This window comes from Carassius auratus, chromosome 36 (genome assembly GCF_003368295.1).
Source record: "Carassius auratus strain Wakin chromosome 36, ASM336829v1, whole genome shotgun sequence".
Classification (NCBI taxonomy): Eukaryota; Metazoa; Chordata; class Actinopteri; order Cypriniformes; family Cyprinidae; genus Carassius; species Carassius auratus.
In genome coordinates, this window is record NC_039278.1 from 16,759,456 (window position 1) to 16,903,634 (window position 144,179).

A 144,179-nucleotide genomic window follows, 5' to 3' on the forward strand; every position below is an offset into this window, starting at 1 on the left:
TCTTTAGAAATCAGAATAATATGATTTGTGCTGCTGAAACTATGATAGCCTACTTCTTTCAGAATTCTTTGATGAATGAAAAGTTAAAAAGAAGATCATTTATTTAAAATAGAAGACTTTTCTAACAATAAACACTAGAGTTCAAAAGTTTGTGGTCAGTAAAATGTATTATTTTTATCTGAAAAAATAGGATGTATTGTTGATTGTTTTGATTCAGATCGGGAATTCGGAGCATGTTCGCGACTCTGTTGATTCAGATTTATCAACTGAGAAATAAGTTGAACAGAAATGATCATGAACTCTTAAAGATGATGATAAAAAGAAAAGGTAATATTGCATATAAAATTACATCCTCCTATATAAATTATATTCTTCCTCAGATGAGTATTTAACATGTTTATTATTGTGGGGCATTAGTGTGTAAGTGCTACACACACACACACCCAGAGTTTGTGATCAGAATGATTTATTTATTCACAGAATTAAATTATATTTAAAGGATATTAAAATAGAAACCATTATTTTATATATTTTATTTTAAAAGGTTTGAATTATTACTGATTTTTGACTGTAGCATCACTACCAATAGCCGCGGGTCGACAGCAGGTGGCGCTGTTGATCTATAATCCCCTGCAGAGACACTGAAATACAACCTTTTCTGTTTCAAACAGTTCATTGAACAATAATAAATGAAGTACCCGAAGCTGACAATGAAGTAAATGTATAATAATTAGCACAGATGATTGATTTAGCGCTGTAAACGCGCGTGTGAGGGGCGGAGACGCGCCGCGGAGCGTCAGACGCACGTGAGGACCAAACACAGCAGAACGGTAGGAAGCTTCAATCCTCTTATTATTTATTTTTTACTATAGCGATTTATTTTTAGATACGTGATCTGACTCTTTCATAGAGTTGTTTTATAAACGCAGTAACTTTGAAAGCTCTGAAAGGTCCTGTCAGTGTTTGAAAACTAATTATGATTTAATAACGAGTTGAATGAATTTGGTAAGAACGGTATTCTGTTTTTTTACATAGAGGTTATTAATATAGGCTGAAATATATTATTTTTTATAGTGTAAAGGTAATCTTATGGTGCATTGCTCGTTAAAAGTTAGGCTGTTGATATAATATAGAGGAAGATAATTCTAAATTATTTTTACTATGTAAAAATGCATTTATTTTTTACATTCGTTGGTCAAAGTTTTCAGATCGGCACTTCGGAGTCTGTTCGCGACTCGGTTGATTCAGATCGGCACTTCGGAGCCTGTTCGCGACTCGGTTGATTCAGATCGGCACTTCGGAGCATGTTCGCGACTCCGTTGAGTCAGATCGGCACTTCGGAGCATGTTCGCGACTCGGTTGATTCAGATCGGCACTTCGGAGCCTGTTCGCGACTCGGTTGATTCAGATCGGCACTTCGGAGCATGTTCGCGACTCGGTTGATTCAGATCGGCACTTCGGAGCCTGTTCGCGACTCGGTTGATTCAGATCGGCACTTCGGAGCCTGTTCGCGACTCGGTTGATTCAGATCGGCACTTCGGAGCTTGTTCGCGACTCGGTTGATTCAGATCGGCACTTCGGAGCCTGTTCGCGACTCGGTTGATTCAGATCGGCACTTCGGAGCCTGTTCGCGACTCGGTTGATTCAGATCGGGACTTCGGAGTCTGTTTTTGTCAAACAGTTAACTGGTGATAAATTAATATTTGGACCTGAGTCTTTTTTTTAACCTGTCGATTTGATTTTTAAATGATTTCAATGACTTTTGGAAGTAAAGCCTTCTTGTACCTCATGCTTGTGTTTTATGAATTGTTAATGGAATTATCAACTGAGAAATAAAGTTGAACAGAAATGATCATGAACTCTTAAAGATGATGATGAAAAGAAAAGGTAATATTGCATATAAAATTATATCTAAGTATGAACTAACTTGCGCAATACAGTAAATATTCTTACTCTACCCTAAATCAGTGAAAAAATGTTTGGCTCAGTTTACAGAAAAGTGTATGTCAAACATCCTTTCATTATGATGCAACATAGTTTCCTCCTCAGATGAGTATTTAACATCTTTATTATTGTGGGGATTAGTGTGTAAGTGCTTCATACACAAACAAAAACACACACACAACGGTCAGAGTTTGGGATCAGAATGTTTTTTTTTTCTTCTTACATGAGTTTACTCATCAAAACTGCATTTATTTGATCAAAAATACAGGAAAAATTGAACTATTATTATGAAGTAAAACAACATTATTTTTATTTTAATATACATTAAAATCTATTTTATTTCTGTGATTTTCAGGAGCATTAGTCCAGTCTTCAGTGTCACATGATCTTTAGAAATCAGAATAATATGATGATTTATTATCAGAGTTGTGCTGCTGAAACTATGATACTTCTTTCAGAATTCTTTGATGAATGAAAAGTTAAAAAGAAGATCATTTATTTAAAATAGAAGACTTTTCTAACAATAAACACTAGAGTTCAAAAGTTTGTGGTCAGTAAAATTTATTATTTTTATCTGAAAAAATAGGATGTATTGTTGATTGTTTTGATTCAGATCGGGAATTCGGAGCATGTTCGCGACTCTGTTGATTCAGATTTATCAACTGAGAAATAAAGTTGAACAGAAATGATCATGAACTCTTAAAGATGATGATAAAAAGAAAAGGTAATATTGCATATAAAATTACATCCTCCTATATAAATTATATTCTTCCTCAGATGAGTATTTAACAAGTTTATTATTGTGGGGTAGTGTGTAAGTGCTACACACACACACACCCAGAGTTTGTGATCAGAATGATTTATTTATTCACAGAATGAAATGATATTTTAAAGAATATTAAAATAGAAACCATTATTTTATATATTTTATTTTAAAAGGTTTGAATTATTACTGATTTTTGACTGTAGCATCACTACCAATAGCCGCGGGTCGACAGCAGGTGGCGCTGTTGATCTATAATCCCCTGCAGAGACACTGAAATACAACCTTTTCTGTTTCAAACAGTTCATTGAACAATAATAAATGAAGTACCCGAAGCTGACAATGAAGTAAATGTATAATAATTAGCACAGATGATTGATTTAGCGCTGTAAACGCGCGTGTGAGGGGCGGAGACGCGCCGCGGAGCGTCAGACGCACGTGAGGACCAAACACAGCAGAACGGTAGGAAGCTTCAATCCTCTTATTATTTATTTTTTACTATAGCGATTTATTTTTAGATACGTGATCTGACTCTTTCATAGAGTTGTTTTATAAACGCAGTAACTTTGAAAGCTCTGAAAGCTCCTGTCAGTGTTTGAAAACTAATTATGATTTAATAACGAGTTGAATGAATTTGGTAAGAACGGTATTCTGTTTTTTTACATAGAGGTTATTAATATAGGCTGAAATATATTATTTTTTATAGTTTAAAGGTAATCTTATGGTGCATTGCTCGTTAAAAGTTAGGCTGTTGATATAATATAGAGGAAGATAATTCTAAATTATTTTTACTATGTAAAAATGCATTTATTTTTTACATTCGTTGGTCAAAGTTTTCAGATCGGCACTTCGGAGCCTGTTCGCGACTCGGTTGATTCAGATCGGCACTTCGGAGCATGTTCGCGACTCCGTTGAGTCAGATCGGCACTTCGGAGCATGTTCGCGACTCGGTTGATTCAGATCGGCACTTCGGAGCCTGTTCGCGACTCGGTTGATTCAGATCGGCACTTCGGAGCATGTTCGCGACTCGGTTGATTCAGATCGGCACTTCGGAGCCTGTTCGCGACTCGGTTGATTCAGATCGGCACTTCGGAGCTTGTTCGCGACTCGGTTGATTCAGATCGGCACTTCAGAGCCTGTTCGCGACTCGGTTGATTCAGATCGGCACTTCGGAGCATGTTCGCGACTCGGTTGATTCAGATCGGCACTTCGGAGCCTGTTCGCGACTCGGTTGATTCAGATCGGCACTTCGGAGCATGTTCGCGACTCGGTTGATTCAGATCGGCACTTCGGAGCCTGTTCGCGACTCGGTTGATTCAGATCGGCACTTCGGAGCTTGTTCGCGACTCGGTTGATTCAGATCGGCACTTCGGAGCCTGTTCGCGACTCGGTTGATTCAGATCGGCACTTCGGAGCCTGTTCGCGACTCGGTTGATTCAGATCGGCACTTCGGAGTCTGTTTTTGTCAAACAGTTAACTGGTGATAAATTAATATTTGGACCTGAGTCTTTTTTTTAACCTGTCGATTTGATTTTTAAATGATTTCAATGACTTTTGGAAGTAAAGCCTTCTTGTACCTCATGCTTGTGTTTTATGAATTGTGAATGGAATTATCAACTGAGAAATAAAGTTGAACAGAAATGATCATGAACTCTTAAAGATGATGATGAAAAGAAAAGGTAATATTGCATATAAAATTATATCTAAGTATGAACTAACTTGCGCAATACAGTAAATATTCTTACTCTACCCTAAATCAGTGAAAAAATGTTTGGCTCAGTTTACAGAAAAGTGTATGTCAAACATCCTTTCATTATGATGCAACATAGTTTCCTCCTCAGATGAGTATTTAACATCTTTATTATTGTGGGGATTAGAGTGTAAGTGCTTCACACACACACAAACACACACACACAACGGTCAGAGTTTGGGATCAGAATGTTTTTTTTTTCTTCTTACAGGAGTTTACTCATCAAAACTGCATTTAATTGATCAAAAATACAGGAAAAATTTAACTATTATTATGAAGTAAAACAACATTATTTTTATTTTAATATACATTAAAATCTATTTTATTTCTGTGATTTTCAGGAGCATTAGTCCAGTCTTCAGTGTCACATGATCTTTAGAAATCAGAATAATATGATGATTTATTATCAGAGTTGTGCTGCTGAAACTATGATAGCCTACTTCTTTCAGAATTCTTTGATGAATGAAAAGTTAAAAAGAAGATCATTTATTTAAAATAGAAGACTTTTCTAACAATAAACACTAGAGTTCAAAAGTTTGTGGTCAGTAAAATTTATTATTTTTATCTGAAAAAATAGGATGTATTGTTGATTGTTTTGATTCAGATCGGGAATTCGGAGCATGTTCGCGACTCTGTTGATTCAGATTTATCAACTGAGAAATAAAGTTGAACAGAAATGATCATGAACTCTTAAAGATGATGATAAAAAGAAAAGGTAATATTGCATATAAAATTACATCCTCCTATATAAATTATATTCTTCCTCAGATGAGTATTTAACAAGTTTATTATTGTGGGGTAGTGTGTAAGTGCTACACACACACACACCCAGAGTTTGTGATCAGAATGATTTATTTATTCACAGAATGAAATGATATTTTAAAGAATATTAAAATAGAAACCATTATTTTATATATTTTATTTTAAAAGGTTTGAATTATTACTGATTTTTGACTGTAGCATCACTACCAATAGCCGCGGGTCGACAGCAGGTGGCGCTGTTGATCTATAATCCCCTGCAGAGACACTGAAATACAACCTTTTCTGTTTCAAACAGTTCATTGAACAATAATAAATGAAGTACCCGAAGCTGACAATGAAGTAAATGTATAATAATTAGCACAGATGATTGATTTAGCGCTGTAAACGCGCGTGTGAGGGGCGGAGACGCGCCGCGGAGCGTCAGACGCACGTGAGGACCAAACACAGCAGAACGGTAGGAAGCTTCAATCCTCTTATTATTTATTTTTTACTATAGCGATTTATTTTTAGATACGTGATCTGACTCTTTCATAGAGTTGTTTTATAAACGCAGTAACTTTGAAAGCTCTGAAAGCTCCTGTCAGTGTTTGAAAACTAATTATGATTTAATAACGAGTTGAATGAATTTGGTAAGAACGGTATTCTGTTTTTTTACATAGAGGTTATTAATATAGGCTGAAATATATTATTTTTTATAGTGTAAAGGTAATCTTATGGTGCATTGCTCGTTAAAAGTTAGGCTGTTAATATAATATAGAGGAAGATAATTCTAAATTATTTTTACTATGTAAAAATGCATTTATTTTTTACATTCGTTGGTCAAAGTTTTCAGATCGGCACTTCGGAGTCTGTTCGCGACTCGGTTGATTCAGATCGGCACTTCGGAGCCTGTTCTCGACTCGGTTGATTCAGATCGGCACTTCGGAGCCTGTTCGCGACTCCGTTGAGTCAGATTGGCACTTCGGAGCATGTTCGCGACTCGGTTGATTCAGATCGGCACTTCGGAGCCTGTTCGCGACTCCGTTGATTCAGATCGGCACTTCGGAGCATGTTCGCGACTCGGTTGATTCAGATCGGCACTTCGGAGCCTGTTCGCGACTCCGTTGATTCAGATCGGCACTTCGGAGCATGTTCGCGACTCCGTTGATTCAGATCGGTTCTTCGGAGCCTGTTCGCGACTCGGTTGATTCAGATCGGCCCTTCGGAGCCTGTTCGCGACTCGGTTGATTCAGATCGGCACTTCGGAGCATGAAGTGTTTGTGAAACAGTTAATTTGTGATAAATGAATATTTGACCTGAGGCTTTTTTTTTAACCTGTCGATGTGATTTTTAAATGATTTCAATGACTTTTAGATGTCAATACTTCTTGTACCTCAGTTGCATGTGTTGTGTTTTATGAATTGTGGATGGATTCATCAAATGAGAAATAAAGTTGAACATAAATTATCATGAACTCTGTTGATGATGAAAAGAAAAGGTAATATTGCATATAAAATTATATCTAAGTATGAACTAACTTGCGCAATAAATTTAATATTCTTACTCTACCCTAAATCAGTTAAAAAATGTTTGGCTCAGTTTACAGAAAAGTGTACGTCACACATCCTTTCATTATGATGCAACATTGTTTCCTCCTCAGATGAGTATTTAACATCTTTATTATTGTGGGGATTAGTGTGTAAGTGCTTAACACACACACACACACACACACACACACACACACACACACACACCGGTCAGAGTTTGGGATCAGAATGTTTTTTTTTTCTTCTTACAGGAGTTTCCTCATCAAAACTGCATTTATTTGATCAAAAATACAGAAAAAATTTGAAATATTATTATGAAGTAAAACAACATTATTTTTATTTTAATATACATTAAAATCTATTTTATTTCTGTGATTTTCAGCAGCATTACTTCAGTCTTCAGTGTCACATGTTCTTTAGAAATCAGAATAATATGATGATTTATTATCAGAGATGTGCTGCTGAAACTGTAATACTTCTTTCAGGATTCTTTGATGAATGAAAAGTTAAAAAGAAGATCATTTATTTAAAATAGAAGACTTTTCTAACAATAAACACTAGAGTTCAAAAGTTTGTGGTCAGTAAAATTTATTATTTTTATCTGAAAAAATAGGATGTATTGTTGATTGTTTTGATTCAGATCGGGAATTCGGAGCATGTTCGCGACTCTGTTGATTCAGATTTATCAACTGAGAAATAAAGTTGAACAGAAATGATCATGAACTCTTAAAGATGATGATGAAAAGAAAAGGTAATATTGCATATAAAATTACATCCTCCTATATAAATTATATTCTTCCTCAGATGAGTATTTAACATGTTTATTATTGTGGGGCGTTAGTGTGTAAGTGTTACACACACACAAACACACACACACACACACACACAGAGTTTGTGATCAGAATGATTTATTTATTCACAGAATGAAATGATATTTTAAAGAATATTAAAATAGAAACCATTATTTTATATATTTTATTTTAAAAGGTTTGAATTATTACTGATTTTTGACTGTAGCATCACTACCAATAGCCGCGGGTCGACAGCAGGTGGCGCTGTTGATCTATAATCCCCTGCAGAGACACTGAAATACAACCTTTTCTGTTTCAAGCCGTTAATTGAACAATAATAAATGAAGTACCCGAAGCTGACAATGAAGTAAATGTATAATAATTAGCACAGATGATTGATTTAGCGCTGTAAACGCGCGTGTGAGGGGCGGAGACGCGCCGCGGAGCGTCAGACCCACGTGAGGACCAAACACAGCAGAACGGTAGGAAGCTTCAATCCTCTTATTATTTATTTTTTACTATAGCGATTTATTTTTAGATACGTGATCTGACTCTTTCATAGAGTTGTTTTATAAACGCAGTAACTTTGAAAGCTCTGAAAGTTCCTGTCAGTGTTTGAAAACTAATTATGATTTAATAACGAGTTGAATGAATTTGGTAAGAACGGTATTCTGTTTTTTTACATAGAGGTTATTAATATAGGCTGAAATATATTATTTTTTATAGTGTAAAGGTAATCTTATGGTGCATTTCTCGTTCAAAGTTAGGCTGTTGATATAATATAGAGGAAGATAATTCTAAATTATTTTTACTATGTTAAAATGCATTTATTTTTTACATTCGTTGGTCAAAGTTTTCAGATCGGCACTTCGGAGTCTGTTCGCGACTCGGTTGATTCAGATCGGCACTTCGGAGAATGTTCGCGACTCCATTGATTCAGATCGGTACTTCGGAGCCTTTTCGCGACTCGGTTGATTCAGATCGGCACTTCGGAGCCTGTTCGCGACTCGGTTGATTCAGATCACCACTTCGGAGAATGTTCGCGACTCCATTGATTCAGATCGGTACTTCGGAGCCTTTTCGCGACTCGGTTGATTCAGATCGGCACTTCGGAGCCTGTTCGCGACTCCGTTGATTCAGATCGGCACTTCAGAGCCTGTTCGCGACTCGGTTGATTCAGATCGGCACTTCGGAGCATGTTCGCGACTCGGTTGATTCAGATCAGGACGTCGGAGTCTGTTTTTGTCAAACAGTTAATTGGTGATAAATGAATATTTGGACCTGAGTCTTTTTTTTTAACCTGTCGATTTGATTTTAAATTATTTCAATGACTTTTGGACGTAAAGCCTTCTTGTACCTCATGCTTGTGTTGTGTTTTATGAATTGTGAATGGAATTATCAACTGAGAAATAAAGTTGAACAGAAATGATCATGAACTCTTAAAGATGATGATGAAAAGAAAAGGTAATATTGCATATAAAATTATATCTAAGTATGAACTAACTTGCGCAATACAGTAAATATTCTTACTCTACCCTAAATCAGTGAAAAAATGTTATCATAAAGTAAAACAACATTTTTCTGTTTTAATATACATTAAAATCTATTTTATTTCTTTGATTTTCAGCATCATTCCTCCAGTCTTCAGTGTCACATGATTTTCAGAAATCATTCTAATATGATGATATATTATCAGAGTTGTGCTCAGTAGTGTAGCCAGAAAAGAGACTGGGTGTGCATATGAAAATCTGGGTGTGCCCCATTTATTGTCAGATTATTGTGCAGACTTGACCGGCTGTCCATCAAGCAGAGGTTTTTTGCTAAAAAATATTTTTTATTTTCATTCAGTTAATGCTTAATTTGTTTGTGTTATTTTGTTTATGTAGCTTTTATTTAATTTATTTTTACAGTTTAGCTAATATAATAACCCGGTTACAGAGGCCAAAAAAAAGAAGTATTTTATAATTTATATAATTTCTTTTATTTTTTTTATATGCCTTTTTTTCTCATTTTATCAGCTGTATCACACACATTGCATGGCTCTTAAGGATTTATTCGGATCATTAACCTACAGTATATTTAGTGAATATAGTGATGCTTATAGTGATGCCTTGTCTTGTGTGTTTTTGCTGATGTTCACTAACACTCGTCTTCTGTTTGCTCAATTTCACTCTCTGCAGGTGCTGGAGATGCTGGATAATATAACAGAAGGGTTTGGCAGAGCAGACGTCCCACTACACCTGCTGATGCTTTCACAGCCCTTCTCCAACATCTACTGTTATAAGACACATAGAGAAATCTGATATTATTACTCTGTTTTCATCTTTCCTGTAGTGTTCAGTTTGGCTAAGAGACAGTTAGCAAGCTGCCTAGAAATCATTCAGTTAAGTTTATTTTATTTTGTTTATTTGTCTATTTTTCCTACATAAAAAGTTGTAAATTATATTTTGTTCTAAATTTAATTTTTTTAGTTGTTTACATCTGCTATAATTTGACAAATTTAACATTTAGATTTTTTAATATTATTTGATGTAAAATTGGATTAAGAATGCAAAATAATAAAATTTATGTCTGAGAACTCGCTAAATTAATATTCAATTTAATTAAATTTTTTATTTAAACCAAGCATTAATTCAAACCAAGCATTAAATACATTTCTTTTACTATTGTTTAGCCTGTCTGTCATGCCTGTCTGTAGCTTTTTTTTCAATGCATATTTTAATATAATTTGATGCAAAATTAGAAAATTATTTTTGTCTGAGATGAAAACTCACTCCAAATAACTGCAATATTTAAATGAATGTAATTTAGCATATAAATAAGTGATCAAACCAAGCACACTTTATTTTATTTTGTTATTTTTTTCAGTCTCTAATATTCTGTTTACATTTAGTTTAATTTAAGCAATTTAACATTTAATTTGGTATGAAAAGAAGTGACAAAGCTTTGCTTACTTATGAATATTTGCACCATAGTTGCTCTAGTTGTCATTGATTAACTGAGTAAGCTCAGGTTTATTGATCTCTGAGTGGCTGCTTTTATCCTGGATGCAAATGCCTCTGTATTTCTTCCATTCCAGCCTTCCCACAACGAACAATGAATGTTTCATTAATACAATTAATATAATTTAAAGACAAACCTTGAGATGCACTAATGCAAGTGATTTCAAGATCAATGTTATATATTTAAATATATTATAATTGACATTTATGTTATTAGCAGATGCAGATTTGTTCTGCCAAATCTAATGCTATATCTGTTTGAAACAAGATCCAGCCTAGACACTTCTAAAGGAGATTAAAGACTGAGACGAAGAAAGCACCTTCCAAAAAGACAAATGAAATATCTCAATGTAAGAGGATTCTGGGCAGATTAGGACAGGAACACATAAGGTGAGATATGAAGTGATGAAATATGTTTTGGTGTCAAGCCCATCCTGACCTAGAATCACCTCTCAGCAGCCAGACGCTGGATTTCATTCTTCTTAACCCAAAACCTGAAGTACTATGTGTGTTAAGGCCGTTTTCTCTTATGCAATAGTGTGCTATCACATGTCTGACTCTCGTATGCAATCATCTGTGTGTTTCTGTTCTCAAATTGAATGACCTCATAACCCTGTGAGAGATTTTTATATAAGTCTTTTTTTTTTCTGGCAGAACAGCAAACGTCTTAAACTTACTGATGCAGCTTTTCTCAAAAAAATCTGTTTTTCCTTTAAAGTTCACAGCAGCTTTATTTTTAGGCCTACTTTTATTTTATTTATATGTTTATGTATACGTAACTGCGACAATATGCACAATTACTGCATGCATAGAACGTTTAACACTGCAACGATCCCAGAAACAATATGATTTTAATGCATATCATTGCCCTTTAGTTGGTTTTGATTGCTTCTGTTGACCTCATTTGCTAGTCGCTTTGGATAAAAGCATCTGCTAAACGACTAAATGTAATGCAACAATGATGTCTTGTTGATGTCAAAAGTGACTTTTTTTATTGCATATTGACAGTGTGTAAGTGTGTAAGGGTCATATCAGAGGTTCTCTGAAGTGTCTTTCTGTGTCGCATGATACCTCAGGTATTTATAGAAGACCTGGGACAGAAATAGCCGTGTATAGTCAATGCGATGCCCCAGAAACCCACTGAGAACACAACAACAGCACTTGCCGTCAGAAAAAGGTAACGTGGAAATAAAATGCCTTGTATTTTGCATAAAATGACACTTTAGGTTTTCGTAATTCTGAATGCACAGCTGAAGAGAGTTGATGTAGATCTGAAAGCGGGTTTGGTTACTTTCCATGTTTATTCAGACATGCAAAATGAATGAATATTGACCAACTTTTATACACATTATCTTAGATTAAAGGATTTAAACAACATGTTTATTTTCTGGCGTTCGCTTTTAGAACTGCACGTGGTGTTATTTACAGTTTGCCGTCACGTGACAGTCAGATAGTTGGCATGCACCCTGTTTATAAAAGATTTGTTAGTGATCAGTATCCACTAGGACAGTGTGATGGATCTGGAGTCATCTGGAGGGGGTTTGGACGAGGATGTGGACACTCAACTCATGATCGAGCAGAGTCTCAAGCAGCGTCACAAACAAGCGGAGATCACGAGCTCTTCCTCCGGTGAATCCTGCAGGTCAGACACGCTTCACACTTTCAATAAGTTCAGATTCAGTTCTGCTGCTGCTACCTGAATGAAATATTCTGTATCTTTGTCTGTAGGATCATTCAGATCACTCCTGAGAGAGAGAAGATATTCAATGCAATAAAGCATGGTATGAATGTGTCCATCACACAATGACAGAAACAGAGGCAAAAATATGCTTTTATGTTGTTCTCTTAACTTTTTAAAATTGTATATTTTATTGATATGAGGATTTTTAATCAATATTTTCATTACATATATAAACATTTTCATCCATTTTCTCCATGCAATGGATTTAGATTTCTTATTATTATTAGTAGTATATTAATGTTTAAAATTTTTCTTATGTTCCTAATGAAGATTATTACAGTTACTTTTTTCTTAATTATGTACAAGAAAATTATGTTTTTAATTATTTCTTTTATCAAAATCAGATAAAATCAAAGCAGTACAACAAATACTTCCATAATTGTTTTTTATTAAATTGATGCAATTTTTAGTATGTTAACAATATTTTTTTTTTAATTTGAAAATGACAATTAATGAAGTCTAATTCCCCAAATTCTATTTGTAATTCATTCAGACTTACTTATTTTATTTAATATGTATATTTAAATTTTCTTAATAGTGATTAAATGGTGATTAAAAATACTTTTTTTTTGTACGTTTACATTTGAATTTAAATTAGATGAAATTAAAGTAGAACAACAAATTCTACAATGTGTACTTAAAAAAAAAAACGTTAAAATAATAATTAAAAAATCTAAATTTTTCCAAAATTAAAATATATTTTTTATTTTATTTATATGAGTAAAATATGACCTAAATATATTTAATGAGATTCACATGAATATATTATTAATTGCAATGATTGTCATTATCATTTTTAGCAGTCCCTTCTAAAAACACTTCATTCATTTCATGTTGTTCAAGGTTTCTGGTTTATTTTAGTTTGGTGCTGGTCTCACTATAAGCTCAGCATATGAAGTTCAGCAGTATAACTCATAGTTAAGTAGCATCTGTTTGCTCATGTCATCTCTGGATGTGTTATCAGGTGATGAAAAGTCCCTCCGTAAGCTGACTGTCCATCAGCAAGCGTTCTCTGAAGAGGACGACACAGGCTTCATCCCCTTACACGAGGCAGCCATACAAAACAACCAGAACATCCTTGAGATCACATTTACAGGTCTGTCGTGAGGATCCACATTGTTTCTCCTCATCATTGTTGATCTCATGTGTCAAGACTGCAGTGACTGTGATTTCATCTGTTCATCAGCCTCTCCTGAGGATGCCAAACACAGAAAGACTCATCGGGGTAAGACGTGTCTCTTCTTAGCGGTGGAGAAAGGGCTTTTGGACAACGCCTGTTTCCTGCTGGAGCACGGCAGCAGTCCGGATGCCTTGGATAAGGAGGAAGACTCGCCTCTCGTTGTAGGTCAGAAAAGACCATGGGTTATTCTTCCACTAGAGTGACCAAAAAAAAAAAATACATATATATATATATATATATATATATATATATATATATAATTTTTAAATAACAAAATATATTGCTTTGTATTTTTTTGTATTTAATTTAAATCAAACCCTAATGCTTATGTCTAGCCATTAAGATTTTAAAAAACAAAAACTTTTTTTGAATAATGATACTATTATTGTTTTATTGATAATTGACTTTTTATTTTTTTCTATTCTATTTTCATAATTGTTTTTAAAACTTTGCATTTTAAGATTTCAAAAAAATACATTTAATGTTTTTTATTTATATAGTTTATATTTATATATATTTATATTTATAAAAAAAATTCAGTTTTATTTTAAGCACATAAAGTTAATCTAAATACAAATGTAAAATGGAGATTAGTTGAAATAAAATAAACCAATTTTTTTATGTTTATTACATTTCAAGTAACAAAAATATTTATGGATGTATGTATGTTTTAGTTTTTATTTTAATCTCAGTGGACCATAATAACCCTGGAAATAGTAACCAGCTTATATTTATTACATTTAAGATTAAAATATGTAAAATCTGCAGGTTAATAACATAACATCGCAGACTAATAAAGTGGGACACATGAAATTGTCAGCAAAAAATCACATTATGTCCTAAAAACTTGGCCACATATAATTTTCTTAAAACAGAATAAAATGTGTATTTTTTTGAACAAACTAAACTGTTCATGTTAAATAAAATCTGTATTCAGAATAAACCTACTTTATTCGTATTAAAAATGTAAACATTGTTGCAATTATATAGAAGGATACTCAATAAAAAGTTCATTCTAAAACAAAAAAATTCAACTCTCACCCAACAGAATATAAACATTTCATGATTTATTGATATTTCAGCAGTTGTAATGTACATGGACATCACTAGCAACCAAAAAATGAAGAAAGACCTTTCTGTTAAAAAGGAGATATTTCAGTGTAGTTGGATTCTGTCTTTGTTCTTTCTGACCAAATGGTTTTATTCACTCAGCCATAAGAAATAACCATTACGACATGACGAAGCTCCTGCTAAACCTCAGTGCCAGAGTTAACCAGGAGGGAGCGAACCGCAGGACAGCCCTGCATGAAGCCGCTCGGCTCGGCCTGACGGATTTCGTGGATCTGCTGCTGAAGTACGGAGCTCATCCCGACCCCAGAAGCTCCTACGGATTGACGCCGTTAGCTTTAGCTGCACAGGCCGGAAACCTGGAGATCATCCGAACGCTTCTCCGGAGAGGTCAGGAGAAATCCAGACGCAGACCAGGGTTATTACAGTAACAATTAAAACCAAAGAAACATATATAGAAAACATATAGAAAAACAAAAGTTAATAGCAGTAGCCAAAGTTAAAATCATTATAATACTCACAGATTAATAATGATTAAAAATTATTATGGTTAAAAATAATAATGATTCTGATTTAAATTCCTTGGTTGTTTGTCATGTGTTTTAATGCATTATTTTATTTATAATATATAAACAAGAATTTGATTGAACTTTGTGTATACTAAAATAACTAAAACCTAAAATTACACTTAATAAAATGTATATATGCGTATTTTATAAACAAAAACTAATAAAAATGGCAAAAACGCAAGTCTTCCGTGTCATAGGAATGAATAGACAGTTTAACAGCATTTATAAAAAAAAAAAATAAATAAAAAACTTTTTACATTATAAATGCATTATCACCAAGTCATTCATAGGTGTGTTGGATAAAACTTGCATCATTACAGAAGTTAAATAATTGTAACCAAACTTAAAATGCATTATAAAAATTATGATTCTGTGTTACATCTAAAATTGTTTTTTTGTCATGCATTTTAATGCATTATTTTATTTATAATATATAAACAAGAATTTAATACCTAAAACCTAAAATTACACTAAATAAAGTTTATATATGCATATTTTAAAAACAAACTAATAAACTAATAAAAATGGCAAAATGCAAGAAGAGTTTTTCAATTTAATCAATTTATTTAATTAATAAAAATGATATGCATTATGTAATACTTCATATAGTACTATTATTATATATTTTTTGATAATTATTAAGAATAGTTAAAACACAGAAAGGAAGAAAAAAAAAAGTAATAAAGCTCGGACTAAAATTAAAATGGAGAAATATAAAAATGAACTAATTTAATATATTCATAACAACTATAAGATCATTTGTTGTCAAATAAGAGTAATGTGTTTGACCTGTGGTCTGGGCTCTGGATCGGTGGTTTCTGTGGTGTTCAGGTGCTGATGTGGAGTCTCAGGCTCAGGATTGTGCATCAATATTATTTGAGGCGTCTGCTTCAGGAAACCCTGACGTCATCTCATTCCTGCTGGAGTACGGCGCTGATGCTAACATCCCCAAACACACGGGACACCTGCCCATCCACAGAGTGGCCCACCGCGGACACGTCAAGTTAGTACGACATACTGGATGACTGTTCATGCTATTCATTTCCTTCGATTTACTCCAGGCTTAAACTTAGGGTTTAAGGCTTTAAATTAATGTTTATTGCATTATTTCAGTATGTGTTTAGTTTTTGTGTGAATGACACTGTGCACCCTCTCTCTCTCTCTCTCTCTCTGTCTGTCTCTCTCTGTCTGTGTGTGTGTGTCTCTCTCTCTGTCTGTGTGTGTGTCTCTCTCTCTCTGTCTCTTTCTCTCTCTCTCTCTCTCTCTCTCTGTGTGTGTCTGTCTCTCTCTCTATAGATTTCCCTTCTCAGTTTGTGGAAGAGCTGTTAGTGATGAGCTTATGTTAGTTTCAGTTTTTGGTGGTTATCAGTGCATTACAATGGTTCAAAACAGATATTAGTACTTCAATATGTTGGTTTATAAACAATAGAACATTAGATCCGTTAATGAAATATGGTATTTTATTATGAATTTAAGTTAAATCTCTAAAACCTAAAATGTTGCTATCATATTTTTAACGGTGAACCTCTGGCAACCACAGCTGCCAGTATTTTATCATAAATGTCACAGATTTTCTTCTTTTTTTGCAGTGAAGGACCGGAACTATGCGTTTTATAAATGTGATTTAATCTAATGTTTGTTATTTAAAGGAACGGAATGTTTTATGGTTCTCTTCCCGTGCTGTCCGCAGGGCCCTGGCTCTGCTGATCCCGGTGACGTCGTTGGAAGCGGTGGATGACAGTGGGATCAGTCCTCTTCACTCGGCGGCGGCCGGTGGACACACACAGTGTCTGGAGATGCTGCTGAAGGCCGGTTACGACCCTAACTTCATGCTGCACCCATGGGTGCGCCGCAGCTATGATGACAAGCGCCAGTCTGCGCTCTACTTCGCCGTCTCAAACGAAGACATCGCCTCCACCCGAGTCCTGCTGGAGGCCGGAGCCATGCCAAACCAGGATCCCGTCAAGTGCCTGCAGGTGGCGCTGCGGATGGGGAACTACGAGCTGATCAACCTGCTGCTTCGCTACGGAGCCAACGTCAATTACTACTGCAGAGTGAACACCACGCACTTCCCTTCGGCCTTACAGTACGCGCTGAAGGACGAGGTGGTGCTGCGGATGCTGTGTAACTACGGTTATGACGTGGAGCGATGCTTTGACTGTCCGTACGGAGAGGGATCGCACGTCCCGCACGGATACGAGGGCTGGAGTGACACGGTCATCAAAGACACACTGGTGAGTTCACGTCTGACGTCAGGCGTCCGATGTTTCTGAGTCTTGATCTCTCTTTTCCTCTCGCTCTAGTTCTGCGAGGTCATCTCTGTCTCGTGGCTCAAGCATCTCTCGGGAAACATGGTTCGCATCATGCTGGATTACGTCGATCATGTGACCTTTTGCTCCAAACTGAAGGCTGCGCTTATGGAGCAGAAACAGTGGCCTGAAATCTGCCAAATTCAAGGTTTGGGATTCGTTATAGTTTATATAATGTTATTAATCTATTATTGATATTAATAAGTAAATTGTTGACACTTTCATAAAATTTGTATATATGAAAAAATACTTTAAAATGAAATTACTACAAAAGTAGGTTTGTACATTAACAGTTATACAGTAATAATAATAATAATAAATATAAATTTTATGCTTCATGTAATATTATAATATTGATATTTTTATTAATAATAATAGTAATTGCTTTGAATTGTTTACATGTTATTGTATTTGTTTACATTGTATATATCTCGTTTTTTTTACTGCTGATTTCAATAAATATAAAATGTTGCGCAGTGAAAATTACATTAAAATATAAAAAATAATGCAAATTTTAAGGTTTGTACATTGTTTAAATAATTTTTATAATTGTATAAGTGTTTATATTATCATTTATACTATTTATAAACTTTTTATATCATAATATTAATTAACGAAATATTCATTACATTATGCTTTACTTATTATTATAAATTTTTGATATCACTATTAATAATAGTAATCACGGTAAACATGATTGTATTTGTATAAATGTGTATATTTCTGTTTTATTTGTCTTTTAGCTGTTGATTTAAATAATTGTAAGGCATTGAAAAATTACTTTCAAATAAAAAAATCAATAAATGACAATAGATATTAAATTATTATACTTTATTACATTTTTTTAAATATATTATGGTTATTCTTAATAATTGCAATTACTGTTAATTATTTATATATTATTGTATTGGTATACAATACAATAATTTATATTAGTATTGTATGTTTTTTTTTACTGGTGATTGAAATAAAAAATATTGTAATGCAGTGAAAAATATAAACAATTATATATGTGTACAATAACAATTTATATAATAATAATAATAATAATAATAATAATAATAATAATTATTATTATTATTATTATTATTATACTATACTGTGTGTGTGTGTGTGTGTGTATATATATATATATATATATATATATATATATATATATATATATATATATATATTTATTTATATTTATTTATTATTTTTTCTGATACATTTTTATTTAAATGTTGATTTAAACGTGTGGATTTTAAATGTTGATTATTATTATTTTTTTTTTATCTTGTGTGTGAAATATAGCTAGCAGGAAACAGAAATTAAGTTATATTTTCCCATATTCTCTTATTAGTCTAACAGTCCAAAGAAAACATTTTTAAAACAGAAAGAAAAGTCTGATCAAAGTTTCTCATTGATAAACAAGTGAACGAATCTCCCTCAAAGTAACTCTGTCTGACTTCTATTATAATTACATCCAGAAGCTTTTGGTGAAATTTGAATGACCTCAATAGTCTCTTGTTTGACCTCTTCATATTAAAAATTAACTTTTAAGGAGAGAAATATAGTTTCCAAAGTCAGACATCACTTGTTATGAAGTGTGTGGAGTTTAGAGACTAAGAGAGACTTTTTTAGTAGAGAATAATTTAGACCAAACAATTAAATCTCTGTTGTCTGCTATTATGTTCCCACCAATGCCAAAATCAAACCTACACCCCTGTGCAAAATATTAACTTTGCTGTGAAACTGCTTTTTCTCTGCTCATGTCATGCTTTCATATTTGACGTTTTGTTTCTTTGCAGAGAACGCCCGCTGTCTGCAGCATCTCTGTCGGCTGAAGATCAGGGCTTGTTTGGGTCGGTTGCGTTTGAGAGCTCCGATCTTCATGAGCTTCCTTCCATTACCAGACCGACTGAAGCAATACATCCTTTACAGAGAATATGATCTCTACGCTCAGAAGCAATGAAGCAGAGCATGCACCTGGAGAAACACAGTGTTCAGTCTTACAGTGTTCCTGTAGCTCAAATGGTAACGCATAGCAAGTGCAAGGTTGTGGGTTCGATTCCCAGGGAACACATGTTAGGTAAATTGTTAGCCTTAATGCACTGTGAGTCGTTTTGGACAAAAGTGTCTACTAAATGCATAAAAATAAAAAAAACTGTTAGAGCTAATGGACACTCCATAATAGACTTATTGTCCAGAATTATGTGCATATTATTTAAATACCATTAATATGAAATATGAGCAAAGTCTTAATGTTAACAAATGTTAGCAAATATATATAGAACCAGAGGTATAGAACGCAATAATTTTTTCAAATAAATAAATAAATATTTGTTTCAAGAAAATATAACCATTAATGCATTTATTCATGAAGAAAAGTGTTTTTTTTTTTTTTTTTGGAAAGTACATCTGTGTAAAAAGTTTTTTATCTATATAGAGATAACTTTTAGGAGGCTTTTAGGAAGTTTTTATGCATGTAGTTTCTTAAGATTAAATTATAATAAATAAGAAATTATTTAACCGATTGTCTCATGAAATTGTTATTTTGATAATATTTAGCCCATATTAAAACTCATAATCAACACTATTTTTTTTTCCATGTTGCCACACTAACATTTCATTTACATTTTATAAGAGCCACACTTTCACAGTTTTTAAATGTTTATTGTTAAATGTTAATATTTTATTTTATTAAATTAATTTGAAATGCAACATTTGACAATCAACCGCTATCACCAACCTGCCATACTTCTGAAAGTTTTTTTAAATAAATGTTATAAATAGTAAGTGATTCTAAAAAAATACATCCATGAATTAAATATTTTGCTAATATAATAATATTTATATAAATTTTATTTTAATAATATTTATCCCCTATTAACATCAGATAATGAACATTATTTAATATAATTTTTATAAGAGCCACAGCTTTTGATTACATTTTATTTTATTTTATTTGACAAACAACTAACAGCTATCAGCCTGCCATACTTCTGAAAGGTTTCAACCCATATTGACTTCAGATAATCAACATTATTTAATTTTCCCCACACATTTGCAAACTAAAATTTCATGTATTTTTATAAGAGCCACAGTTTTTAATTTAATTTTATTTTATTTTATGTTTATTTTATTTTATTTTAATACAACATTTGAAAAAACAACTAACAGACATTATTCTGGCATACTTCTGAAAGGTTTATAAATTAATGTATAAATATTATAAAAAGTTTGAGTGGATTAGGAAAAAAAACATACATGAAAAACTTCTCTAAAAAAAAATAATATTATAAACCATCAGAGAGCCACGAATGGCTTTTATTTCTTATAAACAAGCGCGGACATCATCATAGTAGCCACAGCGCCTCCGCCAATCAGCGGGGAGAGGAGGCGGGACTTCCGCATTTGTGGGCGGATCCGGTTGGGTGTTGATTTGTCAGTAAAAAAGCGGAGATCAATATTACAACATTGTGACTTTTGTTTCTGAATAATAAAGTAAATAGTTCGTTGCGCTCGCGGTACATCTGCAATCATGCCAGGAATCGATAAATTACCAATAGAGGAAACTCTGGAGGACAGTCCGCAGGTAACTTTAACGTTAAACCAGCAGCGTTTAGCCAGCATGCTAACAGAAATTAATAAACAAACATTGATCATAATAAACATCTGCTGCTCTCGCTGTGTGTCTGTTCATCCTGATGCTTTGATCAGACTCGTTTCGATCAGTTTTGACAATTATCAGTTATTTGATCATGAAATCATGTCACAAATATATCATAAAACTACAGCGAGACTTTTTAAATGATTAAATCTGTAATTCAGAAAAAAACAGTCTTCACCAATCAGAGTGAATGTTCGTGTTCACAACTCGTTTCTGTATCACTCTGCTTTAAAGTCACACTTGAGTCTGAAATGTCTCAACAGAGCTTCAGAAATTAAGTCTGGGGTCCTGTTTGACATGCATCCAATTTTTAATAATGAACAACACATTTCATGATAGTAATAACATATTGAAGGCGTGTCTAAACATCTAGTCCTATTTTATACATCTTATTATAGGAAATGCATCATATAGACGTATTGCTAATAGCACTTTTATATCTCAGAGACTCTGCTTGATGTCTGCATTTACATCTGCAAAACAATACAGGATTTTTGTTTACCTGTCAGATGTCAAATAGACCTTTAGAAGATGTCTTTAAGATGTTTATGTATGTAAAAAGTCTTCTATCAGATGTTTGTACACAGCAGATGCTTTCCAGATGCCCAACAGACATCTTGCAGATGTATATTGCTGGTGTTTTTCAGACTCGCTCTCTGCTCGGTGTGTTTGAGGAAGATACAGCAGCTACATCCAGTTATTTCAGTCAGCTCTTCAAAGCCATGCAGAGAATCTACGACGCTCAGGTGAGAACATAGACGATCAGCTGTCACATTATAATAGAGATCGCAGATTTAGTCTAAATGGATGAATCAGACACAACCTCAAGATCTTGCCATGATCATAATGCACACCAAAAACGAAAGATAGACAGTAGAAATCATATTTTGGATAGGGAAAATTAAACCCACGTTTTTATTTCTCCATGCAATATATATTAATAATTTTTCTAATATATATTTATTATTAACAGTAATATATTATTGTTGTTGTTGTTTTAAATAATAATTAAAATATTTATAATAATAAATATCCATTATATTACAAGATATGAAAATAGTTGTATATATTTTTATTAATATAGTAATAATTATTATTAAAACATTAATAATAATAAATATGAATTATATTACAATATATGACAATAGTTTTATATATTATTATTAATATAGTTATAATAGTCATTATTAAAATAATAATAATAATAAATAATAATTATATTACAAGATATGACAATAGTTTTATATATTATTATTAATATAGTAATAATAATCATTATTAAAATATTAATAATAATAAATATCCATTATATTACAAGATATGAAAATAGTTGTATATATTATTATTAAAATTGTAATAATTATTATAAAAATATTAAAAATAATAAATATGAATTATATTACAAGATATGATAATAGTTATATATATTATTATTAATATAGTAAAAATAATCATTATTGAAATATGAATAATACATATTCATTATATTACAAGATATGACAATAGTTTTATATATTATTAGTAATATAGTATTAATAATCATTGTTAAAATATTAATAATAATGTCCATGAGATTTAATAATTCTATTGTATATTATTAATATCATTCAATTATTATTATTTTTATTATTGTTAATAATCATATCAGTCTTAATAATGACAGTAATTAAATGTAATAGTAATTATTAATTGTATTATTAAATATAAAATAAAACTATTGTATATTATTGATATTATTACAAAATTACTATGAGTGATACTATCTGTATATCAATATTAAGAAGATAAAATGAGATAAAATAATAATATAAATTATTGATATTTAAAAAAAATGTACTGTCAGCAACAACAATATTAAATAATATAAATTATAAATAAATAAAAATAAGCATTCATAATATTACAAATAATATTCACAATAATAAAAAAGCTTAATTTTTGTCATACCTAATGTTATTTTCTCTTATGACTTTATTTTTGATGAGACTTGTGTGCTTCTGCTTTCAGAATGAACTGAGTGCTGCCACACATCTGACGTCTAGATTACTGAAGGACTACGAGAAGCAGGTGATTCTGCCTTTCGATGCTTTAACACATAATATCTCATCTCTCTGGAGTTCTCTGTTATAGTTCAGTATCTCTCTCTGCTGTGCAGCGTTTTCCTCTGGGAGGTGATGATGAGGTCATGAGCTCCACTTTGCAGCAGTTTGCCAAAGTCATTGACGAGGTCAGAACTCGTGATGTAGCGAAGGTGCTGTGGATCTGTGTGTGTGTGTGTGTGTGTGTGTGTGTGAGTGACTCTGTGTGTTTTCTTTCAGCTCAGCTCGTGTCACGCCGTTCTCTCCACTCAGCTCGCAGACGCCATGATGTTCCCCATCACACAGTTTCAGGAGAGAGACCTGAGAGGTAGGACACAGCAGTGCATTATGGGGTAGAGCGTTCTGATTGGTCTACTATTTTGTTGTCAAGTGTTTGTTTTATAATGATTCTTAAACAAAGGCAACCGTTCATAGATGTGTAATCTGTGCTATTTCATGTCTCTCTTTCTTTTCATATATTTCATATTTTATATTTATGTATACATTTTATATATTTTCCTGACCTTAGTCATTTTGTTAAGTAGCTTTGTAATATTATTCACTGAGATATCATTATAGTTTTTATTAATTTTATAGTTTTATTTTAATTTCAGTTAGTTTTAGTAATCTTTTGGGCTTTTTGTAATATTTTGTAATATTTTTTTATTACAGTAAAAAATAAGTTTTATTTTTTATAACATATAAAGTAATTTGCCTATATATTAATGTTTCATGCTCAATTAGTAATGTATTTGTTAAGCAGCTGTGTAAATCAATGTAATTATGGAATAACTGAGACACTATTATAGTTTTTATTAGTATTTTGAATCTTCCACTTAAATTTTATTACAATTTTATAGTTTTTGTAGGACTTTATTTTTTTGTATTTTTTTTATATGTCTATAAAGTGTATATATATATATATATATATATATTTTATTCAGTAAATGTATCTTTTTCCTTTCATATAATAATGTATTTAACTATATATTAATGTTCCCTGCCCATTTACGGTAATCATTTATTTGTTAAGCACCTGTATAAAACTTTAGTATCATCAAGATACTGAATTTAAATAATAATTTTTGTTAATATTTTGAAACACATTTTGCATTTTTTAATTTTGAATTTTTCATTCTAATTTAAGTTAAAGATTTATTTTTATTTTTATTTTTGGTCTTTTTTTCTAGTAGTTTTTTTATATGTCAACAGTTTTAATTTTAAATTTAGTTTTCGTTTAGTTATTTTATAACATCAAGTTAAACTAAATAAAATAAGTAGTGTTGCAGAATTTTCTTTATAATATTTATTAATATTTAAATACTCTGAAACTTTATATTTTTATATTTTATTTCATTTAATGCCTAATTTAAAGTAATGAATTTTTTTTGTTGTTGTCGCAATTTTAGATGTATTTCAGTTAACTCTAGTGTAATGCGCTGACTGACTGACTTCCTCTTATTGTCTCCAGAGATTGTCATCCTGAAGGAAGTGTTTCAGATTGCAAGTGATGGTAAGCATTTTTTTTCCACATAGTTTCTGCATCATTTGATAAGGTAACCATTGTTTTTTTGCTTCATTATATTCAACATATTTGATTTCAGAACACGACGCAGCTGTAAACAGATACAGTCGACTGTCTAAACGACGGGAGAATGAGAAGGTGTGGCATTGGTTGAATTCACACTGTTTTATGATTGACAGCTGGTTGGTTTGCATTCCGCTCCGCCTGTCCTCATACTGACACGTACAGAGTGTAACGTGTATGTGTGTGTGTTTTAATGTGCTCATTTACTCAGACACACACACTGAGAGTTAATCAGATTCTGAGACGTGTCCTTGTCTAGGATAAGAAAAGAAGAAAATATCGAACAGATATTTCACTATTCAGTTTAATCCAGTTAAGATGAAGTCAAAATGTACTTTATATTTAGCTTCTTATTGCACTTTTTTTCATCGTTGCAGGTGATTTTAAATTCTAATCTAAAATCACATTTGCTTCAGTGTTATTTTAGTATCATTGAGCACAGATAGTTTAATTTAATTTGTATATTTTTGCTTCTTTGATTAAAGTTTTAGTAATTTTGTTGTACTTTTTATATATTTATTCAGGTCCTTCATTAGCATTTGTAATTTATAAATGTATTCATATAGTTTTTTATTATTTATTATTTATTTCAGTTTTAGTTATTTTAGTACATCAGGTTATCAAGCTAAATGGGAAAAAAGAGAAATGTTGCCTGGGAAACTAGCTGAAATAAAATAAGTTATTTTTATATTTTATTTTAGATAAATTATATTTTATTTCATGCAACAAATTGTTTTATAGTTTTAGTTTTGGTAAACTATAATAATACATAATAATACATTTAAATATATAATAATAATAAAAAAAATTGTATAAGTGTCATTTTTCACTGATGTCAACAAGGCATCTTATTTTTTAACTGCATGTCTTATACCGAAGAAAAAAATATAAATATAAAAAATACACTCAGAAATCAAGTCAAAATGTACTTTATATTTAGCTTCTTATTGCACTTTTTTCATCAGTGCAGGTGATTTTAAATTCTAATCTAAAATCACATTTGCTTCAGAGTTATTTTAGTATCATTGAGACTGCACAGATAGTTTCAGATATTTTCATTTCATTTATATATTTTTGCTTCTTTGATTAACGTTTTAGTAATTTTGTTGTACTTTTTATGTATTTCAGTTCCTTCATTAGCGTTTGTAATTTATAAATGTATTCATATAGTTTTTTATTATTTATTATTTATTTCAGTTTTAGTTATTATAGTACATCAGGTTATCAAGCTAAATGGGAAAAAAGAGAAATGTTGCCTGGGAAAGCTTTTTTATATTTTATTTTAGATCAATTTTATTTTATTTCATGCAACATTTTTTTTTATATAGTTTTAGTTTTGCTAAACTAAAATAAGAAATAATAAGACATTTAAATATATAATAAATGTAAAATAATTTTTAGGATAATTAAAATTTTTCACTAATGACATTTTTTAACTGCATGTCTTATACCACTGAAACAAAATATACAAACAAAAAAAACTCAGAAATCGCTAGTAAACAACAGAGAAACCGCAAGGAACCTTGAATTAAGCATGACATTTTTAAGTAGAAAAGCTGAATAGTATTTCCTCGTAAACCGTATTCCAGTAATCTTTGCTCAGCTTATAGAGGCACTTTTCACCATCCAGTCAATTCCCAATCTTTAAAATCACGTCCCGCCCCGCATTAAGTGATGTCATGCATGTGTTCACTGCAGGTGAAGAATGAAGTGATGGAGGACGTCTACACGTCCAGGAAAAAACAGCACGAGACCATAATGCAGTACTTCGCATCGCTCAACATGCTGCAGTACAAGAAGAAGATGGCTCTGCTGGAGCCGCTGCTGGGATACATGCAGGCGCAGGTGTTGATACCGCTGTCAAACATCAGCTACAGCCCTCATCCTCCATTCACAACACCATCTGATAACAGAGGAGCTTTATAACTCACTGTTGTTTGCTTCTCTTCAGATCAGTTTCTTCAAACTGGGCTCAGAGAATCTGACGCAGCAGTGGGAGGAGTTTCTCACCAACATTGGAACCAGTGTCCAGAAGTGAGTTTCAGTCTGTGTTCTTATTGTTAAAATAAAATTAAAAAAATAGATTTTGTTAACTGAAATAAAGATTAGTATGAGACATATGTTACCCTGGACCACAAAACCAGTCATAAGGGTCCGTTTTTCTAAATTAAGGTTTATGCATCATGTGAAAGCTGAATAAATCATCTTTTTTTTTATTGATGTGTGGTTTGTTAGGATCGGACAATATTTAGCCGAGATACAACTATTTGTAAATCTAATCTGAGGGTGCAAAAAAAATCAAAATACTGCAAAAATCTGCTTTAAAGTTGTCCAGGTTAATTCTTAGCAATGCATTTTACTAATTAAAAATCAGGTTTTTATATATCAACGATTGGAAATTTACTAAAGATCTTCACGGAACATGATCTTTACTTAATATCCTATTGATTTTTGGCATAAAATAAAAATCAATAATTTTGACCCATACAATGTTTTTTTTTTTGGCTATTGCTACAAATACACCTCAGAGACTCAAGACTGATTTTGTGCTCCAGGGTCACATGTACATTTTAAATGTTTCTTGAGCAGCAAAGAATGATTTCTGAAGATCATGTGAAACTGAAGACTGAAGTAATGATGCTGAAAATACAACTTTGATCACAGGAATAAATTGCATTTTACTATATATTCAAATATTTTAAATTGTAATAATTTTTCATAATATTACTGTTTTTAATCAAATAAATGCAGCCTTGGTGAGTTGAAGAGACTTCTTTCAAAAACATTATAAACCAAAACGTTTGTTATTGTATTTTATATTTCTTAAGTATTGCACACTACTGATTCTGTTTAAGTAATGTTTAACTTATTCTAAATTATTCTTTGCATGCAAGCACATTATTTCAGTCATTACTTTAACAAGACAGTGTAATAAATAAATGTGGTGTGTTTGTTTGCATGTGTTTTAATTCAGATGAGAGAACAATAGTTAATGGGTTATTCCAAAATGTCATGTCTTTGTTCTCTTTGTGCTTGTAGTGTTCGCAGGGAAATGGACAGCGATGCTGAAGCGACCGAGCAGACGATTCAGGACCTGAAAGCGGCCAGTGACCCGCTCTACATGCCCGACCCGGATCCCAACAAGATCCCTGTGAACCGCAATCTGACCCGCAAGGCCGGCTACCTCAACACTCGCTAGTACGACCGCGTCAGCCACGAGTCCACATGTCTGTGCTTCAGTCGAGTCGTCTGCATTTCTAACGATCTCACGCTTCTCCCCGCCAGTAAGACGAGTCTGGTGTCGTCTGCTTGGGATCGTCAGTATTTCTTCACGCAGGGAGGAAACCTCATGAGCCAGTCGCGTGGAGACGTCGCCGGAGGTCTCGTTATGGACATCGACAACTGCTCCGTCATGGCTGTGGACTGTGATGACCGACGCTTCTGCTTTCAGATCACATCATTTAATGGCAAGAAGTACGATTTTCAGTGCACAAATCTGTCTTGTACAGTTCTGACCATTGCATGTTCTTGTACTAGTAGTTATTACGGTATTACTGCAGTCATTTCACCTCTGTGGTGACTGAGATGCTGAAACGGCTTGTTATAAAATAATGCTGGTAATGTCCTCATCCTCAGGCCATCTGAGATGTTGATGAGTTTGTTTCTTCGTCAGATTTGGAGAAATGTAGCATTAAGAAATTTAGGATGCTCTGCAGTGAATGGGTGCCGTCAGAATGAGAGTCCTGATAAAAACATCACAGTAATCCACAAGTAATCCACAGCACTCCAGTGCACCAGTTAATGTCTTGAGAAGAGAAAAGCTGTGTTTGTAAGAAACAAATCCATCATTAAGATGATTTAACTTTTAACTGTCTATAATCCATAATAATGGTCCGGTGTCTTGTCTGAACCAGGAGAGAAATCTGCACAGTTCAAGTGATGTTTACAAGCCAAAACAGTCTCCAAAACAGCTCTTAATACATATTTTGATGGATTTTTATGGATTATTGTGGTTTTCATCAGCTGTTTGGACTCTCATTCTGACGGCACCCATTCACTGCAGAGCATCCATTTCTGAGCAAGTGATGCAATGCTGCATTTCTCCAAATCTGATGAAGAAACAAACTCATCTGCATGTTGGATGATCTGGGGATAAGGGTGGGAAAATCTAAAATCCTCCAAAATGGTTTGGTTACTTCCCATGTTCTTCTGGTATCAGTGTAGTAAAAGGAATGTAAACACTGTACAGCTGCCAATGAAATTCCCAAATGCTGATCCAGTTTAAACTCAACTGTCTGATCCTTTCTCAGTACATCTGTCAGATATTGTTTCTGTTTGTACCGCAGGGCCGTCATATTACAGGCGGAGAGCAGGAAAGACTGTGAGGAGGTGAGGAGCTTCTCTTGATTTCACCACAAAATCAATTATGATTAGAATTAAATTCCTACTGTTAAAAAATGTAGTCAGCAAGAAATTCATACTTTTATTCAGCAAGGATGCATTAACTTGATCAAAAGAGACAGTGAATACATTTATGTTGTTATAACATTCCTATTTCAAATAAACGCTGTTCTTCTGAACTTTGTGTTTCTTTAAAGAATCCAGAAAAATAAAATGCATCATTTTCCACAAAAATAAAAAGCAGCAAAAATCGTTTTCAACATTGATGATAATCAAAAATGTTTCTTGAGCATTACAAAAACTAAATAAAACCTTTACCAACCCTAAACTTTTTGAATATATATATTAAATAATATTTTAATATATATATTTACTAATATTTTCTCTCAATTCTCATAGTTGTAATTTTCATTATATTCTCATTACTGTAATTGTTACCTGTTTCTTTAAAATTACAATCAGCATTACAAAATGCAGTAGATGGACAAATAAAATGTATTTATTTATTTATTCAGTCATTCATTGAAGTATGACTCTAAACATGCTGTTGATGGGCAGCTCATCAGACTCACCAATCGGAAATATTGTACACGTTTTTATTTTTATTTTAGTGGATTGCGACCATAAACAACATCTCTAAGAGGATATACCTCAGTGAGAACCCAGAGGTGAGTGTGGAGTACAGATGCATGAAACCCTAAACCTCTGCAAACATGATCAAATACCTTAAATGTGTTTTCAAGTCAGTTATTGCTAATGTTTCTCGTTTCGGCAGGAAATCGCAGCGAGAGTGAATCAATCGGCTCTGGAGGCTGTAACTCCTTCACCTTCCTTCCAGCAGCGGCACGACAGTTTCAGACCGAGCACGTGAGATTTTAAAGATTAGTTCACCCAATAATGAATATCAGCTGAAAATATATTCACTACCAGACTATACAACATGCAGATGGGTTTGTTTCTTCATCAGATTTGGAGAAATGTAGCATTGCATCACTTGCTCATCAATGGATGCTCTGCAGTGAATGGGTGCCGTCAGAATGAGAGCTGATAAAAACATCACAATAATCCACAGCACTCCAGTCCATCAGTTAATGTCCCAAAAAGAGAAAAGCTGCATGTTTGTAAAAAAATAAATCCATCATGAAGAGGTTTTTCACTTCTGGTTAAAATAAGAATCCATAATCCATAATAACGCTTCCTCCGGTGAAAAAGTAATCTCGTCTGAATCAGAAAAGAAATCTAGCACCGTTTACAAGCCAAAACAGCTCTAAACATTTAAACAAATATGTGTCTTGATTTGATGTGAGAGAAAACTGGAGGAAGCGTTATTATGATTTTAACCAGAAGTTAAAAGCGATGGATTTATTTCTTACAAACATGCAGCTTTTGTCTTCACAAGATGTTAACTGATGGACTGTGGATTATCAGCTCATTCTGACGGCACCCATTCACTGCAAAGGATACATTCCCTCATCAAAGAGATCTGATTTTAAATGATTCCATGTTGTGTTTATAAATGCGTCTGAAGGCAAGGTCGACTCAAAACGGATCGTTCGGGCAGTCAGTGCTCCGCGGGCTCCGAGTCTCCGGCGCTGTCGTCTCTGTCTCTGGATTCGCTGGTGGCTCCGGACACGCCCATTCAGTTTGACATCATCTCACCGGTCAGCGAGGAGCACACGAGTCAGGCCAAGAGCGGCGCTCAGGGAAGGTGTGTGCTCGAATCTCTGCAGGACAGTTTACTGTTGATTGTTATTAGCTGGATTACTCAGCTCTGGTTTGTGTTTTTCCCTTTGCTGAAAGAAGGACCAACCCGTTTGGTGAATCTGGAGGGTCAAAGTCTGAAGAAAGTGAAGGTATATTTATGAAGATATGTTTAGACTACTGCTCAAAAAGTCTGGGGGCAGTTTTGTTTTGAAAGAAATGAATACTCTTAGTCAGCAAATACACATTAAATGAATCAGAAGTGACAGTAAAGTCATGTAACTAAAGATTTCTATTTCAAAGAATTCTCTGTTCATCAAAGAATCCCGAAAAATAACATTCATCAGGGTTTCCTAAAAAATATGAAGCAACAAAACTGCCTTTAACATTAACTTTGTGTTGATCATCATATCAGAATTATTTCTGAAGATCATGTGACACGTAAGACTGGAGTAATGATGCTGAAAATACAGCTTTGGTCACAGGAATAAATTACATTTTAATATATATTCAAATATCCGTCTGCTATTTAAAAAAATAAAAATTACATTTTAAAATATATTCATATAGAAAATTTGAATTGTAATAATATTTCACAATTTTTGCTGTTTTCGCTATATTTTTAATCAAATAAATGCAGCCTTGGTGAGCAGAAGAGACTACTTTCAAAAAGATTTTAAAAAGCCAAAATTTGAAATGTGTATAAATAATTAGAACATGAGTTCAAAATAAAAAAATAAAACTGTTAATGTTTAATTGTCTTTTAATGACTTATTTAAAATTGATGTGTGTGCTGTTTCTTTAATAGTAAACTGAAGGTTGGTCTCTTGACAGATTATTTTATAAGATTGTATAACAAAAAGTTACGGAAGTTTAGGTTTATGAAAATATGAAATATAATAAATATTTATTTTGTATATAAAATATATATTTTACAAAACATGTTTAACTTTAAAACTGCTAGAAAATCAAAACCAAAATTCTGCACAAGTTATGTTCCAAATTTGAAGTTGATATCTCAAAAAAACGTGCTTTCAGTGAGATTTTGTTCGGGCGTAGTACCAAACTTTTCCACTAGATGACCATCAAACCCCATTAGTGACCATTTAAGGACGCCTTCATTTCCATAAATGAAACATGTTTTTCCATACATTTCTCAATATTTATGAATTAGACATCACCATCAGAAGTATTAAGGGTCAGTCTGGCAGTATTTGATTATATTCAACCTCAAAAAACATATAAGACATGCTATGAGAACCCTGGACTATAGTTCACAATGCATCAAAAAAAGGATAATCTGTTGTTTTTTCTATAGATTCAAAACACTTTAAGATCTTTTTTTCTCAAAAAATAAAATGGATGTTATCTTTTGAACACTCTCCATGAAAATAAATAAAGATTTATACTGATTTTTCATGACTGCATCCCCATTTTAAAATAAAAGTCAGAACGCACTCTCTGACTCTTATAAATTTTGCATTTTAATAAATTAATGAAGACTGTTGCTCTGTAAAATATCTAAAAAATAACTCACCAAATATCAAAACTAAGCTTTCCAATGAAAATAGTTTGTCAAGATTACTTTAGGTTCAGACTAAGATATTCCTGTTTAAAACATGTAATAGCAAGTGGGCCCACCGGTGGGCCAGTGACATTTAACAGGTTAATTTACACAATGCAATGTATTTTCTGATAAAAAATAGAATATCCTGGGACATACTGAGGCTGGCACTTGATTTATATTCATCTGATTTTATTGAACTATCCAAAGCAGACTATCATATGATTAATTAATAATATTTTTTCCTTTTTTTGTACATGAGGAGAAAAGCAGAGCAAGTTATTGCATTCTGGTGTGTTTTTGATGCATGCACAATATGACTTTTATTAAGAAAATGCATTGATTTCATGTTGGTCTCTCGTGTGGTTTCAGACTCGATTCTGCACCAGCTTTACATCGTCCGGTTCCTGGGCTGCATGGAGGTGAAGGCCACAGAGAGCGCAGACGTCATCTATGAGACCATGAGACAGATCCTGGCCGCCCGAGCCATTCACAACATCTTCAGGATGACCGAGTCTCATCTGCTCGTCACCTGTGAATGCCTCAAGTCAGTTACTGAGTTCGCTGGTCTCACAGCTGTTCTGTACTGTTCCTGTCTTTATACAAGTCATAAAATGTCAAGCAGCACTTCAGTGGCATGATTTGAACAGAGTTTTGCATGGACAAACGTTACGCAAAATGTGAAAAAAATATATTTTTTAAGATTTTGGTCTAGGGTTACATTACAACATAGTTTAACGTCTCTTAAAATCTTCTGTTTGGTTATTTCTAGGCTTATTGACCCACAGACACAAGTCACAAGACTATGGGTAAGTCCTTAGTTTTGTAATTTATGTTACTTTTTTGTTCACAGAATGTAAGGTTCATGTATTATTTAGCTTGTACTGCTCACACTGAGTGTTCAGACCCAATCCAGCGCTGTATTAAAGTCAGTGTTTGTTATCGTCCCTCAGTTTCCTCTCTCCAGCGTTGTGCTGTGTGCGTCACATCAGGAGAACAAGCGCCTTCTTGGTTTTGTGCTGAAGACGGCAGGAGGACGAATGGACGGACGACCCGTCACAGTCTGCTACGTCTTTGAGTCAAACAATGATGGAGAGAAGGTACAAATACCCTGATCTCGGCTTAATAATAATAATTTAAAAAAAAAAATTTAATTTTTTTTTATATATATATATATATATATATATATAAAATTATAATATATTAAATTATATTAAAATATATTTTAATATTTGTATTATTATTTTTATATTATTATATTACATTTTCAAAATAAAATATAATATCAAATAAAATATCTAAAAATAATATGAATATATTAAGCTAAATATATGTATGTTATATTATAATTTATTTACATTACACACACACACACACATATATATAATTATAAATTATTGTATTAATAATTTAATATGATATGAATATAAAAATATGAATATAATAATGCATATTTCAATATTATATTTATATATTACATTATACTATAATTTTAGTATACATAAAAGTATAATATATTATTTTATATAATTTTAAATTATAAATTATTATATCAATAATTTAATATTATATATTATATTTTATAATATTACTATAAAATATATGTATTATATTAGTCTATAATATATAACTTATATTAAATTATTATTTACACAAACACAGACATAGTAGTTATTATATTAATATTAGGAAATATATTGTTATATTAAGTTTAGATATAATTTATTTGGTATTTATGTATATAATATATATGTATATAATTTAATTATAGACTTTTATTTAAACATATTTTTTTACTTATGTTTTATACTTCTATAAACTTATACAGTAATAAGGACATCTGATTTTGAAGAATATGGATGTTTTTGAGGTCTTTTGAAGCTCATCTGGGTGATGTTGATGCTCTTGATTGTTAGATCTGTGACAGTGTAGGACTGGCGAAGCAGATCGCCCTCCACTCTGAGATGGTGAGAAAATCCTTCATTTATTTGATTTCAAATTACTCTCTCTGTGCAGAAATTCACGTTAGGTCAAATAAAATTGATAATGCGGATGATATGCATCAATATGCACACATTTTTTCCTGTTAGGACCGCAAAGCCACACAGAAACAGAGAGATTTGGACAAAGCCAAGGAGAAACAACAAGAAGAACTTCATAAACAAAAACAGATCGAGAAGGTAAAGGTTTTGGATTGGTACGATTTTTAAATGTTTCTTAAAGAGGTCTCTCAAGGCTGCATTGATGTGATTAAAAATACAGTAAAATTGTGAAAAATTATTATAATGAAAAATAATTGTTCTCTATTTGAATATAATATAAAATGTAATTTATTGCTCTGATGCAAAGTTACATTTTCAGCATCATGTCTCCAGTCTTCAGTGTCACGTTCCATCAATAATCATTCTAATATACTAAAACATTTCTGATTATTATCAATGTAATTTTTTTCTACAAACTGAATTTCTTTTTTTGGGCAATAGAAAGAAGAACAGCATTTATGTGAAATAGAATTTTTTTATAAATGTCTTTACCGTCACTTTTGATTAACTGAATGCATCCTTACTGAATAAAATAATAAATTTAAAAATAAATAAATACAAAGCTGTGGTTTCTAAACCTACAGGATCTCGAGGAACAAAGCCGTTTGATAGCCACCTCTAGTCGACCCAGCCAATCAGCTGCTGATGGACAGTTCTTGGTCCTAAGCAACAGCCAATCAGAGGACAGCGAGGCAGGAGAGGAGGGGCAGAAAAAGGGCGAATCAAATGCCTGATGAAAACCGTTCAGTGCTTGGATTCAACAAATATATCACTTCCTGTTCTTCAAGGGTTCTCCAGAGTGGCCTGCAGAAGCAATGATTTAAATATGGAAAAAAAAAAGTGAATTCTTTTTAATTGTCGAAGTTGTTATTTGTAGGAATCCTGTATTTTTACCATATCCGTTATTGAACTGCATTTGCTTTTAGAGGGTTTTATATATGTATGTGTAAAAATGAATCCACTACCATGATGAAGACGTAAGGAATTTATTGCTATATTTCGATCAAGTTGCACGTGTGAATAATATCTGATTTAATACTAAATATGTTAAGGGTTTGGTTTTCTGTTCTCACTGATAATGTTTTAAGGCTGCATGTTTTTTCGTTCGTATCATGTCAACGGTGGAAGAATTGAGAGTGAATTTCACAAAACAGGTCAAGAATGTGATGCATTATGGTAAATCGAAATAATACTAAATATCTTAACCGGGGGAAATCAATTGTTTCTGAAATATGAGCCATTCTTGAGAGATTCTGTGAGGTTCATCCTACTGCATTTCAAAACGATTTATAATATGTCTTTGTTATTAATACAGTTCTGTTTTTTGTCCTTGAGCTATTGCAACAATGTTTCATAATATTTTTCATCTACACACTCATATGTGATTCATTTTATAGACCGTTATGTAATCACTCACTGTGATCACTAAGGAATAATTTTTTTTTAATCATCTGATCAAATGTCTTTAAAATTGGGATGACGTCGTTTTTTTTTTGTTCTGTTTTGTATACGATATTTTGAAGTCTGCATTGCACATAATGGCCAAATATACTGAAATGGTTCAGCTTGTGGATAAAAGTAACAGGTGATGGAATTGCAAACTGAAATATTCAAGTTTTTTGTTTAATTAAATACTGTATCTCATTCATTTATTTGGTTTATTGAGTGAAGTAATTAACACTGTCTTTATGGTTTATATACTGAGACACTTTCTGTTACATGACAGTCTGTTATTAAGTTTGAAGCATGTGCAGCATTCATTTGCACATGATTATGTCTATCCTTTAAGAAACTGTTTGTGTCTAAATGTCTTTCTACAAAATCAGTTGATGGATTTATGAGGTACAGTGAAGATTGGTATTTAACATCTGTTTTAAAACAGCTCACTTGCCTTACAGAAATAATATATGTCCTTGTTTTTTTTTTTTGTTTTTTTTTATTACTCTGGTATATAATTTAAAGGCATGTGTTCTTTTTTTCTTATTTTTTAAAAACTTTATTATACTTCTTCAGATCACAAATATTATTTTACAGCTACTTCCAACATTGAAAATAATACAATGAGAAATAAATAATAAATAAAAATCAGTAAATAAAAATATCATAAATGCAAGTTAAATAAAAGTTACATTTATAGGGGTTAATCTATATATCTTATTACAGGTGCATCTCAAAAAATGTGAATATCATGGAAAAGGTCTTTATTTTTTATAATTCAAAAAAGCAAACTTTCTTAAATTCTAGATTCATTGCACACAAACTGAAATATTTCAAGAGTTTTTTTTTATTCTGATGGTTACGACTTAAAGCTTAGGAAAATAAAAAATTCAGTATCTCAAAAAAATTGAATATTCCATTTTAAGCTTGATTAGTTTGATTAATTCTGAGTATAAATACTGTCAATCATCGACACACTCCAAAAAGAGGGAAAGCCACAGAAGGTCATTGCTGAAAGGGCTGGCTGTTCACAGAGTGCTGTATCAAAATATATTCATAGAAAGTTGACTGGAAGGAAGAAGTGTGCACAAGCAAAAGGGATGACCACAGCCTTGGGAAGATTGTCAGGAAAAGCCAGTTCAAGAACTTGTGAGAACTTCACAAGGAGTGGACTGAAGCTGGAGTCAGTGCATCAAGAGTCACTACACTCAGACATCTTCAGGAAAAGAGCTACAGCTGTCACATTCCTAGAACCAAACCACTTCTGAGCCAGAAAAAAAAAACGTTGGAAACATTTCACCTGAGGTAAGGAGGAAAAAGAACTGGACTGTAACTCTGTTACTTTTCAGATAAAAGTAAATTTAGCATTTCATTTGGAAATCAAGGTCTGGAGTCTGGAGGAAGACATGTGTGAAGTTTCTGAAGTCAATGATGATTTGGGTGCCGTGATGTCTGCTGGTGTTGGTCCATTGTGTTTTATCAAGTCCGTTTAGTGTTAAGTTTTTTTTTTTCAAAAAAATAAAAGAAAAAACTTTTCCTTAATATTTTTTAGATGCACTTGTGTACATATATATATATATATATATATATATATGCAAAATCTAAAAATTAAACTTAATTCTATTAGCTTCATACAATTTTTAGTATATATTTTTAATAATATCTTCAAGTTAAGATGTCAAGACGTCACATATTTCTGAAGTGTCTAAGAATAAATATTATCCAATAAACAATTTGCTTTTAATTTCAAGTATTTTAAAAACAACCTCGGTATGAGCTCCATCAAACTCTCCAAACTTGTGCAACTGGATTATCTCTGTAAAATAAAGCATACATTGCTTGTATTGTGTGTGGAGTGATTTTATATGCATTTCTAATTGGTCTTCATTTGGTTTGCATTTAAATAAGCCTAATTGGTAATTCTTTGCAAAACAATGGAGCCGCAGGGGCCAGGCTTGTGTCCTCGGTGCTCTCCAAGAGCCTAAGACAAATAAACAAGCAAGTAGTTTATTAAAAGCAGCCAAGCAACCAAAAGAGATCAGTTCGGCATTGAATGAGACAATTATTACATGCTGCTTCCAGCAAATTGCCAGGCAGCTATTGTGCTTTTGTGATCCGGAGCATCTTTCTCCATGCATGTCAAAAGAGAATGGAAATATTCAACAGGATTAGTTTAAACAGCATTAGGCTTTTTTATTATTTTAAACTTGTGTGGTAGAAAATAAGGTAAATAAGATTAGGCACTAGTTGACTGCTTTCTCATAATACTGAGATGTGGCACAAGGAAATGGGGAGGAGATAAATCCCGGGAACGGAGTCTAATTTTCTACCTGGTGAGTAAAAAGAATGGCACATCAGGCGTGTTTTGTCCCTTTCAATAGCAGCTTTAAGGGATTCAGTGTCTCCAGAAGATAACAGGTTGCTGCTTCAGGTTGGAACGCCTCATTCTGGACCCTGAAATACCTGCAGTCCAGGGGCCCCATGCGGAGGGCCAACGATTCACATGGAAAATGTACGGTCTCAGGCTTTAATTAGTGATGTTGGGGGAGTGTGGAGCTATAAAGACGAACCTCCAGCTTTCAGATCACACCAGAAGAAGAGGACTGTATCTCCAGATGGCTTCTCTCACAGTGAGCGGGCATCAGAACCACTCGGTGCCCAGACGGTCTGCCTTCACCATCGACAGCATCCTGGGACTCGACAGACCGGATCAGAGAACCATCCTGTCAGCACCTTACCGACCCTGGACAGGTAAAATAACACGCCCTATATGCACAATTTAAGATGTGTGTTTTCATAAAGAACTATTTTAAACGCAAAATAAATAAAATAACTGATGATTGATGAGTGATTAATTATCACAAACACGCTGGTTTGTAGCACAAATCAATTGGTGTAGGCTACCTTTAGGCTATTTCTGTATATTTTAAAATAAAACAATATTGTAAAAATATTTGGAAATTAAAAGTAACAGTTTTATAAACAAATGTTGGGGATTATCATAGCGTAAATAGCGTATTATTTCAAAATGAAATAAAATAATAAAATTGGTTGTTAATATTAGGACCAACAAAAAATGTAAATTATTTAGGCTAAACAAACTGAAAACGCAGAGAGCAGTTTGCTTAAGAATAATTTAAGCGATGACTCGGTTTACTGAATCAGCGTCGAACCGTTCGAACAATCTGATTCACTTAAATGAATCGCTATATCCCAGCGAACCGTTTAAAACAAAGATTATTAGTATGTTTTACATAAAAAAAAAAAAAATCAGTTTTTTTCTTTCCACTTCAAAATTGACATTTTATTCAGTGCATTACTTTTTTTCTGGTAATTATTAAATAAATTGGCTTCTGGGAATAATTTCATATGAATGAACCGATAACGTAATCTATTTAGGCTGAACAAATTGAAAACACATAGGACAGTTTGGTTTCTGAGAATAAATTTAAGCGATGACTCTATTTACTGAACCGATTCTCTTGAGCGACCAGTTCGAACAATCCGATTCTCTCAAACGAAGTCTGCGCACGATCCGATGTTTTACAGAACCGGTTTTCTTGATAAAAACAAAGATTATTAGAGTGTTTTAATAAAAAACATTACTACAGTCTTTCTTTTTCACTTCAAAATTAAACGTTTTATTCCGTTTATTTATTTATTATTATTATTAATGAAATTTGCTTTGGGGAATAATTTCGAGATATGAATGAACCAAACCGATGCTGTATACTTTACCTAGGCTAAACAATGAACAGATAATGTAACCTATTTAGGCTGAGCAAATTGAAAAACACATAGAGCAGTTTGGTTTCTGAGAACAGTTTTAAGCAATGACTCTATTTACTGAACCGATTCTATTGAGCGACCCGTTCGAACAAACCGATCAATTCTATCTCACGTTCCAGCGATGATGCGCACAAACCGATGGAGTTTATTTCCTAACATATTGTCTTTTATCTATTCCAGACGTGAAACCAGCATGCCAGAACCGTGGCGTGGTCGCAGACAGTGATGCTTCAGTGGATGTTAGGGTGAATGAAGACAGTAAATCTTACAGTAAATCCCCAGCAGACTCGTACAGGAGAACACTGAACTGGTACATCGGGCGCCGGCCGCGAACGGCCTTCTCTAGTGTCCAGGTAAACGTCGACATATACAGTGTTTGTCAAACGTTCCTTTTATGTTAGGAAACCGTTATTTCTGAACGTTCTGTGAAGCTGCAACATTCCATTTCATCATGTTACAAATAATATGGAAACGTTACATTTGAATTTTATCTGAACGTTCTAAAACAAGAAGGTTACATTTAAAAATTGTAAAAAAAAACATCCAACTAAAACGTCCAAATTGAAATGCACAAAATTATTATTCTGAAATCACAAAATACCTTGAAAGCTACCATGAACTATTTATGAATTTCTGTATAATTACTAAAAAGTAACTTGTGTCATTTTGTCATTAACTATACAGTTTTTTTTGTTTTTGTTTTCAATGTCCAGATCAAGATATTGGAAAGTGTGTTTCAAGTGAACTCCTACCCGGGCATTGATATACGTGAAGAACTTGCTAAGAAACTGCATCTAGATGAGGACAGAATCCAGGTGAAGTCTGATCTGAATCTATATATTGGACCAATAATATGTATTTAGTATAATATTGTTTGTTTTGGGCTGTTTGAATAAGCACACCTGTGATGGAGGACTTTATAGGACACATAATACTAAACTGGAAGATGTTCGAACTGTAGATGATGAAATGTGTCAGAGAGTTTTAATTTTCTTTTAAGTTTATTGCAGCAGTTTGATTAATATTTTTATGTTTGTCTCCTAGATTTGGTTTCAGAACAGAAGAGCGAAGCTGAAGCGTTCATACAGAGAATCTCAGTTTCTCATGGTGAAAAACGTCCTCAGTGATTTACAAACCAGCAGAGAAGAACACTGATAGCTGCAGATCCACATTTGTTCTTCTTCTTCTTATTCCTGTTGCTCTGTCTCGCTCTGTAATGTTGTTGTAATTTATATATATCTTTACCTGTTTTGTAATTAATACCTCTGATTTAAAATAACATTTATTGTTATTTCTTTATTGTGTGTTTGCTAAAAATAAATAATAATACAGTCAATATAAACACTGTTTTAATCCAGCTTTTTAATTCAACCTTAAATTTAAATGTCTCTTGTTCCAAGTGGAGTTAAGTTAACATTATCTTCTGCCAACTGTTAAACAAACCCCCCACCTCCAAACTAATTAGTGCTTTGTAATGAGAATTTAGTAAACCTATTAAGTACCGATTGGGTCACATGGGGGTTAATTTTGGCATTTCAAAAGAATTACATTTGCATTTGAAAGTCACTGGATTTCCAGCACTTTCACAGTTATTATATTATATTATTATATTATATTATATTATATTATATTATATTATATTATATTATATTATATTATATTATATTATATTATATTATATTATATTATATTATATTATATAAATAGGTTGTGATATATGGAAACACTGGGTGGCGCTATTGTATGGAATTATCTTTTTATACATTTTGTTGCAGATGCACTGAAAAATGTAAATTTTTAGTAAATACTACAGCATACTTAAACCATAATCACTGTTTCATTAACTTAATGAAATATATTTTTACAGTGCAAACTACAAAAAAAAACTTTCTTTAAGTAAACAAATGCATTATTTCAATCCTTGCAATAATATGATGTATTGTAATATTATATAATATAATGAATATATTCATTATATTATATATGTTATGTTAATATTATAAAATATATATTAATAAATATTAGGAAAACTATATTCAAAACACTGGATAATAATAAAAACATTTCAAACATCAAAGCCATGCATTTATTTCAGGAAGAGGGTCAAATATTTATATTTGTCTAGAATATCAAAGCACATTTTCACAAGGCAATGCCACACATTTACAGCTATATGGTACAGATTTTAATGCAGGCACTGCATTATGAATGCATCATAAAGCTGTTGGGGCATTGCAGGTGTGGTCATCTTTAACAAAAGCAGCTTGTTTTGATGTGAGTGTCAAGAACAGAAGTGGCGCTGAAAGAGGATCTGGGTGTATTTGTGCACCCGACTCCTCTTGCCTCCAGTGCTCTGTGTTTGATCTGAAACAGGATCGTTGGGTGCACATCATCAAAGAGCAGATGAGCCGAACTTTCAGTGTGTCTTTCTTTCTCCCAGCATTTGAGACATGGCCAGAAATATAATTACAGAAAGCAATAGTTTGCAGGTGATGTACATTTGGAAAGAATATCAACTTACACTCGAAACAAAATCCAGTGCTCCAAAATCCAAAACCATTTCTTCAACTCTAACAATACAATTTACCTGTTTTTTAATTAGTACTACTGTTTTTCTGAAAATGCTGTCTTGTACCTGCACATGTCCACACGTCATAACTTGTATATTAGCTTGATTTTGTTAATCATCTGAAGGTAAAGTTTGATTTGAGGGTTGTGAATATGCTTTTTTGTGTCTGATTTTACTACAAATGTATGTCATCTTAATATTATAGATAGTTTTAAGAATATGTGTTCATCTTAGCAATTAAAAGATTGTGAATAACACATACAACATACACCTGATGCAGTAACCAGTGACCTCATATCGTCTACAGATCATTCGAAATTCACTAATCATTAATAATCCACTATTGCATGTATTAACACACTCATCTATTATACTTCAGATGTGTATGTGTCAAGCGTGTCATAACAGGGTGTGAATGTCTCATATATGAGGTCTGTCAGGTTTTGAAACCTGAAATTAAATTACACTGGAATGTGGAAGTGTGTTTACCTCTGTACAAATGAACACGGTTTAATAATGCACTGTGAAATAATCCTGTACATGTTCCGAATAGTATCCATTATACTCCATAAAGATATACATGATAGTATCCATACATACTGTTGTTCACGGTTGTGTAAATTTAAATAGAAATCTCTTTGGATTATGAAGCACAGCATAGGAATCTGCACTGAAAAACATTTGTTGAGGCAACTTAAAAAACTTAATCTTTGTGTGATTCAGTTGTTTCAACATGTTTTTTTTTAGTTCATTTAAGACAAAAATTAAGCAATTCTTGTTGTCTGTACAATTTATAAATTAATAGTTATGTCTACAAAGAAAGTTTAAATGGAAAAGTCTCAAAATTATTTTCATAGTGTGGTAATCAGGTTATTTCATTAATACATAAAATGTGTTAACATACAGTATACTGCAGAAAGATGATGTTAGTATGTGATCAGAAAACAAAGCATACAACATATTATTTATTGTAAATGTGCTCGGTTTCGCATATAATTTTCAAATGGAAAACATCATCTTAAACTTAATTTTCCACCCGGAATGTCTTTTATTTCTCTAGTTCTGTACACAAAAAATGTGCTTTATTTGTTTATATGCTTTATTAAAAAATATTTCTTAATTAAACAGGTGATTGAATGTGATGTGTAGCATAAACAAACACAATAATTCATATAAATATAATAAAAATATATTTTAGTGCCCTAATATATATATATATATATATATATATATATATATATATATATATATATATATATAAAATATGAAATAAACGTTTATTGCTGGATTTCTGAGATGTTATTATTAATATACATGTTAAGTGTTTATTGTTATATGTAATTAGTTTGCCAGTATTTGCACTGTATTTGCATAGTACAGAAACACACACACACACACACACACAGAGAGAGAGAGAGAGAGAGAGAGAGAGAGAGAGAGAGAGAGAGAGAGAGAGAGAGAGAGCTCCACCTTGTGAGGCTCGTGCACCTCCCTCGCAATCTTCGCGGAGACGCGCTCGCTCGCTCGCTCGCGCTCATTCCAATCAGCGGAGCTTCATGGACGGACAGGAATGGCTGGATCACGGAGACGCGTTCACTTTTTCACGGTTTTGTGCGTGTTTGTGTGCTACAGCAGCGCTTCGGTGAACGGAGCAAAGAGAGGAGCTTCGGATAAATGCAGCTACAAGGTAAAAACACACTCGAGCTTTAGCGTGCGACGATGATGTTTCTGTCAGTGCCACGAGCTGAAAACTTCACCAACAAGTTTAGTCACGTCACATTACCTCCTCAGAGGAACATTTACAGCTCTTTTCCTGCTTACAACGAGAGTTTGGAGTCTAAATGACAGGATTCAACAACTAGGGAGAAATAGTGATCACAAAACAGTGTTATTGTATACAAGTATCTTACATATTATGTGTGTTTATTTGGATGTAGAGTCTTAAAAGTTAAGGTATGATACCATAAAAGAACATTTGTAACTTTGTATATCTTTTATAACATGGTAGCAGGTTTTAGACAAACTTATTTTTTTTCTAAAAAACCAGTATTGTGTAAAAAGCCTACATGCATAGTTTTATTTATACAGCGCATTATTATTTTGTGTTCCCTTAGTCTTAATTTTTTGAATGCTCTTTCTGTTTGTATATGAATGTGTTTGTACCAAGAGCATCTAAAAAACCCCACAGCGAATTCCTTGTGTGTTTGCACACACTTGGCAGTAAAGCTGATTCGGATTCTGTTCCAAAAACCTTACAATAGATATATCTGGTTTGTTCCTGGTCTGAGATGGTCTATAACTAAAAACAAAAATACCTGCTAAAACTTAATTACCCCCTAAGAATTTTTTTTTTTTTTCTAATTCTCCCAAAAAAACATTGAATCCAAACCACTGATCTGAAGACACGTTTTAATCTCTAAAGAACCGTGTGCAAGCACAAAAGTGTATTTTTGAGAGTGCACCTGTATGATTTATGCTGTGCTTTTGAAGTTGAAGTCCTGTGCAAACAGTGTTCTTCCGGTCAGGAGCATTGAGATTTGGGAAATGGCTTTTTAAGTCGGTCAGATGTGTGAAAGAGTCTCACAGTTGGGTCTTTTGTGGATCTCTTGTTCCTGGTGTTGACCCCTTGATGCTTTTATGAATGGAGTTGAATGGTGATTGACTAAAGACCACTGGGAAGATGGAAATGAAAAAGCATTGCAGGTTTTCATTTAAACGTTCGGTTGAATTTGAATTAGCGTAGTCCAAAGTATAGCGAAACATGTTCAGAACAAAAATAAAATGTAGATATTTAATTCTTAATATTTTTTTTTTCTTTTTAAAAAATGGGACAGTCAGCTAAAAATGAAGTATGTTCCATACTTGTATGAGTTTCTTTAAACTGTTGAACACAACAGAAGATATTTTGAAGAATTTTGGTAACCTAAAAGTTAACGGTAGCCATTGACTTCAATAGAACAGGTAAAAACTCAAAACAGCGCTTTCTTGCGTTTGGATAATCTCAATTCTTTGTTAACACAGAGCACATTATCTGTACTTTACTGGCAATGTTACAACTTCTCAAAACGGTAAATTGCAAGAACAGATTTGCCAGTATTTTTGAAAAGCTACAGTAAAGACTGTATGTGTGAAAGGGACACTAATGGCTACCTTCAACTGTTTGGTGGATGTTTAATACATGGTTTAACCTTTTAGATGGTACAGACCACCGTGTGACTTCTTTATTAATGAATACAGTAATGCTTAACTGTTTTGCATGATCAGTTGTGTACTTATTCGCCTATAGATGACTTCCATGAGTTCCCCATTGCGTGTTTTATAGCTGAATTGGACTTTAAAGCATTATTTTGAGATTTTGAAATGTACTCTTGCTTATGTTTTATGTTTTGTTTTCAGACCAGCTAGAGATATGTTGCAAATACTACCAACCTTTTCCTGTTTATATAAGGTATCAAAAGATGATTTATAAAAGTCCATGTTGCGCTGGTAGTGTTTGTCCGTGGCTTTATTCTTGTTGACCTGTGTCTGGGTCATTTGCTGATGACAGGCTATTGACGGACAGATTGCCCCACGATCTCATTGTCTTGAAGGGACAGGACTGCTTTGAAGTCATTTCCCAAAGGAAGTCAGTGAACTGTTTGCTCTATTAAAATTCTTTGGCATTTCCTTTTAGGAAGCACAGTTCACTTCCCTTCACTGCTACATCAAAGCTGTCCTGTTGAGAGAAACACTTCAGGTGTGAATGAATTGTGTGTTCTTGTGTGCCGTTAAAACTTACTTTTTCTGCTGTGCTGACAACTGGGCTGAGACATAGTTGAACTACTTACTTCATTAATGAAGGCTAGCAATTGTGAAATTGTCTTTTTTATATGCATTTTTATGTTTTGCATGCTCTCATAGACTCTTTAACGCTGTTCTGAGATTGTTAAATTACTGAGGCATCATTATTATGCTTTTAACCATTGCTTAGACTTTGGTTAAGTAGCTTCTGTCACTAAGTATAACTTTAATGCAGAAATTAAGGATGCTTATGTTGATGCATTTATAGTCACATTTATCAGATTAGAGTTGGGCAATAATGTACTTTAAATTTTTACTACAAAACAAGCAATCAGACATATCCTATATACTAAATATGGCTCTATGCAAGCTCACTGTATGTATTTAGATGATGTTGGACATATATATCCAATTCATTAATATAAAGTGCTGGTTGATAATATAGTTACATTTTGTGTTGAAAAAATCAGGCAGTTGAAATTTGCTATATAGGCCTATTATATAGCAAATAATCTAGTCTATAATCACTTTACATGAGTGTATTGTATGTGTTATATAATATATTGCACTGTGTGATAATATAATGTTTATTTTGGAATAATATGAACAATCTAACTGTTGAGATGTGGTATTATTACATATACACTGAAGGTAAAGTAAGATTTACTTATGCAATTTCTAATATGTGTTGTAGAGGAGAGGTGAGCTGTTATCTTTCAATGCAAACTTAGAAAAAATTGGCAAAAAATAAGCAGTCCCCTAGAAATGTCTTACATTTTCCAAAAAATTATATATCGATGCATTTTTTTTAAGTGCAATTTTTTTCATTTATGTACAAGTATTTATTATAATAATTTTGTTTTGTCAAATTACATATGCAAAGCCATTTTTGAACATATGATTTTATAATGAAGTTGTGCCTTTGCTTTCTGTGCTTTAAAGTACCTTTTGGCTCTTTAACACTATTTGTGTATTGTAAAATTACTGAGGTATCACTTTTATGTGGAATATCATTGCTTATACTTTTCGTGGTTTCGTTTCAAAATATGATGCATAACCTATCCTGCTGTGTTTGTGCTATGGATATGAGGTGAGCTATTATTTTTCAGTGCAATCAGACATAAAATTGACGTGGATTAGTATGCAGTCACCTTGGGTGGGCAAACACAGCTCACTTTTTCAGAAAACATAAAAATGGATTATTTTTAAGATGTAAAATTTGAATTTTTAAAGGAAATGTAATGGTTTATGTTGCATGTTGTCTCTGTAGAGGGTTAATACTGTTTGCATCATTGCGTTTTTGTCAATTTTCATATGCAACAACATAAAAATAGTGTTTTTTAAGATGCAAAAAAAAGTGCTCGTTTTTGTTGCATGTAGTTTCATGCTTCTGGTCTTTGCGTTGCTTTCTGTTTTTGACTGCACAGTTCAGGTTGAGTCTCAGGAAAAACAAAGGTAGATATTTAAATTGGCTTCTGTCTTTGTTGGGCTCCAGCCGAGACTCAATTGGTTCTCCGATGGGGACCTTTTGGATTCGGATTAAAGTGGTTGTTCTCTCCGGAAGTCCCAGGCCTCTCGGCTCAATAGCATCTTGCCTTCAAGCCCTGTGAGATTTTCCAACTGCCAGGGCATCACAGGGAGTCGTAGAAATGATCCTAACTTTCCTTTCCGTCTCAGAGGTTGACCTCAAGTGCTGTATCTCTGTTTAAGAAATAAAGGAATTCATTACGGAGCGGATGTTACCGGCTGTGTAATCGGTTTAACAATAGTCTCGTCCGCGTCCATCTGGTTAAGTTATGCTCTCTGAGAATGATGTCAGCCAAACCTCACAAACATTAGCTAGCATCTCGAAATTGTTTCCAGCGAGAGCGATGGTTTCTGGGGCATCGAGGGAGGCAGTGTTTTTCATGTGTAAACCTCTGTTGTGTTTTGAAGGGAATCAAATACATGGATCTCACTTTTTCTTCGGCGCTCAAGTAAATGTATTGCAGAAAGTGTATTTATTTGTTGCTCCAAGAACTTTAAAGCAGTAGTTGGCCAAAAACATTCATCTTTATTTACTCACCATCATGTGGTTCCAAACTAGTTTGATTATGATTATGAATGTCGTTGGCTTTTTGATTAATGGCTTTTGTTCCTCATTTATAAGTCTTTTTTTAGGTAATTGTTGCACAATGCATACATTGTAAAGACTCAATTTTTTCCAGTGATAAAACAAAAAATGAAATTAGGCAAAATGTCCAAGCTTCTCTTTGCCATATGCTGTAAAAAAAGTTGTAAATAAAACCAATAAAAAAGTTTGGAGTATGTAAAATAGTATACTGTAGTATAAGAAAATCCCGCACTGTAAAAAAAAAAAAAAATCAAAGTTGTAAATAAAAGCAAAGTATGTTGTAAAAAAGATTACAAGAAAATATATTTTTGTACTTCAGAAATGTATGTTTAATTATTCACTGTTACTTGCCTTTCCTTGCAATTGAGCTTATTTTAAAATGTACTCTGTTTTTAAATGAAAATCTTTTTTTTTTTCAGTGTATTTAGTTTCTTCTACAAATTCGACATTTAATTCACTGTGTTGCTTGCAATTTCAGTGTGATTATTTCCTTCAGCATTTAAAGTAAGTGCATGTTTATATACAGTACCAGTCTATGACTTGCGTATTATATTCAAGGACTTCTGATGTCAATTTAAGTTGATAATATTTTTCACCACCATAGCTCTAAAGACTAATGGGACTTTGCATCAAAAAGCAACATTTTATCACAACCTTGAATGATATTTGAGAGCTCTGGCAGATGAACATGAAACATTTTGATTTGTCCCTCGAACAAAGCTATTAAGTAACTTCAGGAAACGTGGAATGCACTTTCATGTAACTTATTTTGGAACTAATAATAATCTTTGGTGTAGAAACTATTTTCACTCTACAAATTGCAAGGAAAATTCATAAACATTTTCAAAGTAATGGCATGTGGCACATGCAATGTGTGCAAACCCATGCCAGCTGCAAGAAATAGTTTTTAACAGTGCACTTAGATTGTGTGGAAATGAACATTCTTCCAAACATCTTAATAATAATAATACTGCGTAGGAGCGACATCAGAGTAATTATGGAATTGCTTTTTAATCGCTTGACCATGGAAAGTCTATCTTGACCTTTAACAAAGCAATTTTTGATATTTCTCTGTTTATCTTCTTAAAGGGATAGTTCACATAAACATGAAAATCCTGTCATCATTTATTCACCCTCATGTTGTTCCAAGCCTGTATGAGTTTCTTTCCTCCGGTGAATACAAATGAAGATATTTTGAAGAATGTTGGTAACTAATCTGTTGCCGGTACCCATTGACTTCCAATAACAAAAAAATGCTTTGGAAGTCAATGGCTACCAGCAACTGTTTGGTTGCCAGTGTTCTTCAAAATATCTTCTTTTGTGTTTAACACAGGAAAGAAACTCAAACTTGCATACATTTTTGGGCTAACTATTGCAAGTGCTTAATGTATTTGTTGTTTTTAATGAGAAACATTTATAAACCAGCATGAATCTTGACACTGACACTTGACACAAATGGACTCAGAAACATGAATTTCATTGGTGAAATCTCCCAGTTTCAGTCTATTATACTAGGTCAGATAAAACAGTAGCGTAACAGGCTTTTTTACTTTAACCCCAGATGAGCACAAGCAGAATTCCCAGCCAAAACCGTCCTTTATTAACGTGGTTCAGGGATCTAATGCAAAACCTTGAGTGCATATATGGGCTTTTTTCCATTTCTGTGTGTGTTTCTCAAAAGAGCCCTCACACTTTGGTTCCTTGTTCTCGTAACATCTGGTTGAGGATGAATGATGGGGAAGGGGGTGTGTTTCATGCGCTCACGGTGCGGAGAGAGAATTAAAGGGGGGTTCGCTCTGAGTTATTTCTGTGCCATCTTAAGGGTGCATTGAAAACCATCCAAGCAGCTCGTCACCTTGGAGGCTGTGTCTTGTAGTGCGGTGGGAAAATCCCTGGTTGGCTAGCTCTGAATCGGCCCGGTTCGCTGAACCGCTTTGAATTCTGGGATGGGGGTCTTTCAGCAGCATCACTTCTTTTGACCGGACGAGTGCTCCTGCCGCTCACTCTGAATGGCAGGATGTCGCTGGTAAACTTCGGTATGTTAAAAGTGAATTAAGAGTTGGGACACTCTGTTCACCTCAGCTGGGGGCCTCTGATTGGTCACTGATTTTTCTGTGATCCTGGTAAATTCTTGGTCAAAAGTTAGTCTGGTCTGCTTTTGTTTTGGACAGTATGACATCTTACATAACTTACATCACACTATGAATGATTTTACTACTATTTATATTATCAATACATGTAATTATTTAATCAGTTATATATAACTATTTGTTAATTTATATACAAAATAGTTTTTTTTATAATGAACTTAAATACTTTAGAAATAATATATTTTTTAATATTTTATATAATATGAATTAATGAGATATTTATTATATACATTTACTATAAAATTTATATAATATTATTTAAATGTATTATATATTTATTGTACATAATTATTGTACAGAATATATAATAAAATATATAAAAATAATTATAAAATTGTTTGTAATATACTCAGGTGAATATACTGTACGTATATACTGTATCTTTTATGCTCTCATACCACCCACTTCTATTCAGAATCAACCATGAAACGAATAAAATGTTGAAAGTTAACCATGCAAAACATAATTATTTATAATTTGTCTATAAAAATTTATCCTAAACCTAATGCAGAACAAATCTGAAAATGTATATATGCTATTTGAGCTCGCACTTTAACCTCATACAGCTGGCGATGCTCTGGCGACCTTCAGGGCTATATCTTGAGTCCGTTTGCATTGTGGAGATACCCGATCTGTGATCATACCAGTCCTTCCTCTTTCACCCTGCTGCTCCACAGACTGAAACCATTAAAATCAATTAGTTGCTCTTTGCTCCGCTCTAATCAGAGATCTGGTACAGAGCAACTTCCTGGCTGTAGGATTCAGGCAATGATTTGAGATTATACAGTGTTTGTCGTCTGCAGGCTGAAGCATGTGGTCGCCTCTGAGCTCTGGGGGTGGAGGAATCTTTTATGTCGCCAGTTTGTGGCTGTTCAGATGAAAAGCACAGCTTTATATGTGTTGTCACTGATCTGATGAAGTCCATAGTGTCCTGAAGTCGTCAAGCTGAAGTAAATCAGATTGACATAACTATTAAATTCCAAATAAGAAATGACCCTAATGTACTTTAATTTACTTTTATAATATACTTTTGAAAATAAAGGTTCCAAAAAGGCCATTATGTGTGTGTATGTGTATATATTTATATAAGGTTCCAATATTGATAGCTAGATAGACAGATAGATAACTTAGATAAATTTAATAAAGTATGCTTTGTACTTTATATATTTTATTTACTGTATAAATTGCTAATTAATATTGAATAAAATAAATTATTTACATTAAATACATTCTTATATATATAATTGTACAATTATTTTAGATATAAATAATTAATAATTATTTGATAAATGTTTAAATTATTTATTATATAAGTATGATTAGAATTCATGCATAAATGTTGTCGAAAAAAGCTAAAGAAATAAACTGAGGCACAATATTTTACTTTGTAATTTGTTATCAAAATGTAAAAATTCTCAGGAAAATGTAATTGTTTCTTTTTATTTTTATTTAATATTAAATGTTTTATAATAATGAATAAATAAACCATATTGTGTGTGTATATATATATATATATATATATATATATCACACACACACACACACACACACACACACACACACACATATGTATATGTGTATATGTGTTTGTGTGTGTAAAATTGTTTATATTTATTCAAGAATTATCCTACTACCGATACGTTCATGAAGTAAGATTTCCTGCAGAAATGTTTCTTCAGAAAAGTGAAGGACACTTTCAGTGTAATCGAGCTAGAAGCTCCTGTGTTCACTATATTTGGGCTCTCAGACATTAGCTCTGCCCTCGAGCTGAAGGGTTAGTCAGCATGTGTTCTGCTCTCTTGTGTCTCATCCGCACTTGGCTCTGCCTCTGTGTTTTCCATTAGAGCCGCGAGATGATCTTCTCGTTTCCTCTTCTTCATGGTCGTGTGGTTCTGGACGGCCGTGGGCAGCGGCGCATTCTTAACACATGTAACCCAAAACTTTCAATCCCACAAGCCCTCTGTCCTGTCAAGACATTCATTGTTTGTTAATGTCATCCGGGGGGTAGTTCTTGGCTATATCTTCTCATATCTCATATATGTGTTTCAGGGCGGACACACAGTGACTGTGTTATCAGCACTAACTCTTAATCCAGGCCATAGAAGTGTGAATGAAAGGGCTTTCTTGAGGATCAGTTTCTCTTCTGAAAGCGTGTCTGGACTCGTTTCAGGGAGTTTCTGCCTGCTGTGTTTACATCCTTTTACAAGTAATGTGAATTTCAAACAATTATAAAAACAAGATGTGATGATAAAGGAGAAAGAATCCAAACAACAAAGATCCCTTACAAGTTAAGGTTAAAAACACATTCACTTGTTCACAGTTCTCGGATGTTGGTTAATGGTCACATGACATGCAGGTAAACAAATATAACATTTAATATTTTTAGTTTGCGTTTAATTTGGAATATTCATGATTATCTTATATATTTATTATTTTATTCATTTGCATTTTTAAATTGGATTTTAATTTAATATATTGATTTTATGAATATATATTTATTTGTGTATTTAATTATTTTGTCTTTTTTTTGAGTGTTTAGTTTTGTTGTACATTTAATCTAATATTTAATTAAATTGTATGTATTTTTAATGATTTTATGCAGTTTTAGCAATTGTTGTATTTTCCTTATTTAATCTAAAAACAAATAATTATGATTTTATAAATATTTATTTATGAGGTATTTTATTTAAATTATTTGAACTTTTACAATTATTTAAATGCAACATTATTATGATTTAATTACGTTAATTTATATACATATTTAATTTATGATTTTATTTGGATTATTTTAATTTAAAAATATTTTAATTTTACATTGTTTTATACATGTTTAGTAAGTGTTTCATCTTATTTATTTTATATTATATATTATTTTTTTTATTTTTAGCTTTACATTCTATTCATAATTATTAAGTATATTATCTGAATTATTTTAATTTTTTTTTTTTTTTACACTCATGAACCCAATTTGGGAAACCCTGATTTATACAGCAAATATATAGGTGTGACTTTTACTTTATTTGGATCCTAAAACTGACTTAAGAATATGACCCTAGTGCTATAAAACTTAGTTCATTCATAAATTAATATTTCTTAATTTACTCAGAAGATGTTTACCATAACGTTCACGTTGCACTTTTAACATGATGAGCTCCAGAAAAGCAAAATAAAAGTTCTCTGACTTTTTCAATCTATTCCAAGTATAATCCAAGACATACAATATTTCTTTGCAACAAACAAATGATCATTGAAGGCTTATAATAAACTTGGGATTCTCAGAAACATAATCACAGCAGGTTGTTTCTCATTAACAAGTTTTAGTCGTCATGGTTGTGAAATCATTCATATTTAGTTTTGCTGTAGATATGAATCTAGCAGATGTTGGTGAAGCTCCTGGACCTTTGCACTAAAGGTCAACCGTGCACAAGTTCAGAAATCAGTTTATGAAGGGTCACAGAGTTCAGAGGCCAGCTCTTCCAGGTTCCTGGTGTTATAGTGCACGTGCTGACCACTTTTCATGACTTCTCTCCTCAAGCATTGAGTGTCTTTTGATAGAAAAGGCTGGTGGTGGATCAGTGGGTTGAGTTAAACTCTACCTAGATGTCTTAGGACTGGAAAACCCATCACTAGAGAGGAAGTCTGAGCCTGATCTACATGTGCTTAGAGACGATAAATTCCCTTCTGAAAGCAGTGATGTACGTTCAGATGAGATCAAGAGAGCTCCTCGACTGTGCTGTGTTTATGTTAATGAGCTGCTGGGAATGTAATGGCATATGGGAGCGTTTTCCTGACAGAGAGGGCTGGGAAGACAGGAAACACATTAAGGAGAGCAGACTGAAGCCCTCCAGCGTTTGACCCTTCATCAGACGTTCCCTCGCTGACCTGCTCATCCGGTTCCTCTTTGGACTCAGAGACGGATGTTTTAGGTGCTCGATGGGTACTAATTCAGTGTTTTATGTAGTTGTGTTTCTGTCTTTTGTTTTGACAGCAGCGCTGGGGTTGAGATGGACACAACTACATGATCAAAATCACTCGTTTAGAAGAAGTGCCATTTAAATCATTCTTATAGACACATGCTATAACATATAGTTATAACATAAATGATACTGGTCAAAATGTAAAATTGTATGCATTTATGATTTTTTTTTTATACATGTTTTCATATTTATTATACATATATTTTTAGGTTTTATTATATATTTATATATATATATATGTATGTGTATACATTTGTTTTTTAAATATAACATATTTCTTTTTACTATATATATATATATATATATATATATATATACTATATATATTTTTTTTTATTTTTTAAATACATTTTATATTTCTTATATATATTTATACATTTTATTTATTTATTTAATTATTTATTTAATATAAAAATGTAGAGAAATGTGAATTAAACAAAACATTATTTGTATAATAATTATATATAATTATTAAAAAGTATTATCAAAAATAAAGAAAAAAAATATACAAGTTTGTAACATATAGAACAACATATATATAAATATATATAAAACAACAACTAAAAATTATAAAGATTCAGGTCAAAATATTTGAATAATTCTGATATTTTAATGTTTTTAAAAGTAGTCTCTTGTGCTAACCATGGCATAACATACTGTAAAAACAGTACTATTTTGAAATGAGACAATTTAAAGTAACTATTTTCAATTTGAATGTTAAATTGTAATTTATTTCTGTGATTTAAAGCTATATTTTCGGTGTCACATGATCTTCAGAAATCATTTAAATCTTATATGTTTAAGGTGAATGTATTTTTTTGTTCTCAGTATCCAACAACCCGTTGAATTAGATTTTAAAAGGATATGGACGTAGCATTAAAATAGTTAATTTCATTCCATCTTTTGAGATCTCCTTCAGGTGCTCTGAAGCGTCAGGATGTTTGTAGCTGCGTTGTAGACTAATTGTAATTACACAGATGAGGGATCTGATACCTGCTCATTAATGCCTCATGATCACCTGCAGCCGGAAGAAAACTCAATCGCTTTGTTTTTAATGTCAAAACTTATAGTTTGAATGCAAGTTAGTGTGACTCATGACTAATTTGTATTATGTTTCATACTGTAAATATGTCGACTCAATCAGCCTCCTCTGGTAAACAGAGTTTCCTCAAGACAAACAAAGGCCTTTGTGAAGTCAAGCGTCCCATTAGAGATTTGTTTTGTGTTATTGGTGAGACATGAAAGTTGCATATAAAAGAGATTAGTAACAACAAGGCCCGATTGCATACACAAAGTTGATTGTCCTAGAAAATAAATCTTTTTGGAATATGAAATTGGAGACACACGTTGAGGAAATGAGCCGCCTTTTTGTTAACGTAAGTTTTACATGCCATATATATAAAAAAAGTAAAAAAAAAGTAAAAAAATAAAACAGTTTGTTAGAGCTTTATATAATAATATAATTATATAATAATGGACAATAACCGATAATAAATTTTAACAAATAATTCAACAATTTGTTTATATAAGACATATATATATTCATTTAAAATCGTAATTCATTGTAATTTAAATTATTTATTTTATTGTAATTAATAAATATATATATATATATATATATATATATATATATATATATTTTTTTTTTTTTTTTATTAGATTTTATGTGATATTTAAATTAAGTCTTAAAAATTTATAAAAGCTATGATTTTTTTTATTTGTTTGAAATTGTACATAATATAAACACACACACACACACACACACACACACATATATATATATATGATTATAGTTTTATATAGTTTTTTTTAACTTTATGTAATAATACAGATGTACAACTTGATTGTAAACATGTTAACCAATAAACAAATTAAATTTACATTTTTCAAGAAAGGACTTTGTCATCCATTAGAAATGTGTTGGATTGTTCTGTATGCAGCGAAACCTCAACGTTGAGTTTGCTAAAGCAGTGACTAAATCAGTTTTTTCTCTTTTGGTTATTTAAGTTTCAAGAACACGTGTTAAAGTTAATAGAGTGAATTTACAGATTTCCCCATCACAAAAGATCAAATCTAGCCCGTGCCAATCTTGCTTTGTTTCTTTTATTCTCCAAGCAGTTCATTGGTCAAACAGTGAGAAGTTGTGTTTGTTTTCACAGCGCTGAGCCACAAGCCCCTCGAGAGCAGATCAGCTAGATCTGAAGCTCAATATCATAAGTGTACGTGAGACAAACACAGTGATGGAGAGTCCTTTTAACATCTGGATTTATCACATGACTTCCTTTAGTCCACGAGCTCTGGAGCGTGCTTTATCGCTTGTGTGGCGGCTCGTGTAGGTCTGACTGCTTGTTTAGATTATTTCAGGTTTATGCATGCAAATTTATTAGACAAAAAAATGTGCAAAATCTAAGTTGTGATTATGGCTTAGTGTGATTATCAAATCAGAAAGGCTGCAAATATATGTGCATTTCAGAGCGAAGTGTGGCATTGTGTTGATTTATACGTGAGCAGCTCATGATCTGGTGTTTTCTGTGTCTCCGTGTGACTCGGCTCACAGTAAACGTTGCTTTACATGATCATATATACAGTATATTTGTATTGCAATTTAGAAATAGTCTTTTAGGTATATTTCTTGCTTTGTTTAATTTTTATATTAGTCATTAGTATATTTTTATATACATATATATAATTTAATATTTTATATATTAGTTGATATCTGCGAATTAAACCAAATTTTCAATTTGTTAGAACTAAGTTTGTTTTATAATCATTGAGAGACTGTCATAGTTTTTTTTAATTAGTTTTTATATATTTTTATAAATATTCTCATCTTAATTTTAGTCAAGGTTTAAGGAAGGTTAAAGTCATGTTTTTATTTATTTCTTGGGTTTATTTACTTATTTATTTATGTATTTATTTATTTTTCATTATGTCTATGTAGATTTTTATTTTATTTTTGGGTTTTACTTATTTTAGTACATTAAGTTAAACTAAATGAAAATGAGAAATGTTGTTTTGGTGACTGGCTGAAATAAAATAAGTTAAGTAAAAACAAGAAGTTGAATAAAAAAAATTTGTGTGTATATATATATATATATATATATATATATATATATATATATATATATATATATATTATACACATACATATTCACACACACACACACACACACACACACCCACACACACATATATATATTATTTCAAGTAATGAACATGTTTTTGTATGGTTGTAGTTTTAGTTACTTTAATAATCCATTTTGTAAAAATACGAAATGTAAAACTTTATTGCAAAAAATTTACGGAATTTAATTTTTTTTAAACACATTAAATCAAATACTTACAAATGTAAATATTGTTTAAGAGTTAAAAACAAACCGAAAACGCTAAAAAAAATTGCATTTTAAAAAATTCTCCTCTCCAAATCATACAGCAAGTTTTAGTATCTGGTTTAACTGAAGTGCTGTTTTCTGCCATTCCCTTGTGATATGTATTCATGCTGTTTATTTGCATCATCTGGGATGCATATGAGGCAGTTTGTTTCTTGTAAAAGACTCCAGTCCGTTCTGAGAAACAGAAAGCAGCGAGATGCAGGTCGTGTCAGATTCATGTGTAATCCTGACAAACGCCGCTGGGAAATTCAGTAAGTTCTCAGGCTAGAGAGATCATCCGTCCTCTTCCTGATCCCTGTCTGAAGAATAGCAGCAGTGTCCCTCTGATTGATGGTCACTGGTCAGATTTCCCATCATGCTCTCTCTCCCCCGCAGCATGCACGCTCCTGTCCAGAGTCGGATGGGAGAAGATTGATGGAGCAGTGAAGGATCAAACAAATAGCTCCCCCTTTAAAAAAAGTGTGGTCTGCTGGCCTGTTTGCTGTTGTCTCCGTATGGGCTACAGCTAATTGGGTTCCTAAGAAAAACCATCTACACGTGTAACGTAGCTAGCAGCGTTCTCATTAAATTAGCTTCATGTGTGAGCTTAGATGCCAAAACACAAGTCAGACCAGGTACTTCACACTGCTTGCTTTGTGTAAAATGTGATTATGTCTGGATTGGATTGTGAGAAGTTAACATTTCAGAATGAGTCAGTTTACCAGATTAACCCTGCAAAGCCTGACACATGAAATAATGGTCAGAATAATCTATTTTTGAAACTGTTATTAGACCTTTAGACAAAAAAAAAAATTATATATATATATATATATATATATATATATATATATATATATATATATATATATATATATATATATATATATATAAAATCAGATATGCTTTGAAATTTTGCAAAAGAAAATGCATTATGCAGAATAATGACATTTTTCAAATAAATGATGAATAAATAAAAAGTAAATAAAAACAAATAAACTAATAATAAAGTGTACAATTTTGAAAAAATAAACATAAAAAGTAAATAAAACTAAAAGTGAATGAATACAATAAAATATAAAATTAAACAAGTTAAAATAATACACAAATTAAATGTAAAATAAAATTGACTTGAATCTGAAATGATGAAGAGACAGCTTGAAGAGATTGATGACTACTTACATAAAATGCTTAAATGGCAGTCGTCACACATCTCCAATAATATGTTTAAAGATGAGATTGAAATAATGCAAAGCAATCCACCGCTGACTGAGAGCTGAAGAAATCAAGGCTCCTCAGAAGATGTGAGATGTTCTGGAGGCTTGTGAAGATCATTCCTCCGCTGCTACTGACATTATTCCGACCTTTACTTGATCAAAATCACTCAAGATTTAACACGAGAAGCTGAAGCTGAAGGAGGACGTTTGTAGAATTCGACTAAAAGCCTTTTACTTGATGATAAAGTCAGTCAGAAGGCGTGGAGTGGATTGTCTGACAGTTTTCAAATTTGCATTTTAAGTCTAATACAGCAGGCTTTATAGGGTTAATGCAGTTGCTCTGTGGTCGCCGTGAGAAGTCAGTCTTTTGTGAAAACATAAAAGGAAATAAATGCATAAAAGCCTGAGCCCAGCTCCCATGCTGTGAAGTTTTTCCTCGTTTGGGATGATTTAATTACTGTTATTATTCTTGTGGAAGGAGGAACACCTGGTTGGGTTCGACAGGATGCTTCAGCTCTGTTCAGACATGCTCACATCCCTCATCCACACAATACTGAGCTAAATCTCATTCATATAATCTATTGCACGTGCCAGGTGTGTGTGTGTGTGTGTGTGTGTGTGAGACCCTTACTAGTAGCATGGCACACTTAATGTAATAATACAGTGCTGTTCAAATGTTTGAAGTCTTAAAGAAATTGTTACTTTTATTTGCAAAGGATGCATTCAATTGATCAGACGTGACAGCAAAAACATTTATAATGTTAAAATAGATCTCGATTTCAAATAAATGCTGTTCTTTTGAACTTTTTATTCTTAAAATAATCCTGAAAAACAAAATTGATCACATTTTTAACAAAGATATGAAGCAGCACAACGGTTTTCAACATTGATAATACTCAGAAATGTTTCTTGAGCAGAAAATCAGCAGATCAGTTCATGTGACACTGAAGACTGGAGTAATGAAGATGAAAATTCAGCTTTGATCACAGGAATTTTTATTTTATTTTAACATATATTCACATGGAAAACAGTTATTTAGAATTGTAATAATATTTCACAATATTGCTTTTTTTCTTGTATTTTTCATCAAATAAATACTGCTTTGGTGAACAGAAGAGACTACTTTCAAAAACGTTTAAACATCGTGCCATCCCCAAACCAGTGTTATTATGGTTAACCAAAACTAAAACCATAAAAATTGTTACTTGAAATAGAATAAAAAAAATATATAAAAACTTGTATTTAAGCTGTATTTCGTTTCCTTTTTTTAATGTATGTAAACTTGATATACTAAAATAACAAAAATTTGTACTGAAATAAAAATAAATAAAAACTAGACATATCTAAAATAATAAAATAACTTTTAAAAATGACAAAAAACATGGTACTTTCATTTAAAGGTTGTAACTTTATGCTTTTTGGTATATTTTAGTTAGTGCTGGGCTGCAAAATCATCTTTCAGATTACATTATTACATTCTTATCATAATATATGCTTAGAAAAACGTAGTATTATGTAGTAATATGTCCATAAAAGCATAGTTTTCCCCTATTGCATTGGTCTGCAGACGTGCATGGTATGCTTTAGCGGTGCATAGGTTTGACCATGCTATGTTTTGTAATTGTAGATTGGTCTTGACTGGACATTGTGTGTTCTGTTCATTTCCACAGTGCATTTAATGACCCCAGTCATTAAACAAAAGGCACATATTCTTCCCTCTTTTACAATCACTTAACAAGGCCTAATAAAGCGTGGGGACCCTTGTTTGACCGCCGTCTGACCTGCTTGTTTTACCTCACGGGCAACTGTTCTGCTCATTTGCCTCCTGGGATGCAGCAAGTTTACGGTCCCAGTCGCAGCAAACTGTCCATTTGAAGTTTTAGGATGCCAAATGACTGCTGGGGCTTTTAGCACAAGGAGGGCGAGACGTCTTCAGCTCCTGCTCCTCTCAGCGGGACAAACGGCCCTCAGGGACGAAGGGAAGGAGAGGGTCATAAAAGGGTGTCGGGGAGAGGGTGACGGGCTCGTTAGGAGGCATTGTGACACATCCTGGACCCCTTCCTTCCTCACACACACACACACACACACACACACACACACACACATATATATATATATATATATATATATATATGTCTCAAAAAGTGTACTATTGATGATTTTAGCTATTGATAAAATGAATGACATATATATTAATAAAAATAATTCTAACACATGTAAACATATGCATTATAAATATTATATATAATCAAATATAAAATATAATTTTAATAGTTATTTTATCTGTTTTTGCAGACACAAATATATATTTTGCATGACAATAAATACGTAGATTTAATACATTAAATACAATAATAAATATATGTAATATTATTAATGCAGTTATTAAAGCAAAATGTTTCCGAAACTTAATGTCATGCAGAAAAAAAAAAACAAAAAAAACATATATATATATATATATATATATATATATATATATATATATATATATATATATATATATATATATATATATATATATATATATATATATATACACGGATCATGAATAAAAGATCTTAACATTTAAAAAGTAAGAATTAAATTAAATTAAAATTAATTACATAAAATATGTTATCATTTTAATATCTAGAAATTTATAGATAATGGATTCATTTTGTAAATAAAATAATATATATACATATAAGTCTTTGGGATTTTTTCCACTCATCTCAGGTAATAATCTGGCCACATTCCTGTAGCTCAAATAGTACCGCATGCCATTAGCAGCACCAGAATCATGGGTTTAATTCCCAGGGAAAGCGTGAACTGATAAAACACAAACCTTGAATGCAGTGTAAGTCATTATAAAAGCATCTGCGAAATGCATACAAGTTAAAAGCAATAAAACACCTCTTGTGTGATTTCATGCATGTCCATGGTTCATGCATACATTAAATGACTAACCCTAACTATGAGCATTAGTGATAGCGATGCATGTCTTGTTTTGGTGGAGATGATAGTTGCAATGGTATATTTTGTGAGCAATGCTTAAACACACTTTTTAAGAGAGCTGCAGTGTCTCTGATTAGCTGCAGCTGTCTGTGTGTCCGCTGTGACCCTCAGGACCCCGCTGGGCCCCAGGACAGCAGGCCAGGAGCCATTAGTGCTGCTCTGGAGCTCAGACCTTCTCACTTTATTCTGCTGCTAAATGAGGAGTTAACTTGACCCCTCCTCCTGCTGGCAGTAAAAGGGTTTTGCTTCCTAAAATCTCTCGTTTTAATAGAGAGGACAAGGGCTGTGAGCCAAATTAGTTTGTGCTTTCATTCCCCTCAGTTCATTAACTTCCAGAAGAGTTTTCCCAGTAAAAGCAGGAACTGCAGGTTTTAAAGAGGAAAAGAGAAAAGTGAAGGAAAATGTTTTTGAAACACAAAACTGAAGTTTAATACTTTAATACGGTTTGTTGAAAACTAGAAAACAAAGCCTTTTTAATTTTTTTAAATGCTATTTATTTGTTATAACATCCATGTCTGTTTCAGTGTTATTTTATTATTAGTAGTTTTTATCAATATTTGAATTAGTTAAAATTTTTGTATTTTTAGTTTTTTAGATATTTTTAGTTTTGTTTACATTTTAGTAAGTTAAATTATTTGCTTTTGACATTTTTATTATATTTTGTAATATTACAATATTACAAATTTAAGTAAACATTTTTTATTTCGGTCTTATTTTTTATTTCCATTTAGTAATTTTAGGACTTAAAATAATTTTTTAGATAATTGCCAAGGACACATTTCAGTTTATTAAAAATATAAATATACATAATAGTTATTTTAAAAAATCCATTTTTTTTTAGCAAGATTTGTTTTATTAATTTGTTTTAATTACTTTATTTTCATTTTATTTTTAGTTCTGTTTTAATTTTTTTTCAGCTAGTAACTTTTGTACTTTAAACATATTTCAACACGGTTTAAATTTGTCAAAGTATTTGTGCTTTTGTCATTTTTTTAAATATTACTATTTAGAATTCATTTTTTTTTACTTTTAATTTATGTCCAGTTTCTAATTTAATTTTAAAATTGTATATATATATATATATATATATATATATATATATATATATATATATATATATATATATATATATATATATATATATATATATATATATATTATTTACCCTGTTCTATTTGTCTGTAGATGTTTATATTTCTTTGGTCTTTTTTTTTTTTCATTTATATATTATATGTTTTATTATTAGCATTTAACATACAAATTTGAATTAGGTAAATTTATGCTCTTTTGTCATTTTTATTATCTAAAATAATGTATATTTCTATCTAATTTTCTCAGCTTTATTTCAAGTAACACAAACATTTGTAATAGTCCAGAATAACCCTGGTCTGTTTGTCTGTAGCTGTACATCGAGTCCAGGTACAGGGTCAGCGAGACACAGGTCAAGAGGTCACGCCCTCATCAGTGCACATCCTGTGGAAATGGGGCAGAGGATGTCATTAAGTCTGATTACTCTTGTGCATGTGTTTAGTAGCAGCTCACTGATCGGTTTGCATTAATTATAAGTGCTTTTGCTAAATTAGGTTGTTTGCTGGATTATTTTAGTTCAGGAAGTCCACAGATCTGTTCACTTACCATTGCAGACCTCATTTAACCAGCAGTTTCCCGCAAGCAATTTATGCCAAGCAACGGGTCTACAGTTTCCCCTGATGCATAGCTGCATAGTTTATTCTAATGTAAGACAAATATCCTTAACGTTTACTGGACTGGCAGCAGAAAAGTCTGTCTGTTTTGTGGTTGTTGAGGTTTCCAGTGGGGCGTTTTGCAGGAAAGCTCCCAATGATTTATGTGTTTGGAGAAAAAATGGATTATACGGGGAGTAGAGATGCTCCAAACCTGGATAAAAACAGATCAGCATTGAACATTGCTTTCTCAGAGTGACACAGACAGGTGCATTATGTGTTGATACAGACGCTGATGCAATTCATGAGGTGTGTTCGTATTGTTTTGACGGTTTTCATTTTACAGGGCAATAATAACTAAGAAATCAGTGGCTGCCATTGTTATATTTTCAATAAGATACTGTATTTAGGTATTAACATGGTTATTGATTAAAAATACAGTTTTACCATGGTAAAATGTCTGAAAATAAAGTAATTTTCTGTATTTTGTCCTAATTTAATCCATTTCTAATATGCATTTTGTCCCTCATATACATTGTAAAAATAATTTTTTGAAGTGGCAGCTGAAGTTGGAAGCTGAAAATAAATAAAAACTCAAATAAAAATAAATAAAACCTAAATGGTATTAATAAAAAGTTTTTTTTTAAAATCAACATTATTACTGAAGAAATTACAAAAAAAACCTGAAAAAGAAAATATAAAAATAAAAACTAATTCAAAATATTACCCAAAACTGTAATATTAAATTATACTGTGATTAATAAACCCTGAAACAGACAAATCACATTAAGGGCAACTCAAATAAACAGCGTATATTCAAAAATATTACTAACAAAATTATATAACAAATACAATATTTTATTAATATTATTTTTAGAAATGCATATTGCATAATTAAAAAAAATATATATATAAAGCATTTAACTTTTTTTTCAAACTTTCTAAGATTTAAATATTAGTTTTAGTGACTTTAACAAAGCCTCATCTAATTATAACACAAAAACACAAATATACCCCGATTCAAGGATATGCAAATATTTTCACTCAAGCATGGGAGGTCCTTGTTGAACATCTTAATTTCAAAATAAATATTTAGCGATAACTATCCTGCACAAGTATCCTGCGATCACTGATATTCTTTGTTTTGCATGCTTTTGTATCTTATTGTTGAGGTTGTGTTAGTTCTCGTCTGCTGGTTCGGAGTGAATCGTGTGTCGTCCAACAATGTCAGATGACTTCCTTTATCCCAGATAAGACGAGGAAGACGATAAGATCACTTTAGTGATTTACAAGGTCTCTTTAGTGTCACTCAACGTCTGCAAGGATCCTTCACCCCTGACTTTATTTGATAATCCCTGTTTTATGTATCTTTCTTTTTGTTTTAGACATCCGGCCTGATCTTGCACACTGATAACAGAGCTGGAGTCTCACGCAGCGTCTGTCACGCAAGCGTTTTGTTTTGACTTCTTTGCTCTGGAGTCCCTTCGTTATCTCACGTGAGAATCACACGGCTGATTCTGGGTCAGCCGGTGCTGTATTGTGCGTTACGACAGGGTTATATTAGTCTTTTGGCACCGAGCGCTGTGTTGTTGAGTGCCAGGAGTCTCATAATTGTGGGATTGTGTGCTTCGGCTGTCACCACATGAAGTGCTGCTGCTTTTCAAGGCTTGAACTCTCTTTTTTGTTACACAAGTCGCTGTTTTTTCTCTTGCACGGCCTCAACGCTGCCTTTACAGTCAACTTCAGATGTTGCATTCATGTCTCATTCATTTTCTAAACCGTGTCCCGTTCTCTTTCTCTGCAGGGAACGCAGTTTTCCAGCGCAGACGACAGCGGACGCAAACTCGGAGTCACGTTTCGATACGACAGTAAGATGCTTTATTATCAGACCGTGTCTAACTGTACAGTTAATAATCTTATTTTGCACAAACAAAATAACTTTATTTTGACTCCTATCAGTTCTTTTAAGATTTTGATGTTTATTTAAAAGTCTCATAAACTGCATCTGGATGCTTTCCTTCTCAAATCACAAAACAAACTCTTATAATACAAACTCAAAAAATATTATTTTATTCTTTAATTTGATTGATAATTCTTTATATTATTCAAGCATTATTGATACATTTTGATAAATTATATATATATTTATATATAAAGGTGTGTGATTGATTTAATATTTTTTTTTGATCAGCGAGAAATTAAAAATAAAAGCATAATAAACTAAATTTGGTGTGAATTAAAATTGCATTATGATAACGAAAATTGTTTGGGAAAATTATTATTTTTTAAACTTATTAATTAAATCATTAAGTAAAACGAACCAAAACATAAAATAAAAAGACAGTACAATATTACACTGATGCATCAATACTTTACAACTTATTATTTATTTTGCATTATGGTAATAAGAATTGTTTAGGAAAATACTTTTTTTAATATTTTTTTTAAATCTGCATATATTAAAATAAAATAGTAAATTAAAAAGAGGCAGTACACATACTACATTAATGCATCAACACTTTGCACTTGAAATACATTTTTATTTAATTTTGCATTATGATAATTGTTTGTGAAAAATTTATTTATTTATTTATTAATTATTTAAATCAGCTAAAGAAAGGCAGTACACATGATATTGATTGATCTTTAAAATTTAAATAATATATAATTATTTATTTTGCATTATGGTAATGACATTTTTTTTAATTATTGTAATTTTCCATAAAAATATTTTTTATTTTAATAAGAAAACAATTGGTGCTTAATTTTCACTAAAACAATGTCAAAAGTAATAACAATAAAAAAAGTTCTTAATTTTCTTTAAATTTAGTGTTTGTCATATTTTTGGACGTTGCAGTATTCATTCTCAAAAAGTCACAACATTGCTAAATTTATTTGAGAAACATTGGTTCAACCAATGGCATGAATTTGGGGCGGGACTATCGGTTTGCCAGCCAATAGAAAGCAGGGAAGGGTATTTAGGCAAAACCTGTTTAAAAACAGTCATTAATGTTCCATTCGGTGACGCTAGAGACAAAGAAATGACGTTCTCTGCATTTAAAACAATGTATTCTTTTATCTAAATGTTATATAAAGTGATTTTCGGTGTGGAATATGACCCGGGAATGTTCTTTGTATGATTCGCCCTAATTGATTCTCTCTGCTTGGATTAATATAGCATTTATTCTCTTGTAAATGCCAAAAGTTGTCTCAGTCAAGCTTGGTGAGCTCTTGTCCGTGAGAAGTCAAGTTTCTCATCCTGTAGCTAATCCCCGTTTCTCCTCGGCATTCAGTCTCCATTGTGTGTGATTGAACGGGAACACTGATTCTGGTTAGCATCACAATAGGGATTGGGTAAAATAATAAAGCGATGGGGTTTGGGGGACACAAAGGGCTGCTCCTCTTCCTATACCTGCTTATATCTGCAGCCGGCGAGGAGAAAGAGACGAGTCAAAGAAAGAAGCAAGGAAGGAAGGGGGAGGGAAAGAGCGTCTCCTCACATAAATATTGCTGCATATTTTCTCTCGGCGCTTGCCAAAGAATCTCTCCGATGTTCTCACTGAGAAACACTGCCTGACTCTCTCTCTCTCTCTCTCTCTTTGTGTTCCTGCTCTTTCTGTCCCAATTAGACTGCTCTCTGAACTGGAATCTGCTGGGGAAACACGCCATCCACGAAGTGAACAACATCAGCTTCACTCATTTGTCTTGTGACAGTCAGGCGGCTGTGGTGGTCCACTGGATGGCCAGCCCGCTCGGTAGGTTTCTTCTCAGCTGTGTTGGAGAAACTGCTTTGAAACACCCGACATTTGCAAAAGCAGTTAACAACAGTCGTAAAGAGACATGACGTAATCACAAAGAGGTTCAGATTTAGGGTGACATCAGACTGTATTATCTAGCAGATTCACTTAAAATGCAACCAAGAATTGTTGCATTTAGTCAGATATTAAAGAAGGGTGAGCATATGCGTGTGTGTGTGTATGAATAATTACACTAAATGCAAATAATATATGCAAAACAAAGTGTGTGTGTGTGTATATATATATGCATGTTTATGTTTGTGTATTTCTTAATACATATTACATTTTTGCACTTAGTTGCATTAAGTATAATTTGTTCTATTATATATTTATATATTAATAAATATTTGTTTTTTTGCACTTTAATTTTTTTACTTTTTTGCCTAATTTAGTAGTTGCATTTAGTGTGAATTTGTCTTAAATAATAATGACTGATAGTTTATGCAATGTTTCTTTGCATTTTTTTATTTTTTATTTTTGTACTTTAGTTTGCACTGTCATTTGTTAGATTTTATGTATGTTAATATATATTTCTTGTATTTTTATACTTTATTTACCATTTTTTACTTTTTTCTTATTTGCTTTTAGGTTAATTTCTTAGATTTTTATATATTTATATCTATATATTTATATATTTTTTGCTTATTTAGTAGTTGCACTTAGTATATATATATATATAACTACTATATATATATATATATATATTAGTGTTATATATACAGTACAGACCAAAAGTTAAAAAAAAAAACATTACTATTTTTAATGTTTTTGAAAGAAGTTTCTTCTGCTCATCAAGCCTGCATTTATTTGATCAAAAATAGAGAAAAAACAGTAATATTGTGAAATATTATTACAACTTAAAATAATAGTTTTCTATTTGAATATACTTTAAAAAAATAATTTATTCCTGTGATGCAAAGCTAAATTTTCAGCATCATGCCTCCAGCTTCAGTGTCACATGTAACATCAGTCGATCACATGATCATTTAGAAATCATTCTAATATTCTGATTTATTATGATATGTCTGATATATTTGATCAATAAAAGGTTAAAAAACTGCATTTATTAATATATATATATATATATATAATAATATATTTTCTTTACTATCACTTTTTATCAATTTAACATTTAACTGTTTAACTCTTTCCAACTTTGATAATGAATCATCACATTAGAATGATTTCTAAAGGATCATGTGATAATGATCCTAAAAATTCAGCTTTGCATCACAGAAATAAATGATAATTTAAAGTATAATTCATTTAAAAACAATTATTTTAAATTGTAATAATATTTCACAATATTACATTCTTTTTCTGTATTTTTGATCAAATAAATGCAGGCTTGATGAGCAGAAGAAACTTCTTTCAAAAACATAAACACAAAAAATACAAAATAGATTCTTAATGGCGAAGTTGACCTGCTGTGAAAATAATATTCTGGTCACTGTTTGTGATTCAGTTTGGAGAAGTTTGTGTCTCCACACAGTCCTGAAACAGAGTTCTGCGCGCCTGCTCTCTCCATTAGCGTGCACAAACCCAGAACAAAGCGCATTGTAAAGTGCATGTGTGTTGCACAGGTGGTTGCACATGAGGGTGATTTATCTCAGTCCATCTCCTGTCTGGAGAGAATGGAACAGGAGCTCAAAGAAAGGCTGCTCTTCCTGATCAAAGCTGCAGGTTCCCTCCTCCCGGGACGCATTATTCTTCAGCCCTGACAGTCTCACGGATCCGTGCACTGGACGGGAAGAGATCGGCACACAGCAGTGCTGTGATTTCTGTCCTGGGAGGAATGTGTGCGTGTGTGGCTGAGAGAAAGACGGGGATGTCCCTCGCTTCCGTCTGCCAGGGCGCTATTGAACTTGGTAATGCGAGCTTTCGGATGACGAGTGGGACAATGTGGCCTGTTGTTCGCTGGAGGTTAATCCTTTTGACTGGGGCAGGACTTGACACAGCTCAGGTGTATATTAAAGAAACTCAAAGAAGAAAGCCTTGGGTGCGGGCCCTGTCCTCATGCACTGAGCTTAAAGGGACAGTCCACCTAAAAAATGAAAATGCATCATTTATTCATCCTCAGAGATATTTTAGAAAGGTCTTGAAGATGCTCGTTTGCATGCAATGAAAGCTTATTGTGACCAGCAATGTGTTTTAACCTCCAAAAAGGACAAAAAATATCTCAAAAGGCCAAAATTTTAGTAATTTTTCACTTAGTCCTTCACAAATCTAATTTGCACTGCCACATATTCAGTTATCGTATGCCATTTTTCTTCACAAAATACATCCTCTTCATCTGTTCTCTCTTTTCGTTTCGTTCTGTGACAAACCAAAAGCAATAGCATTTGGTTTCAAATGTAGTCACATTTGTGTCTTTTTAATTAAATCAATTGTACTGTCTTTGAGAGCAAAATTATTTTTATATATATATATATAAATATGCATAAAAAAGCTCTTGTTTATTCATTTAATGTGACCATTAACCATTGTTAGAGAACCATTAACATGCAAAATCTGTTTTTAATTACTGAAATATTAACTTTGCAGAAGATGCTTCACTTGCAGATTTTAGGGTAAAAAACAAAGTTTGAAAATCCCTGATCTAGATTAATATTATTTAGAAATATCTTTTTTTTTGTTATTATATGTTTGTACATAAAATGAAAATTTATATTTTAATAGTGATGAACCAAAATGCATTTTTGTAGAGAGATTTAATTTAGCCAAAAATACACATAAAAAAAGTCTAAAATAATGTTTCAATTAATTAATCAAATTTAATAATAATCAATTTAATTTATGCATTTTAATCTTTAATAATAAAACTTTTACAATCATTTAAAAGATTATTATTATTATTTTTTTATAATTATGTTGAGAAATTTTATTTTTACTTCGAATATAATAAAAACTTGTTTCATTGCATACATTTATTCAAACATGCTTGAATGTTTAGTGAAGTTTTGTTCACACACCAACTGAAAACATAATAGTGCATTACTAGAAATTACATTAACCTTGATTAATAAATGCTAAAAATTATTAGTTCATAATACTTATTATTTTTGATTACTTAAACAGCCCTCGAGAAAACGAGACACACAACCGGTTCCACAGCTTTTTCTCCTCCTTCACTGGTGTTTTTGAAGGTTGTGTGTGACGGGGCGGCTCTCTCTTGATGATATCTGTGAGCTGGTGGAGGTGTGGAGTTACACCCGTCCCATCAGGCCGCTCCCCGCAGCGGTAATCAGAACCACACGGAATGTGTGCGGGAGCCTTTTCTTCTCCCCTCTTCCCTCTGCAACTGATAAGACCCAAATCTAATTAAAGGGAGGCATGCTGGCACACTTTAAAGGGCACGGGAACACTCGGCTGGCACGCACGCTCCCGTCCGCTCTGTCTTCTGAGGTGCTAATAAAATAAAGAAACCGAGGGAAAGAAAGGATGGTTAAAAAAGGAGAAAAAGTTTCATGCAGTTCCCAGTCCTGAAAGTTAATGGCGGGACTCAAGCAGGTTTACAGCTGTCTTTGGTGTTTCACAATCTTATAAACTTATTATAAAATGTAAAAATCTACATTTCAATTATATATGCATCTTCAGTGTTTTGTCCAAGAACTGCACCAGTTAACTGAGAATCTTAAAGGTACAGAAGCAAAAACAGCTTGTTTATTTAGATCAGAAAGGGTGGGAAATGGTAGTAAAAAGCTACATTTCCAACATTGAGTCATTAAACATTATCTAAAAAAAATAAAAATAAAATAAAATAAATAAAAAATTAATTAATTAATAATAATAATAAAAAATAAAAATAAATATTATATATAATTTTTTTTTTTTTTTAATTAAATGAGAGACACTGCACACACATATAAACATATGTCAGATTTAGCCAAATTGGCTTCTTTTCATCCATAGTCCCTAAATAAATCAGTTAATTAAGAAACTGCAAAGATGTGTCCTCTAATACTTTTTGGTATGTTATTGATTCTATAATATAAAATATTAAAGGTACAGTAGCAAAAACATCCTTTTTATACATGTCAGAAAGGGTGGAAATGGCCATAAAATACTATATTTATATTTTGAGACGATAAACCTTGACTAACATTTAAAACCAGGTCCAAAAAAATACAAATAAAATGCAAACGTGTTCCTTTTAATGCTTTTTAAGGATGTGATTTGATCTAAAAATGCTTCTGTGAACAAAATCTTAAAGGCACAGTTGCAAATCAACCGGTTTTATTCAGATCTGAAAGAGTGAAAGTGGTCATTAAAAGTCTTTTAATGCTTTTAGGTTGTGATCTATTCAATAAGTATGAATTTCACCGGCTATCTGAGTATCTTAAAGGTACAGCAGCAAAAACAGCATGTTTATTCAGATCAGAAAGAGTGAAAAATGGCCATGAAAAGCTACATTTAAATTTTTGAGCCAATAAACTTTGACTGACATAAGTCCAAAAAAAGGCAATTTTAATGCTTTTTAGGATGTGGTTTACTCAAAAAATGTGAACTGCATCAGTTAACACAATCTTATCTGAAATTATCTGAAAACTACACTTACATTTTTGGGGCAAAAATCATTGATTTATATTAAAAAGTGTCTCCAGGAAAAAATAAAATGCAAAAATATATCCTTTTTTATGCTTTTTAGTATGTTTTTTTTGGTACAATGCAAACATGAATTGGTTGATAATTGATGCATTTTCAAAGCCATCGGTTGCACAGGTGTCCTGCAATCATCTGGATTGATATCAGTGCTTTCATATGATCTAATCCCCTTTAATCGATGCTAGGTATTGAGCATGTGAAGGGATTCAGAGTGTATCTGGAGGACAAGAATCCCGAGGGAAAGCAGTGCCAGCACATGATCCTGAAGGATCCACGACAGCTCAACTTCTCTTACAAAACCATCGTAAGTATGACATGCTTTAGATTCGACACGCAGTTCAGTGGGAATTCATTTGTATGTTCATATTCATCTGTTTGGCACCGTTTCGTATTTTTCCACCAGAGGATGAGCTCACAGCCCTTCACCGGTCTCACCTTTGAGACGGACTTCATGGTCCGGATCGTACCGTTTCCCACCTTCTTGAACGACAGCTTCTTTCCGCCGTCTTTTCTGCGCACTAACAGTGAGTGTTAAGCCTGAAGCGATACTGTACAAAACATGTTCATGGTTTTATTTTGTCCTACTTTTAGAAAAAAAAATACATGATAAAATATTTATTATTATTATTCAATATTTATAAATATTAATGCTACTAAAAAACTATTTATTAAAAATATTATGGTACACAAAATGAGAAATTACTTATTATTTACTATTAGTTATTGTCTTATATTTCTAGCTTAATGGATAAATAAATGATGGATCTTTTTTTTTTTTTTTTTTTTTTTTACACAGAAGTAAACATACTCTAAAAAAATATCTTGCCATATCTTTTTAGGCTTTTGGAAAATAAATATTTTTATTTATTTAAAATTAATGTAGTTTTAAAAATAATTAAAACACATCCTGTTATACAAAATTACAAATTTATAATTAAATGTGATTTATAAATATAATTTATTTTTCATATGTATCTTTTATTTTTATTACTATGTTATATATATAAATATTAATTTGAGGTTTTTATATATATTTTCATTATGTAATAATATGGTACACAAAATGACAAATGTATATTTGAGTGTTTATAATATAATCATCAATTTAATAAAATAATTGTATAATTTATTTTAAAATATATAATTTGTTGCTGTTGTTATTATTATTAGACATTTTATATTTTTCACAAAATATTTTATAAGTATTTATAATTAAAATAATTTATAAAATATAATTATTATTATTTTTCCAATCATATTCTTACTTAATGCATTTTTAAACTGACTTGACTGCTATGGAAAAAATTGTGCAAGAAGTAATTTCTCTGCGTTATTCCTTGTGTATTTCACAGGTTGTGAAGTGCTTCTTGGGCCAGATAACCTCGTCTGCAAACCATGTGAGTTCTTTAGAGAGAGAACGATATCAAATCCAATCCATCTGTGAAACAGTGTCCTCTAACGAAGCCGAAACCAACCGTGCTCTTCTTTCTCTCTCTTCCCTGACAGTCTGGAAGCCCAAGATGCTGAATGTTTCTCAGCTCGGATCTAATTTGCATGTTGTGTTTGACCACGCCCCCTCCACGTTCGGCTTCACCATCTACTACCTGTACTACAAGCTCCGACAGGAGGGACCCTTCAGACTCAAGCGCTGCAAACCTGTGAGCAGTTTACAGTAATTGCATTGGAAAATCCAGGATTGCATTCGTAATTCACCCCGAATGCTCACTCTTATGTCATTCCGAGGAGTGTTTCCTAATCATTTGCACGTTTGCATCACAATTGCACTGTAATTGTTTGCATACTGTTAGCTTTGCACACACGGTTTTTCTAGCTGGAAGTGAGATGTTCGGGGTTAATGCTCTTCCCAGACAGCTGGAATCATACATAGTCTTCTCCGGTGAGTTGCAGCTCTGGGAAATGGACGTGTTCTGCTGCTTTCCACGTTTTGGTCGTGTTAGAGACGGAGATGTAAAGAGCAGAGAGCTTTTACAGCGGCGCTCTGTCACTTAGAAAGTGTGCTGGGAAATAGAAGACGGCTATCTGTCTTTCTTTTTTTTTTGCAAAGGGCATGTATTTTGGGTTCTTCAGGGGATAGTTTAGCTGAAAACAGATCAAGATTTACCTACCCTTGTGTCATTTAAATGCATTTGACATTCTTTCTTCTGTGAGAAGGACTGTATGCTCATGCTGCTCTTCTCCATACTGAGAAACGGCGTTCAATTGAGAGTTTAGCCAAAAAAAAAAAAAAAAAAGTTAAGAAATGGAAGCCCAAGACATATTTTGAAGACATGTGACAAGAATATAAATGAGTTATTATATCATCATTATTAATAAATGTATTTAATAATATACTTATTTATCTAATAAATAATAATAATAATAATAATATTAGTAAATTTAATAAATAATACTAGTAATAGAAATCCAAAAATGGACATTACAAATAAAATCTAATAATAATAATAATAATAACTAATATTATATACTATTAATTTTTCTTTTAATTATTATTAGTAGTAGTATTAGTACTTAATTATTTTTATTAATAATAATGTAAATACTTATTATCAATGCAATAATTTTTAATGTGTATTCATTATATATTTTTAGATTTGTTCTGATGATTATTATTATTACAATTAATAATAATAAATATTATAATAATGATAATATTATAATTAATAATAAATACATTAAATAATAAATACTACTGGTAATAGTAACTGAGAAGATCAAATTACAAATAAATTGTATAATAATTATAAAAATGAATATTCTAATAATAATAATAATAATAATATTTTATGTAATCATTTTCAATAATTATTGATATTTTGCAAAATTTCAAAAAATTTATTTTGATTTATAAAATTTTGCTTAAATTGTTATTACTGTTATTATAATAAATAGTAGTTATTAATTCATATTTATTAATAATAATGTCAATAATTATTATTGATGCAGTGAATTAAATATGTATTAATAATGTATTAGTTTCATAATAGTTGTTATAATTAGCATAGCTATTATATTATATATAATAATAAATACTACTTATAATAGTATTTGAGAAAATAAGTATTGAAAGTTCATCATTAATTTTATTTAAAAATAAATAAATAACTGACACACTAAATTGCTAATTAACAACGGAAAGATACATTTCCCTCCATGATTAAATGTGCACTTTTATGGTGTTTCGTGAGTTATCTCTGAAAGGCTTTGGCTGAAGCAAAGTCTTTATTCTCTTGGAATCACGATGTGGGGATTGATTTCACTTAGAGGTTTTATTATTTCAACACCAGCATGAGGTGTTTCATATTTGTGTCATTTTGGAACACGACCTGGTTCTTTTGAAGCGTGTTATTCACATCTTCTTCCTATCAGAGGGTGTAAAGCATTGTCCTGGCTTTTTGAGAAGAGCACAGTGGTCATATCTGTGGCCGGGCCGGGTGCCATTGTTTGTAGCAGTAATAGAAAGAGGTGAAATTTGAGGTGAGCGACGCCACCAACGGGGGATTCCAGAGTTCAGACGCTCTATGGATCTCTGTGAGATCATTGATATCGTTTCACTTTCCCACCACAGGCTTCGAACTGAGTGCAATAGGAACCTTATTATAAAACTGATAGTTCCGCTCCTTGATTCTGATTGGCTGAGCCAAGTCTGAAGCTGTTGTAAAATATGCTACAAAGTAACATACACCTTTGTTTACGTTTGTGTGTTGCTCGGCAACCACTTTTTTTGGAACCACAACTGTTTCTGAGGAGCTACATTGTTTGGTGGAGGAATATTGTTTGAATTAATATCATTACACTTTATTTGCTCCGTTTTATTCTGTGAAACCTTACTAATAATAACCGTGGAATAACCGTTTTATAAAAACTCATCCTAATCTCGTATAGACTGAAGCAATAAGCTCTGTGAAGCCGTGGTTTACAGTGAATTTATAACAACAAAGCGGCATTGTTAGTTGTTCTAAATTTACTGGAAACCACAGCTTCACAGAGCTTATTGCTTCAGTCTATACGAGATTAGGATGAGTTTGTTTCTTCATCAGATTTGGAGAAATGTAGCATTGCATCACTTGTTCTGCAGTGAATGGGTGCCGTCAGAATGGGAGTCCAAACAGCTGATAAATACATCACAATAATCCACAACACTCCAGTCCATCAGTTAATGTCTTGAGAAGACAAAAGCTGCATGATTGTAAGAAAAAAATCCATCATTAAGGTTGCTTCAAGCTAAAATGTAAGTTCATAATCCATAATAATGTGCTCTGGTCTGAATCAGGAGAGAAATCTGCATGGATCACAAGCACAGTTTACAAGCCTAAACAAATATGTGGCTTGGTTTTGATGTGAGAGACAACAGAAGATGCACTTTTTCACTGGAGGAACTGTTTTATTTTAGCTGAAAGTAACAGTATGATGTTAAAAATGCCTTCTCAAGACATTAACTGATGGACTGGAGTGCTGTGAATTACTGTGATGTTTTATCAGCTGTTCAGACTCTCGTTATGACGGCACCCATTCACTGCAGAGCATGTGATGCAATGCTACAAATCTCCAAATGTGATGAAGAAACAAATTCGTCTTCATCTCGGATGATCTGGTGAGGAAGTGTTCATAATTTTGGATGAACTATTCCTTTAAAGTTGTTTCAAGATTTGTTAATGAAAGCCCCAAGAAGCTCTTGGTTTATTGAATGACCCAGATCTTATTTTATCATTGCATGTCATTTTAAAAAATAAAATGCATTGCACATTTGTAACAATGTCTCGGTTTTTCTTGCAGGAGCAAAATTGTCCCAAAACTACATGTGTTTTAAAAGACGTCACTCCAGGAACTTACGCAATTGAGGTTTGAGCGTAATTCATTTCACGCGCAGTTAATTGAGTTTCATGGAACAATTTAACAGCTAATCTGCTTTGTGATTCCTGCAGCTTCGCGATGACAACAACATGACCAGGAGACAGACGCAGTACCACGTGAGCCAAGGTAAGAGACTCGCTCGTAGTATATCTTTCGAATGTTTAGCGTCTGTTTTGGCACTGATCAGATGTCGTTTGTGTTTGTTTCAGTGCATTCTCCGTGGGCCGGACCGATCCGTGCCATGGCCATCACCGTCCCGCTGGTCATCATGTCAGCCTTCGCCACTCTCTTCACCGTCATGTGTCGCAAGAAACAGCAAGGTGTGTGTCCGGCATTAGTGAGGCTCGGGTTTCTGTAAGACGATCTCTGTAATCTGACGGCATTTATGAGGATTAATGCGCGATGGAGTCTCAGCGTTTGCGCTCACGCCATTCTGCTGCAGCTCTGCTCGTTTTAACTTAGTGTTCATGTGTAAGGCATCCTACAGAAGCAAATGATGCTCAGTTTCCAATGTTTTGTGAAGATTTTCCTCTTAAAACCTCATAGAACACCTTGGTTTCCAAAATATAATTTAAAATCTAAAATGTATATTCTAATAATAATAACTAATATAATCATTCTAATATTTATATTTAAATTTTTATTATTACTATTATTATTAGTAGTAGTACTTATTAATTATTATTTACTAATAATAATGTAAATAATTATTACCAATGCAATTTTTTAAATATGTATTTATATCATTTTTTGGAATTATTCTGATGATGATTCTTATTATAATTAATAATAATAATAATTTATATTATAATAATGATAATATTATAATAATAAATATATTAAATAATAAAAACTACTGGTAATAGTAATTGAGAAGATGAAATAAATAAATTGTATTGTAATTATAGTTTTAGTTTTCATTTATATTTTGAAATTATTTTTATTTTTGTTTACGTCGTTTTTATTAATTTTATATTTCAGTTTTTATTAAGTTATTTAAGTAAAGTAAATGAAGATGAGAAATGTTGCTTTGGCAAATAGCTGAAATAAAATGTTTACGTTTTTTAAAGTTTGTTAACTTTAATATATCAGTTAACATTTATTTTATTTCAAGTTGCACATTTTAAAAGGTATTCATTTTATTCAACTAGCTGAAATAAAAAAGGGTAAAAATTTTAAATACATCTTACAATTTTATTTCAGGTATTGTTTATTTTATTTAAATTAATGAAAATGTTTTTGTGGTTTTACATTTAGTCAGCTAGCTGAAATATAATAAGTTTAAGATATAATAATAATAATAATAATAATAAGAAATAATATAATAAGTTTTGTATTTTATTTTATTTCAGTAAATTATTTTTTTTTACGGATTTAGCATTAGTCAACTAGCTGAAATAAAAATTTATTTATTTTTTTGTAGTTTAGTTTTAGTTTACTTTTTTACTTTATTTCAAGGTACACAATAAATTAAAATAAAAAACTTGTTTTATTTCAGTTAACTTTTATTTAAATGAATGAAAAACTAGCTGAAACACATTTTCATTTTATTTGAAGTAACAAAAATAATTTTTTATGGTTTTAGTGACCTGCTGAAATAAAAAATGAATGTTATTTTCAGTGGTTTATTTTATGTAAAATAATGACTAGTATTTTTTAATGGTTTGAACCTTACCGTTACATTTCAAGAAATGGAAATATTTTACAATACAATATAATGTTAAAATAATCCTGCTCTAGATGCGTTAAGCCTCCAAGTTTATGGGATTTTTTTCAATAACTGGTATTCTATGCTAAAATATGGTTATCATGGTATATTTTTGAGAAGGTGGATTTGGGGGGTGATGTAAGACAAAAACATCTGTTGCTCTAACATGGACAAATTAGGCTTTACTTTCAGTTCTTCCAATGCTCTAAAAGGAGCTCTCATCATATGGAAACAATAAATGTGCTTTTTTTCAACTCGCTACAAATCTGATTTGATCCTGGTTGGATTCCCGTCTCTGATCTGAATTCTTCTGCAGAGAACATCTACTCCCACCTGGACGAGGAGAGCTCCGAGTCTTCATCTCAGACCACAGCGCTGAGCTCAGACAGACCCTGGCCCAGACCCAAGATCTTCCTCTGTTACTCCAGCAGAGACTGTCCCAAACACCTGGCCGTCATCCAGAGCTTCGCCTTCTTCCTGCAGGACTTCTGCGGCTGTGAGGTCAGGCTCGGTTCAGAACTTTCAGCAAGGATGCATTCAGTTGATCAGAAGTGACCGTGAAGACATTTAGAATGTTACAAAACAAATAAAAGCTGTTCCCCTGAACATTCCGTTCATCAAAGAATCCTGAAACATAAAATGTATCAGTTTCCATCAGCAAATCAGAATGATTTCTGAAGATCATGTGACACTGACGACTGGAGTAATGATGCTTAAATATATATTAAAATAGAAAACAGTTATTTTCAATTGTAATAATAGTTCAACATTTTACTGTATTTTTGATCATACAAATGCAACTTTGGTGAGCAGAAGAGACTTGTATTTCAGTTTGACCGGTTTGAAATGTTTGCCGTTGACGACCTCTAGTGGCAGAAGACTGTTTGATCACCCAAATTATTCCAAGTTATAGCTAACAATAACAACAATAATGAATACTTCTACAATCTTCAGTAATATTAGTTGTAAATTTCAACATTTACTATTGCATAAAAAAAGAAATATATATTTATTATTTAACATTAGTTTAATGCACAGTGAATTAGCTTATTCAATTAACAAATTCAATTACCAAAAATTCAATGAACTATTGTTTATTTATTAACTCACAAGCTTTAAAGTCTCTCAGAGATTTTCCACCAAAATAAAAGAAAAATGTTTTAAAAGCTAAGAAATCAAGACATTCATAAATAGTATTATCGTAATTTTACTGTTGTTTTGTCAAATTAAAATTATGATATCAATGTTACTAAATATTTGTTTTCTGTTGGACAGTGTTGTATTATTATCACAGTATTATTGCAGTTGTATGTTTCTTGATTTATTTTTGTTTAAATAATGAACAAAATAAAATATTTTGAGTAATAATAATAATAATTTGTATTATCTATATAAAGTAATATAATTTAATTAAATATGTTATTATTATTAGTAAATACAGTACAATAGTATTATTAAAGTAACATTTATTTATTGAATCGTTTATTTATTTATTTTAAATAACAGTACAATTAAATATTTGTATTTATTATTATTAAATACTCTTTTTTTTACACTACTATATATATATATATATATATATATATATATATATATATGTATATATATATATATATATATATATATATATATATTATTGATTAGTTTTTAAATATTTTTATAAAATATTTAGAATGCTAATAATATCATAATTTTTTTATACAGTAAAATAGTTTCAAATGTGCCTAATGTGTGTCTCTGTGTGTGTGTGTCTCTGTGTGTGTGTGTGTGTGTGTGCGTGCGTGTGTGTGTGCGTGCGTGTGTGTGTCTCTGTGTGTGTGTGTGTGTGTGTGTGTGTGAACGCTCAGGTGGCGCTGGATCTCTGGGAGCACCTGGAGATCTGTAAGGAGGGTCAGATGTCGTGGCTGAGCCGGCGTATCGACGAGGCTCACTTCATCATCACCGTCTGCTCCAAAGGCCTGAAGTATTTCGTGGAGAAACGCCACCGTAAAGGCAAAGCCACGTCGAAGGAGAACAACCGAGAACCGACCGCATCCGACTCCTCCGCCGGAAACAGAGACCTGTTCATCGTGGCCACAGCGATGATCTCAGAAAAACTCAGAGAGGAGCATCAGAAGTCCTCGGACCTCTCACGCTTCATGTCGGTGTACTTCGATTACTCTCACGAGAGCGACATACCGACTTGTCTCAGCCTGGCGCCTAAATACAAACTGATGGACCAGCTTCCTCTTCTGTTCGCCCGGCTCCACTCTCGCCAGCTCAGTCTGACCGACCGCGAGCCACAGCCGCCCAACGTCAGCAAACGCAACTACTTCCGCAGTAAATCGGGCCGCTCGCTGTACGTGGCCATCTGTAACATGCACCAGCTCGCGGAGCAGGAGCCCGACTGGTTCCAGAAGCAGCTCATGCCGCCTCCGCTCCCGAATAAACGCCTCCCTCCTCCAGAGAAGCTGGACTCGGGGCTCGTCCTGAACGAGGTGAAGCTCAAACACCCGTCGGAGAGCGAGTGTCCCGTGAGGAGCAACGTCCTGACGCTGTCTCTGAGTCTGTCTCAGGAGGATCTCGGGGAGGGTTCGTCTCATCAGGACGCGGGCTCGTCTCGTCCCGACGGATCGGTCAGTCCGGTGGAGATGCCCAGAGACTCGGGGATCTACGACTCGTCCGTCCCGTCCTCCGAGCTCTCCATCCCACTGATGGACGGACTCTCGCCGGACCCCGACAACTCGTCTCTGGCCGACAGCGTGTCCTCCTCCTCAGGACTTGGTAGGAATATAACACATTTAGCAGATATAAATATGTTATTTAGTTGTATATATGTATATGTGACCATGGAAAAAAAATCCAAATATTGAGAAAATCATCTTTAAAGTTGTCCAGATGAATTCTAAGCAATGCATATTACTTAAATACTAAGTTTGGATATATTTATGGTAGGAAATTTACTAAATCTCTTCATGGAACATGATCGTTACTTAATATCCTAATGATTTTTTGCATAAAATTTTAATCAATAATTTTGACCCATACAATATATTTTTGGCTACTGCTACAAAAATACCCCAGAGACTGCTTCTGTGCTCCAGGGTCACACACACACACACATATATATATATATATATATATATATATATATATATATATATATATATGCACATTTTTTAATATATGCAATTTAAATATATTCTGACATCTAAGTAGTTCATTGAGCTTCACATAGGGTTGTGTTTTTTTTTTTTTTAATTTATATGGCCTTTTTATTTGCAATATTTTGCATTTGAAAGTGCAATGTCAACCATCTTTCCAATGAAGACATCCATATTTAGTAGTGTATATTAGTATTGTAATTTTACTGTTAATCTGTGAAATAATGTTTTATCTTATTTTGCAGTTCAGTAGTACTATTGCATTCTAAATTTAGATTAATTTAAATAACTATAAAATAAACATATTTTGAATATAATAATGATTATAATATAATTTTATTGAACAGTACAGCAGTAATATTGTATATTTTTATTACATATATCACATATATATTTATATTCATAATTTTTATTATAAATTAAATGACTATGTAAAATTGAAAAAAAAATATATATATATATATAATTATAATAATATATATTTTTTATTTATTTGACAATACAGTAGTATGATTGCAATAGTAAATATTTTTTTAATTAATTGGTTACATTTTATAATTTAAATAATACAATTTAAATATGATTTTGAAATAGATAATAAATACCTTTTTTACAGTATGTTCTTACGATTGCTATTGTAGTATTTTTAATAGTTACATCAACTTACTGTAAAGTTTAACTGACTGTTAACTATTATCAATATTATTTAACATTCATTTTTTATTTTAAAGTACTGTACTATTATTTCAATAGTAATTTATTTCTTTATTGATTAATTAATTTTAGTTATTTTTATTTATTTATTGACAGTAACAATAACAGTGGTAAAAAATAATAATTATTATTAAATCATATTTATGAATGCAATAGTAATATATTTCTTTATTGATACATTTGATTACATTTAAACTGTATCACTTAAATGATAACTAATTACTTTTATTAGATTATACTTTGCGAATAGTTTTTTTTTGACCGTGTGTTTTTTAGGTGATGAGGAGCCCCCTGCTGTCAGCTCTCTGCACTGCGCAGCTTCCACAATATGCAAAGCAGAGCTCCATCACATCATCCATCAGAGCGAAGGACTCAGAGCCGCTGCCTCCACCTAGTGGCCTTCAGCTGTAACTGCATCGCCACTTTAATTCCTGTACTCACCACTGACTTAGACAAGTCTTCAAAATCCCTCATCAGGGAAAACCTTTCACAGATTGGAAGGGATTGAACACTGAGGTGTCTGAAAACTGCAGGCACGTGTTTCGTCAAGGCGCTTTTTAACCAAAGTGGTTGTGTATTTAGCATGCATCCGTGTCTGTGGTGTTACAGCTGTGTGTTACTACAAAATCCAGACCTTCTTGCCTTAAAAGTGCCATGAAGCTGTAGACATGAGTGGGTTGTGCTGAATGTGAGTCATTTTAACATTTTAATTTCACTTTTATTTATTGCATTAGCGTGCTTGGGGTTGTTCAGAGTTTACGTTCGATTTTAAAAGCATATCGACAGCTTTTTAATGATTTTAGGGCTTAATAAGTTTTAAAAGGACCGCATCATAAAGAGATTAGAGTAGGGGTAATGTTTTTTATGACAAAGGGAAGCACAAACTAAAAAAATGAGATGTGTCATGTTGTTAACTTCATGAGTTTTATTTGTGTACTTTGTTTATCCAGGTTTTGTACAGTTTTTTTAATTGTTGTTTTAGAATATTAGATGTGATTTCTACATTATATAAACTTTGTACTGTTTTATAGTACTCTAATGTAGGAGATATGACTTAATAAAACTAAGATTTATATGCATTGATTGTGAGTTATCCGTGAAGTTTCCTGTATTTGAAATGTGTAAGATTTCTTACGGTTTACACTGTAAATATATACTAACAGTGCAGGGTTTTGTGCACTAAAATATGCATATAGAAAGAAATAACAGAGAAGGGACTAAAATCTTTAGATGTGACATTTTTAAAGGGGGGGTGTAATACTTGTTTTCACTCAATATCCTGTTAATCTTGAGTACCTATAGAGTAGTACTGCATCCTTCATAACTCCAAAAAGTCTTTAGTTTTATTATATTCATAAGAGAAAGATAGTCTGTACCGATTTTTCCCGGAAAAACACGACCGGCTGGAGGCGTGACGTGTGGGCGGAGCTAAAGAATCACGAGCCCCAGTAGGCTTTTGCGTTGAGAGCATGTGGAGCTGTGACATTACCGTGAGACAAAAACCATCATCCAAAACAAACCATGGCTAACAGTCAGATTCAGCCGTTTATTTATGATCCAGAATCAGATCCAGAGGCTGAAAATGAACAAGAGCAGCATCAGCAATCAGTCTCTGTGGTATGTACTGGAACTGTATATATTTGCTTAGTGGTTTTGGAAAATGACTAAGTTCCACTTTGTCGTCTTTTTTTTTTTTTTTAAGCTGTACATGTGGAAAGTGCAGTTTGATGACAACATCGCATGTTGTTTACTTGATGTGCTTACGCGCTGATAGCTAAGTTAACAACACAGAGATATTTGAAGCAGTTTTGCTCACCGCCTGCGGTTCACATGATCGTGACCCTTTTTCGTTGGGATTGCATCATCCTTAAGAAATAAACGATACGCAAATCCTTCGTCAAACTGGGCCTTGTTTGTAAAACAAGCATCTTCCAAATGCAGGGAACAAACACAAACACTTGCACAACTCCGTAGATGCTCTGTAAAAATAAACTCCATCCACTGGTCCCTTAATGCTGTTTCTCTTTTGGTAATCTGTGCAGGGTTGTCTTGCCCTGGCAACCAAAAACACACTTCTTTTGTGATATTTGGCGACGCTCTCGCTCTGATCAGTGAAGTCTGTTGTGCTCTCAGTGCTCTGCTATACGGGAGCGCGCGCTCTTCCGGCAGAAGTGTCTCAGGACCCATATAAGGAAATTCCGCTCCATCTAACGTCACACAGAGCCATACTCCAAAAAAACTTTCCGAAACTTGTGACAAACCGGAAGGAGTATTTTTACAACAGAAATACTCCTTCAAACGTACAACTTAATTTTTGAAACTTTGTCCATGTTTAGCATGGGAATCCAACTCTTTAACAGTGTAAAAAACTCAGTATGCATGAAATAGCATTTCACCCCCCCTTTAAGAAATGTAAAATAATTTGACAAATATTAAAAAATTTATAAATGTGTAAAATAAACATACTTTAGATGACAAAGTATTTTCACAAAAAATATTTAATAAAAATATAATTAAAAAGGAAGTAAACACTATAACCAACAGGGAACTCCGTATTCTGGGAAGTTTGTGTGCATTGGGAATCATATTTTCAAATAAAGCAAGGATAATAATCATTTTACAGCACACAGTAAAATGACATGACATTGGGCAAATGCATCACGAGTTTAAAGTTTAAAGCATTAAATTCACATGGACCGACCGTCACACAGTGAATACACGATCATGCTGGATAAAAATTAACACTTCAGAAGATCTCACAGCTGGATTCGAATAGGTTTGCAAGATTTGTGAAATTAAATGTTAATTAGTCATTCAAAGATTTGTTTAAATCATATTAATTCATATTTGCCTAATGCTGATGGCAAACAAGAAAGTATTATAATGTTTGCCTTTCTATTACTAATAATATATAAGCAGTCGTTATAATACTTTCTGTTTACATTAATTCCTTTGTTTAACCATTCAAGAGAGAGAGTGTGTGTGCTCAGGTGCTGCATTCTCAGCTTAAACTTATCAGCCGATGCCAGTATTTGAAAAATGGCAAATATCGGCCGATATATCGGCATTGGTGATATATCGGTCGACCACTTGTTAAGGGAATAGATTTTTCCCTGTAGATTTATCAACTGTGGCATGTAAATGTTCAGGCTTTTGTTATTCAAAACAAATGATGTACAGATTAATAAAAAATTATAATAGGTTAGCCTTATTATAACAATTATAATTATAATTATAATTATTATTCTTTTAAGAACTATATTATGGCATTTTCATTAGAGCAAGTACAAGTCAGAATCGAACTAGCTGACACACTGCATGAGGGTTTTTCTGACTACAGGTTCCCAAAGTATTGTTTTGTCACTTCCCTTATATACTCAGAACAGAAACAAAGACGTTTTCAAATCAGCTGTAAAAATCAGTTTACATTAATAAAAAAAAATTATAATAGGTTAGCCTTATTATAACAATTATAATTGTTTATTACACTTGTTTATTACAATTGTAATAAACAAGTCAGAATTGAAAGCCATGTGTAAATGGGTTCTAATGATGAGTGATTAAAAAAAACCTGACCTTAAGACATTCAGAGATGGCATGGTTAAATCATTAAGAGCCTTATAAACTGAAGGGTCGCCTTGATTTTGCCAAGTAAAACATGTTTCTGGACCAGTATCTTTTGATGATCCTGTATCAACATTATTGTCTAAGAATTTAGACTTAACCCAAACCCTACCCCTAAACCTAACTTTACCTATAATTAATTCCTAAAATCAGTTTGAAATTATATGCGATTAACAAGGGTGTAGAAGCACCTAACCCTGATTGTAAACCTAAAACAGATATTTCCTGAAAAGTTATATATCAATTCTGATTGGTTGATTGGAATGTTGTTCCAGGATCAACAAGGATGTTCCAGAGACTCTCACACACTGCATGAGGGTTTTTCTGACTACAGGTTCCCAAAGTATTGTTTTGTCACTTCCCTTATATACTCAGAACAGAAACAAAGACGTTTTCAAATCAGCTGTAAAAATCAGCTGAGGGAAGAAGAGGGTCATAAATGAACAATGAGATTGAGATTGAGAATGAGGTGTTGTTTACTGTCCTTAAAGATCTCTTCTCCAGATCGGTTTTATTGTTTTATGGTTTTGCATGCTGCATGGCATCTGTTTTGTGTGAGTTCCTGAGTTTATTGGCTTCACATGGAATTAATTTAATCAGGAAATAATTTCACTCCTTTCAAACATGTAAAAGCAAAAACTCTGAGATGTTCTCAGAGGACTAGTAGTAACACAATGGGCCCTATCATACACCCGGTGCAATGCTGCGCAAGGAACGGTGCAAGTGTTTTAGCTAGTTTCAGCCCAACACAGTTCTAATTTTTCCATCCTCCGTCGCTTTGTTTAAATATCAAATGCATTTTCATCTTAGAGAAAAATGGTATATGTGAGGATTTCCAGTCAGGATTTAGACCTTATCATAGTACTGAAACTGCTCTCCTTAGAGTTACAAATGATCTGCTCTTATCATCTGATCGTGGTTGTATCTCTCTATTAGTTTTATTGGATCTTAGTGCTGCGTTTGACACTTTGTTGGCATCAGTGGAAGTGCATTAGCATGGTTTAAATCGTACTTATATGACCGCCATCAGTTCGTAGCAGTGAATGAAGATGTATCATATCGATAACAAGTGCAGTATGGAGTACCTCAAGGCTCAGTACTAGGGCCGCTACTCTTCACGCTTTATATGTTACTCTTGGGGAGATATCATCAGGAAACATGGTGTTAGCTTTCACTGTTATGCTGATGATACTCAGCTCTATATTTCTTCGCAGCCCGGTGAAACACACCAATTTGAAAAACTAATGGAATGCATAGTCGATATAAAAAAATGGATGACGAGTAATTTCTTACTGCTAAATTCAGAAAAAACAGAGGTGTTAATCATAGGACCTAAAAACTCTGCTTGTAATAACCTAGAACACTGTCTAAGACTTGATGGTTGCTCTGTCAATTCTTCGTCATCAGTTAGGAACCTAGGTGTGCTACTTAATCGCAATCTTTCCTTAGAAAGCCACGTTTCTAGCATTTGTAAAACTGCATTTTTCCATCTCAAAAATATATCTAAATTACGACCTATGCTCTCAATGTCAAATGCAGAAATGTTAATCCATGCATTTATGACTTCAAGGCTAGATTATTGTAATGCTTTATTGGGTGGTTGTTCTGCACGCTTAGTAAACAGACTACAGCTAGTCCAAAATGCAGCAGCAAGAGTTCTTACTAGAACCAGGAAGTATGACCATATTAGCCCGGTCCTGTCCACACTGCACTGGCTCCCTATCAAACATCGTATAGATTTTAAAATATTGCTTATTACTTATAAAGCCCTGAATGGTTTAGCACCTCAGTATTTGAATGAGCTCCTTTTACATTATACTCCTCTACGTCCGCTACGATCTCAAAACTCAGGCAATTTGATAATACCTAGAATATCAAAATCAACTGCGGGCGGCAGATCCTTTTCCTATTTGGCGCCTAAACTCTGGAATAACCTACCTAACATTGTTCGGGAGGCAGACACACTCTTGCAGGTTAAATCTAGATTAAAAACCCATCTCTTTAACCTGGCATACACATAACATACTAATATGCTTTTAATATCCAAATCCGTTAAAGGATTTTTAGGCTGCATTAATTAGGTAAACTGGAACCGGAACACTTCACATAACACCGTACTTTCTACATCATTAGAAGAATGGCATCTACGCTAATATTTGTCTGTTTCTCTCTTGTTCCGAGGTCACCGTAGCCACCAGATCCAGTCTGTGTCCAGATCAGAGGGTCACTGCAGTCACCCAGATCCAGTATGTATCCAGACCAGATGGTGGATCAGCACCTAGAAAGGACCTCTACTGCCCTGAAAGACAGCGGAGACCAGGACAACTAGAGCCCCAGATACAGATCCCCTGTAAAGACCTTTTCTCAGACGATCACCAGTACAAGACCACAGGAAACAGATGATTCTTCTGCACAATCTGACTTTGCTGCAGCCTGGAATTGAACTTCTGGTTTCGTCTGGTCAGATGAGAACTGACCCCCCAACTGAGCCTGGTTTCTCCCAAGGTTTTTTTCTCCATTCTGTCACCGATGGAGTTTCGGTTCCTTGCCGCTGTCGCCTCTGGCTTGCTTAGTTGGGGTTACTTCATCTACAGTGATATCATTGACTTGATTGCAAATAAAAACAGACTCTATTTCAACTGAACAGAGATGACATAACTGAATTCAATGATGAACTGCCTTTAACTATCATTTTGCATTATTGAGACACTGTTTTCCAAATTAATGTTGTTCAGTGCTTTGACGCAATGTATTTTGTTTAAAGCACTATATAAATAAAGGTGATTGATTGATTGATTTCCTAAAATCAACAGGAAGCCAATGCAAAGACGCCAGCACCGGAGAAATACTGGATTATTTCCTTGTGCCCATCAACAGTCTAGCTGCAGAATTTTGTACCAGTTGCAACCCGAGAGCAGGTTTTTAGACAGCCCCAAATATAATGAGTTGCAATAATCCAATCTAGATGAAACAAAAGCACGAATCAGTTTTCATGTCATGAAAATAATTTTTTTTTGGTACACTGTTCCTTTAATGATATGCTTTGCATGTAAGATATTTTGGTGACTTCTACGATTGATGCAGAAGTCCAAAGTGAAGACATTATTTTAACATAAAAGCTTGGAATGACAGCTCTGAAGAGAAAAGCAATAACCATAAACATACATAATCAAATACAAATATTTATTCTGAAATGAAAACAAAAGTCGTGACATTTGTAGAATTATAAAATCTGAAAACAACATTATTTTTGTTTTGTTAAAGTATAATTCTGTGTATTATAACTCAATGACGGTACTAATTATGCTTTATAACTGGTTAAAATTTTTTTTTTTTTTCTTCATGGTTCAGTAGTAAAAAGTTACACATCAATATTCCAAGGTAATTAATACCTCTATGACTACATGACTGAACATGATGCTTCTGAACCCAGAACAGATATGCTGTTTTTTTGACCAATTGAGAATCCAGTTCCCAGGATTTTGGCCTCCACCCCATCCTCACCAACAGATGCACCCGTGTCAAATCCAAGTCCCACTTTCACACCAACTGGACCGACACTAGCTGATGCACTGGCAACTTCAGCTCGAGCCATTGCTTCGACTTTAACCGGACTGACTCCAGCACCAGCTGAGGCGCTTGGACCTTTGGTTTCTGCCTCAAATATGCTGTATTCAGCACGAGCTCGTCCTGCTTGTGCAACTTCTGCAAATAATCTAAAGTCTGTCAAATCTGAAAAATAAGATTCATTTTTAACATAATAATTGCCAACCTGAATGGTATTTTGTTGTCTGTTCAATCTGTCAGTCGTGTTAATTCTAGATATCATATCTTGAGCTTTTGGCTTTTTTACAGTAGCCTCTGCGACTTCATTAATGTCACGGTTCTGCGTCTGTTTGGTAGAAGATTCTTCATCTGCAAAAGAAACAGATGTGTTTTAATGCAGTGTAAACAGACACAGATGTTTAGAAAAGCTTTATATAAATGTATGCCATTTTGAACTAAATATTGTAAATGTAAAAATTTGGTTTTACTCAACCTTGCGAGATAATATTTCTGTATTTGGTGTGATTCAGTCTGAGGTTTGCCTGCATCTTCATAGTGTGTCAGTAATACTATATTTTTTACTTAATATATAACATTTATTTTTTGGGAATATTTAGAAACATATCACAAACTGCATTGAGAAAAGTAAGAAGTAAATAAATACACAAAATGAAATTAACAAAAAAATGCTAAAATTTAGAGTTTATGCAAAGTCAGTTTCAGTGAATACAGACCAACTATTACAATACACTTACCCCTCTCATCTTCTTCACGGTGGAATTGTTTGATAGAAGGTATATCAGCTTCGTCATCTGCAAATAAAACAAATTAGCTCTAATGCTGTGCAAACAGACAGAAATTTAGAAAAAAAAACACTTTATATGAATTTATTATTTGTCACTGAACATTACAACATTGTAAATGTAACACGTTGGTTTTAAAAACTCATTTTATATATATTTTAAATATGTCAAACATTACTTATTCCATATACAGAGATTGCACTCTTAGTATTTCAGATTATTTAGACATACATACCAGTGTTATGTAAATGTAAAAAAATTGTAAAAGTTTTTTTAATGTCAGTAAATATAGACCATCTATTTAAATTCACTTACCACTTTCATCATGCCTATTGTAGCTTAATTGTCGGTTTTCAGACATTTTAGGGTGCCACAAGTTCTCAGTCTCAGTAGGTCTTTGATGGAGCAATGCAGGATCTGTGTCTGGTCAGTCCTGCATCTCCTTATATACGCAGACTAGCATCAACTGAAAGTGAAAGAGAAAAAGCAAGAAAACCTGCAATGCATAATTTTTACTGACTCATCCTCCACCCATGCCCCACCCAATACCCTTCAAATAAATGTTTTGATATTATCTACTGTATATTTTACATCTTATTTGGAAGATTTTATATCTGCTTTTTTTATGTATGTGTGTCAAAGACGTTATAAGATGTCTGCATGAAAAGAAATTTACAAAAGTGATTTTATGTCCATAGAAAGCACATTAAATGTAAGTAAAGTGAACTTTTAAGGTTTCAAATAACTTTTTAGAGAATAAAATGTCAAAATTTGGTTGAAATAATGTTAGATTGTAATTCAGTGTAACACAATATTTATGTAAAGATTCAAACAACATGCTTATTCTGACGTGTACATATTAAAATATATAAAAGAATACAGGAGCATATAAAATATTATTGTGCTTTAAATTAGTACAAAAATATTACTGACAAATGGACAAATCCTAGGATAATTTTTAAAAATGTAAAATTACATCTAATTAGTATTTGGGCTGATATGTCATTAATTGATTTTTTTTGTAAATATGCCTGACATGACATTTTGGTGGGTCCATAAATCAGGAAAAAAGTTATGATATATATTTTTTTTAAACAAAACAAAATTGTACTTAAATTAAACAAATGTAACAATGTAGCAATGTTACACTTGTTTTTATGCCTAACCCCTTTTTCGTTTTTTCCTCATTCAGTAACATCTGTATCCGCCATTCATTCATCCATCCACCAGAGCCGTTTGCTGGGATATAATGGAAGAACTACAACATGAAAGGCAAACAGAACTCACACCTACAGATTGTCTCCCTGACTGTCATTATGTCCCTGGGTCTCTCCTCCAACGAATTATACAATTGGTGCATACATCGTTGAGCTCCGGGCATCCTGGCATTCAATGGACAGTAGAAATGGTGCGTAACTCCTTTTGGTGGCCTAATCTCTTTAATAACGTTTCTATGTATGTAAAGTCTTGCAGTGTGTGTGCTCACTCCAAGACACCACAAGAACTACCAGCTGGTCTTCTTGAACCCCTACCAATTCTTTTATGCCCCTGGTCACACCTGGCCGTGGACTTCATTACAGATCTTCCCAGCTCCATTGGCTACACCACAATCCTGGTAATTATTGATCGTTTCGTTAAGTCATGCCATCTTATCCTGCTCAGGGGCCTACCCACAGCTATGGAAACTGCACAAGCATTGTTTCACCATGTTTTCCATATTTATGGAATACAAGAGGATATAGTTTCTGATGGGGTTCACAATTTACATCTCGTGTGTTGCAAGCTTTCTGTAAGCAACTGGACATTAATGTGAGCTATCACATTGGCTATCACCCCCAGACTAATGGACAGGTTGAGAGATTAAATCAGGAACTGCGGCGTTATCTAAGATCTTAATGTAGTCGGGAACAACAACGTTGGAGTGACTTTTTACTTTGGGCAGAATATGCACAGAACTCACTCATTCATTCATCTACAGGACTCACCCCCTTCAAGTGTGTTCTATATTATCAACCTCCCATGTTCCCTTGGTCTGGGGAACCTTCTGAAGTAGCTACCTGCGGTGGATGATTGGGTCAGAAGAAGGGCGATCAGAGCTCAGAGGATCAAAGCAGACCGCACGAGGCATCCCCATCCACCCTGCTTCCGGACCCACTACTGAGGAGAGAGAACCTCCTCTGCCACTTGACATTGATGGATCTCCAGCTTACTTGGTAAAGGAGATTCTAGATTCCAGGTGTCATGGGGGCCGGTTGCAATACCTGGTGGTCTGGGAGGGCTATGGTCCAGAGGAAACATCATATGTGGCTGCCAAGGACATTCTAGACCCGTCGTCCTGCACCTAGACCAAGGGGGTGGCCTCAGAAAATACCTGAAGGTGTTCATAAAGGGAGGTATTCTGTAACATATGTATCTGCCATTCATTCATCCAACCGCCAGAGGGAGCCGTCTGAACACTGCCGCTTTTCTCTCATCACTTCCTGCTTGGACCTGTTATAAACAAAGACAGTAAAAGAAATGGACACAGCAACCCCATTTGATTTCCAAGAGAAATCTGAATCACCCACCGAATCTTGCAGAGAAGGCGAGAGTGAACAGGAGCAAATTTTGGTAAGTATTCTGATTAATTATCTCCCTTGACTTTATGCCTCCACGTTCCCCCAATAGCCTCATCGACAGTAAAAGATTGCCTGCGAGCTTCTCCTCCTGTCCATACGGTAATTTCTCTAGTGTGGGACAGAGAGTCGCTGGTTATGACGCAATCGTTAGCCTATTTTTTTTTACAAAAACTGTTGCTACGGGACCATAACGTAAGATACAAGGTAATGGAGCCTTTTATACATTTTCTTTTTTCTTTTTTTTTATAATTAATGGACAAATGGAGTCTTTAAACGCCTCAGATGTAAAGTTATTCTCTGTCAAAGTGACACCAAAATGAATGGGAGTCAATGGAATGCTAACAGCAGGTGGGGGTCCGCTAGCCAATGGCGGCGCCCAGGGCTGCTTCAAAAAAATATGAAACCCTGCCCCCCTGGTTATAAGCCATGTTGTTTGTGCATCATGTTGCAAAGTATTGCCAGTTTTCCCTGTCTCTACCATGCATTTTTCATAGTCATGGATTGTTTTCTAGTGCATGTCTTTTGCCTGCCTTTGACCTTGTCTTTTGGATTGCTGATTTGGATGTGTTTGCAATCTCGACTGACGCTATTGTTTATGACCTTTTGCCTGGTTATTGACCACAATATCTGCTCTCCGTTTGCCTCTGTTTGTGCTGTTGTGCTTAATAAAACTCTGCACATGGATTCAAACCCACAACCGAGTCAGTCCTCGTTACACATGTGCATATTTAATATTTAATCTGGAAATTATAATCATATAATTAACTACATTTTTTGAAAAAAATTACCTTTAGCTACTTAAAATAAAATCAATTTCTAACAAAAAAAGAATTTGTTAGGCTGGGTGAGTTCCTCTTACTTTACTTAATATTAATGCAATACATGTGACCCACTAGGGAAGCAAGAACAGATTTAGATAACATATTTGCGATCTGGCAACCGATCCAGTGTGTATTTGGGTTCTAGAGCGGTCTTCTTGGTTTTCTATTTACAGCGGGGGTTTTTTAAAAATTATTATTATTATTTAGCCAATCACAGACAAATCTGTTGATTTCCTGAACACAATGGCCAATCAGAAATGTTTATGGTAGAATCCACTCAGCGCACGGTTATCTGTCATAACATGTGCTCTACTTTTTATTTCCTTAAACGCTTTTTTGCAGTTGACAGCTTCAAAAAATTTAGTTCTTGTGTTTTTTAGCTTGTTTGCTGTAAACCTTGTCACACAACAACTTTTAAGCATTGTTCAGTTTTTTTGTTATAAATCATAAATTACAAAGAGCCTTCTTTCAGTAATACACAGTCAATGGAGATGGTTGGATTGTTTTGTACAGCCTAAACGTGCTCTGTCTCTATACATGATGTAAACAATTCAATTCAAGTTTATTTGTATAACACTTTTTAAGATACAAATAATTGCAAAGCAACTTTACAGAAAATTATGTTTCTACAATATTTAGTAGTAGCTTATAAGTGGTCATCAGTTTATGTGCATATGACAGAAATTTTCAGAAACATTAATACAAGACATAGTTAACCAGATGATGAACACTATTAACAGCAATTATTATATGATACAGTCACACTTGTAGCAATATTTGTTAGTTCTGCTAGTTGATTCAGGGTTAGCATCATCTGAGGTCCTCTGAGGGTCAGCATCATCTTTTCTCAGGTGTTCTGGATCCAGACTGGAGCTTGTGTAAATCCTAGTTATGTATCCTAGTTCTCTAAACAGAGAAACAAATAGCTGCGATTCCAACCAAATAAAATTAATTAGTTTAACCCGAGCTAAAGAATAATTTAAAAATCAGTTGCCAGATTTTTTTCAGTGTAAATTGTATAAATAGAAGAGAAGAGGACTGATGCAGATATTAAAAGTCTCCAGAAAGTCCTGTGAACATATTATAACAGTTACACTGGGAATGACAGTACTGAAGAGGAAATCAGTAAACATTTGATAAATGTTTATTTGTGTAGCACTTTTCACAATACATTATGTTTCAAAGCAGCCTTACTATTAATTCTTGTTTCAATTTTACAATTACTGTAGGAAGTATTGTTATCAGATACAGATCAAGTTAATATCCATATGGCAGTAATATATTCACATATAGTCATTTAGTAGACACTTATATTCAAATGGACTTACAAATGAGGATGATTGAAGCAATCAAAATCAACAAAAGATCAATGATACACAAGTGCTATAACAAGTCTCGGTTATCTTATCACAGTACATTCAGCAAGGGTTTTATAAATAATATTATCAATAAAAAGAAAACCGATAGAATACAAAAATAATAGAGTAAGCCATTGTTAGGTCTTTTTTTGCTTTGTTCAATTGTATAGTAAATTAAAAGAAAACATAGAATACAAAAAGATTAGAAAGCTAATGTTAGTTTAAATATTATTATTATTATATTTTTATTATTGTTATTTAATATTAAAATATACTAGAACATGCTATAAGGTTAGTTAACTATTCAGTTAAGCACAGCAAACATGTTATGCAGCAATTATAACTTAAGCTTATAATAATTAAAATATAAAGATAACATTTGACAGTTTTGTATGTCAATCCAAAGAAGTCATCATCTGAAATCTTTGCAATTGTTGGGTTTAAAACTTGAGTTGGCATTAACTAATGAAACACATCTGCATAACCAAATACAAATATTACTTCTGAAATTAAATAAACACCTCAACAATTGTAAAATTATAAATCTAAAATATTATAAAACATTGTTTTTACATTGTTAAAGTATAATTCTGTATATGTATTGCTCAACAACAATACTAATTTTGAATTAAAAGCATTTTCTGGTTTTGACCTAATGGTTTGGTAGTAAAATGTGACGGATATAAATTTCTTTAACTTTGTGACAAACAACAACTCATCTGCAGGCATCTGTAACAAAAAAATAAATAGATGTATGTTTTTTTCACCCCCTTTTCAGTGTGTCACCAGTAAGACTCGTGACAGTGATTATTAGGTTTGTTCCTAAACAGTGTCACCTTTCAAAAGAGATTCCTGCAGCAATGCGGCGTGGCATGGAGTGGATCAGTCTGTGGCACTGCTCAGGTGTTATGAGAGCCCATGTTGCTCTGATAGTGGCCTTCAGCTCTTCTGCATTCTTGGGTCTGGCATATCGCATCATCCTCTTCACTATACCCCATAGATTTTCTATGGGCTTTAGGTCAGGCAAGTTTGCTGGCCAATTAAACCAGGTACTGGTAGCTTTGGCACTGTGTGCAGGTGCCAAGTCCTGTTGGAAAATGAAATCTGCATCTCCATGAATTTGGTCAGCAGCAGGAAGCATGATGACCTCAGAAAACACAGTGTACCAACACCAGCAGATGACATGGCACCCCAAACCATCACTGACTGTGGAAACTTTATACTGGACCTGTATAAAGTGGATTGTATGTCTCTCCTCTCTTTCTCCAGACTTTAGAAACAGACTTTCTAAAGGAAATTCAAAATTTACTTTCATCAGAGAACATAACTTCTTTCAGTAATACACAGTCAATGGAGATGGTTGGATTGTTTTGTACAGCCTAAACGTGCTCTGTCTCTATACATGATGTAAACAATTCAATTCAAGTTTATTTGTATAACACTTTTTAAGATACAAATAATTGCAAAGCAACTTTACAGAAAATTATGTTTCTACAATATTTAGTAGTAGCTTATAAGTGGTCATCAGTTTATGTGCATATGACAGAAATTTTCAGAAACATTAATACAAGACATAGTTAACCAGATGATGAACACTATTAACAGCAATTATTATATGATACAGTCACACTTGTAGCAATATTTGTTAGTTCTGCTAGTTGATTCAGGGTTAGCATCATCTGAGGTCCTCTGAGGGTCAGCATCATCTTTTCTCAGGTGTTCTGGATCCAGACTGGAGCTTGTGTAAATCCTAGTTATGTATCCTAGTTCTCTAAACAGAGAAACAAATAGCTGCGATTCCAACCAAATAAAATTAATTAGTTTAACCCGAGCTAAAGAATAATTTAAAAATCAGTTGCCAGATTTTTTTCAGTGTAAATTGTATAAATAGAAGAGAAGAGGACTGATGCAGATATTAAAAGTCTCCAGAAAGTCCTGTGAACATATTATAACAGTTACACTGGGAATGACAGTACTGAAGAGGAAATCAGTAAACATTTGATAAATGTTTATTTGTGTAGCACTTTTCACAATACATTATGTTTCAAAGCAGCCATACTATTAATTCTTGTTTCAATTTTACAATTACTGTAGGAAGTATTGTTATCAGATACAGATCAAGTTAATATCCATATGGCAGTAATATATTCACATATAGTCATTTAGTAGACACTTATATTCAAATGGACTTACAAATGAGGATGATTGAAGCAATCAAAATCAACAAAAGATCAATGATACACAAGTGCTATAACAAGTCTCGGTTATCTTATCACAGTACATTCAGCAAGGGTTTTATAAATAATATTATCAATAAAAAGAAAACCGATAGAATACAAAAATAATAGAGTAAGCCATTGTTAGGTCTTTTTTTGCTTTGTTCAATTGTATAGTAAATTAAAAGAAAACATAGAATACAAAAAGATTAGAAAGCTAATGTTAGTTTAAATATTATTATTATTATATTTTTATTATTGTTATTTAATATTAAAATATACTAGAACATGCTATAAGGTTAGTTAACTATTCAGTTAAGCACAGCAAACATGTTATGCAGCAATTATAACTTAAGCTTATAATAATTAAAATATAAAGATAACATTTGACAGTTTTGTATGTCAATCCAAAGAAGTCATCATCTGAAATCTTTGCAATTGTTGGGTTTAAAACTTGAGTTGGCATTAACTAATGAAACACATCTGCATAACCAAATACAAATATTACTTCTGAAATTAAATAAACACCTCAACAATTGTAAAATTATAAATCTAAAATATTATAAAACATTGTTTTTACATTGTTAAAGTATAATTCTGTATATGTATTGCTCAACAACAATACTAATTTTGAATTAAAAGCATTTTCTGGTTTTGACCTAATGGTTTGGTAGTAAAATGTGACGGATATAAATTTCTTTAACTTTGTGACAAACAACAACTCATCTGCAGGCATCTGTAACAAAAAAATAAATAGATGTATGTTTTTTTCACCCCCTTTTCAGTGTGTCACCAGTAAGACTCGTGACAGTGATTATTAGGTTTGTTCCTAAACAGTGTCACCTTTCAAAAGAGATTCCTGCAGCAATGCGGCGTGGCATGGAGTGGATCAGTCTGTGGCACTGCTCAGGTGTTATGAGAGCCCATGTTGCTCTGATAGTGGCCTTCAGCTCTTCTGCATTCTTGGGTCTGGCATATCGCATCATCCTCTTCACTATACCCCATAGATTTTCTATGGGCTTTAGGTCAGGCAAGTTTGCTGGCCAATTAAACCAGGTACTGGTAGCTTTGGCACTGTGTGCAGGTGCCAAGTCCTGTTGGAAAATGAAATCTGCATCTCCATGAATTTGGTCAGCAGCAGGAAGCATGATGACCTCAGAAAACACAGTGTACCAACACCAGCAGATGACATGGCACCCCAAACCATCACTGACTGTGGAAACTTTATACTGGACCTGTATAAAGTGGATTGTATGTCTCTCCTCTCTTTCTCCAGACTTTAGAAACAGACTTTCTAAAGGAAATTCAAAATTTACTTTCATCAGAGAACATAACTTTGGACCACTCAGCAGCAGTCCAGTTATTTTTGAAGCGAGACGCTTCTGACGCTTTCTGTTGTTCAAGAGTGGCTTGACACAAGGAATGTGAAGCTGAAACCCATGTCCTGCATACGTCTGTGTGTGGTGGTTCTTGAAGCACTGACTCCAGCGGCAGTCCACTTTTTGTGAATCTCCCCCACATTTTTGAATGGGTTTTGTTTAACAATCCTCTCCAGAGTGCAGTTTTCCCTATTACTTGTACAATTTTTCTACCACATCTTTCCCTTCCCCTCGCCTCTCCATTAATGTGCTTGGACACAGAGCTCTGTGAACAGCCAGCCTCTTTTGCAATGAACTTTTGTGTCTTGTCCTCCTTGTGCAAGGTGTCAATGGTCATCTTTTGGACAACTGTCAAGTCAGCAGTCTTCCCCATGATTGTGTAGCCTGCAGAACTAGACTGAGAGAGCATTTAAAGGCCTTTGCAGTTGTTTTGAGTTAATTAGCTGATTAGAGTGTGGCACCAGGTGTCTTCAATAATGAACCTTTTCACAATATTCTAATTTTCTGAGATACTGAATTTGGTATTTTCCTAAGTTGTCAGTTATAATCATCAAAATTAAAAAAATTAAATACAACATTTAAATTAACATTTGAAATATATCAGTTTGTGTGTAATGAATGAATATAATACACAAGTTACACTTTTTGAATGGAATTAGTAAAATAAATCAACTTTTTGATGATATTCTAATTATATGACCAGCACCTGTAATCCAAGTGGCTCAAGAACAGCATGAAGTTTACTTTAGGTATGGATCTGTGTCTGATCATTACTGCCACTCCCTATATACACAGACTATGCATCAACTGAAAGTGAAACAGAAAAGGGGAAAGCCATGCCATGTGTTTATGGCAAGCTGTTTTAACAATTATTCCTTAATGTACTAATATATTCATGCTAGTAAAAAAAAACAAATAACCCTCTAACACTATCTCTTTATCTACTTGTCTTCTTTTTAATTGTTATGGTAAAAATAACCTGACCCTCTAAAACTAACTATATCTATTTATCTCTTTTCTATCTACTTATTATAAGCAAAATGGCTTGCATTTAGGGTATTGCGTCAGACTAACCATGACTTGACACAACACTTATATATTATTTATCTTTTGTTGGTTTTGATTGCTTTTTTAGCTCTCATCTGTAAGTCACTTTTTGTTAAAAGTGTCTGCTTATTAATTAAATGTTGGGTACTTCATTAAATGTAAATACTTCACTTACTTAATATTGTTCTAGGTTTGTGCCAGCTTTGTTTTATTTCATTACAGCTATGAACAGGAGGAACTTCACTGATTTTTTAAACAATAGTGCAGCATTATTGCACAGTGCTGTCCCAACATCACAGGAACAACTGTTAAAAATGGTTCCATGGAGAACCTCTAACATCCACAGAACCTTTCCATTTCATTCTCTATAGCAAAATAAGTTTTTCTTCTGATATTTTAAAATGTTCTCTTTACTAAAAATGGTCATTTTAAGAACCTTACTAAACGGTTCTTTGAGGAGCCAACAACACCAGAACAACAACACTTCAGATCCAGTCAGTTTTTTATTTCTCTCATTGAGCATCCAGATACTTCTGACACAGATATGTTTATTGTTTTCTTTGTTCTCCTCTTTGGTTGTCATTGTTACTAATGTCATTAGTTTGTTCTGTTCAGCTGTGTATCATTAATTTACCTCGTTTGTCAGTATATTTAAAGGAACACTCCACCGTTTTTTGAAATAGGGCTTATTCACATTATTTCCTGCATTTAGATAGGTGGGCAAATGCATTTTTGTGTCAGTGCATGCATTGTTTTAGTTTGACTGGGTCGGCGTTAGCTTAGCTTAGCACAATGAATGGAATCCTTTGTTGCCAGCTAGCATGGCCTGAGTAAAAGTGATCAAAAAAATAAAAAAAACCCACCTAATTACTTCTTGTGGCCTGCGTATTCACAACGAGTACAAATAGCGATCCAGATTAACACTAGGCGATTTCCTAGGCAGATATTGACTTGGGACTATATTGTGGGGAAGCACAGAAGAAAGCACTGCTACTTCGGCGCAGAGATATCACGCAACACATGAAAACATCAACTCTATGTGAATACAGGTATAATATGGGTCGATCTATACATGCGTCATGATTAAAATAATCACTTACTCTGTTGACAGCTGTCAATTTGGTCCATTCGGCGTGGGGCGTTTTTTCCAGTTCACTTTGTCACACCGGAAAAAAAAATCGAGTACTGCAGAATGGATCAGCGCCGTGAAATCCTCTGTAGATGTGACACAACTTCGGGCACGCTCATCTTGATCTGACGTGTTGAGCCTGGTCATTAATGGCAAAAACATGTCCCACTCTCTACAGCACAGACACTCTATTTCCATCGGCATAGATTGGCATATTCCCCCACATTCACACCACCAGTTCATGTTGGCTCTCATCCTCACGTCCTCAGGCTGTTGAGCGATCGCAACTAATACACGCGCATATAAATTTCACTCGCGGCTGGCTTGACGGTGTTTTTCTGAAGTGCGGCTGGCTTGACCGCAGTCTCCTACTGTCGTTCTATTTCCAAAGCACGCAGCTCGTCTTCTGTAAACTCTGGTTCAAATAGGTATGGTTCTGGTTCTTGACTGTCTGAGAAGTCACCCTCTTCGTCTCTCTCAAAATCAGCCATGTTCATCGCCATTCGTGTACTGTAAGGAAAATAGCCAGGCAGCTACTATTCACGCCGGTATGTTGACGGAAGTCGTGGGATTTCATGTGTTGCGTGATTCTCTGCGCCGAAGTAGCAGTGCTTCGCCTAAGCAGCAGTGCTTCGCCTGTGCTTCCCCATAATATAGTCCCAAGCCAATATCTGCCTAGGAAATCGCCTAGTGTTAATTTGGATCGCTATTCGTACTCGTTGTGAATACGCAGTCCACAAGAAGTAATTAGGTGGGTTTTTTTTATTTTTTTGATCACTTTTACTCAGGCCATGCTAGCTGGCAACAAAGGATTCCATTCATTGTGCTAAGCTAAGCTAACGCCGACCCAGTCAAACTAAAACAATGCATGCACTGACACAAAAATGCATTTGCCCACCTATCTAAATGTAGGAAATAATGTGAATAAGCCCTATTTCAAAAAACGGTGGAGTGTTCCTTTAAGTTCAACCTTTTCCTGTGTTTGTTGTCCGGTAGGTTTAAATAAGTTAAATAAGTGTTTCTAAATCTAAAATAAACAGTGTTACCATATTGTTAAAAGCGCTAGATGTATAATCCTTGTTATTAGCGGTGGCCGTTAAGTGAACTGCAGGCAGCAAGTTATTGCTCATGCTCCCAAAGATCAAGACTGAACTTGATTCAAGACCCTGATATACTTTCGGCAAAAGTTTATTTTATTCATGGCTCAATAACAAAGCAAACACACAACAAGAATGACAGCGGTGAAAAAGCAGCAGTTTAGAAAGCATGTTATCACAATGTGTATACGTTTGCACAAACTCTGCGATTCAACTGCAAGTAATTAATTAAAATGACACTGTTGCACTGTTGATTATAAAGTATATTTGAGATAAATCTGGCTCTGTGGGACTATATTTGAATTAAATGATTTTCTTTGCATGATACTTTGATCGAATGGCTCTTTCGGTGTTCTCCTGAACAAGTTATCTGCGTATTTAAAGCTCAACAACAATACTAATTATGCATTAAAATGGGTAAAGTTTTTAAAAAGTTTCTGCTTTTGTCTTGGTTTTGTAATGAAATGTTTCATTGTTCACAGATAATTAATACCTGTCTGATTACATGACTGAACATGATGCTTCTGAACCCAGAACAGACACACCGGTTTTTGGACCAAGTGAGACTCCGGTTCCCAGGAATTTGAATTCCACCCCACCCAGACCAACAGATGCACCCGTGTCAAGTCCAAGTCCCAGCTTCACACCAATTGGACCGGCTTTAGCTGATGCACTGGCAATTTCAGCTCGAGCCATTGCTCCAGCTCCAACCACACTGACTCCAGCACCAGCTGAGGCATTTGGACCTTTGGCTTCTGCTTCAAATACACTGTATTCAGCACGAGCTCGTGCAACTCCTGCTTCTGCGTAAACTCCAGCCTTAGGAATCCTCTCTCCAGGTTTGTTCTCAAATGCTTCAGCATATGATCCACTTCGAGCATACTTGTGTTCTGCATAAGCACTTGCTGTTCTGTCATACGTGTCAATTACATTTACAACTTCAAGCGCATCAACATTAACTGACGCAAGTTGCACACTTGGCTTTTTTGTAAAACCCTTTTTGTTTTTCCATGTTATCTTCTGTTTTCCTTTTTTTGGCTTTTCTCCATGAAGTACATCACATTCTTCATCTGCAAATAAAACGAATGATCTTTATTGCAGTTCAAATAGCTTTATACAAACTCATGCAATTTTACATTAAACATTAGAACATGTGACAAGTTAGTTTTACTCAACCTTGCAAACTGTAGGTTCTGTATTTGAATAAATAAATACACAATAAAACACATACATTGACAAATAACACTAAAATGTAGAGTAATTTCAATGTCAGTAAATATAGACCAGATATTTAAATAAACGTACCACTCTCGTCTTCTTCATGGTGGAAATGTTTGGTAGTGGGTAAATCAGATTCTTCATCTGCAAATAAAACAAATGAGCTTTAATGTTGGGCAAACAGACAAAGACATTTAGAAAAACAAAACACACTTAATATGAATTTATCATTTTTCAATGAACATTAGAACACTGTAAATGTGAATAGTTGGTTTAATAAACACATTTAATTTTTTTTCATGTCAACAATAACTTATTCCACATACAGAGATTGCACTCTCAGTGTTTGGGATTATTTAGACATACATACCAGTGTTATATAAATTTACAACATTTTTAATTTTCATTTGTAGTTAATTAAAGGTTTTTAATGTCTGTAAATATAAATTCACTTACCACTTTCATCATGCCCATTGTAGCTTAATGGTCGGTTTTCAGTCATTTTAGGGAGCAACAAGTTTTCAGTCTAAGTAGGTCTCTGATGGAGTGTTATAGGATCTGTGTCTGGTCAGTCCTGGCACTCCTTATATACGCAGAGTAGTGCATCAACTGAAAGTGAAAGAGAAAAATCATAAAGATCTGCATGGCGTTTAACTTGAACAACCTAAGACCCTGCTCACAATGAATGACATCATATTCTGTTCGTTGAAGTGTCTGAAATATACAAATCTAGTTTGATTGTCTCTTAAGACTCTGTTGATGCAAAGCTGACAAAAATTCAACACGCGCACATACTCAAAAAAATAAAGGTTCTTTATTTGCATCTTTGTTTTCATGAAGAACCTTTTACAATCTTTATAGCAAAAAAAAAATCCTTTAAATATGTAAAGGGGTGATGAGATGAAAAACCAAATTTGCCTTGATCTTCTGGCATGCGAAGGTTTAGGAACCCCTTTCAGAATCTGTGAAAATGTGAATGTTTAACAAAATAAGAGAGATCATAATAAATGCATGTTATTTTTTATTACTGTCCTGAGTAAGATATTTTACATAAAAGATGTTTGCATATAGACCACAAGACAAAAAAAAAATGCTGAAATTATTAAAATAACCCCATTCAAAGGTTTGGGAACCCACTGCAAACTGCAAAGTTGTTTTTTATTCATGGCTTGGAATTAAAAAGAAGTTAGAAATGTTTTTGTAGCAACATACTGTGAGGGCAGAAATTCTATGAATATGGAAAAATGTGCTGCGCACTTTCCTCTCAATAACAAAGCAAACACACAACAAGAATGACAGCGGTGAAAAAGCAGCAGTTAAGAAAGCATGTGGTTCTTAATACTGTGTGTGGTTACCTGGATGATCCACAACTGTCTTTCTGTTTTGTGATGGTTGTGTATGAGTCCCTTGTTTGTTCTGAACAGTTAAACTGAGAACTGTTCTTCAGATAAATCTTTAAGGCCCAGCAGATTCTTCAGTTTTCCAGCATCTTTGCATATTTGAATCCTTTCCAGCACTACTGTATGATTTCGAGAACCATTTTTTTACACTGAGGACAATTGAGGCACTCAAACACAACTATTAATAAAAGGTTCAAATGTTCACTGATGCTCCAGAAGGAAACAAGATGCATTAAAAGCTGGGGGGGGGGGGGTAAATTGTACTTAATTAGTGTTCTGGAAAACAAACCAGTATCTTCTGTTGCTTACGAAGGGCAGAACTAAATGGAAAAAAAAATTCAACAAAATAAGAAACATTTGGACATCTTCATCATGTTCAAAAGTTTTCATCCCCAGCTCTTAATGCATCTTTTTTTCCTCTGGAGCATCGGTAGATTTTTGAACCTTTTTTACACATATTTGAAAAATGATTGCCTGTAAAGTTATGTAGTCATAACATCTACCAGCAGGTGCATAAGTGCTGAATTAAAACTTGTTAATTGTAACCAATGTTAGACTGGAGGATGTTTCCAGATTTTTCTGAGGACTCTGAATAAAGTGAGAGGATTCAGGCTCAGCGAGATAAACAGCATTACTGCACCATTAGACTAAGTGATGTGAAACTGGAGGATGCTATTTCAGATTCATGATTGATAATGATGTTGGGGAATGGATTGGTACCCCCTGAGTGACTTGATAGCCTATATTACTGATAATTATCTAACTCAAGGGTTTTCAAAGGGTTTTTCTGTGTCTAATCATTACTGCTACCCCGATATATACACAGAATAGGCATCAACTGAAAGTGAAACAGAAAAGGGAAAAATCCTGCAATGCGTTTATGGCAAGCTGTTTTAACACTAATGTCCTAATATTTTCATGCTACTAGTAAACTACTTATTACAACTAGTACTGTATACTACTATATTCCATTACTTATTTAGGCTAAATGTTCGTATTCTTTAGGTGCTACTGCCTTTAAAGGTTCTGTATGTAAGTTTTTGACTCTACTAAAGTCAAAAGTCTACCGTTTCAGTGTGTTCAAAGTTCTGTTACTTAATACCAGTAAGACTTACACTGGTTGTGAGGTTTATTCCTAAACAGTGTCACCTTTAAATAGAGACCAAAACCATGCATATACTCCAAGTGGCTCAAGAACAGCATGCAGTTTACTTTCGATATGGATCTGTGTCTGGTCATTACTGCCACTCCCATCTACACAGACTATGCATCAACTGAAAGTGAAACAAAAAAGGGAAAAGATATGCCATGTGTTTATGGCAAGCTGTTTTAACATTTATTCCTTAATGTAATAATATTTTCATGCTAGTAAACTATTTAATTACTACTAGTATACTATTATCTGTTCCATTAAGAACTAGTACTTATTCATTGGCTACTAGTGCTTATTCATCTACTTGTTAATAGTATTTTAATATGGATTAGTATTAATTATAACTAGTTTAATTTTTCAGTTACTAACTTTTCAGGATGCATACCAAAGATGTCAGTCTGAGTAACATAATTGTATGTGAAACTTTCTGTTAAGTGTAACATTTGATGAAAGTCAAAAGTGAATTAAAAATAATAAAAAATAGGTTAGTGTACTATTGATCAAATATACTTGTTGAAGACAACTTCTCAGCTCTAGAAGTTCAACGAGACATGCACATTACAAGGTTCTGACCTCTACAGGAGAAACTATTCATCAGCATTTCTGTACGATCTCAAGAGCTACAGATCTTTTTACCTAAAAATAAAACACAAATTAAAAATCAACAATAAAATGTAGAGTTATTTCAATGTCATTTAAATGTAAAATACACATACTACTCTCGTCTTCTTCAGGGTTTGATAGTGGGTATATCAGATTCTTCATCTGCAAATAAAACAAATTAGCTCTAATGCAGTGCAAACAGACACAGACATTTAGAAAAAAACACACTTTATATTAATTTATAATTTTTCAATGAACATTAGAACATTGTACATGTATCAAGTTGGCTTTAAAATCACATTACATATTTTTCTTTTATGTCTTTTTAAGTCCTTTTTTAGGACTTCCATGTACAGAGATTGCACTCTCATATTTGGGATTATTTAGACATACATACCAGTGTTATGTAAATTTTTTATTGTAATTAATTAAAGTTTTGCCTACTACAGTAATCACAAGCAGCACCAGAAAAGCAATACAACTTACAATCAGTGATTTTCTACACTGGATACTGTTCCAAAGAAGAAACAAGCTCATTTACTGTACATCTTAGAGAGTCTCAGGATGAGTAAATAAAATACATGGAAGTAATTTCCAAAGCATCGTGTCATTATATATTAACAGTCACACTTGTTGATAAATTAATTGTCTAATTACTTCTAATGACGAAGCTCGATATAGCCTATAGCTTATACGGTATATAGTCAATATTATGCTTTTAATAAATGTTGGTGATTGTGGTGAAACCTCTATATAACCCAATTATGTTTGCTATTGTGTTGCTTGCCAATTTATTTAATCAGAATACACTATTGATTCTAGTTAGTGAAAACTGATTTCCTGTAAAATGATGTAGTCACTTATTTAACTCAAGGGTTTTCAGAGAAAGTGAAACAGAAATGGAAAAACAATGGCAATGCGTTTATGGCAAGATGTATTAACATTTAATCCTTAAAATGAACTAGTATGCTACTATTTAATTCTACTTTACTTAAGAAATTTTGAACTTTTCAGGATAAAAGCCAAACATCTCAGTCTCTAAATAGCATAATTTATTTAAGCCACAAAATAAACTTGATTCTCTAAAAGAAATATAATGAACTACACAAAAAGCATTTGAAATGTCTGCACAATGTTTTATAATTACCCAAAAATCAAATGTAGTTCCTCCTTTATGTAACATAACACACTCACAGGCATCAGTCACTTCACTGAATGCTTGCCAGCTATAAGAAATGAATAATTATTATGAAACATCTGTTTTTAAATCCACATCATTTGAATATCACAATATTGATACCTCTCAAAAAAATAATGTGCACAAACTCAGGGTAAACAGAGGTTCAGGGAGGATATGCATAAATTGGCTCGTTGAAATTGAAACACCAGGGAACTAAGTGAAATGGTTCCTGATGAAAACAAGACATTGTAATATATATTTTGACAGACATTTTCTTAAATGCACAAACTATATGCTTTCTGATTCCGTTTCGGACATCCCTGATTTGAATGTTTTCAATAATTTCAGTATAGTCCAATTTGACTCTCAATTTGACTAAAATAATGGCCTGATCTAGCGAAAGGATTGGTCATTTTCTAAAAAAAAAAAAAAAAAAACATTTTATAAACACAAATGCTAGTTGTGCACTAGCTCAACTTCACACATTATGCAATCACGTAATGTGAAGAACAGAAGAACACAGAAAAAGTTTTTTTCAGTGTATTGCATAAATGGAAAAGTTCTGATGCAGAATTGTAACAGTTACAATACACTGGGAATGATAGTATTGACAAAAGCAATAAATATTCAATTCAAGTTTATTTGTATAGTACTTGCTTCTAAACAGCTTTAGAGATAATTCTTGTTTCAATGTTACAGCTGGGAATTATTCTGTTACCAGCCACAGATCAAAGTAATATGTGTGTAATATACATATAAAATATTATGAGGATAACATCATAAATTCAGTTAAGCATACACAACAAACATGTTGTGCAGAAATTACCGAAATTGCAACCTGTGTTCATAATAATTACAATATAAGGATAATATTTGACAGTTTCATGTTGATCTAAAGTTTCCATCAACTGGAATCTTCAGAGTTGTTGGAATCCAAACTGGAGTTGCCGTAATCTAATTAAACACACATATTTAACCAAATACAAATATTTGTTCTTAAATGAAAGCAGCTCAACAATTGTAGAAATATAAAATCTAAAATAAAACTTTATGTTGTAATATTCTTTCAATGTAATTTTGTGTATTTATAACTCAACAATTTTGCTTTAAAATTTAATACATTAAAAAAAATCTGTTTTTTTTTGTCTTCATGGTTCAGTAGTAAAATGTTGCATATAAATATTAAAAGGTTATTAATACTTGCATAATTACATGACTGAACATAATACTTCTGAACCCAGAAGAGATACACTGGTTTTTGGAGCAATTGAGATTCCAGTTCCCAGTATTTTAGCATCCAACCCATCCACACCAACATATACACCAGTGTCAACTCCAAATGGTCCAGCTTTAGCTGATGCACTGGCAATTTCAGCTCGAGCCATTGCTCTAACTCCAACCACACTGGCTTCAACACCAGCTGAGGCGTTTGGGCTTTTGGCTTCTGCCTCCAAATAAACTGAATTCAGCACAAGCTTGTCACATTTATTAATGTATTTAATAATGTAGACATAGCCTAAAACAGATATTTCCTGAGAAGTTCTAATCAACATCCTTGTTGATCCTTGAACATGTTATACTTGGTGAAATCGCAGGATGATTATAATACCTTTAAGTGCCGCACTCTGCTAGCAAATAACAAATTTTTTTATTTTTTTTCTATAATCATGAAAACTGTAACTTGTTAAGCCAGTGTGACAAACAGAAATCAGAAGATTCCTAATGGAGAGCCCCCTGCCCCCTCATTGGTACTTAAGTATGATCTGCCCTGGACCCAGATTTGCAGAAATGGTAGCCTACACAATTATCTACTTAAAATCTTCAGTATAAAGTAGAATTGTAAGATTTCAGAAGAGAACAGAATAAATCAAATATAACAATTTATTATCTGTCAAGTAAAATTGTATCATGCCAATTACATAATGAAACAATTAGAAGCCAGTTTAGAAAAGATAATAGAATTGTGAATTGTATTTTCGCTGTGTGACTATCAGCCCAAAGCAGTTCTCATTTTCCCGTCCTGTGTCACGTTGTTTAAATATCAAATGCATTTTCTAAAATCAACAGGAAGCCAATGCAGAGATGCCAGAACCGGAGAAATGCTGGATCTTTTCAATCATGAGTTGCAATGATCAAATCTGGATGAAATTATGCAGGAATCACAGTTTCCATGTCATGAAAGCAAAAAGATTCTGCCAATGATCCGCAATTGTAAAAAGCTACTACTTTTACTTTTAGGCATTGACTTGTTTATCAAATTCCATTTTGTTTTTATCTATTTTAGGAATCTAAAAATACTACTGTCAATTTTTGGTAACAAACTGAAACAACGAAAACGTTTTATTCACACATAAAAAGCTGAAAACCTCGATAACATAAGATAACATTAGAAAACCTCGATAGCATTCTTGCTGGCATTGTTTTTATGCACTTTTCCACAGTCTCTGTTGTTATTGACATCCAAATAATAATAATAATAATAATAATAATAATAATAATAATACAGTGCTTTACTAGTTTTTCCTCCTTTCTTGTAAAACGGTAAATTTGAAAATTCCTGGATAATAATAATTATATTTCAGCAATACAAGTACTACTTTGACTAAAGAGCTTGTACATACTGGTAGATTAACCATTACAGAAACATAAAAAATTATAGTTATGGTAATTACCAATACTGTAAGTTTAGGACAGCTAACTTTACATTGAGTGGTGGTCTATTAAATTCAACATTCGAATATATATTTATGTGACCATGGTCCACAAAAACTTAAGTGTAAATTTGTCAAAACTGAGATAATTTTGACCCATATAATGTTTTTCAATCAGGACCACTACCGTTAAGTATATTTATGACAATTATAATTGCATACAATTAGTGTTGGCGGTATGGTTATGTTCTGGGCAACACTCCACACGCCTGTCCATGGAGCCATGCTTGGACAGAGCGGGGAGAGCAGCAAGACAAACCACCCTGGGGTACAGAACAGAACCATTATAAGCATATATATAATTTACAATTCACAATTACGTGAGTTGTAAACGAAATGTGAGAGATTGCTTCCAATGAAGAGACTGTAAAGAAAGAACAAAGTTAGATCGGATTACTGGTTGAGTTGGTGGAGTTGGGGTTGGAGGAGGGAGTTAATTGCAAGCAGCAATGCGATGGAAGAGACACTGAAGAATGGGAATTTAAATAGACCGCAGGTGATAGGTGTCAAGACTGGATTGGTACACGTCAGGAACAGCTGACTGTCAGCTGATGCAAGCGTGACTAACGTGGCCTGACTGAACTAACGCTATGCTTGAATTATTTAATTTTTTTTGTCTATTGCTTCAAATATACCCCAGTGACTTCAGACTGCTTTTGTGCTCCAGGGTCACATTTATATGTTCAGAAAAAAATAAACATCAACTCACAATCAACTATTTGTTCCTTTAATGATATGCTTTGCATGTAAGATATTTTGATGAATTCTACGATTGATGCAGAAGTCCAAAGTGAAGACGTTATTTTAACATAAAAGCTTGGAATGACAGCTCTGAAGAGAAAGGCAATAACCATAAACATACATAACCAAATACAAATATTTATTCTGAAATGAAAACAAAAGTCATAAAATTTGTATAATTATAAAATCTAAAACAACAACATTATTTTCGTGTCGTTGAAGTATAATTCTGTGTATTCAGTGACAGTACTAATTCTGCATTTAATCCGGTCAAAGTTAAAGTTAATGTTTTTTTTGTTTTTTTTTTCTCTTCATGGTTCAGTAGTAAAATGTTACACATCAATATTCCAAGGTAATTAATACCTCTATGACTACATGACTGAACATGATGCTTCTGAACCCAGAACAGATATGCTGTTTTTTTGACCAATTGAGAATCCAGTTCCCAGGAATTTGGCCTCCACCCCATCCTCACCAACAGATGCACCCGTGTCAAATCCAAGTCCCACTTTCACACCAACTGGACCGACACTAGCTGATGCACTGGCGACTTCAGCTCGAGCCATTACTTTGGCTCCAACCGGACTGACTTCAGTATCAAATGAGATGCTTGAACCTTTGGTTTCTGCCTCAAATATGCTGTCTTCAGCACGAGCTCGTCCAGCTTGTGCAACTTCTGCAAATAATCTAAAGTTTGTAAAATCTGAAAAATAAGCTTCGTTTTTAACATAATAACTTTCGTCTGCAGTTGAATTTAGTGGTCTGTCCAATGTGTCAGTCGTGTCAATTTCAGATGTTGTATCTTGAGCTTTTGGCTTTTTTACAGTAGCCTCTGCGACTTCATTAATGTCACGGTTCTGCCTCTGTTTGGTAGAAGATTCTTCATCTGCAAAAGAAACAAATGTGTTTTAATGCAGTGTAAACAGACACAGATGTTTCGAAAAGCTTTATATACTGTAGATGTATGCCATGTTGAGCTGAACATTATAAATGTAAAAATTTGGTTTTACTCAACCTTGCGAGAGAATATTTCTGTATTTGGTGTGATTCAGTCTGAGGTTTGCCTGCATCTTCATAGTGTGTTAGTAATACTAGATTTTTACTTAATATATTATACATTTTTTATTAAATAAAGACCCAATTTTACCCATTTTAATCAGTGTTTGGGAATATTTAGAAACATATAACAAACTACATTGAGAAAATTAAGAAGTACATAAATACACAAAATTAAATACATAAATTAACAAAAAACGCTAAAGTGTAGAGTTTAATGCAAAGTCAGTGTCAGTGAATACAGGAAAACTATTAAAATGCGCTTACCATTTTCGTCTTCTTCATGGTGGAAATGTTTGATAGTGGCTATATCAGAGTCTTCATCTGCAAATAAAACAAATGAGATTTAATGCTGTGGAAACAGACACAAATGTATAGAAAAACAACAAGCTTTATATTAAAATGCACTCACCATTTTCATTTTGTCCACGACGGCTTAATTGAAGTTTTTTAGACATTTTATTATGTCACAAATTTTCAGTCTCAATTAGTCGCTGGTTGAGTGTCATTGAGCCTCAATCAGTGCCCCTGTCCCCTATATATACAACAACAACTGAAAGTGAAAGCCAAAAACGAGAAGTCTTGCGGTAGGTGTGATTGGAGCCCAAGCCCCTTGATCACTTTCGATACCATGTGGAGCCTGTGGTGTCATTTAAAAGAAATGTACAAATAGAAGTGGTGTATGATGAACACGTAAACTATGACTTGTAATATTTGTTATAATATGTCCTGTTACTTTTTAATTCAGAAGCCCTAGAGCATGACATCTTATCATGTCCAAAAAATACTAGTCTGGTTTGATGACCCCTTAACAAAAAATACAACACAATACATTTAAAAATTAAGATTAATTTTTTGCATCAATGGTGAAAATTTTATCCCAACATCCATTAAATCTTTCCGGTCAGTTATCTTTTTGAAAGCTTTATTTTTATAAGTGTGTTTGCAGAAGTCACACATTCTTGCTTACTTGAAAGAGGATTTCCTGCAAAATCATGAAAGGGCCAGATCATCTTGAAACTTCAGAATTTGCTTTGATTCCCAGACTCAAGGTGTGGGTGTTTAGCCTCTCTGTGTCATTACGAGATTTCCGGAACATTACCAGTAAATTACAGTTTTAATCAGTCCTTTCAGTTTTCTGGGATGAGAAGTTGTAACATTACCACTAAATTAGGATTTTGATGCTACGATGAACATCCATCCATCCATTTATTCTCTACACACTTTTTCTCTGTTAATGTGACAACGATGTGCTAGAAACAGGAAAAGTTTTGCATACAGACAGGAATGTTGTCACAATTAGCCCTATATTATGTCAGGCCAGTAGCTTGTGATGTGACTTTGTAAAGAAACACTACACACCTCCACACATATAGTCCTGTAGTCTGTCATTGTTGTTTTGTTTGTCAAGTACTCACTCATACCTACAGGCTGAACACGTGATGTCATCGTTTTCACAAAAGCACATTTTTGATGATAACGGTATCAAAGCACTGTTGTCGTGTAAATGAATGGCTATAAAAGGTTTTCATCTTTTAGTTGAAAGATGTGTCATGTAAACACCCCTTAAAAATAAAATTTTCTAAAGGTGTGTCACAGAACAACCTTTATTGTTGGAAAAGCTGCCCTTTTCCAATGTGCTAATTTGTTTCTCAAAGTTGAGTAACAAATCTAATGTAACCCCAAGATTCTTATAAAGGTTTGAACATTGGCAGAAAGAGATCCTAAGTCCTAGTGGCCTAAAATCATATATGGTATGAAATCTTATATTTCTTAAAAATTGCACCCAAGGGAAGCATGTAAAGTGAAAAAAGAAGAGGGCTTAAAACGGACCCTTGGGGCACACCACATAACAAAGGAGTCAACAAAGAAGAAAACTTCCCAATGCTCACTGAGAAGGTTCTAATGTAAAAAATTTGAAAAACATCAGAAATTTGTTTATTATTCGCTCCATCTGAAAGCACGTGATGGAGATTTACTGCTAATCATGGAACTGACTTCACTGAGGAGATGTGCATGACAATCTTATTGTGCAGTCTTAATATTTATATGGAATTGAAATCTGATAGAATTCTGTCCCTCCAATGAAAGTATTCACCCAAAAATGCTTCAAAATGATGTAATATGCTTCAAAAAGTTAATAAAGAGATTTAAAAAATAAATCCATGTGTATTGAGTGGTTTAATCCAAGTCTTCTGAAAAGACATGAGCAATGATGAACTTGATTTACCTGATATGATTTATTTATAGGCTTTTATTCACATATGAACAATTATTTGCAAACAGTGTTTGTAGTATCCAATTTTGGCATTTCAAGACATTTTATGCTTTCTTTTTCTTTCTGAATGTTTCTGAATGTTGTATGTTCTCATCATCGTCATCTCGCTGAAGATTTGATGGAAAATCTATGGCATTTAAGATATAGAATATTTTTTTTCCTAAAGTTTCTAATGATAACTTAGTGTTCTTCAGAGAAAATTACACTTTATACAAATAGACACTTGTTACACTTCCTCATGAATGAATATTGTCTAATTACTTCGAAAATCGCCACTTTATTAATATTTTCCCAAAAATCCAAAGTGTAAGCTCAGGTGTGCATCAATATATAACATAAAATTAACGACAATATGTAAAATATTATTATGATTTTTTTTAACTGCAGTTGAAAAGCATCCACATCTGAAAACTGCTACATATTTCTGTCAAGACCATGGATTAAAAAAAAACAGCATTTATATGAAACCGATATCTTTTGTAATATTCTAAACATCATGGTTTGATCAACTTCTTGCTGAATAAAAGTAATTTTTTTCTTGAAATGTTTCTCAAGCAACAAATCAGCATATTTTATTGATTTCTAAAGGATTTTGTGACACTGAAGACTGGAGTAATGATGCTGAAAATTCAGCTTTGATCACAGAAATAAATTACATTTTACATTATATTCACATAGAAATCAGATTTTTTTAACACATTTTATTTTTCAATAATATTTCACAATATTACACAATGTAAAAAAAATACTGTGTTAAAGAGAATTATTTTACAATAAATTTCTGTAGTCAGAAATAAACTGTGAAATCAATGCATGCTGTCATTTTCTTACAAATCACTGAATGATGCTAACATTTACTGCTCTTGTTTTAGAGTGAAATACAGCTTCCATGAAGAAAGTCATCGCTAGTAAGCAGCAAGTTCAAACTAGATATATTAACATTTAAAGGATACAGGACAGTAATGCCATTTATTACACAGCTTTTTACCACAGAAGCCAGAAGAGATATTGATTAAAGATAAAATCTTGCCTTGGATCCCAATTACAGACACTAAATATGTAGAAACAGGTTTTAATAGACTCTAAAATGAAAACAATTAAAGTGAGAAAGCATTTTACCAAACCGAAAGGTCAATAAAATAATCATGCTGGTTTAGCTAAGATGATTCATGAAATATTAAGAGTAAAAGACCTCACTATTAAATACCAACCAGGCCACTCGAAAGGTAACACAGCAATAGCTCATAATAATAATAAAGAGGTTGACAAACCAGCTCGAATGAAAGAATAGCAGAAATGAGAGAAACAAAACGTAATATTATTCATCAGACCAAATTAGACAACCAAGTGTGAGTTTAATATTTGAAGCGTTGACAGATATCACTTACAATATGATAACTGTTCAGAGACATAATTGAATAAGAAAAAAAGAGATATTCAATATGTGACCCTGGAACACAAAAGCAGTCTTAAGTCGCTGGGGTGTATTTGTAGCAATAGCAAAAAAAAAAAAAAAAATTGCATGGGTCAAAATTATATATTATTTTAATACATACCAAAAATCACTAGAATATTAAGTAGCGATCATGTTCAATGAAGATATTTTGTAAATTTCCCATCCATACATATTTCAAAACTAAATTTATTAGTAATATCTGCATTGTTAAGAACTTAATTTAGACCACTTAAAAGCTGATTTTCTCAGTATTTAATTTTTTTTTTTGCACCCTCAGATTACAGATTTCCAAATAGGTGTATCTTGGCCAAATATTGTCCTCCTAACAAACCATAGACCAATGGAAATCTTATTTATTCAGCTTCAATATGATGTATAAATATCAGTTTTGAAAAAATTAAGACTTAAGACTGGGTTTGTGTGTCCAGGGTAACAAATAGAGAGCAAGAGTTTTGAATGATTAAGTGGGTTAAATATTAGTAATGCTTAATGGGTTTTCGGCATGTTAGTGCTTGAAAACCTGTGCTAAGTAGATATGCAGAAGATCCGCTAAGGGAAGCAGTCAAAAGTGAGATTTTTAGAACGAAAAAGACAGTTCTGAATTTAAAAAAGATATACTGGTTTTTCGACCGATTGAGAATCCAGTTCCCAGGAATTTGGCTTCCACCCCACCCAAACCAATATATCCACCGGTGTCAATTCCGAGTCCCAATTTCACATCCAATGGACCGGCACTAGCTGACGCGCTGCCAATTTCAGCCTGAGCCATTGCTCCAGCCCCGAGTCTAGCTGCAGTGGCTTCAGCACTAGCTGCGGCGTTTGGGCCTTTGGCTTCTACCCTAAATACACTGAACTCAGCACTAGCTCGTCCAATTCCTGCTTCTGCATAGACTCCAGCCTTGGGAATCCTCTTTCCTGGTTTGTTCTCAAAAGCTTCCGCATATGCTCCAGCTCGAGCATAGGTGCCTTCTGCATTGGCATCTGCTGGTCTGTCAATTGTGTCAATCATGCCTATGATGCCGCTTCCTGATGCACTGACTGATGCAAGTTCCACAGTTGGCCTTGTTGAAGAACTCTTTTTCCAATCCCATGTTTCCTGTTTGTTTAATTTCTTAATGTCACTTGAAACAGTGAGCTTGACTTTGGGCTTTTCTTTATGTAGACTTTTGTAATAAAGTGTATCACTTCCTTCATCTGAAAATAAAACCCATTCATTTTAGTGCAGTGCAAATATAGACCATCATTTTGAAAAAAAAAAAAAACACGCTTTGTATGAATTTACTGTACCTCGTTTATTCTATTGTACACTAAATTGTGAAGGTGAAAAGATATTCTGACTCAACCTTGAAAGCTGTAATTTAAGTTACATTTACTTTGGAGCAGTCAAAGGTAAACAGTTAATTTCATATTTCATATCTGAAAGAGACAGGTCTACTTGAACGAATATGAACGAATATGAAGATCATAGAATAGTGTTGTTTCCCTTCTTCTCCTGTTATATCTTAGTTTCTCAGCCAGACTTTTGTTCAACACTCCAGTGCAGCAGGTGGCGCTAGAGCGCCTACTAGTTAGTTTGCCAACCACCAAAACCGCTTAAGAAGAAGAATGACAGCGTTTTTATTTTTGGGTGCACTGTCCCTTTAAGCTGCGCAAAGTGACGTGAAGTTTTGCAGAACACAAATTTATGACCGTGATCGAAAACAACTGTGACCTGGAATTACAATTCATCAAGATACAACAAATAAGTTGTTGCAACGCAAGCGTATTTATGTAAGAAGACTGAAAGAAGTGTTAAATGTTGTGGTGATGGTGATGAAAATAAACAACAAAAGGACTTAAAGGACTCCAGTCGTGAGTAAGCCAGTTCAACAAGGAAGATGCACGTCAAACTTTATGGACTAACTTTAAGAAAACTTAATGTCCCATACAACTATTTTTCAGGTGTTGCAGTTTTAAGTTAAAATCAGACCAAAATGTAAAATCCACTGAATGGAGAAAGATTAATAAAGATAAAATAAAAATAAAGATAATAATCTGCAGGGGCGGCGTTAGGGGTGGGCTAAGGGGGCTGGAGCCCCGAATGTTTTTATTACTACCATGCCATCAATGAGTTTTCATGCCCAATAAAGTAATTTATATTAGAATTTAAATAAATAAATAAATATCTCTCGACTCTCACGTCCACAGTGTCTGTAAATTTACCCAAGTAAGTTACACGTTGTCATTCACACCCGACGAAAACCGCCCACTGAGTCTAGTGCTTCTGACTGACATGTAAACTGGCCAACCATCGATGAGCGTCTGTACGATCCAGCCAATGAAATGAGCTGGCGGTTTGTTGGCGTGTAGTATTTTACTAGATCAATTTATTTGAAAATTAAAATGGATATTGCAAAATTCATCTTCTTCCTCTTCAAAAAAAGGAAGTAACCCCCCCCCCCCCTACGTTTAATCTTATTATATTTCTTTTTCGGTTTTAAATTGTGTCTGATTTAACGTTACATTTTGATTCAAATGATTTGCGATTCACAAACTGACTCAAATGATTCGCGATCCCGCTCCAACTCCCAAACTGGAGTCAGATGACTCAAATGATTCGCGATCCCGCTGCGAACTGCTTCAAATGATTTGCAACCCCAAACTGACTCAAGTGATTTGCGATCCCGCTACGAACTCCCGAACTGACTCAATTGATTCGCGATCCCCAAATTGACTCAAATGATTTGCGATCCCGCTCCGAACTCCCGAACTGACTCAAATGATTCGCGATCCCGCTCCGAACCCCCAAACTGACTCAAGTGATTTGCGATCCCGCTACGAACTCCCGAACTGATTCAAATGATTCGCGATCCCCAAATTGACTCAAATGATTTGCGATCCCGCTCCGAACTTCCGAACTGATTCAAATGATTCGCGATCCCGCTCCGAACTCCCGAACTGACTCAAATGATTCGCGATCCCGCTCCGAACTCCCGAACTGACTCAAATGATTTGCGATCCCAATAATACACATAAAAGTGTGCACATCGAGAGAAATAAACAGCAGATGTTCATGTTAACAACTTCTTTAACTTGAGCAAACATTTGTTAATAAAGTAAATAAAACGAAAACATGAATGTTTTAATGCTACTGAATAAAAATAAACGATCCACTCGAAAGTCTCTGCTCATCATGACAGCACCTGGATCAGTAGCCGCATTTCCACTGTCAGGCCAGTGCGAGCCAGGGCTTAAAGCGGGCCGGGCGGGGCTCATAGCCCCGGGCCAGTAGCACGAGGCCAGAATAGCGCAGGGTTTCCACAGTGGAGCTTGAAGCACCGCTGCACGTCACTAAAACACGCCCTTTACACGCCTCTCAGAACAACGTCATGCAACCTCATTATTTCACCAACAAAGAGAAGTTATCAGAAAACTAAGAAATAAGTCACTGGAACATGCGCGATCACAAAACAAACATAATAAAAGCGGCCGTTTGTTTGCATGCTTTGTTATATATTCAAATTCAAAAGCATGATGTTTTAACTATAGAATTGATTTATTTTATCAGGACTCAAAATTAATCACACATAAATACACTTATTACTATTTTATTTATTTATTTATTTTCAACGCTTATGAAAATATCCTGCTTATTCAGTCGAGTCTGTTTCTGTTTATTAGCCACAGTAGCCGTCACATTTAGAATGAATGATAATATCTCTATTTTTATAAAAACTCCCGAACAAAAAACATTATTAGGCTATATTCTTTTATGATAGGCAACGTGAGAAAAACTCTCGAGACGAGGCTTGTGACAGATAATATAAGTTACTTAATAAATACACGACTGTGATAGAGAATAAGAAGCTGACGTCTGATTTCTTCAAGAGGTCATATTTTACCATGTTTACTATGGTAATGTGTTTAGCGTGCATATCTTTTTCATGGCTTATAAATATTTCTGCCTTGTATGGTGATTTTAATCCACATTGGATCAAGTTATTTCAAACACTCGCTGCTAACTAAGAGTGAGTTTTGAGCTCGACTTATTTAAAAAAGTGTTAAATGCTGATGTTAAAGCTGTTATCTTTCTGAAATGATCCGCAGCGCAGACTCGCTATTTTTATAAAAGCTCACAAACAAAAATCATTATTATATTTTGATGATATGCAACGTGGAGCTAAACTTTTGAAACGAGACGACAGATAAAATGTTGCTTAATAAATACACAATTGTGATAGAGAATAAGAAGCTGACGTCTGATTTCTCCAAGCAGTCATATTTAACATCTTTACTGTGTAACGTTAATGTTTACCGTGCATAGTCTTTTACATCGCTTATAAATATTTCTGCCTTGTTTAGTGATTATAATCCACATCGGATCAAGTTATTTCAAACACTTGCTGCTAACTAAGAATGAGTTTTGAGCTCAACTTATTTTAAAACATATTTAATGCTGGTGTTAAAGCTGTTATCTCTCTGAAATGATCCGCGCTGACGCTCTCCAGACACGGAGAAACTCCGCCTTTGTTCGTAACCCCTCCTCTAGCCCCAGCTGGCCCGCTTTGGCCGAAGGTTTTCGTCGGGCCAAAAAACCTGGCCGTTGGCCCCGAGGAAGCCCCGGCGAGGCACGATCAAGCCCCGGAAGTGACTGTGGAAACGCGACTGGCCCTGGCACGCACTAGCACGCCCGGTCCTAGCTCGATAGTGGAAACACGGCTAGTGAGCTGCGTCTAGGGCTGATGACGTCATTTCCATGGAGGCATGTTGTACACGCCCCCGTCCATTGACTCCGCCCCCACGTCAAAACAGTGCCACAAAGAGAGACGTGCAGAAAAGTGAAGCGCAAAGGAAAAATGGCTTCGCAAGCTCAAACTAGACTGACACGCAAAATAAAAGCAACGTTGCAAATAAATTAATAGATATGACCATGGAAAATATATATTGCAAAAAAAAAAATGTATTGTTTCATTTGTTTTGCAATTCTTCATTTTTGTTTGCATAAAGCAAATGTATTTTCCTCAATACTTAAAATGTTTTAAATTTGTTTTTGTTTTTATTGTTTTTGTATATTTTAAACAAGGTAAATCTTTCTGATTTATTAAAATAAAAAAGTCACATACATGGATTTTTCTGGGCTAAGCCCCGGATCTCCACTCACCCTAGAACCACCCCTGATAATCTGTAATACCATGGTTTAGGCATGTCTGTAAAACCCCTATGTTTTAATACAGTAGCTTATATTAATGATAATAATCACTACAATGCTCCCTAGTTACAAAGACTAGTTTTTGCCAAAGCTTAGATTTGTGAAGTATAAGTTTATGCATCATGTTACTATAACGGTCTACTCACTTTCACTTTTAGTGTGTGTGTGTGTGTGTTTGATACAATTTAATTGTATCTGTGAACCGCTTTAGAGAATTTGATGTTTCCCTATTTGAAGAGAAAGGAACAGCATTGCATGGCTAAAAAAGCTGCTTGATAGGTGTTTCAAAGATAATAATGTTTATTTATTGAGCGTATTTCCCAAGCTTAAAGTTGCTATACAAGGAGAAATTGGGGAAGATATGACATCAGGAAGATACAGACATAAACACACGAATGATCATATACGTTCAAAATGCATAGAATCATACATATACATAAGCTGAGCCATTAAATACTGTTCAATAGATATGAGATTTGAAAGAGAAGACGGTAGAGTTGCCCCAAAGTGTTTTGGAGCCAAAGCACTGAAGGATCTTCCACCCGGAGATGAGAGACCAAAGCCGGGCACAGTAAGCAGTTTCAAGATGGATGCGAGGAAAAAATACTTGAGACTTGGGATGGCACAGAAGTCATGTGACTGTCATGCATGCCATCAAAGAATCACATCCCAAAAGTATCACAAAATAAAACATACAGAAATACATAAACCCACTTTATTGGTTTTTAAATATTATTGTACATACATGTGCTGTATTAGGCAGCACATAAAGTATTGAAAGAAAAAGTGTTTTTGTTGCTTCATGAAAATGTCGGAAAGGGTTGTGTATTGGATAAATATTGCATCTAAACCACATCATCTGTGACAAAGGATGCAAGAAGAAAGTGTCTGACTCCACGTCTCTTTTTTTCAACTGCTCTCGACTTGTTGGTTTTACTCAACCTTGCGAGTTCATATCTCTGCCTACAATTTTATAATGAGTTAGTATAATAATATATTTAGCAAATTCCTTGTGTGTGTAAACATACTTGGTAATAAAGCACTTTCTGACTTCTGATATATTTTTCATTTAAGAAACAAAATTCAGATTTTCTCCAAAACGTAGCAAACTACATAGAAAAAAAATGAAAAAGGGGAAAAATAAATAAAATTAAATACATAAATAAAGTCAGTGTTAGTGAATACAGACCAACTATTACAACACGCTTACCGGTTTCATCATCTCCGTGGTTGAAATGTCTGGTGTCGGGTATATTATAGAATTCATCTGCAGATAAAACAAAATTATTTAAAATAAATAAAAAATTAATTTTATTAAGTCATTAAATAGACAGCTGATGAATGCCTACATATAAACATCTAATACACAACAAAATGGCAATCCATCCAAACAAATTAAATGTACAGCTTTTTAAAGAAAATTTTTATTTTTGACATGCATTGGATTCCGTAGTTGGGCCAATTGGGTGTCCATACAAAGTGCAAATAAGAACAAATCTTTATATTAAAATGCACTTACCACTTTCCTGTCTTAATTGTAGTTTTTTAGGCATTTTTGTTTGTCACAGGTTCCCTTTGGTGGAGTGTCATTGAGTCTCAATACCCCTGTCTCCTATTTATAGCCTACTCCATCAAGTGAAAGTGAAAGGAGAAAAGAAGAAGTCCCGAAGTAGGTGTAATTGGAGCAGTATATGCTCTTGATCACTTTTGATCCCATGTGGAGCCTGGTGTCATTTAAAAGAACTGTTGAAATAGACGTGGTGTATGATGATGAATATGTGGTGATGTGATTTCCCATTATTATGGGGTTGGTGGATATTATGGTGCGCTCCATGGATATAAAAGGAGATAGGACAGATGCCTGTGTTGAAGTGCGTTCAGTTGTTTCCTGGAAGTGACGTCAATGTTGGTGCGACAGGTGCACATTCTGGAGGTAGTTAGGATGAGTCCTGTGTCTGTTATGCGGGGTTGTTTGAGACTTGTTTTGTTTGTAGTGTAGCTAAGGAGAACTATAAATAAATCATTGACTTTGTAGGTTTCCAGCAATCAATTTTGCATTTAAAAGACATCTAGGAGCTGTTCAAATACTAGGCTAAAACAAGGCTGAATTTGGGCTTTCAGTGAAAATTAATCAAAAATTAATTTAATTAAGTCATTAAATAGACAGCTGATGAATGCCTACATATAAACATCTAATACACAACAAAATGGCAATCCATCCAAACAAATTAAATGTACAGCTTTTTAAAGAAAAATTACATTTTTGACATCTTAAGACAATATAAAATGATTAAAATACAAAATATTTAATGCCAAAATACTTTATTATAAATGCAATACACTTAAATATTAATCTTATGATACAAAATCTGTAATTTTTGACAATTTAAGATAATAAAAATATAAAAAGAATATATTTTAAAATTTTTAAGACCCAAAAATCGAATACAAATCAAGAGCATGTTATCACACTTATGTTAACAAATCAAACAACAACCAATAGTGAACTTAAAGTTAATTATTAATTATTGTTTTTTCCCAACTGGATTCCTAAAGTTCAACTCTGTTGCTTCCCGGGGGGAAATTCATGTTGAATTTGGACATAAGGGAATCTTTTAACACCCTAAAATACAATACAGACTGAGGTGGATAAGAACTGCTGACAAAGTTTGACATTTCAAAATGACCAAAAAAGGAATTATTTTCTATGTTTCTGATTCGTGTTGTAATTTATTGAGGATTGACACCACAATGTTTGATTAATGTTGATTAATCCAGCATCCTTCTGGCACTGTCTTTGAGGTTTCTTCCTTCAACTGAATACAATGTGGGTAGTAGTATATGCGTACAAGTGTTTACCAGCCTTAAACATTACAACAGCAGTGGTTAAGCTACATACAAATATATTTAATTGTTAGATCAAAATTATTGCTAAGGACAGTTTAGTAGTCGCTGGTTATTGGTAGGGACATGTAATAACATCTCTACAAAACTCCTTGATTGAATGCATCCTTGAATAATCTGAAATCTTACTTAAATATTTAAAATCACAATTTTCACAAAAAATATGAAACAGAACAATTATTTTTAACATTGATAATAATCGTACATTTTTATTGAACAGCAAATCATCATATTAGAATGATTTCTGAAAAATCACGTGACACTGAAGACTGGAGGAACGATGCTGAAAATTAAGCTTTCAATCAATAAATGTATATATTTTAATGCATACAAATAGAAAACAGCTATCTTAAATTGTACATTTTTTGTACTGTATTATGCCGTTACTGTATTTTTTTATAAAATAAATGCAGTATTAGTGACCATAAAAAATCTTAATTATTCATTTTTTTAGACCGCATGTATAAAGGCGTTTAATGTTTATGATCTATGATAAAAGATAACTAAACATAGCGTCCTTTTATGTTATGAAATTCAGCGGCGCTCTACTTTGACCCGCGACGCGACGGAAGTCTGCGCGTGACGTCATCCGTCTTCGTCCGGCTGCAGCGCCAGCTAACGCCGCAGAAACGAATCCAGAGTAACGCGCAAACGATGTGATTTCATCGCTATTTTAGACAGTGATTCCCTACAAACTCATCGGTGTGTGCGAAGATGTGCGATCTGAGCTCGGCGCTCATTCAAGAAGGCTGGTGAGTCACTACCGAGTGCTAACGGCTAACTGTGTTTAGCATGCTGCTGGTGCTAACTCATGTTTACATTCGTTCATTCGCTCTGAGTTATAAGCGAGTTTTACTTTTATAATATATTTATAGCTTCGTATACGTTCATTTAACAATGTACGATACCTATCACTTCGTTAGTTTAGTATTAAGTCGGCTTTTGGGATGTTTAGTGCTGTTAGCGGCTAAATCGTTAGCACGATAATCAACATTTAGTGACAGCTAGTCTGTTATCAGTAACACCAATATATATATATATATATGTGTGTGTGTGTGTGTGTGTGTGTGTGTGTGTGTGTGTGTGTGTGTGTGTGTGTGTGTGTCATATATGATAGTTTAATAATCGGATGCTGAAGCTTTGTAATCAGTCTGAACTGTCATGACGAGTTTTACAAGTTCTTACAAACAATCATCAGCATATTTCAACACTTTAATTGTTCAGAACTCGACTTCACCTCCTTTAGATCTCAGGTTTCACCGTGCATATCAAATATGATATGTTACAATTATAGCAATACCATGGTTATTTGATGCAACGGTATTTACATGATTCTCCAAAGAGCATAAAAGAATAGGATTTATTTTCTTAAATATGCCACTGAGCTGGTATTTAATAAAATATGCACTTATTTCCAGAACATATTTTGTGCAGCTATCAGAGTTTTTACACAAAGGAGATTTTGTATTTCTCTCATCACCCCCATAAGTCAGAAAATACTGTTAACAACAAGGTAAATATCAAAGGTTTATTTATATACAGTATATTTATATAAACAAACCTACACTTTTCTCGACAGGTACCTTACAGATGAAGGAATCGAGGAGTGTAAAAGTTCATCAGAGAAGGAAAAAGCATCACTGACTGACATCATCCAAGTAGCACTAAACGTAAGTTATTTCCTTTTATATTTTATCTTCCCGTTTTATATTTACTCGTGTCTTTGTCGATTTGTGGTCATGTATATTTGGGTTAAGACTCATCAATACTAGCATCTACACAAATAAAAACCATTATATAATTCACAGAGTGATCTGAGACCCATAGGAAAGAGCTTTCTGCCGACGGACATCAACAGTGGACGAATAGAAAAGGTACATTTGTGTATTAAAATAACCAGCTACGTTTATCTTGATCATTTGAAACTGATTGATTTCGCATTATTATTATAAAATGCATTGTTATAATATAAACAGACTTTTTGCACTTGTTAATACTGCCCACAAGATGGCGCTGTTATTATAGGAGAACATTAGCAGAGCTGAACTAAACATAGTTCGAGTTAGAGCAGAGGTAAAAGAACATTTGTCTGGTCAAAAGGATGTGACTGTGACATTCCTGCAGAATAATGACTGGGATCTAGTTTCTGAGAGCTGTGTTGCTCTGTAACGATAATTTAAACCCACATGTTTATGAGCTTGATGCATCGCATCTGAGTCTTTTATCGGTTTGATGCGAAACCCCTCTGGTTCTCCCGCAGTTGGATGGACCTTGTGTCTTTCAGCTGCAGAAGATCCGTAATGTCGCTGCTTCCAAAGATCACGAGGAGTCGCAGGCGGCGCCCAGAATGCTGCGTCTGCAGATGACAGACGGACACACGTTGTGCACCGGCCTCGAGTACAAACATCTGTCCAAAATCAGGTACAGCTCAAGTGTCTGTGGTTATTTGGATCATCCTTGTCATTATAATGCACTACCTGCAAGCAGGGATGTGTAAAACTGCATCAGCTTGTCAGGGGGAGCTCATGCTCTTGTATAATTAGACTAATTGACAGTCAGGGCCAGGTTGACACATTTCCTGTTCTTGGTGTGAGGCGCTAATTTCAGGAAGATGGTGCTGTATCATGCTGATGTCTAGTAGTATGATAACACTTAATGTAATTCATTGAAAGTCTCTTCTAATCACCAAGGCTGCTTTTATTTGATTTTATAAATACAGGGAAAAAACGTTAATATTATAAAATTTTGTAGGTGAGTTTGTTTCTTCATCAGATTTGGAGAAATGTAGCATTGCATCACTTGCTCACCAATAGATGCTCTGCAGTGAATGGGTGCCGTCAGAATGAGAGTCCAAACAGCTGATAAATACATCACAAGTAATCCACACATATTAGAACAAAAATAAAAAAGCTTTCTATTTAAATATACATTTAAATAAATAATTTTAAAATGTAATTTATTCCTGTGATGCGCAGCTGTATTTTCAGCATCATTCCTCCAGTCTTCAGTGTCACATGATCTAATATGAAGATTTACTTCTCAAGAAACATTTCTGATTATTATCAATGTTGAAAACAACTGTGATGCAAACTGTGATACATTCATTTTTTCAGGATTCGTTTATAAATAGAAAGTTCAAAAGAACAGCGTTTATCTGACACAGAAATATTTTGTATGATTTATTTAATGCACTTTTGCTGAATAAAATAAATCGACTCCAAACACCTGTTATTTAATAGTATGTGGAATATAATGCAACATGCAGCGTTAAATAATCAAACGGTAGTATGCTGCAGTGTTGTTACATGACTCCATTATGTTGCATGTTTAATTCCGCAAGTGGAGTACAGTTATCATCTCCTAAATACATAGGGTAATTAAGCATTCTTGATCTATTGTTGCATAAAAATGTCTCTTGCAAAGCTGATCAAAATAGTGAGTGGAGAAAGAGATGCAAAAAATTTTGTTCCTTAAAGGGATAGTTCACCCAAAAATGAAAATTTACTTTTCTCTATCAAATGAATGCGATCTAAGTTATATAAAAAAAAATACCATGGCTCTTCCAAGCTTTATAATGGAAGTGAATGGGGGGGAGTCCAATAAAGTGCATTCATCCATCATTAAAAGTGCTCCACAAGCTCCGGGGGATTAATAAAGGCCATTTAAACTGCTGCATTTGTGTAAGAATAAAATCCATATTTAACATTTAATACATTTTAATCTCACTAACTGTCTTACACGCATTCATAAGACAGTGGCGTTCCAGTGGATGATGTTGGCATATTGTATTAATCTAAAAGAAGAAAGTCATGTACACCTCGGATGGCTTGAGGGTGAGTAAATCAGAGGGTGAACTATCCCTTTGTTTCATGCGTCTCACATTCGTAATGCAATGTCAACTCAAGAGCATTGCATTGTGGGCTACAGATTTTCATGTGGTAATAATACACATTATGGCAAATGCATGTGGGTTTTTGCATGCATTCATGAAGTATGCTTACTATGCACACTACATACTTCAGAAATAGTATGAGTGATGTGGAATCTGTGCCTGAAGAGATCTGTAGAACGTTACCTACACCTTATTAGATATTTTAGCTAATTTATTAAACCTTATTGCTATCAAACATGACATTAAAGCATAAATAGATTTGACATGTGACTGTGATTTTAAACATCCCTCATTCATTTTTATAAACGAGTGGCTGTAAAATCGTACTTCAGATATTTAATTGAAGCACGTCTTATTGCGCCGTATGATTTAATGAAATAACGTCTCGGTCCGTCAGGCACAGTGAAGTGGTCCATAATGAGGCCAAAAACCAGCCGTTTGATTAAACGTAGCTTTTAATACGATAAAGAGGTCTTGTAATTGCCTTGAGCCAGACTAAAGACGTTTTGATGTAGTGGGGAGCCGCAGAAAAGGTTCTTTTCCACGATGAATAGATGTTCACGGTGCTACGAGTCGTTCAGGGTCGTGTTACTGCGCTGCTTTTGAGGTTACTTCAGGTTCATCTTCTCTTGCTCCAGGAGCCTAAAACATCAATGTCATTTTGAAATGCGGAAAAACTGCATCTTTGTGACAAGTAAGATTCAGGCTGCATACCAAGAATGTGTCTCTTTTGTTGCATTGATTTATGCGTCACTATAATGTTGTTGTTTTTACTGAGCGTGTCAACTGCTTAAAGCAACTCATGTAATTTTATATTTTAATGGTGTATACAAAGCTTTGAATTGTGAAGGTACAAATGCATGACGATTTACACCATTAATTTGAATGCATAATGTAAAGGGTTTGTTTGAATCATTAACCCTAATATGAGCAAACATTACCATGATGCTTAAAGGAACAGTTCACACAAAAATGAAAATTGGCTAAATATTTATTCACCCTCAAGCCATCTAAGATATAGATGAGTTGTTTTATCATAGGAACAGATTTGGAGAAATGTAGCACTGCATCAGTGTCTCACCAATGGATGCTCTGCAGTGAATGGGTGCCGTCAGAATGAGAGTCCAAACAGCTGATGAAAACATCACAATAATCCACAGCACTGACACTGATGCAATGCTACATTTCTCCAAATCTGTTCTGAGGAGGAAACAAACTCATCTACATCTCCTATCACACTTTTTTATTTTGGGGTTTCTTTAAATTTACAGCGCTGTGTTACACTGAAAAAATGGTGTAAGATTTTTTTTTTTTTTTTTTTTGCAATTTTGAGATTTCTAGTAAGTTTCAGAAACAGTTACAAACAAGTTGCAAATTACACATTGTGTTAAACAATGCATTTCTCAGTAGAAAAGACTGAAGTAGTATCTTCTCGTTACTTTTGTTCCATGATATCTGACACTGTGTAATCTTGTAAGGCCGATTTAAACTCAAACAACCTTTTCTGCCATTTTCTAGTACTCTCCTTCCTTTAACCCCAGTTTCAGTCCTTCTGATTGGCTCAAACCTCACCAATCCCATGTCTCCATTACGGCTCTGGCCGGGCATCAGACTGTGTCCTCGTGCCGTTTGAAGAACAGAGCTCTCTTTATTCATCTGTTCCTCGGCTCACTCTCTCCTTCATCCATCCCTGTCGCTAACATACAGAATAAAACTATCCACTGTTCATTTGAACCCAAAGCTTCCTTTATTCAAGCACAGAACGGGCATGCATTATTGTGAAGTGTGTACGAAGGTTTTGCGCACTTATTATCTGTGGTTTGACTTTGGTTTTGTACATTATGAAAATGTTTTTCAGCTAGTTTTGGAGTCAGTTAATTATTTAATCAAAAGACTATTTTGATTTCAAATAAATGCTATATTTTTTAACTTTCTATTCATCAAAGAATGTGAAGCGGCACAACAGTTTTCAGCATTGACGATAATCAGAAATGTTTTTGAGCATCAAATCAGCAGTTTGATCACAGAAATAAATTACACTTTTCAGTGCATTCACATAGAAAACTGCTATTTTAAATTTGTAATAATATTTCATAATTTCTTACAGTATTTTTTATTAAATAAAACCTAAACTTTTCAGTGCATTCAAAAACAAGTGCATGTAAATAAAACCAAAGCTTTCTTCATTCATTCGCAAAAAAACTGCAAGCACAATGCATTGTTTAACTTAGGTTATTTGCATTAGAGGTGTTTTTACAATTCAGTTTAGTGTCACTCATTTCAAATAATTATTTCACCTTCAAATGAAAGCGAGATTGGTTGCAAGAACAGAAGCATTGTACTGAAACAAATGATTTTTTTCTCTGCCTTCTCCAAAGAGTTCATATCGGATCCTACATCGCTTTGAGCTCAGGAAAGTCTGTAATTGCGCTGGTCACGTCACACATTGAGTGCTCCCCGGACTCCACTTGTGTTCTTGAGGGCGAGTTTATTTGGCGTGTGATGTATTTTTGGCAGGAGCATGAACATTTGATCAGGGTTCAGGCAAGGGGACATATTTGAGGAAATAAGCCTGCGTTTTGGATAATTCATTGCTCCACTTCTCTCCTCGGGGTATTAGTGTTTGTGAGGGGAAATAGAGTTTCTTCCTCTTCCTCTCTCTCAATCCATCCCTTCTCGCCCTTTAATCTTTAATTAAAGTCAAACAGTCAGTTCTTAATCCCAGTTTACAGCAAATGCCTCACACTAACTAAAGCTGGAACACATCGGAGAGAAAAACCCTGATTGACAACCAGGAAATAAAGCAAGTTAAGCAGAGAAGTGCAATTATGAATTTTAAATTCCCTTTTTTTGGAGGTGTGTGGAAGTCATTTCAGATGCTAAATAAGGAAAACCGACCTATTTCTTTGGGTGAATCTCTGGAAAGCTCTCTCAAGAAATCCCTGGGTCACTTTCTACTTCATAACCAAAAGAGAGTCAGAAATAAACATTTGGTGAAGGATGTTTTAAAAATTACAATCAAAATCCAATTTTTATCATCTTGTTTTTAATTTCTATTTCTAGAAATGAATATACGTTTCCTGTAATATATTAATTTAAAGTGGCTGTCATAACTTCTTTCATTATAAAAAAGTATCTATATATATTTGAATTATAATATCCAGTTTTTTTCCTTTAAATTATTTTAAGCTATTCTTCAAAAGTTTGAGGTTAGTAAGATTTGTATTGCTTTTATTCAGAAAGGACGCAATGAATAATTAAAAAAATGATATTTATTAAAGACAATTTGTTACAAAATATTTCTGTTTCAAATAAAAGCTGTTCATCAAATAATATATATATATAAAAAATGTGTCTGTGTTTCCACAAAAATATTAAGTGGTTTTCAACATTTCTGAAGATCATGTGACACTAAAGACTGGAGGAATTATGCTGAAAATACAGCTGTGCATCACAGAAATAAATTCTATTTGAACAGATATTCACATAGAAAACAGATAATGTAAATTGTAATAATATTTTACAATTTTACTGTATTTTTGATCAAACAGATGCAATTTTGGTGAGCAGGAGAGACAAATGTTTTCAGTGTTTCAAAAGCAATTGACTCAAAGCAATTGATTTAACCCTTTAATTCGATTTCTGCTCCGCTTTCAGTCTGAACACTCCTCCTGGAACCAAAGTGAAGCTCCTGGGGGCCGTCCAGGTTAAAAACGGCATCCTGCTATTGGACGATTCCAAGATCACGGTTCTCGGAGGTGAAGTGGATCACATGATCGAGAAGTGGGAGTTTCAGAGGGTGAGGGTCATCGGAGTTGGTGTAAAACAAGAAACTACACTAAAACCTTCATTGTAACTTGGCTCTAGGGAAAAAGTTAAATCTATTCATTAAAACTTAAGAAACAGAAGTCACAGTTTCACACAGAAACGGGTTCTTGTAACCATCTGTTAATATTCATCATATTTTGGCTCACTGATAGATGGCACATTGGCAACAGATGATTTATTTTAATTATCAATCAAAGCCAGATAGCATGAAGATGCATTGCTTTATTCATCTCTATGAGTAAATAACTTCAGTCCTTGTGCATCAAGGTTATTATAGTTACCTAAACCTTGAAATAAAATAAATGTTAACAAATAAAAAGGTTTTTTTAGTTTCCAATGCATTATTTCTCATTTTAATTATTTTTTTTTTAACCTGATGTACTGCAGTAACTAAAATGGAAATAAAAAAATGACTATATAGACATATTTTTATTAAAAACGACACGACAAAATTAAATTAGAATTTTTTATTTTATTTTTTCTCACAAAAGAGCCTCGCCAAACACAGCCGCAGAAACATCGGCGCAGAAGGTGGACCCCCTCCATTCGTTCCCTTCGGACAGGTCAGGCCTCCTTCTTTCATTGTGACCTTTGACCTTCTGGTTATTTGCGAGGTTGATTTGATTGTGTTGGCGTCTCTCTGTAGAGATGTGCTCAGAAGGAGCAGGTGGACAGCAGAGCTCTGGATCAGAGGAAGACGCTGCAGAGCACCAACGCTGTCAAATCTGCTGAAGACAACGACGAGTTCGAGAGAGACAGAATCGCTGCCATCGCAGAGATCGCCAAGAGCAAAGAGGTCCGTTTGATAACGTTCTCGCGAAATAAACATACAGCACATTCGATGTTTAAAGAAGCTCGCCAAGGCTAAATATGATCTACTATTTAAAATCACTTTCTATTTCAAACTGGTATTTATTTCTGTGATCGAAGCCGTCTTCAGTGTCACATGATCTTCAGAAATCAGTCTAATGTGCTGCTCAAGAAACATTTCTGATTATTAACAATGCTGTAAATCACATTTTAAAGAGTATTCAAATAGAAAACTTTTGTCACAATATTACAGTTTCTGAATTTTTGACTAAATAACAAAATGAGTAGAAAACACTTCTTTCTGAAACATTAAAAAATCCTAATTATCCCAAACTTTTAACAGGTGTTATATACTTATAACCCTCAGATTGTTGTTTTCCATGCGTTGTACAAAGATATTGGAAATTCAATTCAGAATGCACTTGATTTTCATCCCCTGCAACAAAGTAGCACCTTTTGATAATGAAATATTGATATATTAAAGCTGTGTGTAATTGAATTTGACTGCAACCCTAGGCCATGGGTGAACTTAATATTCTCTGATATTTAATTAAGAAATGTTTGGTTTTGAGTGTGTAATTACAAGTGAACACCATATAAATGATTAACACCTAAACTTTTAAAGCGCACTTATGATGTCCAGAAATGCTGTTCGTTGTGTTCTTATTACAGTAATTGAAGAAATCTGATCTAGAAATGCTGGAGAGTGTCCTTTTTTTTCCATTGTTCATTCAGTTGTCTTCTCTTTGTTTGTGATAGATGCGAACGTTTGGCGGTGGAGGCAATGCAGGCGGAAACCTCGCCAATCCAGGGTCCACCTACAGGAGCCGAGACCCCTATCAGAGAAAACGAGAGGAGAGAGAAAAGCCGTGGATGGAGAACAAGTCAGAAGGAGTTTACAGAGATTTGGTGAGATCCATAGATCGTCATAAAAACTGCTGTTTTTAAGCAGGAAGTCCTTCCTCATGAAATGATCTGTAGGCACATTTGTGGATGATAAAACAGACCAGAGAACTCTTGTGCATCATCACCATGGGTCTTATATAGACATGCATAACTCATATTGTATTTTATTCATGATTTAGGGTGTGTTGCAATGGCAAGAACAAGTCATCTGGGAATCTGGGATTTTTTTTTTACAATTTAAAATAGCTGTTTTCTATGTGAAATTAATATATATTAAAATGCTATTTAATTCCTGTGATGCTCCGCTGTATTTTCAGCATCATTCCTCCAGTCTTCAGTGTCACATGATCTTCAGAAATCAGAATAATACACTGATTTTCTGCACAATAAACATTGCTGATCAAATCAATGCTGAACACAGTTAATAGTTTGGTGGAAACTGTGCTATTTTCATTTTCAAGGATTCTTGGATAAGCAAAGTAAAAAAAAAAAAATCAGCATCTAATTTAAATAGAAATCTTCAGTATCCTGTCATTTAAATCAATTCGATGCATCTTTGCTGCATGCAAGTATTAATTCCCTTTTAAAATTAATTTCCTATTTTTCTATTTCCTAAATCAGTAAAAGTTTGAAAATATGGGTTTTAACCTTTCTGTATCTAAGGTGTTTTTATTTTTGTGCTAATGGATTCAAATTCTGCTGTTTTCACTTTTGTATTTCTTAAATAACAATTCTTGAAAACACATCAAGTGTCCCCAAAGTTGTACGATGGGCTTAAAATGAAATGCCAATATTTTTCTCTAATGAAGTGAATGCATGACAAAAGATGAATTGATGGCTAACGTAATCACAGATGTGACTGTGTTTTGTGTATCATCACAAGACAAAATGCTTTCTGCTCTCTTCACCTGTTCTTTTGTCCCTGATTTTAATGCATTTTTTGACGACCTTTAACTTCTTCAAATTCCTTTCTGCTGTTTGATGCTGCTGCGGTCTCTTGAAGGTTGATGAGCGTGCTTTGAGGGACATCATGGAGATGGGGTTTAACCGAGAGGCGTCCAGACAGGCCCTGCTGGATAACAACAATAACCTGGAAGTGGCCCTCAACTTCCTGCTCAGCGGAACAAACCAGCCCAACGTGACCCAAACAGAGCAGAGCCGCCCACCGCCTCGAGGTAAAACCCGTCAATACATTTTCTTGTTGTATAGATAATTTTTTCCTGTTTTATTCAGTTTTGTTTAGTGCCAAAAAACCATTAAAGGACCCAAAATGTTTTATTTGCATAAAAATGAGCTCACCCTAACAACCAAGATGCAGATGAGTTTATTTCTTCGTCAGATTTGGAGAAATGTAGCATCATTGTACCAGCAATGGATCCTCTGCAGTGAATGGGTGCCGTCAGAATCCAAACAGCTGATAAAAACATCACAATAATCCACACCAGTGGAGAAAGTCATCCCATGCATAAAGGACTTGCATTGATCTTTTAGTTTGACTGTGTATTTGTTCTCTGACAGGAAAGGGTCGTGGAAGAGGGCGCTCCAGACAAGATGAGGACGAGGAAGGAGGAGGAAGACCGTCTGGGCCCAGCACATTGTTTGACTTCCTGGAGTCAAAAATGGGGACATTCTCCATCGAAGGTACCCAGAACTTACCTTTGTATTTATGGAGCATTAAAAAAAGCTGAAAATTTTACTGCTTTTTTAAATTTGATGTCTGAATTGGCCAATTTTGGAAGCTTATAGTATCAGTGCCTATTTAGTCCTTTCAAAAAGTAACAGTGTTATTTTTAGTATTCTTTATATTCTATTTTAGTATTTATTAATATTTTAAATTAGTTTATATTTTTAAGTATGAAATATATATTTTAATATATATATTTTTATTTGTTTTTATTTTTATTTTTATACAATGTATTTTGTTATTGTTTTTATTATTATTATTATTATTATTATTATAATTATTATTATTATTATTATTGTTTAGTGTTAATTTATTTTAGTTATACATTAAGTAATTTTAGTAATTCATATTTAGGCTTGTTTTAGTTGCAAAGACAACATTTCTAATTTAATTTCTTTTTAATTTGCTATTAATATTTATTTTATTTCCGCTTGATTAAAGAAATCTTATTTTATATGTGTGTGTGTGTGTGTCTCTATATATATATATATATATATATATATATATATATATATATATATATATATATATATATATATATATATATATATATAATTTATTTATTTTTTAGTTAACCCTAACAATAAAAAAAATTGTGCCAACTTACTGAAGTGCTAAATGCTTAATATTTGCATAATTCCTACTTCAGATAATAATATTTTGAAACTACTTTACATTTATTTATTTATTTAGTAAGCATCTGTATTAAAAGTTGGATAATGTATGGTTTTGCGTTCAGAATAAACCTTTCGGCATGATAAAAGACCCTTTTTCCCTTTGAGGTTGAGTTTTTTTTTGCAATAATGACTATAAATGATCACTTTAAAAAATTTATTCCCACTGCATTTGCAGCGAAACCAATCTAATAATGGGAACAATGCATCAAGATTTTAATCTGGTCTTATGTTGAAGTCCCAGTGTGCTGCAGAGCTGTGCGGCCTCAAACAGATGGCCTGTCCCAAAAGAAGGCGCTCTATTAGTGCGCTTTAGATAAGTCTCTGAGGCTTGTAAGCTCTGCCTGACGTATGGATTTAGGAGGAAACAGACCGGGCTAATATGTGGAGAAACGTTTGTTTTCCTCCTCAGGCTCTTGCTGAGTCAGAATGACCTGAAACACACTTCTGAAGTGCCCTTCATCATCACTGTGTCCTGCATTTAAGTTGAGATTTCTATGAAAAGATTGTCAGCTTTCTTGAATGAACTTTATAACCGCTTGACATTTCTCAACTTCGTAAAAGGTCATTAAATGCATGGAGCAAGGCACTAAAAATGTGTAAAACAACAGTTAACAGGCTTTTAATTGAGTTTAAATTCTCTTTTAGGGGCTTTTCTTTGCAAATACTGAAATGTAGCATTAAATGAATTTTCATAGCAGGTAATAACTTAATCAGTTATTTTATTTTCAGTTCAAAATCCTGTTTTATTCTTTCCCAACCCCCCCCCCCCCTCCCAAAATTCTGTTTCTGTTTCAATTTAGCAACAGTTTATTAAAAAAAGTTATTTTTATGAAATTCATTTATATTTTCCCGCATTCTGTTTTATTTTTTATTTCTGTATTCCATTTTAGCAGTGTAATTAAAAAGCATTTCTAGTCAATTTCTTAAAAACATTTGAAGATTAATTTTTTTTTTACTAATACTGTTAAATAAAAAAAATTATATTCCTTAAAATAGTTTTTATAATAATATTAGTACTACTGTTACTTTGATTATATGAAGTAAATGCAACCGCGCCACTCATTCCTTTACAATTATTAATCATTTGCCTGACTGTTTTTCTTCAAATTAACCCCTTAGAGTCAAAGAACCAGCCTTCACCACAAGAGCACCAATATAAGATGACTTTCCCCAGCACTGATCAAATGTCCAGAGATGCCACCCAGTCCAAACACCCCCGGAACGAGGGACGCTCGCAGAGAAACGACAGACCTCCACGTTTCCAGAAGGACGGAGACTTTCCTAAACCCAGCACGGCCTCTTTCAGTGTCTCCCAGCCGCAGAAATGGAGGGATGGAGAGCGAACGGGAAGAAGAGGATCAGAGCGATGGAAGAATGATGCTCAGGACGCTAGAAGCACGTACACATCGATGGGGAGGTCCAGGGAACAGCAGGGTCTCTATGGAAGGGAACATAACGGGTCGAAAAGCTTTCAGCAGGAACCTCATAACGGTGGCTGTAAAGAGCAGGATGGGACAGGACCAGCTGCTTTTAGGAAAAACCAATCAAACGGATCCGCGGCACCCAAATCCTCAAATCCTACCGCGTCAGGCTCGAGAAACGAGCCCAACAACAGAAGGAAAGGCAAGCCGGAAAGACCCAAATCAGGCTACTTTGAGCGTTCGGAAGATGCCACGAAAAAAGACTTTCCGCAGGACACCGGATCCGGTCAGGGCATCAAAGTGGGCGGGGTTTCAGACGCACCGCTCCCCAATGGTGATTTAGAACACAGGCGGACCGGTCCAATCAAGCCGGAGTCTCCAGCCCCGCCTCAGAAACAAACCAACATGCATAACCCCGCCCCCAAGAAACGATCTGGACCAATCAAAGGCCAGAGAGAGACGAATGACGCAAATAATCACATAATCTGGAGAGCTGGTGACCAGTGTCTTGCGCTCTACTGGGAAGACAATAAGGTGAGTCTTATGCACTATTTTTGAATGGAGTCTGTTCAGAAAGCCTTTTTTTCATAGGGGAAGTCTTGGGTAAAGTGTTCGAAGCTGTGAACCAAACTGGCTTACTACAATGTGAATCACAACATTACAAAAATGTATTTGAAGAAAAAAAAACCCAGAAAGGATTTTATATATAATGACTATTAAAGAAAAAAAAACTACAGTCCCATGATGCTTTGCAAGTGGCAGTTGATTTAAAAATTTGAATTGGTCATCATTCTATGGAAGCAATATATTTTACGTTTATATATATTTGTTTATTTAAATATTTTGGAGACCAACTGTTCTGCATAGCATCATGGGAAATGTAGTTTTTTTCCACCAGGAAACAATTTTTTTTTTTTAATCTATTATTTTAATGGGGGTCATCAAATGCATTTTTTATAGTGTTTCGAGGTGCACATAGTCTTCATTATCTCTTAGTGTAGTTATTTTCCCATCATAAAGTAATAATTTAGATTTTAAAAAAGGTATTTTTCTATCCTAAATTCTGCCTCTGATTTGAACTCTGTTGGAAGGGTGTGTCTTCAATGTAAACGCGCTCTGCTGTGATTGGCTAGCATCTTTGCATATATAATGAGCATTACATGTGGAGCTCTGGAATGTGTTTTAGTTGTCACAAGATTAACTAATGGTGAAAAGTGTTGAGCGTAGCGTCATATTTCGATCTACTAAACATCTTTGTATTTTATTGGCAGTTTTATCGGGCGAGAATCGACGCCATCCACCCTTCGGGCTCCACGGCTGTGGTTGTGTTCAGCGACTACGGCAACTGTGAAGAAGTTCTGCTTCACAATATCAAACCTCTGCACATGGACGAATGGGTAAGCATCAGATTACCCAAAAAACCATGAGCTCTGTTACAAACCCCAGAGCATTTTAAAGCATCGTGGGTTTTATTTATATTATAAATGATATTTGGTACACATTTTTATTCTTCTTATGCCTAGGGTTGGGTACCGAAACCCGGTTCTGGTTCATTTATGACTGATTTAGAACGCAGATTTCGGTGCCGTTAAATGCATGAGTTGTGGATTGAAATCAGCTGGGAGCCTACCATTAGCTAGCTACATTACACGTGTTTAAATTAAATACATAAAGGTAGAGAAGCGTTTCTAATCCTGTTGTGCAACAAAAGAGAACATTATAACATGTTTTTACTCCTCAACTTCAGTCAGATGCTTCATTCTGAGATCTGATGTGGCTTCTTATCACAGAATGGGCAGAATGTGTTCTATTCTGTCGATTAGCAATGGATTATAAATATGCTTAATTATTATGCAAATACCCGAGAGGGCTTGAACACAGATGAACTATATATTGTCGCAGTCGAGTGTTTATTGTCTTCATGTTTCATCATTCAAAACATTTCTCTCCTTTTTCTTCAGTCACAGCGCTAGCTGGATGCTTTTGTCCATATTAGGGATTTCCTGGAGCGTCATGAGTTCTACTACTTCTGTGATGCATATGGGGAGTTTCTGCACGAGGGCGCCCTCTGGCGTCCAGTATGAATGAAACAGACATTACATGTGATTGTAGCACTCAATAATGCCCAATCCAGTCTTTTTTTTTGGGTGAAAATAGGAAAAATAATACTTCTCTCAAAAGAAGTAGTAGACGTATGATGATCCATGTTTTAGGAATGACATTTTAAATCACAATTCACAAACACAGAACCGAAAACCGTTGTTTAGAAACAAAGCTATGCATTGCTAACTGTATTATTGCATTCCTGCCACGAATACCGGCTACTTTGCTGTTATTAGTACTGTAACTGTTATTTAGTGTTACATTTATTGTGGTTGGGTTAGGTGGCTTAGGTGTTATTGTGAACTTGTGTAAATTTGTTGTGTTTTGTATTTACTTATATACAAGTAAGCTCTCCGCATACTTTCAATAAAAAAGCCATTCTTTAATGTCATCCACCATCATTTTGTGGCTCTTTTTTGTAAGTATCGGTCCAGGCACCGTTTAGGCACAGTACCATTTTAAAAGTATCGATTTGGTGTGGTAAAAAACCCGAACGATACCCAACCCTAATAATGTCAGGGTTTTTCAATATTTTCTAACCTCTTTGTGCGAGGGAACCCCCATCCTTAAATTTAAAAGGACATATTTTATTTTATAAAGACCCAGTTTATTCTGTGTAATTTAGTTTTTATTAAACAGTACATTATACATTATAGTACTGTACTGTTTTTATTATTATTTATATATTTTTTATTTAATAATAATATTTTTTATTTAAATATCTTTCTAATTATTGTTATCATTATTTATTTTAATTTAAATCGAATTATTAATTTTTGTTTGTTTATTTATTTTAAGGACCTGTCTGTATTCTGTTTGTACATTATTTTTACTTTTTAAAAAGAACATTTAGTACTGGTTTTATTTTTGATTATATATATATATAAATTTTTTAAATCTATTTTTATTTATTTATTTACACATTTATTAATTTTACATTTAATTTTTTTTTTTTTTTCTAATTCCCAAATGGTCTTTTTTTTGTCTTGTTTTTATTTAAAGACCAGTCTTTTTTCTCTTTCCCCTGACTGATTTGGTAGACTTGCCTTTATCAGTAACATTAGTCACTCATTCCTGGCAATTTCTTTACAGGATGACGAAGACATTTACTATGAGAATTCCCTTGAATTTCGAAGAGGAGGAGATGGACAGCCTCGCCGCTCTCGACCGACACAACAATATTATCAACCGCCTCGTGCAAGAGACTGACACGCGTTCACACACACACTCCCAAATCCAAACTCACAGCCTTTCCATAGCAAGGAAATTCATTTCATTTACTCCTCACTAGTGCTCTTATGGTAAACCAATGCACTTAGGTTTACGGCTGTTACTCTTCTGCTCTCCAAGCATTGTGTAGTCTCTGTAGAACAATATAAATGCAACATGATGTTCTCTGCCCATGCAGATAATTATCATCTCGTTATCCACATGTGAACGACTCTAATTGGAGAAAATGACATGCAGTTTGTTGTACCTTTTCAGAAACATCATTAACAGCTAAATATTCAGTGAATATCAGAATATTTCACCTCGAAATAAAAGAATAGGTAATTATATTTTGCATTGTGACATTATTAGTGTTTCTTTTTTATTTATTACGGCTTTGTTAATAATAAGGAATGGGAAATATGAATACATTATTGTTAAATTATTAGCCATTCTTATTACTGTTAAAAATGTAAAAAATTAATTTTTCAACAGTATTTTTTCTTTATTTTGATTTAAATAAAACCATTTTATTACTGTTTTTCTAAAGTAATACAGTAACAACGGCAGTATTAAAGAAGTTTAAATCACTCAAAAGTAACGAATTCCGAAACATTTCAGAAATGAGAATTCGTTGGAAAAACATCAAACTGTCACAATCTGAATGATACTCAAATAGGCCTTTTGGGGGGGGGGGGGGGGGAGATAAGATGTCATGAGATCCAGTAAATAAGCATTCATAAAAATGATGTGCTGTCTCATGGCAATGCTTTGGTTGCGTGCCTGAGTGAATCTGTGTGAAGTTTCATGCGAGTTAAAACAACAAAACTGTATCTGATACATTTGTGCTTCATCTCAAAGATGTTTTTTTTCCCCCAATTCAAAGACTGATGATTTGATCTCTAGCTGAGGAGATAAAAGAACATATCTCAGAAATATCAGATCTCTGTCTCGGCATGGGAGACGGATTCGTAAGGGCTTGCAGCACATGTTGCATCGATCAATTCTGGACTGTGAAACTGCTGCTGTACATGGTGACTATTTGTAAAGGACTTGATATAATAATTATAAAAGCACTATGCTCTTTTGTTCAAACTCAATGCGTTGTTGCCTTTTTTCCTTTCTTTTTTTTTTTTTTGCACTTGATGCAATGAATTTGCTGCTAGTATATAGAGCTGTTGTGTGCAAAAGCGGAATTGCAAAATAATGAATCTTAAAGAGGAAGTTAACTGAAAAATGAAAATTCTTTCACCAAACGGCTGACGGTAGCCATTGACTTCCATAGGATTTTTTTCCATACGTTTGGAGGTCCGTTATTACCGTCAGTTGTTTTGTTTCCAGCGTTCTTCAAAATAACTTCTTTTGTGCTCAACGGAAGAACGAAACTCCTGCAGTTTTGGAACATCTTAAGGTTGAGTATATGATTTTTGGGTGAACTGTCCCTTTAAATACTGTTTACACCAAGAACAACAAATATAAAGACGAAGATATTAGCAACACTTAATTTGCTCTAAGTATGATTTATACAAATTTGTTCGGTCATGTTTCATGAAAAAGTCCAGTGATTGTGTACAATACAAATTGCTTTGTTATACAAAAAAGTGTTTAAACATTGAAAAGTGTCTATTTTAGAGAATAGCAGGGGCGGAATTACTGGGGTTGGCAGCAACGAATTAAAGGTTATGGCCAATTTGAAAATTTACAAGCGCGAATCTTTCATGATTCGTGATCCCGCTCCGAACTCCCGAACTGATTCAAATGATTTTGCGATCCCCAAACTGACTCAAATGATTCGCGATACCACTACGAACTCCCGAACTGATTCAAATGATTCGTGATCCCGCTCCGAACTCCCGAACTGATTCAAATGATTTGCGATCCCCAAACTGACTAAAATGATTCGCGATCCCACTACGAACTCCCGAACTGATTCAAATGATTCGCCATCCCCAAACTGACTCAAATGATTCGCGAACCCGCTTTGAACTCCCGAACTGATTCAAATGATTCGCGATCCCGCTCCGAACTCCCGAACCGACTCAATCTGCCTAGGGTACCAACTCCCAGAGGGGGCACCATCCCAGTTGCTAAAAAAAAAAACTTCCTCCATTCTCCCATCTGCGCTTGCGACAGCTCGCACCTCATGTTTGCGGTTGAATGTTCATAATTGATGGATGAATCCAATCCAGCTAAGAGAAAAGAAAACTAAAAAAAAAAAACAGAGATAAAGTTGGCTTGACGTTGGACGAGTATCACATTTAGGGACCGTCTCTTAAGTTACATGCGATTATTGGTATACACTTTTATAACGTCAGTAGCATTTGAGGATAATTACTTATAATCATAAAAACAGCTGTCATTTTTAATGTAAAAACACAGTAATCCACACAACTTCAGTTAACATCTGGAGAAGACAAAAGATGAAACCAATCCATCATTAAGATGTTTTTATCTTTAAACTTTTATCTGTGCCTAAAATGTGAGTCTTATATTCATTATTTTGCTTCCTCTAGTAAAACTAAAAAACAAAAACAAAAAACATCTTGTGTGAATCTGAGAGAAATCTGCACAGATACAAGCCAAAACAGCTCTAAACAAATATGTGGCTGGTTTTTGATGTGAGAGACAACATGAATTTTTTATTGTGGAAATGACTGAAATGTTAAAACACCAAAATTATGGTTTTGTTTCTTACAAACACAGCATTTGGCTTCTAAAGACATTAACTGATGGACTTGTTTTTATCAGCTGTTTGGACTCTCATTCTGACGGCACCCATTCACTGCAGAACATCTATTTTTGGGCGCACTATTCCTTTAAGCTTTGAAAAACTGCAAACACCTGATACTTAATCAAACATTAGGTCTGACATGCTGCTGTTTGCACACACAGCAGATAGTTAATATTTAGCAGGGTTTAAATGTGCCGCCTGCCATCAGTCGCTCACCTGTTTGAAGTGTTTTTGTATTTCATAGGACACCGGACAGGAGTAGCTCAGTGATGTGGACTGAATGAGTCTCGTGTCTTCCCTTATCAGCAAACATCAGACTGCTGTGCATCCCTCCAGCTTCATTTGTTGTAGCCAGTGAAGCAAACACACACACAGTAAGTCAATCGCATCCGCATGAAACCGAGATCTCTGCGGTGGGGCGCTATCATTTTACACATTACAAAACACTTTATGACTAACATATGATCCGTGGCCAAAGAATGAACAACGTCAAAACATTTGGATCTTATCAAGAAAAAAAAAAACCCTCAATGTCATTGCATAAGAAAGCAGATGTTTGTTTAGTGTTGTAAGCGGCGGTGAGGTTAGGAGGGCTTCGATGCATGCATGTTGAAGCTCTGTATTTGCATATATGAATAATTCATAGCGTGTGATATGGAGACCATCTCTGAATAGCTGGAAGTCTCGGCCTGACGGATTGCTTGTGCTTCTACACTTTTACTGATTAGTGCAGATGGGTTAGATTAGACGTGTGATGAGAACTGGGTTAGAAAACACAAACTAAAGAACTAGCACAACTTATGTTGTATATATAATTATGATTTTAGCAGTCAGTATGGAAATTAACTCTGCAATTGAAGAGAGGTTTGCATTAGGTTAATGGATGTAATGCATTGTTGCATAATTTAAACTCTGCATTTGGGTTCCTAAAAGACTTTGACATTTAAACACTGTCATTTTTGACTTTTGTCTTTACATTTTGCTTCCTCATTGATTGATGGGACACAACAGTTTTTATTTTTATTAATGCTTTTATTGAACAAGGA

At 33.7% G+C, this 144,179-nt stretch overlaps 8 protein-coding genes across 11 annotated transcripts; 5 read left to right on the plus strand and 3 right to left on the minus strand.

Moving 5' to 3' along the window:
* The first annotated feature begins 10,798 nt into the window (after positions 1-10,798).
* LOC113055448 (dynein heavy chain 12, axonemal-like) lies at positions 10,799-19,845 on the plus strand. The gene is made up of 11 exons (XM_026221764.1): positions 10,799-10,928; positions 11,615-11,715; positions 12,049-12,180; positions 12,267-12,319; positions 13,244-13,375; positions 13,466-13,624; positions 14,672-14,917; positions 15,928-16,099; positions 16,787-17,330; positions 17,400-17,553; positions 19,196-19,845. Exons 2-11 carry the CDS (start codon positions 11,663-11,665, stop codon positions 19,357-19,359), a joined length of 1,809 nt encoding a protein of 602 aa, XP_026077549.1. The 5' UTR covers positions 10,799-10,928; positions 11,615-11,662; the 3' UTR covers positions 19,360-19,845.
* Positions 19,846-20,788: 943 nt separating this feature from the next.
* LOC113055449 (DCC-interacting protein 13-alpha-like) lies at positions 20,789-36,082 on the plus strand. Of its 2 annotated transcripts, none has more exons than XM_026221765.1 (22): positions 20,789-20,982; positions 21,705-21,803; positions 23,065-23,124; positions 23,213-23,284; positions 23,376-23,463; positions 24,607-24,648; positions 24,740-24,798; positions 26,422-26,568; positions 26,675-26,757; positions 27,763-27,921; positions 28,009-28,197; positions 29,070-29,112; positions 29,736-29,792; positions 29,900-29,991; positions 30,653-30,832; positions 30,925-30,977; positions 32,762-32,936; positions 33,162-33,198; positions 33,343-33,489; positions 34,306-34,356; positions 34,480-34,569; positions 35,016-36,082. In XM_026221765.1, exons 1-22 carry the CDS (start codon positions 20,929-20,931, stop codon positions 35,163-35,165), a joined length of 2,127 nt encoding a protein of 708 aa, XP_026077550.1. In that variant the 5' UTR covers positions 20,789-20,928; the 3' UTR covers positions 35,166-36,082. The 2 variants fall into 2 exon arrangements, with proteins under 2 accessions (XP_026077550.1, XP_026077551.1); XM_026221766.1 differs by having other exon boundaries at positions 30,928-30,977; positions 35,016-36,081.
* Positions 36,083-38,405: 2,323 nt separating this feature from the next.
* Positions 38,406-40,849, plus strand: LOC113055651 (homeobox expressed in ES cells 1-like). The gene is made up of 4 exons (XM_026222059.1): positions 38,406-38,619; positions 39,838-40,010; positions 40,371-40,472; positions 40,702-40,849. Exons 1-4 carry the CDS (start codon positions 38,406-38,408, stop codon positions 40,810-40,812), a joined length of 600 nt encoding a protein of 199 aa, XP_026077844.1. The 3' UTR covers positions 40,813-40,849.
* A 2,906-nt stretch (positions 40,850-43,755) lies between these two features.
* Positions 43,756-83,429, plus strand: LOC113055450 (interleukin-17 receptor D-like). Its single transcript, XM_026221767.1, has 13 exons — positions 43,756-43,913; positions 65,312-65,375; positions 67,137-67,262; positions 72,095-72,213; positions 72,313-72,433; positions 73,262-73,306; positions 73,416-73,567; positions 76,704-76,769; positions 76,853-76,907; positions 76,991-77,101; positions 78,806-78,990; positions 80,337-81,252; positions 82,623-83,429. Exons 1-13 carry the CDS (start codon positions 43,797-43,799, stop codon positions 82,739-82,741), a joined length of 2,196 nt encoding a protein of 731 aa, XP_026077552.1. The 5' UTR covers positions 43,756-43,796; the 3' UTR covers positions 82,742-83,429.
* A 5,303-nt stretch (positions 83,430-88,732) lies between these two features.
* Positions 88,733-90,724, minus strand: LOC113055715 (uncharacterized). The gene is made up of 3 exons (XM_026222104.1): positions 90,635-90,724; positions 90,272-90,328; positions 88,733-89,885 (listed from the first exon to the last, which is right to left on the minus strand). The coding sequence occupies exons 1-3, from the start codon at positions 90,678-90,680 to the stop codon at positions 89,371-89,373; spliced, it is 618 nt and encodes a 205-aa protein (XP_026077889.1). The 5' UTR covers positions 90,681-90,724; the 3' UTR covers positions 88,733-89,370.
* An 11,346-nt stretch (positions 90,725-102,070) lies between these two features.
* LOC113055716 (uncharacterized) lies at positions 102,071-103,749 on the minus strand. The gene is made up of 3 exons (XM_026222105.1): positions 103,659-103,749; positions 103,290-103,346; positions 102,071-103,054 (listed from the first exon to the last, which is right to left on the minus strand). The coding sequence occupies exons 1-3, from the start codon at positions 103,702-103,704 to the stop codon at positions 102,486-102,488; spliced, it is 672 nt and encodes a 223-aa protein (XP_026077890.1). The 5' UTR covers positions 103,705-103,749; the 3' UTR covers positions 102,071-102,485.
* A 7,499-nt stretch (positions 103,750-111,248) lies between these two features.
* LOC113055717 (uncharacterized) lies at positions 111,249-112,549 on the minus strand. The gene is made up of 3 exons (XM_026222106.1): positions 112,459-112,549; positions 112,314-112,370; positions 111,249-111,876 (listed from the first exon to the last, which is right to left on the minus strand). Exons 1-3 carry the CDS (start codon positions 112,502-112,504, stop codon positions 111,362-111,364), a joined length of 618 nt encoding a protein of 205 aa, XP_026077891.1. The 5' UTR covers positions 112,505-112,549; the 3' UTR covers positions 111,249-111,361.
* Positions 112,550-124,422: 11,873 nt separating this feature from the next.
* On the plus strand, positions 124,423-140,842 carry LOC113055451 (tudor domain-containing protein 3-like). 3 transcript variants are annotated; one of them, XR_003277531.1, is made up of 14 exons: positions 124,423-124,624; positions 125,452-125,542; positions 125,681-125,746; positions 126,133-126,293; positions 131,422-131,563; positions 132,084-132,155; positions 132,239-132,388; positions 133,162-133,311; positions 134,312-134,483; positions 134,827-134,949; positions 136,789-137,624; positions 138,362-138,487; positions 139,052-139,133; positions 140,286-140,414. XR_003277531.1 is itself a non-coding variant. In XM_026221768.1 (13 exons), the coding sequence occupies exons 1-13, from the start codon at positions 124,587-124,589 to the stop codon at positions 140,400-140,402; spliced, it is 2,244 nt and encodes a 747-aa protein (XP_026077553.1). In that variant the 5' UTR covers positions 124,423-124,586; the 3' UTR covers positions 140,403-140,842. The 3 variants fall into 3 exon arrangements, 2 of the variants coding, with proteins under 2 accessions (XP_026077553.1, XP_026077554.1); XM_026221768.1 differs by lacking the exon at positions 139,052-139,133 and having other exon boundaries at positions 140,286-140,842; XM_026221769.1 differs by lacking the exon at positions 140,286-140,414 and having other exon boundaries at positions 139,052-139,584.
* Positions 140,843-144,179: the final 3,337 nt, after the last annotated feature.

Bases quoted from the DNA above. Each gene is read 5' to 3' on its own strand.
- LOC113055715 (XM_026222104.1), bottom strand. From the start codon at position 90,680: ATGTCTGAAAACCGACAATTAAGCTACAATAGGCATGATGAAAGTG. The intron at 90,329-90,634 runs GTAAGTGAATTT...TTTTATTTGCAG, and splicing joins CAATAGGCATGATGAAAGTG to ATGACGAAGCTGATATACCT. The intron at 89,886-90,271 runs GTAAGTGTATTG...TTTCTTTTGCAG, and splicing joins CCGTGAAGAAGATGAGAGGG to ATGAAGAATCTTCTACCAAA.
- LOC113055451 (XM_026221768.1), top strand. From the start codon at position 124,587: ATGTGCGATCTGAGCTCGGCGCTCATTCAAGAAGGCTG. The intron at 125,543-125,680 runs GTAAGTTATTTC...TATAATTCACAG, and splicing joins TCATCCAAGTAGCACTAAAC to AGTGATCTGAGACCCATAGG. The intron at 131,564-132,083 runs GTGAGGGTCATC...TTCTCACAAAAG, and splicing joins AGAAGTGGGAGTTTCAGAGG to AGCCTCGCCAAACACAGCCG.
- LOC113055716 (XM_026222105.1), bottom strand. From the start codon at position 103,704: ATGACTGAAAACCGACCATTAAGCTACAATGGGCATGATGAAAGTG. The intron at 103,347-103,658 runs GTAAGTGAATTT...TTTTATTTGCAG, and splicing joins CAATGGGCATGATGAAAGTG to ATGAAGAATCTGATTTACCC. The intron at 103,055-103,289 runs GTACGTTTATTT...TTTTATTTGCAG, and splicing joins CCATGAAGAAGACGAGAGTG to ATGAAGAATGTGATGTACTT.
- LOC113055651 (XM_026222059.1), top strand. From the start codon at position 38,406: ATGTTGGGGGAGTGTGGAGCTATAAAGACGAACCTCCAGCTTTCAGAT. The intron at 38,620-39,837 runs GTAAAATAACAC...TATCTATTCCAG, and splicing joins ACCTTACCGACCCTGGACAG to ACGTGAAACCAGCATGCCAG. The intron at 40,473-40,701 runs GTGAAGTCTGAT...TTTGTCTCCTAG, and splicing joins TAGATGAGGACAGAATCCAG to ATTTGGTTTCAGAACAGAAG.
- LOC113055450 (XM_026221767.1), top strand. From the start codon at position 43,797: ATGGCTGGATCACGGAGACGCGTTCACTTTTTCACGGTTTTGTGCGTG. The intron at 73,307-73,415 runs GTGAGTTCTTTA...CTTCCCTGACAG, and splicing joins TAACCTCGTCTGCAAACCAT to TCTGGAAGCCCAAGATGCTG. The intron at 73,568-76,703 runs GTGAGCAGTTTA...TTTTTCTTGCAG, and splicing joins GACTCAAGCGCTGCAAACCT to GAGCAAAATTGTCCCAAAAC.
- LOC113055448 (XM_026221764.1), top strand. From the start codon at position 11,663: ATGCCCCAGAAACCCACTGAGAACACAACAACAGCACTTGCCGTCAGA. The intron at 11,716-12,048 runs GTAACGTGGAAA...CCACTAGGACAG, and splicing joins GCACTTGCCGTCAGAAAAAG to TGTGATGGATCTGGAGTCAT. The intron at 16,100-16,786 runs GTTAGTACGACA...TGCTGTCCGCAG, and splicing joins GCCCACCGCGGACACGTCAA to GGCCCTGGCTCTGCTGATCC.
- LOC113055449 (XM_026221765.1), top strand. From the start codon at position 20,929: ATGCCAGGAATCGATAAATTACCAATAGAGGAAACTCTGGAGGACAGT. The intron at 29,113-29,735 runs GTGAGGAGCTTC...TTTTTATTTTAG, and splicing joins GCAGGAAAGACTGTGAGGAG to TGGATTGCGACCATAAACAA. The intron at 29,793-29,899 runs GTGAGTGTGGAG...TCGTTTCGGCAG, and splicing joins ACCTCAGTGAGAACCCAGAG to GAAATCGCAGCGAGAGTGAA.
- LOC113055717 (XM_026222106.1), bottom strand. From the start codon at position 112,504: ATGTCTAAAAAACTTCAATTAAGCCGTCGTGGACAAAATGAAAATG. The intron at 112,371-112,458 runs GTGAGTGCATTT...TTTTATTTGCAG, and splicing joins TCGTGGACAAAATGAAAATG to ATGAAGACTCTGATATAGCC. The intron at 111,877-112,313 runs GTAAGCGCATTT...TTTCTTTTGCAG, and splicing joins CCATGAAGAAGACGAAAATG to ATGAAGAATCTTCTACCAAA.